We start from the raw sequence: 130,268 nt of genomic DNA, 5'->3' as shown, positions 1-130,268 counted from the left end.
TGTGTCCTTGACTGATGTCCTTTCCTCCTGTACCTTTGACACTGTGATCTTCCTTTTCTGGCCTGGGATGGTTATATAGTCTGCCATTAGTACCTGTGTCAAATTGTCAGAAAAAAGACCCACTGCAAAAGTTCAGTGTCTGGGGCTGGGAAGGTGGCTCAGAGGTAGGGTGCTTGCCTTGCATGCATGAGGCCCTGGGTTCAATTCCTCAGTACCACATAAGCAGAAAAAGCTGGAAGTGGCACTGTGGCTCTACCTTGAGCTGAAAAGCTGAGGGACAGTGCCCAGGCCCAGAGTTCAGGCCCCACGACCACCCCCCCCCAAAAAAAAGTTCAGTGTCTGAGGAGACAAGCAGCAGAAAGAACTATGTTTGCCTGCTGCATGTTTCTTTCTGCATCCTTGGGTTCAAACAACTGTAGATCAAAAATACCTGAAAACAGTTGGACACTGCTGGCTCATAACCGTAATCCTACCTACTCAGGAGACTGAGATCTGAGGATCATGATTCAAAGCCAGCCTGGGCAGGAAAGTCCATGAGACTCTTATCTCCAATTAACCACTAGAAAACCAGAAATGGAGCTGTGGCTCAAGTGGTAGAGTGCTCGCCTTGACCTCAAGAGCTGAGGGACAGCACCCAGGCCCAGAGTTCGAGCCCCATGACTGAAAAAAAAGAAAGAAAAAATAGAGGAAGACAGTAAGAAAGAAAATAAAAGAAAAGGTTTCTACCACTACTTAATTCATGGGTCTTTGAAGGCCATTTAAAAGCCAAAGTGTAGCTTATCTCCCTCTAGTCTCTTGAGACATTCTCTCCAACCATCAGTCATATCAAGCTGTCTTCTATTCTCCCTGGAGTGCATTATTCTTGGTGTCAGAACCAAATTCTTTCATGATCTGTATGGCCCAAATGATCCTGTTACTCTCTCATCTTCTTCTTCTTTTCTTTTTTTTTTTGGTCAGTCCTGGGCCTGAACTCTGGGCCTGAGCGCTGTCCCTCAGCTCTTCAGCTCAAAGCTAGCATTCTACCACTTGAGCTACAGCTCACTTGTGGTTTTTCTGCTTATGTGGTGCTGAAGAATAGAACCCAGGGCCTCGTGCATGCAAGGCAAGCCTTCTACCACTGAGCCACCTTCCCAGCCCCACTCTCTCATCTTCTCTCCTCTCCTATTGAACGACTTCCTCTCATGCAAAGATGGTGACTAGCGATCATGGTGAGTGGGTCACTCAGGGGAAGAAGAAGGGAAAGGAGAAGAGGGAAGAGGTTGGGGGAAAAAATAAGAGCCTGAGAAGGGTCCAGTAGAGACAGGGAGAGAAGGCAGAGGAAGACAGGACCAAGAAGAAGGAAGGTTTTAAGAAGTGATTCTCTCACTGAGGGCTCACAAAGCTGAATATCCCATTCAATTTCTCTTTCATTGTTAAAGGTTTTGTTTTTGTCGGTTGTGGGGCTTGAACTCTGGGCCTGGGCACTGTCCCTCAGCTCTTCAGCTCAAAGCTAGCACTCTACCACTTGAGCCACAGCACCACTTCAGGTTTTCTGAATGGTTTATTGGAGATCAGAGTCTCACAGACTTTCCTGCCCTGACTGGCTTTGAATAGTGATCCTCAGATCTCAGCCTTCTGAGTAGCTAGGATTACTGGTGTGAGCCACCAGCACCCAGCTCTGTTAAAGGTTTTAAACCTTCTCAGATAATGAGCAATTTATCATGGAAGCAGCATCTTGGCAGCTATGCTAGGTAAAGAGAAAAAAAAATTAGCATCTTTCTTTCAACTGGTCATTTTTTTTCTCTCTTTTCAGCCTAAGCAGGCTAGAGCCAGTATCCATTATTAATAAATGCATGTTTTATTGAATGTATAAAGACCAAAGATTTGTAATTTTAATAATCTAGATTCTTATTTTAAATTCTCAAACATTATTATTTATTGATTGGCTTGAGGTTGTTCTCTGGCAATTGCCAAGCTGTCAGTTCCTGGAGAGGAAAATGGAAGTGGTGAATTAGAGAAATGAACAAAGACAGCAACTTCCTTCCCCCAGACTATACTGTGAAACTTCCACAAAATAAGTACTCTTGGCTGGGAAGGTGGCTCAGTGGTACAGCGCTTGCCTTGCATGCATGAGGCCCTGGGTTTGATTCCTCAGCACCACATAAGTAGAAAAAGCCGGAAGTGGCACTGTGGCTCAAGTGGTAGAGTGCTTGCCTTGAGCTGAAGAGCTGAAGGACAGCGCCCAGGCCCAGAGTTCAAGCCCCATGACCGACAAAAAAAAAAAAAAGAAGAAGAAGAAGCTGGAGCTTCCCAGGCCCTGAGTTGCCCCAGTACTGGTACCAAAACAATAAAAAAAAAAAAAAAAATCCAAGGCTTGGTCCCCAAGTTGTCACTATTGGAAAGTGATGAAGCCCTTTAAGAGGTAGCATCTTGTGGGAGATTTTGGGTCAGTGGGGGCATGTTCTTAAAAGAAATAATGAGGCTCAGCCTCTTCCTCTTATTCACCTAGGAGATAGGTGAATGGGCGTCCTCTCAAACACACTTCTACCTGCTGCCCCAGGCCCAAAGCCGAAGAGCCAACTCAATGATTGAAGCTTCCAAAATGGAACCAAAATAAACCATGCCTTTTTGTAATTGGTTTATCTCAGGCATTTGCTATAATAAACAGAAAGCTGACTAAGGCAAGGACTTCAAAGTTTTTCTCTGGAATTAAGAAGATTTAAGTCTCAGGTCACAACTTAGTAGCCACGTATTATAGTTTGAATGTGAAATGCCTCCTCCATTTATGGTTTGAATGCTTTATCCCTGGCTTTAGCACTTCTCTGGGAGATTCTGTAAGCTTCAGAAGATGAAAGCTAGGTGGAGAGATATTCTTTCTCCCTATCTGCCTCTCTTTCTCCCTTTATCTCCTTCTTCCTTCCTATCTCTGTCTCTGTCTGTCTGTCTGTCTCTCTCTCTCTCTCTCTGCTTCCTGGCTGCCATAACATGAATTGCTCTTCTCAGCTCCCACCCCACCTTCCTTGACGAACTGACACCTCTGAAACCAAAATAATTCTTCTTTTAAGCTGTTTCTGGCAGGTATTTGATCACAGTGATGAGAAAGTCTAACAAATGCACTGGGCGCTCAGGGATAGCCTGCATTCCCTCTCTAAGCCTCAGTTTCTCATCTGTAAAATGGGATAGTCAAGGTTGTCATGAAGATTACCACAGATATCGGTGCACACGGCCTCTGCAGCAGGTCTTGCCTGGCCTTAGGGGCTACGGGGCCCTGCAAGCTGTGGGGGAGGGTGTTGACACAGGGCTCCTCGGGAACATTCAATGCCTGGGTCTGATCTGAGACAGAAGGAGCCCAGCTCCTTCCCAGCTGCCCTGTGCCCTGATTTTCTCTAGAGCTGGGAGAAAATGACCCTTTGGGGACAACCCGAATCATTCCCAGCTTTCACACTCAACCTGGACGAAGCAGCCCCAGTTTCCTGTCCTCCATCCCCAGTCTTCCAGAGAGGACCCAAGGGATATGTGATGTAAGATCCTCAGAAAAGGCACTCAACCTCCCTCGCCCAGGAACTGGGAATTAGAGCAAACAAGAGCGTCTCTGGAGGACTCTTCAGAGGGGATGAGTGTGGTCAGACACCTTCCCAATCAAACTCATCTCTGCTCCACTTGCAATTTGAATGCACTTGAGTACTCTCTCAAACTAAATTATTACTTGTTTTTTGTACAAACTATGACAATATTAGACTCACAAATATATTGGCATTTTTTTTTTATAAAAAAGGATATCATTCTATCAAACTAGATGCACAACTAGTAATCACTTTTTTTAAAGTTTCAATCTGAGTCTGGGAACGTGGCTTAGTGGTAGAGTGCTTGCCTAGCATGCATAAAACCCTGGTTTCAATTCCTCTGTATCACATACGCAGAAAAAAGCCACAAGTGGCACTGTGGCTAAAGTGTAGAGTGCTAGCCTTTAGCAAAAGAAGCTCAGGAACAGTCCTAGGCCCTGAGTTCAAGTGCCATAACAACAACAACAAAAAGTTCAAGAATTACTGCTACATACAAGGGTGGATTTCATTGTCATAGTAGATAAGAGAAGAAGCCATGCTGGGCGCCAGTGGCTCACACCTGTAATGCTAGCTACTCAGGAGGCTGAGATCTAAGAATTGCAGTTCAAAGCCAGCCTGGGCAGGAAAAGTCTGAGAGAGACTTATTTCCAATTAACCACAAAAATCTGGATATGGAGCGGTGGCTTCAAATGGAAGAGTGCTAGTCTTGAGCAAAAGATCTCAAGAAAAGTGCCCAGGCTCCAAGTTTAAGCTACAGGATCAGCATGAGAGAGAAGGGAGGGAGGAGAGAGGGAGAGGGAGAGGGAGAGGGAGAGGGAGACCAGACTCCAAAACCTAGATGTAAGGTGATTCCATCTACATAGAGCTCAAGAAAAGACAAAAACAATCTACAGTGATAGAAGTCAGGAAAATGGCATCTTTGAAGGGTATTGATGGAGGGAAACTTTTAGGAGGCTGGAAATGTCCAGTGTCTTGAATTGGGTAGATGTTTCATGGGTTTAGAAAAGCCAAGATTCGGCTGAGAAGGTGGCTCAGTGGTAGAGCGCTTGCCTTGCATGCATGAGGCCCTGGGTTCGATTTCCCAGCACCACATAAGCAAAAAGAAAAGAAGCCGGAAATGGGGCTGTGGCTCAAGTGGTAGAGCGCTAGCCTAGCCTTGAGCTGAAAGCTGAGGGACAGCGCCCAGGACCAGAGTTCAGGCCCCAAGACCAGACCCAAAAATAAATAAATAAATAAAAAGAAAAGCCAAGATTCTCTGGGCCATACATTTATAGTTTATACACTTTACTGTCTGCAACTTATACTCTGCAATTATTTTAAAAGTTGGATTATAGCCAGACACTGGTGGCTTCATACCTGTGATCCTTGCTACTCAAGAGATTGAGATATGATGATTATTGTATGATTCAAAATCAGTCTAGGCAGGAAAGGTTGTGAGTCTCTTATCTTAGCCACCACACACACACACACAAAGCCAGAAGTGGCAATATGGCTCTGGTGGTAGAACACCAGCCTTGAGCAAAAAAGTGACGGTACAACACTTCAGTTCAAGTCCCAGAAAGAGTTGTATTATTAAAGCTGGGATTGGTGGTACATACATCTATATATAGTCCCAGCTGAGGGAGAAAGATTGCTTGAGCCTACGAGTTAGAGACCAGCGTGGGCAACACAGCAAATGTCTGTCCTATGAAAATGTTTTTTAAAAAAGTGTTTTGGATTATTGGTTCTTTGTGGTCATCCTTGGCTTTTGCTACAATTTATAGTGTAACACAGCACTCGACCAGTGGCTCTATCATAAGCCATTCATGTGGGTCAAGCAACAGATGCAAAGGAAGCTTAGGCCCTTGTTTTCTACTTGCAAGGAGCTGGCTCTGACTCTGGACCTAAAACAAGGCTTGTAGTTCTGAGGGCTCTACTCCTTCCCCAAAGGAGAGACAAGCCTCCAAAGAGAAATTGACAGCACTGTTCTTTCCCAAGCAGCTCTGCTCTGCATCCTAGCAAGACTGAAAGCGCCTCATACTGTCTACAGTAACAGGTCCAATTTTTCTCCTTGCAATTCTGGGAGAGCTGACAAATGTTTGGGAGCTCAGGATGCAAACAGCAAGATAGAGCACTAAGAACTTGGGGCCTTAAAACAGTTTTAAGGCACCCAAGTAATGAGGGCTCTGCTCCTTCCCCAAAGGAGAGACAAGCCTCGAAAGAGAAGAGACTTCCAAGGTCAACTGTTCTTGATGCCCTTGAGATCCCACATCCACCCACCCCTCCCCCAAGAGAGACAAGGCCAGTTGTGGGCCATGGGACACCTAGACCAATTGGAAGAGAGCCAAAGGGTAAGAAGGGGCAGGGAACAGGCAAAGCCTTGGTTAAGAGCCTCCCTGGGCATGGGGCCCTGCGGGATCTGAGATGGGAGTGGGACAGCTCCACCGGCCAGAGCCAGATGGAAGGAGAGTTAGAAGTTCATCCGCCGAGATTGGACAGCAGGGAGGCTGAGAGAACACAGGATGCTCCCTCCCATCAGAACCACACGCCAGGAGGTGAGGAGCACACCACAGATGGAAGATGTACAGCCAGCCCAGGTGGACAGCAGACATTCAGTACCCGCCCAAGATTACACAGCAAGTCCTCTACTCAGCAAGACCAAGACCGCACACCATCCCGTGATACTCCAGTTCCTCAAAAGCTTAATTCTGGTATCCTTAGGACAATGTGTGCATCATTTTGAAAGTGGGAGAAAAGCTCCAGCCCCTACCACCCTCTTTTCAAACAGATTTTTGGCTGGTTGGGAAACAACAACAACAACAAAGATGATCATTAGTTTTCAATTCAGGAGAGGGTTATGGAACGTGAACCGTTTGGGTAATCGGCTCTGGTACCATGAAGTGGCAATTAATTTGGTTTTTCCTTAAAATGCTTTACTTAATTAAGGGAGGTGTTGATTTATATATGCTCATCCCTTAAGGATAGTTTGTAACACAGAAGAAAATTTTAGCCGTCTCCCTCATGTGTTTTTTTTTTTTGGTGGAATAATTTCATTACATGTAGATACACTTTTGCAACAGTGATTGTGTCAGATCCCAAAGTTATGAGCTCATAAACACTGGGCAAGGTGGGGAGGGGTGGTAGATGCATGATAATGGGAAATGTTCTCATAATCAAAAGGATATTTCAAGCTGTGGCAATGCAGGCCAAGAGGGAGAGGAAACCAGTTTGTTCTAAGAATCAGAGGATGCTGAAATTAACCAGCACCTGCACACCGAAATCCTTCCTAGTCCCCTGGTTCTTGGGTCTCAGCAGTCAGAGGGCAGAAGGCAGGAGAACCTGGATGTTTATCACAGCTCATTTTGAACTGATAGAAGCTTAAGCAAGCTTTTTGGTGGTTCTGGGGACCACCAGGACCCTTGCCTGGCACATGTTGCAGTACAGTGCTACATCCCCAGCCCAACAAATATCTAACATCTACAGCGTATCAGACACCGTGCAATGAACCCATTGGAAGTATAACAGGCTCCTTTCCTCCCTGGACACAGGTGGCCTACACCTATAATCTTAGCTACTTAGGAGGCTGAGATCAGAGGATTGCCATTCAAAGCTAGCCCACCAAGAAAGTTTGTGAGACTCTGGGCTCAAGTAGTAGAGCGCTAGCCTTGAGCAAGAAAACATTACTCAGGGGGCTGGGAAGGTGGCTCAGTGGTAGAGCGCTTGCCTTGCATACATGAGGCCCCTGGGTTTGATTCCTCAGCACCACATAAGCAAAAAGAAAAAAGCCGGAAGTGGCGCTGTGGCTCAAGAGGTAGAGCGCTAGCCTTGAGCTGAAGAGCTGAGGGACAGTGCCCAGGCTCAGAGTTCAGGCCCCACGACCGGACCAAAAAAAAGAAAGAAAACATTACTCAGGTCCTGAGTTCAAGCCTTAGGACGGGCACACACACAAAAAAGAGTATATAATCTAGTGAGAGAAAAATACCATCAACAAAAATAAATTATTAATGTGTGCCATGTGTGATTTAGCAATTCCATTCCCAAGCATAGAATGATTAGACACAGCTGGCCCGCAGCTCTTTCCCTGCTGCAGGTATCTTGTGGGAAGAGGGCTCACACCAGAGACAGGAGAACAGGCTCTTCATTCTTCCAGAAAAGTCAGATATGTTGGTGGATGAGAACTCGTGCCCACAGGGACCCACAGGGGAAGCTGTCATTTATATTGAAATGATCTCCAGCCCTTTGGGATGACAGTTTTGAGATTACAGTTCCTCTGATATCTATAAAATGCTAACGATCGTAAATGTTTTAGGCTTAATGTGATCTTTTGGGCAAAATAAAGCCCCGGCAGCTCTGCTTTGGAACATTAAATGCAGGACTAGGGAAGTGGGCAGGATTGTGAGTGCAGAGCTGGGTGTCACAGTGAGATGAAGTGTCAGTTTGTCTGCCTCACCCAGGCCTCTGGAGAGGGGCGTCCTGGGACCCATGACACCTCTCACAGCCACTGCTAGAGTTGATTGGACCAGAGATGGTCACTTGACTAAAGCCAGCAAATTCATTGGTTCATTAACAACCAATAAGATACTGCTAAGCGTTTTTGTTAAGGCCATAAGTGTTTGGAGTGGCTCACACCTGTAATCCTAGCTACTCAGGAGGCTGAGATCTGAGGATCAAAGCCATCCTGGACTGGAAAGTCGGTGAGACTCTTTTCCCCAATTAGCCACCGGAAAACCAGGAAGTGGCTTTGTGGCTCAAAGTAGAAGAGTGGGAGCCTTGAGAGAAAAAAGTCAGGGACAGTGCCCAGGCCCTGCATTCAAGCCCCATGACTAACCAAAATGATAGTCTCAATAGTCTCAGTACTAAGTCTATAGTCACTGCATTTTCTCAGGGACTCTGAGATCCTGTGAATGACTGAACCACAAAGGAGCAAGCACATCGATTTCCAGGGCCCTTCACAAAGGCAGAGCTGGCATTTGTTCCAAAACCCCAATGAGTTGTGTTCCCATCTTGGTTTCTACAAAACCTCACAGACACTTTAGTACACCCTTCTTGGTTAGAAATCTGTCCCATTCGGCAAGAAAGCAAAACAAAGAACACAATCAAATTCATCCCAAAGGAAACCAGATGTGAAGATGGTTTGAATATCCAAAATGTTTCCAGTAAAAATTTTAGATTTTGCCAATTTACAAAAACCAGATTTAATGGGGCTGGGAAGGTGGTTCAGTGGTAGAGCGCTTGCCTTGCATGCATGAAGCCCTGGATTCCATTCCTCAGCACCACAAAAGCAGAAAAAGCCGAAGTGGCGCTGTGGCTCAAGTGGTAGAGCACTAGCCTTGAGCTGAAGAGCTGAGGGACAGCGCCCAGGCCCAGAGTTCAGGCCCCACGACTGACAAAAAAAAAAAAAAAAACAGATTTACAAACTGACATTTAACCTTTCCTGACCCCAAATTCAGTCTGATGATCTAAATGGCTGAGTATTGGAAACATCACAATACAAGGCAGGCCAGGTGCCAGGGGCTCGTGCCCATAATCCTAGCAACTCAGGAGGCTGAAAGCTGAGGATGCTGGTTCTGAAGCCAGTCTGGGCAGGAGAGCCCCCATGAAACTCTTACCTTCAATTAACCACCAAAAGTAAGTGGAAGTGTGGCTCAAATGGTAGAGTGCTAGCCTTGAGCAGAAGGACAGTACCCAGGGCCTGAATTCAAGCCCAAGTACTGACACCAAAAAAGTACTGGCACCTGTAAAGGGAATAGGTGTCATTTCGTTGAAATCAATTCTAAATTCTAAAGCCCAAGGATAGAGCAGCCAAACATTCTGGGTTCTAATTCTGAGTCAAACTGGCTGTGTCTTCAAGCAAAGTTAGTTTGCCTCTTTGAGTCTCAGTTTCCTCTTCTATAAAATGATGATGGTAATGATGGATCACATTCTCAGAATTGCTATGAAACATGTGTAAAAGAATCTAGCATAGGGCTAGGAATATGGCTTAATATAGAGTGCTTGCCTAGCATGCATGAAGCCCTGGGTCTGATTCCTCAGTGCCACGTAAAAAGGAAAAGCCAGAAGTGGCACTGTGGCTCAAGGGGTAGAGCACTATCCTTGAGCAAAAGCAGTTCAGGGATAGTGCCCAGGCCCTGAGTTCAAGTTCTAGAACTGGCCAAAAAAAAAAAAGAATCTAGCGTACATTGGGCATGGTGATGCACATCTGTAGTCTCAACATTCAGGAGATGGAGCCAGGAGCATGGAAAGTTTAAGGCCAGTCTGGCCTAGGCAGTGAGAACCTATCAGAAAGGAAAGAGAAAAGGAGAAAAGAGAGGAGGGAAAGGAAGACAGAGAAAGAAAAACGATAGAAAAAGAGAAAGAGAGGGGGGAGGGAAGGAGGAAGATGGGGGAGGGAAGAAAAGAAAGAGAACCTAACATAGGCTTTCTTTCTTTTTTTGGGAGCGGGGGGGGGGGGGGGGGGTCTGGTTGTGGGGCCTGAACTCTGGGCCTGGGCACTGTCCCTCAGCTCTTCAGCTCAAGGCTAGCACTCTACCACTTGAGCCACAGTGCCACTTCCGGCTTTTTTCTTTTTGCTTATGTGGTGCTGAGGAATCGAACCCAGGGCCTCAGGCATGCAAGGCAAGCGCTTTACCACTGAGCCACCTTCCCAGCCCATGGCTTTCATTTTTTTAAATCCTTTGTTCCTGATCTAGTCCCGGACTTCCTAGGGATGTGAACTAGTGCAGTCTGTTCCATGGTGATGAGGCAGGAGGGAGTCCCTCATACTATTTCAAACCATTTTACATGTAATTGGCTTACTATTTTGGTAAAGGAACAAAAAGACCCACTGCATTTTCCCCTCAAAATATACAAAAATAAACTCCAAATGGAATGTAGTTAAACATAGCAGACACTTAAAGCTTGGAAGAAAATGGAAACAAATATTCACCAAGTGAGGAATTCCCTGACTCAGTAGCATCAGAGCAGCTCACGCCTGTAAATCTAGCTACTCAGGAGGCTAAAATATGAGGATCGTAGTTCAAAGTTAGCCCAGACAGGAAAGTCCTTGTGTGACTCATCTCTAATTAACTGTCCAAAAGTCATGGGCTGGGAAGGTGGCTCAATGGTAGAGTGCTTGCCTTGCATGCATGAGGTCCTGGGTTAATTCCTCTGTACCACATAAGCAGAAAAAGCCACAAGTGGCGCTGTGGCTCAAGTGGTAGAGCACTAGCCTTGAGCTGAAGAGCTGAGGAACAATACCTAGGCCCAGAATTCAGGCCCCATGATCAACCAAAAAGAAAAAGTCAGACATGGAGTGTGGATCAAGTGGTAGAGCACTAGCTGTGAGCAGAAAAAGCTGAAGCACAAGCTCAAGCCCTAGCGCGCACGCGCGCGCGCACACACACACACACACACACACACACACACATACACACACACACAAAAGAAAGTCAGGGAGGGGTTTTTTTGTAAAGGGAACACAGAGGTCAACTAATTGAAACCAGCTTTGAGCAAAAACGCTTAGGGACAATGCCCAGGCCCTGAGTTCAAGCCCCAGGACCAACACTCACACACACGCATACACAAACACACACACACACACACACACACACACACCTTTATAGAGGATGTGTGGAGAGATGATCAAATGATTTGTGACTGGTTCCAGGATTTCCTCCAAGACCCTAAGGCTTTTCTCCCAGCTCACAAAAACAGCTGGCTCCATAAGATATCTGCTCTCTGCCAACAACTAATTAATGATCACTTACTACTCTTGATGGCTGCTGTCCCTGGTGGGGATAGTGGGCCTGCAGAGCAATGCGAGTATTTTGTGTTTCCCTGTTTCTAAGGCTGCACTGGGGATGGGGATGGGGTAGGCTGCTTGATATGCCAAGGCCTAAACAAGCCCAGCGGCATACACCTGGCCTCCACCCTGCCCCAGCTGAATTGAAGAAATTCTCTTTATTTTTCTAGAGAGGCAATACACATCTCTGAGTATCTCTGTTATTATTATTGATCTCCCTGGGTTTCTTTATGGCCAGAAATAAGGAATCCGATTTGATTAGAGCTTGATTTGGCCTCTAAGGCAAGACCTATCAATACAACAACTAAGAGTCAGGCAGGCTCCAATTTGGTTAGAGTTGATCTGGCACACTCAGGATGGCAGCAAGGCCCACCCTCACCCCTCAGCTGCCTCTGTCCTTTCTCTGCTGACTCCCTGGCTCTGATGGGAGGCAATAAACAAACCCAAGCCTCTCTCTGCCAAGCTGTGTACATCTCTCCCGTGATGGTCCCATGAGTCTGCCTCTCAGGCAGTGTTTGTCGGTCCAACCAATTTGAATTCAAATGGTAACTCTTAACCTGCTGTGGGGCCTTGGGCAAGTCATTGAAGGCCCAGAGCCTCTGTTTCTTTTCTGTAAATGAGTGAATTGAGATCTCTTCAAATTGCAATGGAAGAAACCCTGCTTCGAGAGGTCCTCAAAGCCCACCCCTTCCAACAGCCTCTCCAGGGACCTTCAGGGGGCTTCATTTCTTGCCCAGGGACCTTCCTGCCCAAGATGGAGCTTTCCTGCCTTTGTCTTCACCAAGCAAATCTCAGATTAGGAACCACCTCCTCCAGGAGCTTTTTGATTTTCTTCCTCCCCCCCCTTTCCTTCCTTTCACACCCCCCGCCCCCCTCCCCCCCCCACGTTCCCCCCACCCAGACAGGCTCTCACTAGTGTGAGAAATGGCTCCCAGATGTTGGGATGTCACTTAGAAGACACCAGCTTGAAAGAAACTCAGCAAGTCAAAGTTTACTTCTGAAGATGGCATGCTATCAGCCAAAAATCTGGCAGGCAAGCACACAGGGCGGGCCCTCTGCTCCCTTTTTAATCCCTAGAGCAGCAGGCCCCGCCCCGCTGCTCTGATGGGTGGAGCTCAGCTTGCGAAGGTTGAAGAGGGTAGGATGTATTTACATAAAGTGACCATTAAACCACTTTGAGACAAGATTAAGTCTTAATTAGTCACATCCTCCTCTACTTTCTTGAATAATCGGAGTTGTCTTAATTACTCACACCCTTTGCTGCTTTCTCACTGATGTTGTTTTCACAGAGTGGGATAATCAACAAGAGCTAAGCCAGTAGGCTCAATATCATTCTCATGAGATTGACAGAAAGGAAGCCACCTACTTCAGTGGCAGCTTCTCTCACACTATTCAGTTCAAAAATCCTCCTGCCTCATCCTCCAAATGCTGGCATTACAGGCACACACCATCATAGCCAGCCTCCTCCAAGCTGTCATGGTCCTGGCTCTGGACCCCTGTTCTGTCACAACCCTCATCTCTCTCTACTAGTCTCTCCTGTGAAACAGGGAGCCTGGGACGGATTACAAATCACTTCTGTCCTACATCCTCAGTGTCTACTATGGGACAAGGCCCGCACGCTGCAGTGCTCAGTAAATAAATAGCCTGCGGTAATGAAGGGCTGTGTTGGTTTCTGTCCCTGCAGAACAAATCACCCCACAACTGACCAGTGTCCAACAATTGCCCTGTTAGGCTTCCAGATGTCATGGGTCAGCATTGTAGCCCAGACCCAGTGGCAGTGGCCAGCTTGGGCTCCTTGATGTCTGCAGCCTGGGCTGGACTTAGTGGCTGGGAAGTGGAGGTGTCTCCTGTTGCCTTTTTGGCTTCGGGCTGAACCCTCAGCCAGGCAATTCAACCGGAGCACTTACAAGGGGCCTGGAGATCTCAGGGTCATTGCTTGTCTGTCTCTGACCTGACAGTTCAGAATCTAAGTGCTTGGCTTAGTGTTAAAAGTGGTTAAGAGTGCCTGCCTAGCAAGCATAGGTCCTGAGTTCAAACCCTAGCTCCACTGTGGGAGGAGAGAACAATGGTTTTGAATCTAGAATACTCCAGCAGCCACATGGATGTGGCCTCTGAAGTCAGGCACCTCACTTCCATTGCCCGCAAGGCATGCATGGATGTGATCTAAAACAGGCCCAGTTTCCCTTGCAGCTTCATGTTTCAGACATAAAGCAGGATGGAGCACCCTGCCTACCTTTCATGAGAGAAGGTCAGATTACCTGCAACCTGGTGACTTTTCCCAGATCTGTCAGACAGCTGATATCAGGACAGCCAAGCAGCCTGAGTGCTAAGGAAGAGCAGGTGCCTCTCAGGAGACATGGGCACGGGACTCGCACAATGGGGCAGACACCAGGTGCCACACAACTAATAAGAAATCAGCTCTCATTCTTAACAAGTTGCCATAATTGCATATGGGCTGGGAGGGGAGCCTGGAGCCCTGGGAGCCCTGGGGACTTTGTTTCTCCTCACAGGTCTGATGATACAGGCTGCACTGGGCAAGCGAATGGTCAGGGAAAACCTACCTCACGCTGCAGGCCCAGGAAGGGAGAGGGCAGCAGCCACTGTGGAAAGGATCATGTCTACAATTAGCTACATGCATGTGAAAAGATGGGAGCTTGCTTACATCCGCCTCGCCTCTGATGGATACCTGAAGAAGAAATGGGCTGGGAATGTGGCTTAGTGGTAGAGTGCTTGCCTAGCATGCATGAAGCCCTGGGTTTCATTCCTTAGTATCACATAAACAGAAAAAGCCAGAAGTGGTGCTGTGGCTCACAGTAGTAGAGTGCTAGCCTTGAGCAAAAAGGCAGCTCAGGGACAGTGCCCAGGCCCTGAGTTCAAGCTCCAGGACTAACAAATTAAAAAAAGAAAAAAAAAAAGTTAAGAAACACAGTAGGTGATGGGACCTGGGTAGATAAGATATGGCATCACTTTGTGCCTTTTGATTTTGAGTTTTTTGTTGCTGATTACTTTGTGAAGTGCTGAGGACTGAACTTGGGGCCTTGCACTTGCTCGGCAAGCACTCTACCACTGAGCCAGAACACTGTCTCGGAAGACTATGGGGCACCTACCATGTGTGGCTATGAGAACCATGACAGCCATGAAACCCGGCAAGAGTCTCACAGGGATGACACTCTATCACTTAGTGGCATGATGCAACCTGCCTGGGGATTTCTAGGTGACCAGATGTCACTTTCATAAATCTTAAAATAGGTGAGCCCTGATAAGAGTAGCTTCAACCCCCTTTATGAAAGAAACCAAGGCTAACGGACCCAGACTGAATGCAGGTGTATAAGATTGGGGTCAGGAGTTCTCCAGCTCTGAGAATGGCCCTCCAGGTCAGTCAATCATCAGGCCCCATGGCCATCTGGCCCATCCCATCAGCAGCTGGATCGCTTAAAGAAACATCACCTAAAAAACAACTTGGGGGGGGGGCTGGGAAGGTGGCTCATTATTGCCTTGCAATAATGAGGCCCTGGGTTCAATTCCTCAGCACCACATAAGCAGAAAAAGCCAGAAGTGGCGCTGTGGCTCAAGTGGTAGAGCACTAGCCTTGAGCTGAAGAGCTGAGGGACAGCGCCCAGGCCCAAAGTTCAAGCCCCATGACCAGAAAAAAACAAACAAAAAAAACAAATAAAAACTTGGGCATCAGACATGCTCTACAACTCATCACCGACCTGACTATTACCAAAGAGAGAGGTAACACCTGTAATCTCCAGCAGGAAAGCTGTTTGGTTTTGTGGTAGTGAGGTTTGAACCTGGGGCCTTGAACCTGATAGGTAAGCATTCTACCACTGGAGTCATGCTTCCAGTCTTTTTTTTTTTTTTGCCAGTCCTGGGGTGTGTACTCTGGGCCTGGGCGCTGTCCCTGAGCTTCTTTTGCTCAAGGCTAGCACTCTACCACTTGAGCCACAGCACCACTTCTGGTCTTTTCGGTTTGTGTGGTACTGAGGAATTGAATCCAGGACTTTAGCATGCTAGGCAAGCACTCTACTACTAGGTCCCATTCCCAGCCCTTCCCATTCTTTTTATTAATAATGATACTAGAGTCAGTTCTGGGCCTTGCTCTGGCTAGGCAGGCACTCCACCACTGAGCCACACCACCCGCTCTTGTTTTTTGTTTTTGTTTTTTGTTTTTGTCGGTCATGGGGCTTGAACTCTGGGCCCGAGCACTCTCGCTCAGCAATTCAGCTCAAAGCTAGCGCTCTACCACTTGAGCTACAGCACCACTTCCAGTTTTTCTGGTGGTTCATTGGAGATAAGAGTGTCGCAGGTTTTCCTGCCCAGGCTGGCTTTGAACCACAATCCTCAGATCTCAGCTCCCTGAGTAGCTAGGATTATAGGCGTGAGCCACTGGCCCCCAGCTCCAGCTCTTGTTTTGTGCAGGGTTTTTTAGGTCAGAGTCTCACTTCCTGCCCAAGCTTGTGCCTGGACCTCAGTCTACCTACTTTTCGTTTCCTATCTTTAGCTGAGAGAAGTATGTGCCACCTCACCCACCTCTTCCCTTGTGATGGAGTCTCACAGCCTGACCTGAGACGGCCATCCTCCTGATCTCAGCTTCCGATGTAGGTAGGATGATCAGTACCCAGCTTTATTTCTCTCTTTTTTTTTCTTTTTTTTTTTTTTTTTTGTCAGTCATGGGGCTTGAACTCTGGGCCTGAGCTCTTCAGCTCAAGGAGATCCCTCTACCACTTGAGCCACAGCACCACTCCCAGTTTTCTGGTGGTTTATTGGAAATTAGAGTCTCATGAGCTTTCCTGCTCTGGCTGGCTTTGAACCTCGGTCCTCAGATCTCAGCCTCCTAAGTAGCTAGGACTACAGGTGTGAGCTACCAGCTCCCGGCAGTATTTTGTTTTTAAAAAACACATTCTCACTTACTTTGCCTCAGCTGGGACTGGGCTCTCGATCTTCTTGCCCTTGACTTCTGAGTAGCTGGGATTACAGGTGAAAACTACAACACCTGGCTAGAACAGCTGTTTATTATGTGGGCAGTAGGGAGCCATGGGACAATCTAGAAGTAGGTGGCAGGACAAGATTTGTGAGTAGGCAAATGTGACCATCCTATAAAGTGCTTAGCCACTGACTGGGGCTGAGACAATGGCTGGGCAAGTCTGGAGAATGGAAACAATCAGAGGGCAGAGCTAAATGAGTGGTGACAGGAACAGCCACATCAGCCAGTTCCTTTATCCTCAGCAGAGATGGGGTGGGTGGCATTGAGCCCTGGCCCAGCCAGGCTGGCCCCTGAGCAGCCCTCTTCCTCTCCCATGACCAGTCATTCACCCTTCCACATGCAGCCCTCTAATTACCAGGAGAGGAAATGTCGCAGGCCGCCCTCTTGCCCTGCTGACAAAGATCTGTCTGAGCAAGAGTAGCAGGAGCGGGACAGAGAGGTCCTGTTCAGCTTTCCTGGCCTTGCCACTGCTGTGGGCTTTGGGAAGCCAGCCAAGCTCTAGGCATGCTGAGGCTTCCTGGCCATCCGTCACCTAAGGCCACTGCACAGTGACAAGAGCAAACCCAGCAGATGAGATGCAGGCCAGGGTCCCCAAGTCAGTCCTCATGTCCAAACAGGTTGAGCAGAAAGGCTCAGGAGAAGACATGGGGCTTGGTGCAGCTGAACCTGGGCTTCGGGCTCTCTCATACCTGGGAAGAGTGTTCCTGATGGATGAGGTCCATCTGTATTGCCAAGAATGCCTGACTTCACCTGAAGTCAGCGGCTGTGGACATTAACATCAGCTGCACAATACCTCCCCGCAGCCCCTGCACTAGTGTTGGGTGAAGCTGCGGATGCCAGCCCCAGTAGACCAGCACCCCACAGCCCCTCTCCCCTTTCACGGGAAGGTCCTTGCAGGTTGCTTCTCCTAGGCAGGTAAGCTGCACCCAGCTTTCCCCTGCGTGGCTGCCTCCCCCCTGAACACTGCTCCTTGGGATCCCAGCACCACCCCCTCTCCACCACTCACCTTCCTCATTTCATAGATCCTTGTGGCTACCAAGGAGATACCCCTCCTTTAATCAACAGCCCCGCAGGGTTACTCGGGAGGCTGAGGGATAGGGAGGGGAAAGGATTTACTCAAAGTCTGTCAGGTAAGCTGAGGATTTGTGATTCCAATTCAAGTCTATGTGATGCCAAAGGTCAAGGCAGAAACTTTTTCTTTTTCTGTGTGTGTGTGTGTGTGTGCGAGAGAGAGAGAGAGAGAGAGAGAGAGAGAGAGAGAGAGAGAGAGAGAGAGAATGTGTCATGGGACTTGGACTCAGGGACTGGGTGCTATCCCTGAGCTTTTTTTATTTTTTCCCCTCAAGGCTAGCACTATACCACTAGAGCCAGAGCTCCACTTTTAGCCTTTGTTGGGATAAGAGTCTATGGTGTGTGTGTGGGGGGGGGGGTAGTGGAGTAAGTTGTGGAGGTGGGAAGGAAGGGATGATAAGGGAAAAACAAAAGAGGCAACAATGCTTCATAAGAAATGTACTTGTTACTTTGTCATGTAACTGTAACTCCTCTGTACAGTATTTTCACGATAAAAACTTATTTAAAAATGAAAGGAAATAAATATATTAAACAGAAAAAAAGAGTCTTAGGGACTTTCTTGCCTGGGTTGGCTTCAAACTGTGATCCTCAGATCTCAGCCTCCTGAGTAACTAGGATTACAAACATTAGCTACTGGCGCCTGGCTCAATAGAAACTTCTTGAAGCCCCCATATCTCTCACAAACAGTTTTTCTAGAAAGTAAATTAGATTTGGGGTTTGTTATGAGTTAGGCCAGGCTCCAGCACTCTGCTGTTCAGAAAGGTCAGGCCTGGTGTCATCAGAAAGTCAGAACCTATGGTGGACCTTACCCTTTGTCCTGAAAGAGAAGAGTTCAGTCAGGCTCTGGTGGCTCACCCTTGAAATCCTAGCTCCTCAGGAGGCTGAGATTTTTTTTTTTTTTTTTTTTTATTGTGGAGCTTGAACTCTGGGCCTGGGCACTGTCCCTGAGCTCTTCAGTTCAAGGTGGGCGCTCTACCACTTGAGCCACAGCACCACTTCCGGTTTCCTGGTGGTTAATTGGAGATATGAGTCTCATGGACTTTCCTGCCTGGGCTGGCTTTGAACTATGATCCTCAGATCTCAGCTCCTGAGTAGCTAAGATTACAGATGTGAGCCACCAGCAACTGGCTAGGAGGCTGAGATTTGAGGATTGCAGTTAGGCAAGAAAGTCCCTAAGACTCTTAACTCCAATTAACCACCAAAAAAGCCAGAAGTAGAGCAGTGGCTCTACTACTAGAGTGCTAGCTAGCCTTGAGCAAAATCTCAGGGACTGCGCCCAGGTCCTGAGTTCAAGCCCCAGGAGCAGCACACACACATAATATAGACTCTTATCTCCAATTAATCACCATAAAAATGGAAGTGGAGATGTGATTCAAGTGCGCTGTCAGCCTTGAGCATAGAGGCTAAGTAAGAGCATGAGCCCCTAAATTCAAGCCCAAGGGGCCTGGGAAGGTGGCTCAGTGGTAGAGTGCTTGCCTTGCATGCCTGAGGCCCTGGGTTCAATTCCTCAGCACTACATAAGCAAAAAAAAAAAGCCGGAAGTGGTGCTGTGGCTCAAGTGGTAGAGCGCTAGCCTTGAGCTGAAGAGCTGAGGGACAGAGCCCAGGCCCAGAGTTCAGGCTCCATGACTGGACCCCCCCCCAAAAAAAAAAAGCCCCTAAAAAAAAGCCCAAGGACTGGCACCAAAAAAAAAAAAGAAAAATTCAGTTGAAAGTGGTGTACCGTACTTCAGAAGGCTGAAAGCTCATTATTTCCAAGGTGAGAATGACAATGACTTATACAGTTTTAATGAAGTATATTAGGGGTTTAGAGCAGGAAGTCCCTGCCCAGGGCCAATCTATGGGGCAGAGTCACTGACTGAATTACATTTCATCTCTAGGTAGGTTTTCTGGACTGGATAGGTAAGATCTGTTGGTTTAGGAACGGTTGACTCAGGTTAGGCTGGAACAAAGCCTATCATTAACCCTTTAGTGGATGGGGTACTCACAAAGCCATCTGTGACATTTCATGATCTCAGTAGGCCACCAAGGCTAGTTGGAAAGCTTGATGATGTTTTCCCTCAAGTCCAAGTTAGGTTTGTTTCATTATTTGGCTCCTAGCAAGATGCTGTCTAGGCGTGGCTGTGGGAAGTAAAGTGACACTTCCTATCTTTCCTTCACAGCTTGGTGGGGGGGGGGGGGGGCCAGCTAGCTGCCTGCCACAGCTCTGAGGCGAGAGCCGCCCCATCATCTGTCTAATGAAAAAGAAAGAAAACCAAAAGAGGGGAAACTTTCTTTTATTAGGCCTCTCTAATGGTGGGAAATAGTTGCAGGCATAAAAAGACATTCAGCTAGCAACTTCCCAGGCGTCAAAAATTAACAGCCACTACATTTTATTCCAAGGAATTAATGGCAATTTTTACATGGTGGTGTAAAATGCAGGGGACAAAATGAAGGACATGATTCTTCTGGCACCTGCTCTGAGTAGCAGTCACAGCTCACAAGAACCAAAAGTGGTATGGGGGTCTGGAGGAGAGTTATGGGGACAGAGAGGGGAAGATTAGGATGAGTTCCAAAGCCTCCACTGGACACAACAGGTCCCTGAGCTGATACTTTTCTCGGTCCCTCCTGCCCCTTCCCGTGGTGATAACTACTTCTACTGATTCGGTCTCAGTTTTCCCATCTGTAACATGGTCACAGAGCTCTGGGATTGCCCTGTTAGGAGAGTCCCATAGATAAAGAGAGAGGGAAATTAAAAGTAGCAAAGTGCGGGGCACCAGTGGCTCACACCTGTAATCCTGGCTACTCAGGAGGCTGAAATCTGAGGATCACAGTTCAAAGCCAGCCCAAGCAAGAAAGGCCTTGAGCTCCCCTATAGAAAGTTTGGATTCTGAGTAGATGGACATGTTGGAAGGCATTACTGCAGAGTCTGTCCTTATTATTGATACAGTTTAAAAAACATTCCTGGGGCTGGGAAGGTGGCTCAGTGGTAGAGTGCTTGCATTGCATGCATGCAGCCCTGGGTTTGATTCCTCAGCCCCATATAAGCAGAAAAGGCCAGAAGTGGCACTGTGGCCCAAGTGGTAGAGCGCTAGCCTTGAGCTGAAGAGCTAAGGAACGGTGCCCAGACCCAGAGTTCAAAAGTAAAGTTAGCTGAGTGGGTGGGGCACAGGTGCTCACACCTGTAATCCTGGTTACTCAGGAGGCTGAGATCTGAGAATCACAGTTTGAAGCCAGCCAAGGCAGGAAAGTCAGTGAGACTCTTTTGTCTAATAAACTACTGAGTAAAAGCCAGAAGTGGCACTGTACCTCAAGTGATAGAATGCTAGCTTTGAGCAAACCAAGCTCAGGGACAGTGCCTAGGTACTGAGTTCAGGCCCCAGTACCAGCACAGAAAAAAAAAAAGTAACAAAAGGGCCAGATGCCAGACTCAGGCATTAGAACCAAAGAAGTAACAACTGAAAAATCAGCTTTCCTCCCCCATCCCAACAATGTCTTTTCAGGCAGTGCCCTTCTAAGGAGCCTTGGACTCTGCAAGTGGTCCCTCTGCAGACCACCCCCACTCCCCTCCCACAGGATAAGATGATCATAACAAACCCTTCCCAGGGTAATGACTTAGGACTCAGAAATTCTGTCTCTTGTTGGTTTTCTGCTTATGGAGACAGAAGCAGGGATGTGGAGCCTGCAGGATGGTAGGGATACTAGAACTTGCTGGCCTGCCTTCTATAAGCCCTGAAGGGTTTGTCTGGCCCCAGCTTTAACCCTACTCTTTTGAATGTGGGGTACTTGGTGCCTGGCCTCAGTCACCATTTCTGGGACTTCAGGATAGTTTATTCCATGTCTTGTCCTACTATATGAACAAAAATGTCCAGAAGCAACTCTAGTGCCCAACAGTAGGAAGTTAGAAACCCCACAAGAAGCTGGGCGTGGTGGGTCATGATAGTAATCTGCACTCAGGAGGCTGAGGCAGGAGAAAGATTTTTGTATCAAAGGGAGGAGAGGAAAGGACAGGAGAGAAGGGGAGTGCAGAGGTTCCCGGAGAGCAAGACTGCATCTGCCTTGCTCATTATTATATCCCCAGTGCCTGTGGCAATGTCTGGCACACAGTAGGTGCTCAGGAAACATCTGTGGAAGAAAGGGAGGGATAAGGGAGGGAGAAAAAGAAAAAACAACTTGGGCTGGGAAGGTGACTCAGTGGTAGAGCGCTTGCCTTGCATGCCTGAGGCCCTGGGTTTGATTCCTCAGCACCACATAAGCAAAAAGAAAAAAGCTGGAAGTGGCGCTGTGGCTCAAGTGGTAGAGCGCTAGCCTTGAGCTGAAGAGCTGAGGGACAGTGCCCAGGCCCAGAGTTCAGACCCCACGACCGGACCCCCCCCAAAAAAAAAAAGAAAAAACAACTTTGAAAGTTTGCTCCAGAATCCCAAAAAGCAAACCTTCCTTCCCTTTAGCTGAGCTGGAGAAGATATACTTTGGAAGCAGGAGCTGTTACTGTTCATTTTTAAAACTTTCATCAAATGACTCCAAAATTCAATTCCACCCTGAATGGGTTTTTTTTATTTCATTTTCATTTTCCACCACCTTTTTAACACTGTCTGTTGAATTTCCCGTTTGGAGAGGCTGATTGAATCGTGGCTCCCAGGACTTGCCACCATCACGTCAGATACTTAAGAGTTCCAATCACGTGGTACCACCCAGATCTTGGAGCTAGAGAAACCATCTCTTATGAGAGCAGATTACATCTTTACAGCCCAGATCGTTACTCTCTAAAACATGGACTGTAAAAATCAGAATTCTCTAGGAGTAATGTAAATCTTGGAGATAATATTAAAATGCCTTAAAGTGCCTATTTAATGGGCAAAGGCTAATTAGAAAATTCCAGGCAATGGGCTGGGAAGGTGGCTCAGTGGTAGAGTGCTTGCCTTGCATGCCTGAGGCCCTGGGTTTGATTCCTCAGCACCACATAAGCAAAAAAAAAAAAAAATTCCAGGCAAAGTCAGGCGCTGGTGGCTCATGCTTGTAATCCTAGCTACTCAGGAGGCTGAGCCCTGAGGATCTTTGGTTCAAAGCCAGCCCAGGCAGCTAAGTCCATGCAATTCTTATCTCCAATTAACCACCAGAAAACCAGAAGTGGCGCTGTAGCTCAAGTGGGTAGAGCACTAGACTTGAGCTGAAGAGCTGAGGGACAGCATTCAGGCTCAGAGTTCAAGCCCCATGACCAACAAAAAAAAAAAAAGAAAGAAAGAAGGAAAGAAAGAAAGAGGAATGAAGGAAGGACAGACCGATGAAAGAGAAAGTTACAATCTTGCCATCAAAACAGAGAGGGCTGAGCAGGGCATTGGTGGCTCACGCCTGTAATCCTAGTTACTCAGGAGGCTGAGATCTGAGGATCATGGTTTAAAGCCAGCCCAGGCAGGAAAGGCCTTGAGACTCTTATCTCCAATTAACCACCAGAAAACCAGAAGTGGTGCGGTGGCTTAAGTGGTAGAGCACTGGCCTTGAGCAGAATAGCTCAGGGACAGTGCTCAGGCCCAGAATTCAAGCCCCAAGACCAACTAAAAACAAAAACAAAACAACGGATTCCATGAGATGGTGTCTCATACGCATATTTAATATGCCTACCTCGGCTTTTGATGATATCATTGGCTGCTACTCTGGAGGGAAGATTATATAAGAACTCACGGATTGAGACACTGGACAGTTTGACCCCTGGACAGGTGATGTAATAGCCCTTCCCAGGCTTGGGTCTGATGACCCTTGAATTGCTCTAGCATGTGAAATTTTCTTTTCTTTTTTGTGTAGGTCCTAGGTCTGGAACTCAGGTCCTGGGCATTGTCCCTGAGCTCTTTTACTCAAGACTCGTGCTTGACCACTTTAGCACAGCTCCACTTCCAGTTTTCTGGTGGTTAATTGGAGATAAGAATCTCACAGACTTTCCTGCCTGGGCTGGTTTTGAACCATGATCCTTAGAGCTCAGCCTCCTGAGTAGCTAGGATTGTAGATGTGCCCTGCTTTCACGGAGTCCTTTGAACAACCCAGTTTGGTAGATTCATTTTCATCCTTTTGCAGAGACCATTTTCTGTGGGAGTCTCAAAAGATGAAGCAGAGTTAGACAGGGGAAGTGGAGGGCTCTGGAAGAGCATTCCATGACAGAGGAACAGCATGTGCAAAGTCACAAAATGAGACACAAATAGAAGTCTGGCATTGCTGCGGCTTCAGATGCCCAAACAGAGAAATGAAGAACTAGCTCAGAGGTATGCAGAAGTCAAGTCACAAAGGTTTGTGAATCTTGGCCCAAACCTGAAGGCAGGACAGGTAAGAGTAGCTGACAGTCATGGGGAAGAGAAGATAGAGAGCGGAAAAATGTGTCCTAGGGACAAAGTTAGCAGGCCTGGGTGGCCAATGTGATGCCCATGGAGGCTGAGGGGAAGAAGCCACAAGGATGGTATCACGGATCCAGTCTGCATGGCCCAGGGGAAGGCCGAGGGAGGCAAGCTGCTGGTGTATCTAGGAAGCTGTGGATGGGCGGCCCTGGGTATCCTTTCACTGGCCCAACACATAGGTTCATGTGACCTGCACAGTGTTTCATAAATCTTCCAACCAATGGTTAAAAATCTTGCACAAAGCGGGGCACCGGTGATCCTAGCTACTCAGGAGACTGAGATCTGAGGATCAAGGTTCACAGCCAGCCGGGGCAGGAAAGTGCCAGACTCTTATCTCCAATTAATCACCAGAAAACCGGAAGTGGTGCTGTGGCTCAAGCGGTAGAGTGCTCGCCTTGAGCTGAAGAGCTGAGGGACAGCGCCCAGGCCCAGAGTTCAAGCCCCATGACTGACAAAAATAAATAAATGAATAAATTAAATAAATAAATAAATATCCTACACAATCACTTAATAATACAGACTTCTGGTGTGGAAAATCAGAAGATCTGACGACTAAATCCTAAGGACAGCCATCACTGAAGAGGTTGCTTTCGGACAGGCCATGTGCTCGGCTACTCACCGCAGTCCACACACACCCCGCCCCCCGCCCCCCCACTGCCCAATCACCTCCCAGAAGCCAGAGCAAAGGCCTGGGTCAGTGACCACTGAACTTGCCATGACTTCTGTTGTCACTGGGACATGTAGGGTGGCCTGAGGAACACGAAGTTGCATGTTTCAAGCAAAATGCAGAAAGCATAAATCTTCACAGAGGCCAAGACAAGTCCTTTGCCTTTAACATGCCAAATAAATCTGGGTCAAAAGCCTGGGCCAGGACTGGCCCTCTTCTGTGAGTCACAGAACATGCTGGCTACTCTGGTCTAAAAAGAGACGAGAGTGGGACACGCAGGGATGAGATTGGAGAAGGAAAGTGACATGGAAAGCTGCCAGGGACTTTACAGAGAGATTTGATACAGCCAGGACGTTACATCGGGTGAGAGGGCAGGGTGTGTGATATGCAAGTACACTTTAGACCACGTATATCCTCACAAAGAGAGCAGACACGTGCACACACATGCACAGAACACGTGTGCAAGCCAGTGCCGGTGCCTCACACCTGTAATCTAGCTACTCAGGAGGCTGAGATCTGAGGACAGAGGTTCAAAGTCAGCCTAGACAGAAAAGTCTGTGAGACTCATCTCTAGCTAAGCACCAAAAAGCCAGAAGTGGAACTGTGGTTTAAGTAGTAGAGTGCTAACCTCCAGCAAAAAAAGTTTAGGGACAGTACTCAGGCCCTGAGCTCAAGCCCCAGAGCAATACAATCAATCAGTCAGTCAATCAATCAATAAAATATATGTATGTATGCAGGCCCAATTATGCTCCTGTGTGTGCAAGCTTTTGCAAACACAGATATGTAAATGCATGCACTCCATTGCTGAGCCATAAGACATACAGGTCTGAGAGACCCTGATGGGTGTGTGTGTGTGTGTGTGTGTGTGTGTGTGTGTGTGTGTATGTGTAAGTGCACACACGCACGCACATCCTCCCAGGAATCCCACTCACCAAGATCTGCCGGTTCCAACCCAGCAACTCGTAACTAAATAAATATTATAAACAGCCCCTCCAGATGGCTCTGCGCGCACCCTCACTCCTCATGCTCGAGAGCTGGCACATTCTATGCCAATAAATCCTTCTGTTTGAAAACATTTGCCTTCTTAATTGGCCCGTTTATGGGTAAAATATGTTTCTGGGGAGTGCTCTGCCGGAGAGGATGCTGAGCACAGGCTGGGTGTGCGCTGTGTCCTCTGCTCAGGGAGCCAAACCTGAGCCATGGCCACAGCCAAAGCCTCAGCAGGAGTGCCCTGCAGCCAGGGGAAGACGCCCTAGGGTTCTTCTTCCCTGTGTCTCTGTTTTTCCCTGGGGGCTCATTTACTGGGCTGACTGTGCAGCACTGTCTCAGGTCCTGGAAGGTTCCTTTAGCCCTCAGATTCATGTCTCTGAGAGGCATGAATGACTGTGATACCTCTGGAGTGGGTTGAAGGGTGCCCCTCCCCCCCAAAAATACATAGCCACCTGTCTGGACCTGTGAATGTGCTATTCCTAGAAAAGGTTCTTTGCAGACAGACCTGAAGGTTTCAGGATGACATCATCCTAGATTGCCCAGTAGGCCCCCACAAGCATCCTTATAAAAGACTAGAGAAGCCTGGCACTGGTGGCTCATGCCTGTAATCTTAGCTACTCAGAAGGCTAAGATCTAGAGGATTGAGGTTCAAAGCTAGCCCAGACAGAAATTCCAGGAGACAAGCTGGGCGCTGGTGGCTCACGCCTGTAATCCTAGCTACTCAGGAGGCTGAGATCTGAGGATCGCGGTTCAAAGTCAGCCTGGGCAGGAAAGACCGTGAGACTCCTATCTCCAATAAACCACTAGAAAACAGGAAGTGGTGCTGTAGCTCAAGTAGTAGAGCCTTCACCCTGAGCTGAAGAGCTGAGGGACAGCACCCAGGCCCAGAGCTCAAGCCCCATGACCGAAAAAAAAGAAAGAAAGAAAGAAAAAGAAAGGAAGGAAGGAAGGAAGGAAGAAAGAAAGAAAGAAAGAAGAAAGAAAGAGAAAGAAATAAATAAATTAATTCCAGGAGACTCTTCTATACAATTAACCAGCAAAAAAGCCAGAAGTAGAGGTGTGGCTCAAATGACAGAGTACCAGCTTTGAGAGTGAGAGAGAAAAAAAAAGCCAAAATTAGAGTGTGAAGCCTGAATTTAAGCCCCAGTACCAGCACAAAAGTAAAAATAATCAGAGGGGTTGTGTGGGGACTGATGGAAGTACAGCCAGAAAGCCCTGTGCAGCATGCTGGGCACCAAGTAAGTGTTTAATAAATGCTGGCTGGGGTTAACAAGCCCTTAGAGGCCAATGGCTGGGGAGCACAGAGCCTCTGGTCACGAAGGTCACTTGGCTAAAGTGAGGTCAGGATGGCGACAGAGTGGGGGCCAGGCGGGCTGTGCTGACTAGGCCGGGTGCAGTAGGACCTCAAATCCCCTGCCCTGACTCAGCTCAAACACTGTTGTTGGCCAGCAGTGGCCAAGGGGCATCTGAATGCACAGGGAGGAGGGGAGGAGAGCACCAACTGGACTTGCTAGTTTCAATTTTGGTTGGCATGAACACAAACTGTATCTAATGTTAGCCAGGAGTGGTGTCTATGGTTAAATGGAGGTAGAACCTGGAAAGGGGCCATGGTGTCACCACACTTTTCCATTTTATGTTGAGTGTGTATGGTACTGGGTATTAAACTCGAGATTGCAAGGCAAGCATTCTACACTTGAGTCAAGTCCCCAGTCCTTTTGCTTTTTTTAAGTTTGTTTTCAAGATGAGGGTTGGCCCTGAACCATGATCTCTGTCTTTACCTCCCAAAGAGCTGGGATTTCTGGTGCCAGTCACCATACCTGGCTCTGAAAACTTTCCCAGTTCTACGGAGACACTGACTCCGTACGTAGGGGGCCAAGGCTCTGGTTTTCCACCCCCACCCTCATCCTGCCCCCCAGCCTTTGACAGACAAAGCAGCTACACCTGCTTATGTCCTGAGCTTTCCTGTAGTAAGATTTCATCTGACCCAAAAATGTCTGAAGATCTCTCTCTTGGTCTGATTGTCCTTTCCATTAATTAACTTGTTTTCTTCTCACAATGCTGCTAAGCCCAAGAACACACAATGAATGCTGTTCTCCTGTAACTTATGGTCTGCTGGGAGAGACACTTTTTTCAGAAAAGGTAAGTTTTAGCCTGGCATTGGTGGTTCATACCTGTAATTCTAGCTACTCAGGAGGCTGAGAGCTGAGGATCGTGGTTCAAAGCCAGCCTGGGCAGGAAAAATCCATGAGACTCTTATTGCTAATTAACTATCAAAAAGCCAGAAATGAAGTTGTAGCTCCTGATAGAGAATGAGCCTTGAGAAAAAAGCTAAGGGTTGCAATTGTTTCTAACATATTTATAAGATGATTTCTATGTTGCTTTGTATGTCCCTCTCCCACGGTATAACCCCCTACTTTCACTGTATTTTATGTTGGTATAATTTGTGGAGGGGAAGGGCAAAAACAAATCATTTAACTAGGGATACAGGTGGACCCATTGCAACAATGAGATGTACAAGTCGTTATGTCGAAAAATGAACTTTACAACTTGGGGGGGGGGGAGGATGGCGGGGGGAAAGGGGGGAGATGGGAAGGGATGGGAAGGGGAAACAAAGAGGAGGCTACAATGCTTGATAAGAAATGTACTCGTTATCTTGCTCATGTAATTGTAACTCCTCTGTATGGTATTTTCACAATTAAAAAAAAAAAAAAGCTAAGGGTCAGCACAAGCCCCAGTACAGGCGTGCTACACACACACACACACACACACACACACACACACACACACACACACACACATGTTGTTTGGCTGCTGAAAATGGCTTGTAAGAATCAGGGACACAGCTAGGGAACAGGTCATGACAATCATGACCAGCAAGTGAAGCTAGATATGCAACAGCACAGGATATTCATGCAAGACTCAGACTTGGTTTAAGACCCTGGGGTCCTTGTCTAAGACCCTGGGGTCCTTGTCTTGGGATTCTCTTTTGTGCTGATCCTGGGGCTTGAACTCAGGGCCTGGGTGCTGTTCATGAGCTAGCACTGTACCACTTTGAACCACAGCTCCACTACTAGTTTTAAGTAGTTAATTGGAGATAAGAAGTCTTATAGATTTTCCTGCCCAGGCTGGCTTTAAACCGTTATCCTCAGATCTCAGCCTAGTGAGTTGTTAGGATTACAGGCATGAGCTACCAGTGCCAGGCTTTGAAAGTCTTAATAATGTTTGAACCAAGGGGCCTTGTTTTCATTTTGCACTGGATCTTCCAAGTGAGGTGGCTTCAGATCATGAATGATCCTAACCAAAGCAGAGGGGTCTCATTTCAACCAAGTTGCAAACAGACCTTTTCCACTCCCTGACCTAATACTCCACTTTAAGGAACTTTGGTGACATCTTGGTAGTTTGACCATGTGGGAGTACTTATCCCTCCTCCGTATGTCAAGATGCATATTGGCTGTTTATCTGGGCACCCTGTCCAGGCCTGCTGAGTTTCCCTGTAGGATGCAGGCAGGCAGGGAGGGGCCCAACCCTGGGCCCACAGGCATTCCAAGAGAAAATGGTTTTGTAGGTTTGGAAAAGAACCACTTTGCCTCAGATATGGAAAACAGGGTGCAGCAGTTTGGGGCCTATACCCTTGGGGACCCAGCCCCAAGGCAGAGCCTCAATCCTATCAGGAGGTAGGACAGTATACCTCCCTCCACTCTTAGGGGCATTGTGGGTGAATAGGCCAGAGGTAAGGGTAGAGAGGGACAGGGAGGAGGAATCCTAAATAGATACCCTCCTGGTGGTCCAGTCCCAAGCAGGTAGGAGGAGCCCCCCTTCTACCCTCCCCAACTTGGCACAGCAAGGGCCCACTGCCTAGGAGATGGCGCCATCTTCGGGACCCCTGGAGTACTACAGCCTTGGCTGCTCAACACCTGGCCTTCCCTTGCTGGACCACACACACACACCAGTCACTGTCTGCCTCTTAGCTCCTTGGTTTGGGAAATGCCAGGCTTGAGTTAACCCTTCAGTTTTCTGAACCCAAATCTCAGCATCCTGAATAGTTAGGGTTATAACCTTGACTTACCAGCACTTAGCCAAGCATTGGCATTTTCTTTTCTTTTTAAAAATTAGGTTTTGTTTTTGTTTTCCTTTGATTGTGGGGTTTGAATTCTGGGCCTGGTCACTGTCCCTCAGCTCTTGAGCTCAAGGTGAGCACTCTACCACTTGAGCCATAGCACCACTTACAGTTTTCTGGTGGTTAATTGGAGATTTTCCTGCCCTGGCTGGCTTCCCCGCGATTCTCAGATCTCAGCCTCCTGAGTAGCTAGGATTGTGTGAGCCACCAGTGCCCAGCTTATCTTAGTTTATAAGCACAACGCATCTGATTGATGTCACCCCTTTAATTATTCTCCCCCATCCCTCCCAACCCAACTTCCCTTTCAATTTTCCTACTTCTGTAGGTTGGCATCTTCTACAAGGGAAACTGTTGTGCTTCTGTGAACCTGCCTCTCTCCCCACCATGGTGGAAGGGAAGCACTGAACAGGGGAGGCTGGATTCTTATGGCTCCCCTACTCACAATTCTGTAACCTTGGCAAATCACCATATCCTGCTGAGCCTGACTTGCTCAGCTGCAAACTGGGGCAATGATAGTTCTGTCCTGAAGTAGGTCATGGGTATGTTAAATCAAATGCCTGTTCTTAGGAAATGTTCCCTTCTTGCTCGCTGAGCTTTTGCTGCTGTTGTTGTTGGTCGTGGGGCTTGAACTCTGGGCCTGGGCACTGTCCCTCAGCTCTTCAGCTCAAGGCCACTTGAGCACACAGTACCACTTCTGGTTTTCTGGTGGTTTATTGGAAATAAGAGTCTCATTGGGGCTGGGAAGGTGGCTCAGTGGTAGAGTGCTTGCCTTGCATGCATGAGGCCCTGGGTTCGGTTCTTTAGCACCACATAAGCAGAAAAAATATAAAGTTTCATGGACTTTCCTGTCCAGGCTGGCTTTGAACTGTGATCCTCAGATCTCAGCCTCTTGAGTAGCTAGGATTACAGGTGAACCACTGGCACCTGGCATGGCTAAACTTGGGGTTTGGAGTTGTTTTTTTTTTTTTACCAGTCCTGGGGCTTGAACTCAGGGCCTGAGAACTGTCCCAGAGATTCTTTTGCTCAAGGCTAGCACTCTACCACTTTAGCCACAGCACCACTTCTGCCTTTTTGTTTATGCAGTACTGAGGAATTGAACCCAGGGCTTCATGCATGCTAGGTAAGCACTCTACCACTGAGCCACCTTCCCAGCCCTCACTGAAGTTTTTTTTTTTTTGGTCAGTTGTGGGGCTTGAACTCTGGGCTTCGGCACTGTTGCTGCGCTCGTCAGCTAAAGTGAACACTCTACACTGTGGCTTGAGCCACAGCTCCACTTCTGGTTTTTTAGTGGTTTATTGGAGATAAGAGTCTCATGGACTTTTGTGCCCAGGCTGGCTTTGAACTGCGATCCCCAGATCTCAGCCTCCTAAGTAGATAGGATTACGGTGTGAGCCACCAGTGCCCAGCTCCTCACTGAACTTTTAAAGCTCTTATTCTTACTAAAAAACTAGAGTTGGGAGACCACTGGGGTGCCAGCAAGGCCAGGACATAGCATAAAAAAGTTGTTTCTATGAAGTGGGCACTGAAGACAAGAAGAAGCCTGGACAAGAAGACAGGAACTGCTGATAGTGGCTATGAGCTGGAAGCATACCAGCGCCTCCATTTCTTCAGCTGCAATTCAGTTCATAAACACACGTGGTGTATACTAGCTCTGACATTGTTCAACGCAGGCCCAGAAACCAGCCCAGGGGTGCCCCAGGCCTTTGCATGTCTTATGACTGAGATCTTCCTATCTTTCCCTCTTCTCTTGAGTCCTCATCACCCCTCTCCCAGGGCTCCTTTCTACCAGTCTTCCTGAGCAATCTTCTTTCCAATGGCTTTCACCGTACTTGACTATTCATCCCATAACAGAGATAAGAGGAGCTGCCTCTGGGCCTGCCAAAACTGATGGTTGGGTTCCCTCAATAGGTTCAAGGTGAGAAGTCAAAGCAGCAGATAAGAGGACTCTAGGTCTCCCTGGATCTCCTGCACCAAGGAATGCCTTGGCACCCATGCCACCACAGGCAGAGAAGGTAGAGGCCGGCATCAAGCACTGGCACTGGATCTAAATTGGAAAGAACGGAGATTAACTAGGCTCAATCTCTACTCAAGTCATGAATTTTCAGATCATTGTCATTGAGTCCCAATCCTGAGTGCAACAGTCTGGGGAAGAACCACAGGGGTGAGAAACGGGCCATGAGTTGCTCTACATGGACAGGACCCCTGAAGCCTTCTAGCTTCATAAATGGGAAAATAAGACCTTTCCTGCCCCAGATATCCAGCAACGACAGTGTCCCATTGTAAACTCAGCTAGGGTTTAATCTTGAGGTTCTGGGAGGAACTGCAGATGACATACATGGCTGTCTTCTCAATACTTTGTGTTTGCAGGTACAATCAGGGATGAACATATGGAGATCTACTTGGCTGAAGGACAGGGTCCAAGACACCCCTCAGGCTATCCAGGGGACAAGAGTAAAGTGGAAAGACGAAAGGGCTTGTCAGTCACATGGTGACTCAGGAAATGAGAAACAAGTACTCATGTCCTTGTTCTTAGGCACTGCCTTAAACCTCCTCCCTGTGCTGGGCCTGGGACCTTGTCCAGTGGTAGTACCATGATTTCTGACAGTGGCATGGGCACTGACAAAAAGGAAGGGAAGACCCTGGACGGCACAACAATCAACTCACCTGAACTGGACCTAGAAGGCAGTACCCCCCAGCAAGATCTACAGTACAGAGGTTTCCAGTAAGGCAGGCTCTGTTCTTTGTTGAGACTGTCCATGTATGTCATGTAAGTCTTCCATGTATCCCCAGACACCACCAGACCCTGCTGGCCAGGACAGCGCCCCAAGTCAAATGACAGATTGATTAAACACAACGGCAAAGTATGAAAATTAATCGAGATATTTAATAGACAGTGCAAACCATAATTTCATCTGAATATAAATGTATGCACATGTTTCCAATGAGTTATCTATCAGTTATCACAAACAGCAACAAGGACCTTAGAGCTATGTTAGAAAACTGTATAGCTGGAATTTCATTCTAACAATCTCACTTGCTCTCTAGAGAACACATCCATTTCAAATCAGTGTCACAAACGCCAAAAGACAAGGTGGGGGGTGGTTGAGGAGGGCCAGAGTGGAAGACACAGAGGGCCAGTACACAGATGACAGAAACACAGCTCTGGAGGAAACCAAGACGCATTGTTACAGCTAAGGACAAGGAAAAGCCTATGGCTTTTAAAAAACGACTTTTCTGCCAGTACCATACAAGTCTTACAAAGAGATGTGCGACAAGTCAGCTGACTTAAAGGACAGAGGTTACATCTTCAGACCAGCTCTACTGCCAATGGTCAACCCTTTCCATTGAGGAGTCAGCAGTGGAGTTAGCATAGTCCAGAAGCTCAATGTTGGATTTGCAAATACGGTTTATTTTACAGAAATTCAACATTATAAACAGCAGGCACCTCCCACCCGCCCTCCCGCCCCTCCCCCCACCCGCCCCGCTGGGCGCAGACCATGCTATGCGAGTGAGCGGTGATGCTGCCTACTGCTTTGGAGTGAGAGTGGAGTGATGGAGGCTGCTTGCCCCTTGCAGCGTCCTGCCTGCCCTGAGCACGCACACGCACACGCACACGCCTGCCCACCACGCAGGCCACCAGAGTCTGTCTGGGCCCAGCCTGTGCTGACCCGGTTACATGGATCCGGCCCAGTTCTCTAATTCCTTCATGTCGTCGTCTTCCTCTTCCTTCTTCTTGGCTGTGTGAAGACAGAAAAGGCAACTGAGGCGGGTGGGCTGGGGGGCTAGGGGGGTTTGTGCCAGGACGATGCTCAAGGTGTGGACAGAGCCCTCTCTCCACAGCCAGCCTCAGGCTATCAGTAGGCTGGCTCCTCGGGGCCTTAAAGACACACACACACACACACACACACACACACACACACACACACACACACACACACACACACACACACACACACACACACACACACACACACACACACACACACCTGAAGCTCCTCCTCCGGGGGCCTAGACAGACAGACAGACACACACACACACACACACACACACACACACACACACACACACAGCTCTTCCTCTGGGGCCTAAAAGACACACACACACACACACACACACACACACGCAGCTCCTCCTCTGGGGCCTAGACACACACACGTACAACCCGCAGCTCCTCCTCTGGGGCCTACACACACACACACACACACACACACACACACAGCTCCTCCTCTGGGGCCTAAAAGACACACACACACACACACACACACGCAGCTCCTCCTCTGGGGCCTAGACACACACACACGTACATCCCGCAGCTCCTCCTCTGGGACACACACACACACACACACACACACACACACACACACACACACACACACACACACACACACACACACACGTCCCGCAGCTCCTCCTCCCGGCAGGTGGGGCCAAATCAGGGTTCCCATTCAACCCCACAGCACTCAAGGTAGAGGAAAAAGGAAAGAACCAAGCCCCCAGCTCCACCTCATGTGACTTGAATGGCCTTTGTACATGCCAAGCTGCTTGCTGGTAGCCGCTGCCCTCTGCTGCTCCAGGCAGCTGACTAAGTCTGGGCCCTCATTACACCTGGGCGAGGGAGCGGACTACAACCCTGCCACCCACAACTCCCTGGGCTCCCTCACCACACCAAATCAGCTGCTTATTAGCATTCTCCTTTCCTAGAAGTGCGACATAGAATACTTTTACCAGGAGAGGGAGAGGGAATGATGATTTTATGAAAACAATTTCTAGGAGAGGCACAGTTGCTTCCTCCCCTGCCTCCCACCCCAAGGCCGTTCTATTGCCTAGGGTTTGCAGGTGTGCACAACACAAGTTACCAGATAGGGCCAGAGCTATCTTAGACCCAAATCTTCATACCTTTCAAAATACCTGGAGGGAAACACATATCACACACACACACACACACACACACACACACACACACACACACACACACACGGACATTTGGCAGTGACACGTTTGGTTCTCAAAACTCAAGGCGGTTGGTTATTGTGGGTACCTAGTGGGGAGAGGCCAGGGCTGCTGCTAAGCCCCACAGTACACAGGGCAGCCCTCCAGCATCATCTGTCCATATCAATAGTGCTGAGGTTATGACACTTTGTTCCAGAGAAAACTAGGAAAGGACAGATGACATTGTCACTGGGGCTATCCCAAACATCCCACATGTTTGCAGCCCCACACAAGCTCAGGACCAAAGGCAGAATTAGCCCTGGGTGTATGCCAGGTGAACAAAGTTTGAAGGGAGTACTCACCAGGTTTGGATGGTAGAGCTATAGAGGGAACATTTGGTAGTGGGACTGTTTCGGGTCCACTGATATCCAGCAAATTCTTGTCTAGCTCCTCCTGTTCTAGTTCTTCTAATTCTGCCATGAGTTCATCCTGTAAATGGAAGTAGTGAGAAGTCTGTCTTGGGAGTCCTGGCCCCTCCGACATGATGCTCAGTGAACCCCAGTTTGGAGATGGTCAAAAGGAAGTGAACTCTAGGGTTCATACTCTTCAAAACACATTTGTACCAATGAACACCACACACCGTAGCAGATATTGGTGCATGTGTGTGTCTAAGGGTCCTGTGCTAGACAGAAAATGCTGGGAGAAGGAGGTATCTTTTCAGACCCATTTCTTTACCTCAGTACTGGATAGCTAAGGGAATGCTTGGGAATTCTCAATGAACTGAAGTTAGCGTGATTAATCCATCTAACTCGCCAGAAACCATGAAAAGCATGGAGCTGGAAGCTGGGAGTAAGGGTGCATGCTGATTTGCAGCTGCCTGATGGGAGCCAGAGCACAGAACGCTGTTCAGTGGCGTGGAGCTGGCCTTCAGGGGCTCACATCGAACATTTGCTAACAAGCACTTTCACTAGGGGCTGCTCTTGTATTTCAAAAACCCAAGAGGCTCAAGGTCTCAAATCACTACAGTGGCAACTGGTAGTGGCCAAGCCCTGGAAGGATCCCTAAGAGCTGTGATGTAAGTACTCCTTCCTTGGCTTCTCCTTTACCTCACAAAGAGATTCTGCAGGAAAATCATGCAAATGTCTCCAGGGCATGGCCACCTCTGCTACCTCAACTCTGGGCCCAAGGCCCACCATGGGAAGGCATGGGGCCACTGCTTATCGACCTGCCCTACTGTGACAGCAGCCTTCAAAATCTAGAACTTAGGGAGGTGAAGGCCAGATCCTGTCTATATCCAAGTCTGGAGGGGTAAGAATGGATGACATTGTCTTCCCACCTGAGAGCCTTTAGTTACATATCAAGAGACAGTCTGGTTGCCACCAGTAAGGCCTATGCCATCTGTATGTATGAAGCCATTCACCTCATCAAACTCCTCTCCAAAGCCTACAGGTTTGGAAATAGCCGTGGAAATCTCTTCTGCAAGTTCCTGCTGGTCAGCAATGTCCTGCATTAACTCATCAACTTTATCGATGTCCCTTGAAATGAAACAAACAGACTGTCATATCAGTTGATTGGTCTGGGTAACAGGGTCTTCCAGGCGGTGGCAGCCCCACTCCATACAATCAGCTTCCTAGTCCCACCCCTACTGTAATTCCCCTTGTGACTAATCAATTGTCATTACTATTTTATCCTCCCCTTAAAAACAAAGAATTGCAGAATCAAGCAGATGGAAGTGTCCAGAGATTATCCAGTTCAATACTCTGAGGAAATAAAACTTAGGCACCTGGTCAAAGTCCCACAAAAAAATAAGTAAATGTCAGGATTTGTACTGTCCAAATGTAATTCTGTACAGGCATGTAAAAATCACAAAACACAGGAAAGTCACCTGAAATGCTCTTCCCCTCTGCTCAATCCACTATGGCTTCTAGGAAGCCCCAAAGGAAAGGCAAATAGATAAACTTTTTCTTTTTGGCGGTCCTGGGGCTTGAACTCTGGGCCTGGGCGCTGTCCCTCAGCTCCTCAGGTCAAGGCGAGCGCTCTACCACTTGAGCTACAGCGCCACTTCCGGTTTTCTGGTGGTTTATTGGAGATAGAAGTCTCACAGTCTCTCCTGCCCGGGCTGGCTTTGAACTGCGATCCTCAGATCTCAGCCTCCTGAGTAGCTAGGATTACAGGCGTGAGCCACCAGCGCCAGGCTAGATAAACTTTTTAGTACAGTGTCAATCATACAAACATACAATTTGGGGGCTAGGAATGTGGCTTAGTGGTAGAGTACTTGCCTAGTATGTATGAAGCACTGGGTTTGATTCCTCAGTACCACATGAACAGAAAAAGGCAGAAGTGGTGCTGTGACTCAAGTGGTAGAGTGCTAGCCTTAAGCAACAGAATCTCAGGGACAGTACCCAGGCCTTGAGTTCAAGCCCCAGGCCTGGCCAAAAAAAACCCAAAAAACATAGAATTTGCTCACCATAATCTACACACCATGCATAATCTGCAAACCACGCATGGGATTTACTGTGCTCTGTGCTAGGGGTCTGGGAAGAGACATAAATGAAGCAGATGCAGCCCTTGTCCACACAGCTCAGCCCAATGAATATCCACCCTCAGACAAGACCTCCCTATGTGAAGTCGCTCTTCCTGCAACCTCAATTTTCTACAGCAGGAAGCAACTTTCCTGTAATTATTTTAGAACTTGACGTCTATACAGTCTGTTATAAATACTCAACCCTGCTTTGCAGCACAAAAGTAGCTACAGACAATGGTAAATTAAGGGCATGACTGTGGAAGGCCCACAGGCTGCATTTTTGCCAACCCCTGTTCTATAGCACAGCCTTGGTAACTAAAAAAGAAGCAAGATGGGCTCTAGGCACCCCTAAATACAGGTTACTAATTGAAGAACTAAGCCAAACAAAAAATTTATTTATGGGAAAGTGCTCATTTACAGCTCAGTTACTTGGCCATGAATTCCCATCATAACAGTATTGTTATGTAGCTCTAAGGCCACTAACATAAGAAATAGCCACATAGAGGAAGGAGAAGGCTAAGGGCAAAGGCATAGCCAATAGGACAGCCACAACCAGAGAGCGAAGACAGTGGCATAAACTTCCATCAAAAACAAATACAAGGGCTGGGAAAGTGGCTCAGTGGTAGAGCGCTTGCCTTGCATGCCTGAGGCCCTGCGTTCGATTCCTCAGCACCACATAAGCAAAAAGAAAAAAGTCGGAAGTGGCGCTGTGGCTCAAGTGGTAGAGCGCTAGCCTTGAGCTGAAGAGCTGAGGGACAGCGCTCAGGCCCAGAGTTCAGGCCCCTCGGCCGGACCCAAAAAAAAAAAAAAAATACAAAGCTGGGTACCAGTAGCTCATACCTATAATCCTAGCTTCTCAGGAAGCTGAGATCTGAGGATCACAGTTCAAAGCCAGCCCAGATGAAAGTCCATGAGACTCTGATCTCCAATAAACCGGAAGTGGCACTGTGTGCTCAAGTGGCAGAGCACTAGCCCTGAGCTGAAGAGCTCAGAGACAGTGCCCAGGCCTAGAGTTCAAGCTCCAACAACTGACAAAAATAAAAATAAAAATACAACGGGCTGAGAATGTGGCTTTGTGGTAGAGTACTTGCCTAGCATGCATGAAGCCCTGGGTGGATTTGATTCCTCAGTATCACATCAACAGAAAAGGCCAGAAATGGTGCTGTGATTCAAGTGGTAGAGCACTAGCTGTGAGCACAGACAGGTTCAGGCAGAGCCCAGGCCTTGATTTCAAGCCCCAAGACCAGCAATCAATCAATCAATCAATCAATCAATCAATCAATCAATCAATCAAGAACAGAGTAAACAGGACACTGGTAGCTGTATCCCAGTACTCAGGAGGCTGAGGCAGGAAGACTGTGATTTCAAGGCCAGCCTGAGCTCTCTCTATATAGTAAGACCCAGTGTCAAAAACCAAAACTTGTTGGGCACTGGTGGTTCATGCCTGTAATCCTAGCTATTTAGGAGGCTGAAATCTGAGGATCTCAGTTCAAAGCCAGACTCTGAGCCTCTTATCTCCAATTAACCACCAGAAAACCGAAGTGGCATTGTGGCTCAAAGTGATAAGAGTGCTAAGCCTTGAGCAAAAGGGCTCTGAGACGGTACCCAGGCCCTGAGTTCAAGCCCTATGGCCAAAAAAAAAAAAAACCTTTAAAAAAAAAAAGCTCCAGAGCCCTAGGATTCAGTGTACACACCGGGGCCCTGGCAGCATTAGGAAAGTTGAGACCGTAGATGATATAAACCTAGTCCTACCCTCACTCACAGTAAGCCAAGGACAATCAGCTCCTCTCTCTGGAACACAGGTCTCTACTACCAGAGGCTTGAGTGAGAAGACCTTCTACTGACTTTCCCAACTTGAAACTATGCCCATCACAATAACCTGGAATCAGGCAAAAGGTATTTTTCATCCCTGAAATCTGCTTGGAAACAAAGGCAGCAGGTACATTATCCAATTTAAAGAGTTCCAAGAAAGAAGATAAATTAGAAGAAAGGTACAAAGGACCTGCCCAGGCCACGCTGAGCACCCCTTGCCCTTCCATGCCAGCAATAATACATACATGTTGTCATGGGCGGCCTTCATGGCCTTAGCAGCGTAGCCCATGTTCTTGAGCACCTCGGTGTTGGTGTTGGCATTTTCCAGGGCCTCACGCTGGAACTCAATGGTTGAAAGGGTGCCATCAATCTGTGCCAGCTGTTTCTCATACCTCTTCTTGCGCTTCAGCGCCTGAAGGGCAGCTATGGAGGAACAAAAGAGTTTCAGCAAGCCCAGACACAGGGCAATGTCCTAGTAGTCATTGAGCCCCCGGGCCCCCCCCCCCCCCCGTACCCCCAGCCCTGTACCCATGTTGCTTCCACTACCATTGGAAGTTAATGATCTTCTACACAATAATATACTTCATTTTCTAAGATATACAAAATTTGCATATCTCAAAATGTAGCCAGGAAGCAAGCACACAATTTGACTATGGTAACCAAGCCCCCCTCCTCCAAATTAAAGCAGGAGTCACCCAGAGAAAGAATGTACTCTGAGGTCCAACTATAGCTCATAGACATAGGTAAGCTACTTAAGATTCCCAGACAGGTTCATTGTAAGAAAGGAATGAGATAATGTACAGAAACACGTGGCACATTAAGCAAAATAAGACACCCAAAGCACCACGGAAACTCTAAGTACTACAGTGCATCATTAAAGTGCCATTTATTGTAGAGTAAATAGGAGAAGCAGTTGCCCAGGTCATCTGCTGGTAAGTGTTCTAGTCTGTATAACCTCAGCCTCTCCTTTTCCCACAAGAGACTCAGAATGACAGTACATGACCCCAGGATAGTTCTCCAGGAACACTGAGATTACAGACTGGATTTGCTCTTGAATATCCTGAGTGCAATTTTCTTATTAAATGGATTTTATATAGTCAATAGCATACTAATTTTTAAATTAAAGTTACCCTAATAATGCTTCTTTTTCTCTAATACATCTTCAGTTGGCAGCCACTCCTTGTAAGCCAATCCAAAGTTTTTCTGATGTCCATCTATATCTCTAAATTCCCTAAGCAAGAAATTATCTGGAACTAGGTACGTACTAGAGCTGGGCATGAGAGGCTTACACCTATACTCCTAGCTACTCAGGAGGCTTGAGACTCTTATCTCCAATTAGCCAGCAAAAAAAAGCCTGAAGTGGAGCTGTGGCTCAAGTGGTAGAGCGCCAGCTTTGAGTGAAAAAGCCAAATGAAAGCACAAGACCCTAAGTTTAAGAGCCTCAGGGAGGGGGAGGGAGATGGGGAGGAGGAGGAAGAGAGGAGGAAGAAGGGAAGAAAGAGAAGGGGAAGAGGAGGCACACAACAAGAAAAAGAAAAATTATCTGGAAGCAAATACTCAGATACCTCAAGGAGGTAGCAAGAGACCCATAAATGAAATAATAATTACATTATTCATCTTTCCAGATCAGCATGCAGTACAATTATGGGTACAAAATAGCAATGCTTTAAGTTGAATTCCTAACTCCATAGTTTTTGGTTCTTTTTTCTTTTCTTTTTTTTTTGGGTGCCAGTCCTAGACTTGAACTCACGTCCTAGGTGCTGTCCCTGAACATTTTTGCTCAAGTCTAGTGCCCTACCACTTGAGCCATAGCCCCAATTCTGGCTTTTCTGGTGGCGAATTGGAGATACGAGTCTCACTCACTTATCTGTCAGGGCTGGCTTTGAACTGCGATCCTCAGATCTCAGCCACCTTCATAGCTAGGATTTCAGGCATGAGTCACTGGCTCCAACTTCAACTATATGTTTGACAACTGACTGCTTCTATATGTAGCCAAAGTCTAAAGGGCCAAACCCAATGTTTACATAAATGCATACTGGTTTGTAATGTTTTGCCTATTTCCCCCCAAAATTCCTGTTTGTATTACAAAATTGGCTGAGTTAACGACAGCTAATCCAAATATCCAAAGAGGCACCTGAAATAAATACCTTTCCTGCCAAGGAACTCCCAGTGTCATTTGTAAACACAACAGCTTTAATAATGGAACTCTAACCCAGGCTAGTAGAAGTGTAAGAGGTTGCTTTTGGATGGGAAAAAACAGGCTTTGGAATCTCCATATTTAATTATGCCTTTGCCAGTTCCAAGAGAGTAATTACAGCAGCAATTACAGAATCTAATAACTAGCTTTATTGGCTCTGAAAGCTGAAGCAAAAACAACACCAACCATGTTGAAACAAACATTGCTCTCCAGACAGTTGCTTCATTAGACTCTCCCACAGCTTCTGGGAAGAAAGCTATGGACGAGCTATCCGAAGAAGCGGAGACCACAGGGAAGATACTCAGGTTTGGAGACCCCTTTAGCAAGGCATCTACTAGTGAGAACAGAAACCATCTTCACAGAACATGCCACTTTAACACAACACAGAGGAGGCGCCTTTGTCCTAGACAGAAGTCAACTGGACTTCTCTCTGAGGAGGTACTGGGGATGAAGGCAAGTCTGTCTGCCTTCCTGAAATCTGTTCCATATTCAGTACGGGTGAAGACCAGCTCAGAGCTACACAACAGATGCTAAGTAGTGACTGTACACTCCCTACTAACAAAGAGAGATGGTGTGGCAAGAAGGGCCCTGAACCTGCTCTCACTAATGGGAATGCTGCCTGCAGTCCTTTCAAAAACCAAGTCCCATACTTGGTCACCACCTGGCAGAAGGCTCAGATCTGAGGGGAAGCAACAAGCACTTGCTTCACACTCTCAGCTTGAATGACACAGTGAGCACAGACACACTAAAGAGGACACTTCCACACAAGTGCAACCCTGGGCCTCCAGTCAAAGTGAGAATCCGAGGGACCCCAATTCACCTCCCACCATGACTCAGATGCTCCCGACTCATCCTGCCCATGAATCAACCTCAGATGTTTAGGAAGTCCCTATCCAGGAGAACCATATCTGGCTTTCCTGACACCAGCCACTTTGCCGAAAGTGTGCTGGGGGGCGGGGGTCATCTGTCCTCTGCCCTGTGCATGCAAACAAGAGGCCTACAGCCAAAATTCACAAAGTTTACCAATATCAAAGAAGCTCACCATTCTGTAGGGACAGGAGCAACCATTCTTGCACCAGGTAGCATCAGTGAGCTCACCAAACCGTAACCAGTTAAAAGTTAAAGCTGGTTGCTGGTGGCTCAAGCCTGTAATCACAGGTACTCAGGAGACTGATATCTGAGGATTCTAGTTCAAAGCCAGCCCCGGCAGAAAAGTCCATGAGACTCTTATCTCAAATAAACTACTCAGAAAAAGCTGGAAGTAGCACTGTGGCTCAAGTGGTAGAGTGGGTTGGCCTTGAGTAAAAGCTCAGGGATAGCACCCAGGCCTTATTTCAAGCTCAGGACATCTGCTCATACAAAATAATATTTATTGAAATGAACTTCAGGAAATGAAACAAAAGGTTTTTTTCCTTTTTTGCTATTTTTGTTTTCTTTTTGTTCTGTTTGTTCACAGAAGAACACAGAAGAACAAAGGGAACAAATGCAGCGATGGTACTCACAGGACACTATGTTGAAAATGAACTATACAGGGGCTAGGCAGGTGGCTCAGTGGTAGAGTGCTTGTCTTGCATGCACGAGGCCCTGCGTTCAATTCCTTAGCACCACATAAAAACAGAAAAAGGCTCAAGTGTGTAGAGTGCTAGCCTTGAGCTGAAGAGCTGAGGGACAGAGCCCAGGCCCAGAGTTCAGGCCCCATGACTGATGGAAGGAAGGAAGGAAGGAAGGAAGGAAGGAAGGAAGGAAGGAAGGAAGGAAGGAAGGAAGGAAGGAAGGAAGGAAGGAAGGAAGGAAAGAAAATGAACTATACAACTTGTGGGTGAGGATGGGAGGGGAAAACTAGGAGAAAGCAGGGAAGGGGTAACATTGTCCAAAAAAAAAGTACTTTTTATCTGACTCATGTAATTGTAACCCCTTTGTATATCACCTTTATAATAACAATTTTTTTAAAAAAGTTTTAAGTTAAAATCTAGCTGGGTGCCAGTGGCTCTGATCCTAGATACTCAGGAGGCTGAGATCTGAGGATTACAGTTGAGCCTATACAACTTTTTATTTCCAAAGAACCACAAAAAAAGCCAGAAGTAGAGGTGTGGCTCAACTGGTAGAAAGCTAGCCTTGAGGAAAAAAGCTTAGGGACAGCATCCAGACCCCTGAGTTTAAGCCAGAACTGGCACGAAAATTTTAAAAAAACAAAAAGTTAAAATCTTGCTGGTTCATGCCTGCCATATTTCAGCTGCAAAGGAGGCTGAGGGCGGGAGATCTTGGTTTCAGGCCCGTATGGAAAAAAGAGTTGGTAAAATCCCATCTGGACAGGAAAAAGAAAAGAAAAGAAAAGAAAAAAAAAACTGGGCATGAGGGTGCCTAGTAGGTATGCCTATCATCCCAGCTACTGAAGGAAGTATAAAATAGGAGGATGGAGGTCTAGGCTTGCCTGGACAAAAAGTGAAATTCTATCTCATAAATAGCTAGAGCAAAAAGGGCTAGAAGGATAGTTCAAACAGTAAAGCTCCTTAACAAGCTCAAAGCCCTGAGTTTAAACCTCAAAACAGAAAGAAAAAAAAAAAAAGGAAAGAAAAAGACAGGAAGGAGGAAGGACAGACAGATGAGTTATAATCTTGACATCAAAACAGAGAGGGCTGAGCCCAGCGCTGATGGCTCACGCCTGTAATCCTAGCTACTCAGGAGGCTGAGATCTGAGGATCATGGTTTAAAGCCAGCCGGAGCAGGAAAGTCTGTGAGACTCTTATCTCCAATAAACCACCAGAAAACCGGAAGTGGTGCTATGGCTCAAGTAGTAGAGTTCTCCCTTTGAAGAGTTCAGCCCCACAACCAACAAAAAACAAACAAACAAAAACAGAAGGATGGAAGGCTCTTGGAAGTATTACATCCAACTCAGGTTGGTCATTAGTGGATCACTAAGAAAAATGATGCCCATAGAAGGGGCCATAGATTCCTTTCCGGGGGGGACCTTCCTGGAATGGAGAATCTCTTGCTACTTTCTTTTCTTTTTTTTTTTTTTTTTTTTGGGGGGGGGGGTCTGGTCGTGAGGCCTGAACTCTGGGCCTGGGCGCTGACCCTCAGCTCTTCAGCTCAAGGTTAGTGCTCTACCATTTGAGCCACAGCGCCACTTCCGGCTTTTTTTGTTTATGTGGTGCTGAGGAATCGAATCCAGGGCCTCATGCATGCAAGGCAAGCACTCTACCACTGAGCCACCTTCCCAGCCCTCTCGCTACTTTCTTTCATAGCTTTTTCTCACTTTCAAATAAGGAGGAGGGGAAGAAGAAAAATGGGAGAAGGAAGGGCTACCAAGACCCTGCCTACAGTGAATCAGAGGAAGATTCAAGACTTTTAAAGCTCAGGTCTCCAGTCCAGTGCTTTTCCAGCAGCTGGACTGAGTTACCATTAAGGTTGCTAGAAACATATCATGGCTCCCCCTGCTGTAGGAAAAACTGTTTGCCTAAGGCTTTCTCACCTATTTTCCAACTGTGCCCTTGGCAACCTTCAATAGCTCAGGTTGCACACGAACTGGAAAGCGGTATGACTTTCTCTCCTAAGCCCCAGTTAGAAGAAAAAGAATGAAGATTGGAAAGAGGTGCTTGTGAGGCTGGGAAGGTGGCTCAGTGGTAGAGTGCTTGCCTTGCATGCATGAAGCCCTGGGTTCAATTCCTCAGCACCACATAAGCAGAAAAAGCCAGAAGTGGTGCTGTAGCTCAAGTGGTCGAGCACTAGCCCTGAGCTGAAGAGCTGAAGGACAGCGACCAGGCCCAGAGTTCAGGCCCATGACTGACGACAAAAAAAAAAAAAAAAGAAAGAAAGAGGTGCTTGTGGGCCTGGATCAAAACTATTTTCTCCAAATGGATGCTGCTAATCCTGCCTTGAAGTTTCAGAAGATGGGGATAGGTTGGAGCTGTCATTTCTCTACCCTGTATGAAGGTTGCAGGAACAACATGGGTCCTCAGAAACCTCCAAACTTAATTTCCCATACTGAGGCTGTTTTGTGTGTCAGGCTCACCTGGAGAACAGAAGGCCTTATTCTTGCAATGCTGTCCCTGACACTGCTGTATTTATTCCCACACAGCCAGGCTGCTCAGGCTAGAAGTGCAAACACCTTTCTCAGAGAACCCTCCTCCTCTGTGATGTTGTCTCCCTGTCCCCTAATTTGCTCTCCACTGCCTGGAGCTAATGCACTCCATTTAGAGAAGGCAAAATAAGTACTTGTTTTTGAACAGGAAATTGGAGTCTGAAACCTTGCTTACTTCATCAGCAAACACACAGGGAGTATAGTACTCACTGCAAAAAAAATTCCTAGAAAGGAAGAAAGACGACCCTTATCTGTTTAACAGGGACAAAAATGAAAGAAGCCCACAATTAACCAGAACAGTCCCAGAAACATTTCAGAAGCACATACAGAGCATGCTCTGTACAAAGCCTCATGTGACGAACACCTGCGTGGCCAAGCAAACTTGGAAAATGCTGGCTCACCTTATGTTACCAAGGTGATCTAGGGTGTCCAGCTGTCCAGCTTCAACTTACAGCTCCACAATCAAGTCACCCTACGCCACTTACTTCACTTAACTAGTGCCCATGATAATAACCCCCATGTCATCAGGGTTCTGTGCAGACTGGAATGAGTTATGTGTGTGTTATGTGTAGCACATTGTCTACCATGTAGTAAGTGCTCAGAAAAAGTCTGTTACTGATAGTTGAGCATGGCGGTATACATCTGCAAATCCCAGCTACCAGGGAGGTGGAGGCAGCTGGATTAGACAAAGGTAGCAAGACCTGTCCCCAAAACAAACTTTTGTCTAAGGGCATCGCTCAAGTGGTACAGTGCTTACTTGCCTGGCATGGGGCAAGCCTCCCGTCAACCCTCAGTGCTGGAAAAGAAAAAATAAGTAAGTCTATGGCTACTATCTGTAACTGCAGGACTGACTTGTTTTCCTCTGGGCCTTGGCTTAAGTCTACCAGCACTGGGATGCAGAGAAAGGAGCATGAGTCTTGGTGTCAGGAAACTGGGTCAGAATCTTGGCCCCAAAGCTGGGTATGTGTCAGGTAAGTAACCTTGCCTTTCTGAATGTGGTTCAGCAGGTGCAAATGGGAGTGACAGCAGTAGCCCCTAAGAGATTGAGGAAGATAACCAGTGAAAATACATGGTGAATGTGGTTTTTCTTCATCTGGCCTCTCGTGTCCAACATGATCTGGCTATCTGAGGATCTCCACTTTCTTGTCCCTGTCTCGCCCTCTCCCCGTGTGTTGCCCCAAGCAAGCAGGAGTGGCAGGCAGTACAGTGGGGGGAAAAAAGTTGCCGGGAAGATGTTCCAAGATCCCCAGTGAACTCCAGACACCTCAAACAGGACCTGGGATAAAGTTCAACTTACAAATTAGTCACAGCAGGGCTGGGAAGGTGGCTCAGTGGTAGAGCACTTGTCTTGCATGCCTGAGGCCCTGGGTTCGATTGCTCAGCCCCACATAAGCAAAAAGAAAAAAGCCAGAAGTGGCGCTGTGGCTCAAGTGGTAGAGTGCTAGCCTTGAGCTGAAGAGCTGAGGGACAGCGCCCAGGCCCAGAGTTCAGGCCCCAGGACCGGACCCCCCCCCAAAAAAAAAAATTAGACACAGCAAAAGACTGAGAATAATAAAGCAGAACAATTATAACATATAAGTTATTTAAAATTTATGAATTACTTCTTTCTGGAATTTTCCACTTATCATTTTCATGCAGGCCACAGACGATCCCACGGGTAATTAACAGTACAAAAGTGAGACGACAGGTAAAGCGAGCCTCTTGTATGTGACAGCAGCTAACACTGATGCGGCTCCGGGGGTACCAGGAGCCGTGACTGACGCTCTACCTGCTCCATCTCAATGCTGCCGTCGGAACCGTGACTGACACTCTACCTGCTCCATCTCAATGCTGCCGTCGGTAGACACTGTTATCATCCTACTTGACAGATTAGGATCTTAGAAGAGTTTATCACCTGCTCAACTTCTAGTTAGACAATGGCAGCCTGGGATTAAAGCCCAGGCTGCCTGTCTGCAAAGGGCACATGTTTTCTCTGAGGACGAACATCATCCTGCCTAAGCAAACAGATGGCCTCCTTCTGCCTAAGCCTGGCCCCCTGATGGCCTCCCCCCACACCCCAGTTTCTACAAGCCAGCAGGCTGTCTCCAAGGGCACCCAGACATTGCTCAATCTCTCTAGAAACTCTAACTGACATTGCATGAGGGCGAGTGTTGTAAAAGCCTCTGACTGGACAAAAATTTTCTTCCCAGTGGATTTACATTTGGTAAAAATCCAACCATGTGACCATCTTCTGCAGCTAGGTTGATGAATACAAAGCTGAGGAGGCCACAGTGAGGTTCATTCTCCTTCCCTGAGCCTATCTCATGTCTCCCCTACACCAGAGCTCTTCAAGGACAGAGCCACCTCTGTGTGTCACTAACGGCACTCAACACAGCACAGGAGAAGGGCAGGTATCCCAGAGCACCCAGTTATGTCTGCATCTGTAAGTACCCTCCATCCTCTCACCCCAAAATGGACTCCAGATCTTTGCTCAGGATCTAAAATGGCCTTTTTATATATTCTAGAAAAGCTAAGGCCCTTGGGTAAGAAGTTGGTAAGGTTTCTCAAACTTCTGTCACGTGCCCACATTTCTTTGTGTGTCAACCCTCTGTGGAATTGTGGGGGGGGGAGGGGTGTTATCAGGTACAGTAAGCTCAGGACCTCCTCTGTAACTACAGCTGGAGGTAGGTGACAGAGATGGAGAATACGCAGTGGACTGTTCAGACTACCCAGCAGGAGAGGTACAGCTCATAGAAAGCCCAGAAAAGTCCGTTAAGGGCAGTCAGGCTCAACGAAGGGAACCATGCATAGGCCAAGGTGGCTGCTACTTCCTGCTCCCAAAAGGGCAGCTAATGGCTTCCTCCTGTGGCAGTGGGACAGCAGGGTTCCAGGGCAGGAAGTGTGAGGTGGGGTCTTTTGTGGTTGTCTTCTCCAGGCTGAAGATGGAGCCCAGGCCTGAGGCATGCCAGGCAAGCTCCCCGGAGCCAAATCCCCAGCCCTAACAGGAAGTTTACTTCCCCAACCCAACAGGCAGTGAGGAAGCAGCTCTTAGTGACAAGGATAACTCATAGTGGCATGGGGAACTAGGATCCAGGGAAGAAAGTGACATGCTCCTGGTGATGGAGGGCCACAGTTGGAGAGCCTGTGTTCTGAAATCCAAGGCCGAGGTCCATTTCTGTGCACCAGCCAGGCTGTATCCATCTAAACTGCTTTCAGAAAACAGTATCTATATAGCCCACAGATGTCTTAATGTTTTGTATTCCACACACAAGTCCAGATTTCAGGATTCTTCTGCAAATGTAACGCAACGTACCTGGCAACAATCACTGGAGCTGAGTAGCAGTCATATAGTTATGGCTATATAACCCAGGCTACCCTTGAATTCACAATCCTCCTGCCCCAGCCTCCCAAAAGCTGGGATTACAAATATCCTTAGTCCCTTTAGAAGGGGTGCATACTTTCTAACCCATCCCAGAGCCCATGGATGCTATGTGACCAGGCCCTATAACTAGCATTAGTCTCATCTTTCTAGTAACTAATTGCCTCTAGGCAGTTAAGGTTATGTCCAGCTGAAATTGAGGAAACTAAAGTCTCAGTTTCAACAACCTGATCAAGGTCACAGAAGTACTGAAATGAATGCAGAAGAATTCAAGCCACATATCCTCCCACTACTCCTGAGGGCCTGTGTCTAGACACATCTCAACATAAGTTCCTATCATACTGTATTGGAATTGTATCCCCTCCTGACATTTTACTAGTAACAAAAATGGTATGCACAGTCCTAAAGCAGAAGCAGCTGACAGGACGGGAGATGGGAAAAGCAAACACAGGACACTACAGGAAGAAGGAAACCCTACCTATGGAGTTGTCCCATGGCTAAGAATGGAACACTAGTAGTTCATGCCTATAATTCTAGCTACTTAGGAAGCTGAAACCTGAAAGATCAAGGTCAGCCTTGTGCCAGCCTGGGCTCAAAAGTCTATGAGACTCTATCTCCAGTGAATGAGCAAAATGCCAGACCGAGGGCATGGCTCAAGTGGTAGAGCACCAACTGTGAGCAAAAAAGCTGAGCAAGAGTACAAGGCCCTGAGTTCAAGTCTTGGTACCTTCTCCACACACAAAAAGAATGGTTAAGAAATGGCTTGGTGCAGGGCACACAGGTGGGCTCATGCCCTATAATCCTTGTGATTCAGGAGGCTTAGATCTGAGGATTGCAGTGCAGAGCTAGCTTGGACAGGAAAGTCCACAAGCCTCTACCAAAAAGATATAGCTCAGAGATAGCACCCAGTCTCCAAGTTCAAGCCCCAGGACAGGCACAAAAAATAAGAGAAAGAAAGAAAAGAAATGGCTTGGAGGGCCATATGTGAGGAAGGAAGGGCAAAGTTAAAACCAAGAAGAGAAACTCAAGAACAGACTTGCATGTTTTAAGTATCTGCTGGACTTTATCCCAGGGCTAGTGGGAAGGTATGGCAAGATTCAAAACAGAACAAAAACATGAGCAGACTTATAGTCAGAAGGTCCCTCTTGGATGGCCAGAGCCTTACCTGAGGGCAGGGAAGAATGGCTGGCCAAGAGAGAACGAACTTAAAGGCACAGAGAGTGAAGCCTCTGTGGGCAAATGTGCAAGGTGAGGAAATGGAGGGGGAGGAGGATTGACTTTCGAGTTCTAACTGGGAAGAGCCAAGTAGCACAGATATTTCTGCTTCCTTTTATTTTTTTTGGGTCCAGTTGTGGGGCCTGAACTCTTGGGCCTGGGCACTGTCCCTCAGCTCTTCAGCTCAAGGCTAGCTCTCTACCACTTGAGCCACAGCACCACTTCCGGCTTTTTTCTTATGTGGTGCTGAGGAATTGAACCCAGGGCCTCATGCATGCAAGGCAAGCACTCTACCACTGAGCCACCTTCCCAGCCCATGCACAGATATTTCTGAAAGAGACTTGTGACTCAGGTTAAAGAAGTTGAGGCTGGGAGGGAGAAATCATTTTCCAGACATTTTTGTGGGCTGTGAGCTTCAAAATTCAAATTAGCATCTGAAATCTGAATTTATTTTTGTGTGTAACTTTTTAATGAAATCTGAATGTATATTCTCTCCCTCCTTCCCTCTCTCTCTGTGACTCCCCCGCTTCCTCCCCCACCCCCCTCCAGTTTTTGGCTTGAACTCTGGGCTTGGGCTCTGTTCCTAAATTTTTTTTTTTTTAATCTTGATTTTATTGTCAAGGTGCTGTACAGAGAGGTTACAGTCACATAAGTAAAGTAGCAGGTACATTTCTTGTCTAACTTATAACCCCCTCCCTCATTTTTCTACCTCTTCCCGTTCCTAAACCTCTTTTGCTCAAGGCTAGCACTCTACCACTTGAGCCATAGCATCACTCCTGGTTTTTTCTGAGTAGTTTATTGGAGATAAGAATCTCACAGACTTTCCTGCCCAGGCTGGCTTTGAACTGTGATCCTCAGATTTCAGCCTCTTGAGTAGCTAGAATTACAGGTGCAAGCCTGTAGTTACAGGCAACTATATTAAAGCCATAACCAACCAGGTGCCTCACCACCAGCTCACACCTGCACCTGTAATCTCCTAGCTACTCAGAAGGCTGAGATCTGAGAATCCCAGTCAGACGGAGCCGGGAGACTCTCACCTCCAATTAAGCACCAGAAAACTGGAAGTGGCGCTGTGGCTCCAAGTGGTAAAGCACTAGTCTTGAGCAAAAAAGCTCAGGGACAGCACACAGGCCCTGAGTTTACCCTCCCCCCCCCCCCCCAAAAAAAATAAAACAAAACCTCCTAACAATGGTATTAGATGTATGGACTGAACCTACCCAGCAAGAGTAAAGACAGTGACTGGTCCCTTCCCCCACCCACCAGGACTCGGGCCGGATGCTCTTAGCCTAGGTGACCAGCTTCTTGGCTGGGATAAGGGAAAACGCTTGTCCTTGGCTTCCGTTCCCAGGCTGGGATGCACTGTTTCTTTTCCTACTGGCTTTTCTTCCTCTGCTTCCAGCTGAATCCACGCCAACAAGGGCCCCCTTCTGCCTGAGCAAGCATCAGAGTGCCTTGGCAACTGAGATGACAACCGAGGACTAGGGGCTGGGAAAGTCTGTATAGAAGCTGGGAGAGAGAAGAATGTCAGCAGAAATATACTTCCAGAACAAGCAGAACAAGAGGGAGACGAAACCACCTTGCTCTCCTTTCAGAATAAGACATGATGAAGGAGAGGGCTACAGAGGCCCAACATCCTCCTTGCCTGAATAGAAACACCAGAAAAAGGACAAGAAGACATAGGAAATGATTCTTTATCTCAGCTTCCTGAGTTGATAGATTATAGGTGTGAGACACTGGCACCTGGCTGGAAACTGATTCTAGTCTACAAGAAGGTGTAGTGGCTCAAGACTGTAACTGAGGTACTTGGAAGGCAGAGATGAAGGGATGGTGGTTTGAGGCCAGCCCAGGCATAAAAGTTCACAAGATTCCATCTTAATCAAGTGCCAGGGGCTGTGGCATACGCCTGTTATCCCAGCAACAAATGGAAGCACAAATAGGAAGATTGAAGTCCAGGCTGGCCTGGGCATAAAGCAAGAAAACAACCAATGTATAAAAGGACTGGCAGAGTGGTTCAAGTGGTAGTAGTACCTGCTTAGCAAGTACAAAGCTTTTGAGTTAAAACCTCAGTACCCTAAAAATTAATTAAATTAAATTTAAGGATGGGCACAGACTTCCAAATCATGGAACCCTGCTACTTATCTCCTTTTTACTCTCCATGCAATTTAACTTGAATGTGTGCCCGTGGAGGGCAGGCACAATGTCACCTCCAAATCCTCAGCACACAGGAGGTGTTCCGTGACACTCCTAGAGAGGAAATGCAACTCTGTGCAGAGAGGTCAATGAAGGCTCAGGGGTAAGTGCTCAGCAAACCTTGCTAAAGGAAAGCCTAGTAGAGAGGTAGACCTAGGAACTAGAACCCGGGTCTTCTGCCTTCCTCACAAGGCCTGCTAGGGCTGGGAAAGAATACTCCAGCAGTATGCTCTCTTAGGGAGGAAGAGAAAGACCATGAAGCAATTGTTTTCCTAAGGCCTAACTCCCTCAAGCCCAAGCCTCAGCCTACAGCACCTCTCTGACCACAAGATGGCTTTCAATGCTAGAAGAGCCACAGAACTCTGACTGAATTATAGCGATTGGCCAGTCATGAACACATGACCCTAACAGCCAATCACAATTCCCCTCTGTGAGGGAGTTATTCCCAGAAATCAAAACTGTAAGCCAGGATTGGAGGTGTGATAGCTGTGAGCAAACAAGCTAAAGGAGTAGATGCCTCAGCGTTTAAACCCAATACCAGGAAAAAAAAAACAACTCTGTAAGCTACTGGCCTAAAGCCTTGACAAGATTCGAAGGAAGTCAGTAAAACTGTAGTCAACTGGCAGAAAGAGATCCAGCCCCACCCTACCCTTTCCCACAATCATGTAAGTTCATAAACGCCCTTCCACTAACAGACTGCACGTAAGAGGTGGTGCCCGATTCAAGCTCAGTTTGTCTCATTCCTTGGCCTTTAACACTACTATATTTCCATTTTACAGTTGAAGACACAGGCTCTGAGAGATAAAATAGCTAATCTCTTCGTATATGTGCACAAAACAGCTTATCTTTTATTGGCTTATGTTATGGGGCGTTACATATTCACAATGGATTCCAATTAATCTCACCCTCTATCACTACACCTTTCCTTCTTCCCCATTTTCCAAAACACTTTCAACAGGTTTCATTGTTTTGTTTTGGGGTTGTTGTTTTGTGGCAATACTGAGGCTTGAATTCAGGGCCTTTATATTTCACTCAGGCCAGCGTTCTACCCTTTGAGCCACTACTTGAGTGAAACCTCCAGTTCCAGCATTTTGCTGGTTAACTGGAGATACCAGTGTCTCATATTTGCCTGCCTGAGCTGGTTCTGAACCTCCTACCTCAGACCTCAGCCTCCTAAGTAGCTAAATTTATAGGTGTGAGCTACTGGTGCCCAGCTCTCATTGTTCTATTTTTATAGATGCAAACAATCTATTTTGACCATATTTTTTTCCCTTGTATCCAACCTCTCAACCCCTCCACACACAGCTAGAGCCTATTTCTCTTTCCATCCATCCCACTGCAAATAGCTAATCTAGTGGGCTAATAGCTTTCTGACTAAAAACAGGCCAGTACAACAATGAAAACATATTCACAGAACTGTGTGTCTACAAATAGTTAAAATGGCCAATTTAATGGGTTTTTTTTGTTGTTTGTTTTTTGTAGGTCCTGGAGCTGGAACTCAGGATCTGGGTGCTGTCCATGAGCTTCTTTTACTCAAGCCAGCATTCTACCACTGAACCACAATGCCACTTCTGGCTTTTTCTGACTAGCTTATTGGAGATGAGTCTCATGGACTTCTCTGCTGGCTTCAAACCACAATCCTCAGTTCTCAGTTTCCTGAGTAGGTGTGAGCCACCAGTGCCCATATAAGTTTATTTAACAAAACAAGTGAAAAACAAAGATGGTGTGGGGTATAATTCAATAGTAGAATATAGAACAAGTACTTAGCCTACACAAAACTCTAGGTTCAATCCCCAGCACAAGAAACAAAAATGGGGGGGGGGCTGGGAAGGTGGCTCAGTGGTAGAGCGCTTGCCTTGCATACATGAGGACCTGAGTTCAATTCCTCAGCACCACATAAACAAAAAGAAAAAAGCCAGAAGTGGCCCTGTGGCTCAACTGGTAGAGCGCTAGCCTTGAGCTGAAGAGCTGAGGGATAGTGCCCAGGCTCAGAGTTCAGGCCCCACGACTGGACCGCCCCCCCCCCCAAAAAAAAAAAGAAAAGAAAAAAAAATGGCTTAGGATGAGTTAGCTATCTGGTCTTCCATACTGAACACTGTAGTTTATAATCACATGTGAAAATAATGAAACTGGAGGACAAACCACAAACTGCAGAATTAACAGAAACTGAAACAATGGGTAAAAATAACCCCTGAACAAGTCACAACTCACACTGCTGTTAGATAGATTATAATCAACTGAGTAGAAAAGAATGCAAAGAAAGAAATGGTAGGACCCAGATCCCAGGGGCTCACATCTGCAATCCTACCTACTCAGGAGGCTGAGATCTGAAGATCGTGGTTTGAAGTCAGCCTGGGTAGGAAAGTTCTGTGAGACTCTTTATTTCCAATTAATCAAAAAAAAAAAAAAAACCCTGGAAGTGAAGCAGTGGCTAGCATAGTAGCCTTGAACAAAAACTCAGGGATAACACCTAGGAGCTGAGTTCAAGCCCCTAAAACAGGCACAAAAAATAAATAAATAGGAGCGAGGAAGTTGGCTCAGTGGTAAAGTGCTTGCCTTTGCATGCATGAGGCCCTGGGATCAATTCCTCAGCACCACATAAGCAGAAAAAAGCTGGAAGAATCACTGTGGCTCAAGTAGTAGGGCACTAGCCTTGAGCTGAAGAGCTGAGGGACAGCGCCCAGGCCGAGTTCAGCCCTCACGACCGACAAAATAAATAAATAAATAAATAAATAAATAAATAAATAAATAAATAAATAAATGCTAAGGAACAGGACCCAGGCAGCCCATGCATTGGCACACCTATGAGCACGTACACACGCACGCGCATAGGCAGGCGCGCGCGCGCGCACGCGCGCACGCACGCACACGCACACGCGCGCGCACGCGCACGCACGCGCACACGCACGCGCACACACACGCACACACACGCGCACACACACGCACACACACACGCACACACACACACACACACACACACACACACACACACACACACACACACACACACAGAAAGCAGGTTTCCTCAGGAAAGATTAGTGGTTTTATAAAATGAGAACTCTTCTCTTTGCCTACTACCCTGTACATGTACATGTGGGCACTGGCCAAAGAAAAGGCATTTGAGGACAGAGCAAAAGGTGGCCATTTGCAAGTCAAGAAGAAAGCCCTCATAAAAACCTAATCACGGGCTGGTAAGGTGGCTCAGTGGTAGAGCGCTTGCCTTGCATGCCTGAGGCCCTGGGTTCGATTCCTCAGCACCACATAAACAAACAGAAACAAGCCAGAAGTGGCGCTGTGGCTCAAGTGGTAGAGCGCTAGCCTTGAGCTGAAGAGCTGAGGGACAGCGCCCAGGCCCAGAGTTCAGGCCCCACGACCGGACCCAAAAAAAAAAGAAAGAAAACCTAATCACCCACCTTTATCCTGGACTTCTAGTCTCTAGACCTATGAGAAAGTAATTTTCTGCTAGGTCTCCAGGTCTAGGTATTTTGTTAAGGCAGTCTGAGCTAACTAAGACAAAGACCGAGAGCACTGAAAATTCTCCAACCATTCAGAATCCTTATTCCTGCCCAGTCTCTATGGGCTCCTAGGCCCCTCACCCGGATGATGGGCAGCCTCAGTGTCTTTCCATCTCCCCTTCTTCTTTAGCAACTTTCTATTCCTGGCTTCAAATGCTGAGGGAGTGGCAGGAAATCCTCTGGTGACTCCATTTACGTTCCTGCCTTCAGTAGGTAAATACTCTACCAGCCATGAAATTTGGTTTGGCCCCAGTTCTGGCCAAGTTTTAAGTTCCCTCATCTGGGGTGAGGGAATGAACCCAGGTGATCTCTGGTCCCTTGTATTCCCAAGACCCAGGAGCTTATCAGCACCCAAAGATACAGCCAGGCTGAGCCACCGTCCTTTTTCCTTCCTTATCTACCATCTACACATCAAGATGGGGCTCTGTAATATTCAGATATCATAGGGTGTTGTCTCTTCACACAGACTACCTTACACACTCAGAAGGCTTTCTTTTTAAAAATTAAACATTAAAAAAGGGACCCCCAAGCACATACTTTGACATGGTCTTCTTCATTTCTACAGAACCGTATACCTTTATTAGGAATGTAAACAATATACTAAAAGGAACAGAAAAACCCTTCTTGGGTGTGTATGTGTGTTTATATATATATTTTTTTGTTTTGTTTTGTTGTTTTTTGGGGTCCGGTCGTGGGGCCTGAACTCTGGGCCTGGGTGCTGTCCCTCAGCTCTTCAGCTCAAGGCTAGTGCTCTACCACTTGAGCCACAGCGCCACTTCCGGCTTTTTCTTATGTGGTGCTGAGGAATCGAACCTAGGGCCTCGAGCATGCAAGGGAAGTGCTCTACCACTGAGCCACCTTCCCAGCCTATATGTGTGTTTTTATAATTAATTAATTTATTTTTTTTTGTCGGTTGTGGGGCCTGAATTCAGCCTGGGTGTTGTCCCTCAGCTCTTCAGCTCAAGGCTAGCATCATACAATTTGAGCCAGGGCCTCATGCATGCGAGGCAAGTACTCTACCACTGAGCCAACTTTCCAGCCCAAGTCTGTACATATTTAAGAAAAAGAATATTAGGCCAGGCACTGGTGGCTCACTACTGTAATCCTAGCTACACAGGAGGCCTGATACCTGAAGAATCAAGGTTTAAAGCCAGTCTGGGCAGAAAAGTCACTGAGACTCCATCTCCATTTAACCAGCAAAAAAGTTGGACTGGAGGTGTGGTACAGCACCAGCTGAGAGCAGAAAAAGCTGATGGAAAGCCCTAGGCTCTGTGTTCAAGCCCTGATCCCAGCACAAAACAAACAAACAAAAAAGCTATTTGCCCAAAGAGGGTAGAGAAATTCAAGCTAAAATTATCTCACAAGATTTGTACTCTCACAGTCTGAAGTCTCAAGACAGAGAGGAGTCAGTTCCTTGTCAGGGCCTAAAGAAGGGGAGAGAAAGAGCTCTTGTTTTTGCTTTCTACTATGCTGCCCCAGTGCTGCCTGCTTCCCAGGGGAGATGGCATGGCTGAGAAATACAAGCACAAATCTTCAGCTAGCCATTAGCTGGGCTAGTACCTCTCCAATACCAATCTAATCATCAAAGAATGGGCTGGATGAGGGTGAGGTTCCTGTGTGTTTACAATGTTGAAAAGAATGCAGAAATGTACACATCCTCTTTTCCCAGCAAGAGGCAGCTCTTTCTACTAGAAGCTTCCTCTCTTAATGCATCTGGCCTTCTGCTTTGGATTCTAGTCAGAACCCTGCTGGGCTAGAAGCCTGGGACAGAAGCAGACCATTTTTGGTTTCTGGGCTCACAGAAATATCTAGCAAGTGCCTTTAACTATAAGGTGTTTAGGAAACACATGGAATGAATAACAGAAGGCCTCTGTGATTCTTAAAGGGACCAAAATAAATAAATACTGCTCTCTTCCCAAGTCCTAAACTGCTATAAAATCATCGGGAGGGACTAGGAATGTGGTTTAGTAGTAGAGTGCCTGCCTAGCATGCATGAAGCCCTGGGTTCGATTCCTCAGTACCACATAAACAGAAAAAGCCAGAAGTGCCACTGAGGTTCAATTGGTAGAGTGCTAGCCTTGAGCAAAAGAAGCTCAGGGACAGTGCCCAGGCCCTGAGTTCAAGCTCAAGGACTGGCAAAAAAAAAAAAAAAAATCATTGGGATTTCTAGCGCCTGTCCTGGGGAGCAGTTATTCAAGTGTACAATTTTTTGGGGGGGAGGCGGGGGGTCCGATTGTGGGGCCTGAACTCTGGGCCTGGGCGCTGTCCCTCAGCTCTTCAGCTCAAGGCTAGCGCTCTACCACTTGAGCCACAGCGCCACTTCCAGCTTTTTTCTTTTTTCTTATGTGGTGCTGAGGAATCGAACCCAGGGCCTCATGCATGCAAGGCAAGCACTCTACCGCTGAGCCACCTTCCCAGCCCCTAAGTGTACAATTTTTAAAAAGAAAAAAGTATCAAAATTTGCTATTTATGTATTACTAACTCTTCCCCAAGTCTCTAGAGAGTCCCTAATCCTCTCTAGTCTTCCAGAACAAGCTGAGAAGTAGAATTAGTTTGGCCCATTGCAGGAGAGGAAGCTGTGACACAGGGAAATATGGTGCTTTGTCAGCCTTATCATACAGAGTCAAAACAAGACCCTAAGGTTTGTGATCTTCCACCTAAACTGTGCCAGCTTGCCAAACCCCTGACAGCCAGTTACAACTCCAAAGAAAACAACTCCCGAAAATAGCAACTGCTTGCTCCACCTCTCCTGTCAGCTGGCTTTGTGCGTGGCAACTTCAACTTCATTTTCAAAAGCAGGCTGAGAACACACTACAGCAGCACTCGAGTCAGACACTTTAAAGGGCTACAGAAGCCACTGCAATCCAGAAATGGGAACCAGCTTCTTTTAGCTGATCACCTAATGTTTTGGGACCATTTCCCTGTGTATGGGCAAGTTAATAAAAGGGAGAGAGCTATTTAGTGAGTACCAGTATGGACCTGACTGAGGTTTTACAAGGTCTTAATTTAGAATCAGGTGGGTAAATATTTTCCATATTCCTAAGAGGCTTAATTGAGTGACGTTACAGTAAACACACAGGCATCTGCACAGGCTGCTGTTATCCAGACATCCCAGCAGCATCTCTGGAGATGGATGATGCTCCCGTCACACCCTACATCAGAGTAGATTTCATTAAAAGGACTCAAGCTAGGGTCTTTTCTCCACTGTCCTCACAAAGGAGCCAAATCCTCTCCATCAAGTGGTCCCCTGGATGGAAGTCCTTCCTGTCCAAGGTTGCACCTCTAGTATGATTGTTCATTGCTGAATTTTTGTCCAGCAGGGCTTTAGGCTGCTCAGCCTCCAAAGAGATCTGTGCCTGATTCACCAAAGGGCAGCCATAACATCAGCAGTATGCCACAGTCCAAACAAGGCTCAGCAATTAGGAAGGATACTCTCAAGCACCTATGCTGCTCACCTAGACGAAAGCTGAGGGGAACATCTAAAAACCACTTACAAGCTAAGGCCTCAGAAAAATGTCCATACCTTCCACATAACAGTCTATGTCTGCCCTCAACTTCTACTATGAGAAGAGATATACTGAGCTATTAACACATAACATGAGTACTAGGCTAGTCTATCTTGTGAGTGTGCGCACACCAGGCTTTAATTCTGAGCCTGTTATCCCTGACCTTTTTTGCTCAAGACTAGAGCTCTAACACTTGAACCAAGCTCCATTTCTGGCTTTTTGGTGTTTATGTGAATATAAGAGTCTCACAGACTTTCCTGTCCAGGCTGGCTTTGAACTGTTATCCCCAAATCTCAGCCTCCTGAGTAACTAGGATTACTGGTATGAGTCATAGGCACCTATCGCTGAGCTTTCTTTGGCTCAAGGCTAGTGCTCTACCACTTGAGCCATTAGCCCAAGTTACAGAGGTAAAAGTCTTAGGGAGCTGGACACACACACACACACACACACACACACACACACTGGACACACACACACACACACACACACACACACACACACACACACACACACACACACACACACCACCTCTTAAAGACACAACTGCCATCCTCAGATCTCAGTCTCCTGAGATTATAGGTACAAGCTACCAGCACCCCATTGTTCTATTATTTTATCCTTCTATGCAGCAAAACTGCTTAGATCAACACCTGGCTCCTTGGAGGGTTATTGTAATATAATACTGTTGACTCAGAGAATGGGTAAGGCAGGAAAGGAGTTTCAGGGCAATGCTCAACCATCCAATTAGGGAGCACTAAGAAACAGGAACATTCATAGGAGGCTGGGAATTCAGGGGGTAAAAGGAGGCCAGGCAAGAATTGTTTTCAGGTTTTGTGAATGAGATAAACAAGCGGGGGGAAAAAAAAGTCTGGGCTGAACTTGAAACGTATGACCTCATAAACAGAGGTCATTGTTATAAAAGAGAGCTAGCTAGCTGTTTTAGATCAAAAATAAGCCGAAAGGGAAGACTAAATAACTGTGAAGATCACAAGTAATTGAGTGAATCAGCCAGGCAGCTGGGATTATAGCACACAAAAGGAGCCCAGCAAGGGCCTGCTTCCTGAGGCTGCTTCAGCAGCCATTTGGCTGCTTACCTATAAGAGTAGAGAAAACTTGCTGCCTCTGCTTCTACCCACCTAAGCAGAAGGAGAATCAGGGACAAGTCTTAAGAGAAAGGACTGTGACCCATGGGACTATCCCCCTTAAGCCTTCATTCCCCCAAGCAGTAATGGTAGAAACCCTAATGGAGTGATGCAAGGAGCTGGCTACTGATCCCACAGACTGCTCTCTAGGTACAGAAATTGTCCCTTCTAGATCAAACCTGACACCATCCTTCATCTTGGCCCCCAGAGCCTCCTCCACAGGCACAGCCTACCTATCCAGGCTCTAACTCCACTCACCGGAGTCCCCCAACCTGTACCCCATTACATTCAGCATACACTGGCCTCTGCACTCAGCTCCCATGACTCCTCTTCATCTGTCAAGTCCCAACTCAGATTCCTCCTTTCCCTGGCTGCATCATGCCAGAGTCTACCATTTACAGTTCATTTCTCCCTTTTGCCGTCTCCTGCCATACTTTGACAGAATACCAATGACAGTGTGCCTTATTTTAGAGATAGCTGTGTGCTTTTTTTTTTTTTCTTTTTGCTTATGTGGTGCTAGGGAATCGAACCTAGGGCCTCAGGCATGCAAAGCAAGCACTCTACCACTGAGCCATCTTCCCGGTCCAGCTGTGTGCTCTTTTTTTCTCCCAAGTACTCACCAGACTGAGGTTGCTGAAGAGTAAGAACTGTGTCCCAGCTGGCTCCCCATGTGTAGTTTCACAGTGAATGCGCCAGATGTTTGCCAAACTGGGTAGAACTTAATCCCCCAACCTTTTTCTTTTTGCCATCACCTTCTGAGAGAAACAAAACAGCCCATACTGGGAAGGCAACCAAGAGTCCTAGCTCCCAAACCTGGAAGTAGCTAGTTGTTTTTCAGGGACCGTTTGTGTGGCCTGGCCTCCTTCCTTCTTACCTCTGAAATAAGAACAATGTTCTCTGCAGAGAAGCTGAGTGCTTTGGTTGAGAAGCTCTGGAAACAGATTCTCAAGTTCAAGGACATTATTTTAAACTCCCTTTAGACCCATGTACCATTTGCCAACTAATACTAGAAACTTAAGCTTGTTTCCAGCCAAATGCTCCTGTTTGATCACAAATGCCCTAGTGTGTAACTGTTGAGAGTGCTGCACTGAGGACTCTGGGTAGCCTGTTGGCTTTCTATTTCCAGAGTGTGGAGATTTCCACCTCAAGTGTGAAGATAGTTCACAGTTTCAAGGAAAGCCCAGAGTTTCAAGCCTGATGTTCACTCCATTCAATGCTATAATGCATCCAATAGTCAGTTCCCAACCTATGGGTTGTAAGCCCATGGGGTTATCACTCCAGTGCTCTGTGGCTTGACCCACAGCACAGCCAAAATATTAAATCACACAAAAATACAAGCTTCTACCTCTGACTACTTCCTACCACTTAAATCTGACAGTCAGACATAGTTGTAGGACACAAAGAATCATGGGTACTTAGTGAATACTGGCTGAAAGGAATTGTGTATCTGTATTTTCTCATCAATGGATACTAAAAGCAAAACTGCATCAGGAAACTCTCCTCCAAACTGAAAAGACAGAGGACCTTGGGCTTGATTGCAGAGCCCTGGGTAGAAGGGACTCAGGTCTGAACTCCAGCCCCAGCTAGACTCCCAGAAAGCAAAGCCATGTGACCCTGCGCTAAGGCGCTGAGGAAACCACATTGGTTTCCTCAGCAGAACAAAGAATAGGAGTAAAAGGTACCCCCTGAGTTCTGCTCTCTCCTGTGGCCAGCTTCTGATGCTCTAGAACTATCTCTGCTAAGGCCTGATGAGTCCTACAGCAATGGTACTACATTGAGGAGCTTTGGCGCCCTCTCACCCCCACCCCAAGGGCCATTCAGTTATGTCTGGAAGCATTTTGGATGGCACAACTAGAGGGGATGCTGTGGACACCTAATGGCTAGAAACCAAAGATTCTGCTAAATAACCTACAATGCACAGGACAGGCCTCCACAACAAGAAGTGTCCAGTCCAGGCTAAGAAACACTTCCTTACAGGAGTTTATGGTGGGAAAACATAGAAATGTGTATCACAGATATTGTAGCAGACAGTGGAGGGATGGATGGATGAATGGATGGATGGTGCAGTGAATAAAAGTTCTCAGGAGCTGGGAAGGTGGCTCAGTGGTAGAATGCTTGCCTTGCATGCATGAGGCACTGGGTTCGATTCCTTAACACCACAGAAGCCAAAAAAGCCGGAAGTGGTGCTGTGGCTCAAGTGGTAGCGCTAACCTTGAGCTGAAGAGCTGAGGGACAGCACACAGGCCCCAGAGTTCAAGCCCCATGACCAACAAACACCAAAACAAACAAACAAAACAAAAGTTCTCAAACCATACCAGACACATATCCTTTTCCTCTGACCCTAGTCCACTGTGTATAGCACAATCCAGTCACGAGATACTTCCCTGCCCCAACTCTCCTACCTGACCCGCACCTACCCTACCTAAGAGGGTCAGCAGGGAAATCTAAGATAAGAGCATTTAATAGGAAGGAGCCAAAGAAACCTGGCAGGAAAGTACTAGATTTAGAACCTAGAGAAGGCTCGAATTTTGGCTTTGCCCTTAGGGAAACCATTAGTCACTAATCCTCTTCTGTAAAATGGAACTAAAAATCATTATCTGAGGGCTGTGGACATAACTTGCCTGGCATGTGCCGGGCCCAATACTGGGAGTTGAACTAAAGGCCTGATGCTCTCAAACGGATTTTCCACTCAGTTGGCACACTGCAGGCCCACAAGAGATGTAGGCATGAGGAGACAGAGAGGAAACAAGAAGAGAAAAAGAGGGAGGGGGGGGACTCCTGTTGAGCTGGAAAGGATAAGGAAGAAGAGAAGATGGCTGGGAGGCAGAGGTGAAGGGCTTAGCAAGACAGAGGACAGGCACAGAAAACCTGAACATATGGAAACTCTGACCATTTACCATTGCCTTGGGCATACCCAGCAAAGGCAAGAAGTCTAAGGTAGGGTTCAACTGGCTTCCAACAGTTACCAGATGTAAGGCTTGCTGGAAAGGAAACCGCCACATGGTTCAGGCAGAAAAAGAGTTTGTTGGGGGAAGAGCAAACTGCAGGCCCGCAAGAGATGGAGGCATGCGAAGACAGAGGGAAAGGAAGAAGAGAAAAAGAGGGAAAGACCTCCTCAAAATTTAATGAGCATACAAACAAGGAGGATGCGGCCTCCGACTCTACAGATCCATTTCTAGCAGATCTTTCCACAGATCTGAATACTGTGCAGTAAATGCTGCATTCTGGTTTTTGCAATTGAAGACATTGATGTTCAGGGAAATGAGGAAACTTGCCCAGGATCACAGAACTGCAAAGTAGCAGAGATAAAATATAAACTCAGGTCTTCTGGCCCTAATCCCAGCATTTTTTCCACTATATCATACCAGTAACTTTTTTTGGGGGGTGGGGGTCCGGTTGTGGGACCTGAACTCTGGGCCTGAGCGCTGTCCCTCAGCTCTTCAGCTCAAGGCTAGCGCTCTACCACTTGAGCCACAGCGCCACTTCCAGCTTTTTTCTTTTTGCTTATGTGGTTGGTGCTGAGGAATCGAACCCAGGGCCTCAGGCTTGCAAGGCAAGCGCTCTACCACTGAGCCACCTTTCCAGTCCCCATACCAGTAACTTCTTTAACTGAACAGCCATAACCAAACAGATGTACCATTTTCCTTCTTCCCTCAAATAAGCCCTCTTAAATAGTAGCTTTGCCCTTTAAGGAGAAGAGTGAAATTGCTCACATTACCTTCAGTCATTCAATTCTTCAGCTAAGACTTTTTATTTTTTTGCCAGTCCGGAGGCTTAAATGCAGGGTCTGGGCACTGTCCCTGAGCTTCTTTTTGCTCAAGGCTAGCACTCTACCACTTGAGCCTCAGTGCCACTTCTGGCTTTTTCTGTTTATATGGTATTGAGGAATCAAACCCAGGGCTTCATGCATGCTAGGCAAGCACTCTACCACTAAGCCACATTTCCAGCCCATTTCTAGCTTTTTTGCATAGTTTATTGGAGAGAAGAGTCTCACAGGCTTTTCCTGCAGGAACTGGCTTACAACCATGATCCTCAGATCTCAGCCTCCTGAGTAGCTAGGACTATAGGCATGATCTATCGGCACCTAGCTTAGCTAAAGCTTCTGAAGAAGAACCATATAAAATGTTGCCAATTGAAATGAACTCCAAGATATGCAAACAAACAAACAAAAAAAACTTCTGAAGAAGAGCTGAATTAAGGGGATGAGGTATAACTTAGTGGTCAGGGCACAAGTTCAGCATAGAGGCCCTGGGTTTGATCCCAAGCACCGGAGGTAGGAGAAGCTAAAGTTTTTGGGGTTCATTTACTAAAGGCCACAGAAAAGTATGACTACCTCTTGGAGGGAATGGGATCTGTCTCAGTGATGTGGGAATTACCAGGCCCAAAGAGCACACAGAACCAAACTAATTCCTAAACAAATGATATAGCCCTGCGTGTTCTGCTGCTTACACTTTGGCTAGAATATTTGGAATACCCAATTCTGTCCATTAACCATCCAGAGGAAGGTAACTAGGAAACAGCATCCTAGAGAAGTGGAGGCTTGAAACTGAAGCCTCATCATTCTCCATCAGTAATGGCAAAGGTCAGTCCTGTGCTATGTGGTCCAGGACACAGAATTGACAGTTTGCTTTCCAGTCTATAATTGTCTAAGAGTGAGAGCTGGAGTCTGCCTCCAAACTTTTTGTATTCCATATTCTTTTTTTGGGGGTCCAGTAGTGGGGCCTGAACTCTGGGCCTGGGCGCTGTCCCTCAGCTCTTCAGCTCAAGGCTAGCGCTCTACCACTTGAGCCACACAGTGCCACTTCCGGCTTTTTTCTTTTTGCTTATGTGGTGCTGAGAAATCAAACTCAGGGTCTCAGGCATGCAAGGCAAGCGCTCTACCACTGAGCCATCTTCCCAGCCCCTGTATTACATATTCTTTTCACCTGCCCAGACTGCTTTCCTAAACAACTCCTACCCAATCCATATCTGAAGTAGGCCCTGTCAAAAAGACAGCTCTCAATTCCAAATAAGAAAAGTGATCTCTGCAGTTCAAAGCCAGCCTGGGCAGGAGAGTCTGTGAGACTCCTATCTCCAATAAATCACCAGAAAACTATAAGTGGTGCTGTGGCTCAAATAGTAGAACTTGAGCTGAAGAGCTGAAAGACAGCACCCAGGCCCATAGTTCAAGCCTCACAACCGACAAAAAGAAAAAAAAAAAAAAAAGAAAGAAAAGAAAAAGAAAGGAAGGAAGGAAGGAAAGAAGGAAAAGGAAGGAAGGAAGGAAAGAAAGAAAGAAAGAAAATAAGAACGAAAGAAAATAAGAAAGAAAGAAAACTGATCTCACCATCACAGCTGTCCAAAGATCAAGTGGGCTATGGCACAGGAGAACAGAACACCTAGCAGAAATCCATTAGCAGAGGCATTCATCTGAAGGTTAATCGTTTAGCAGGCACACTGCAAAGGGAATCTGGACACTGGCTGGGTAGCTCAGTGAACACACCAACGCAAAGAAATAATCTCTTCCTGGTGTGTCTTCTGCTAACAGTGTGCTTGTATGCTTGTTACAGTTTGCCTTTTATCATAATTATTTGGACCTGTGTATCTTCCTTGCTGAGTTATGATATACTTAACTGTGCTGAAGACTACACAAGAAAAATGGAAATGCTCATACTCTGCTAGGCACTTCATAGACTTATTCCATACCATCTCAAGAATCCCACAAAGTAGTAGTATTTGCACTTCCAGATGGGAAAATGGAACTCAGAAGGGTAAAAACCAGCAGGCCCTGCTAGGGAGTGGAAATAGTACACACAAACTCGGGGTCTCTGGCCTACACCATCATGCTGCCTTCCCCCTAGAAGTATAGTAAATATCTGCTGACTTTAGCCCAACACCTTAGAAGCAGGTCAGTGTTATATCCGATTAGGTGTGCTGTTTCCTGTTGCTGTGCTCAAATTTTCCTTCCACATATAATCATCCATCCTCAAAATAACTAACCTCAAGTTGTTTTTGAATACCATTTCCTCCACCCTCCTCAGTCTGCTGCTTTTTTTTATGGGGGGGGGGGGGGTCAGTCTTGAGGCTTGAATTCTGAGCCCTTGGGATCCCTTTGCTCAAAGTGAACACTCTATCCCTTGAGCTACAGGGCCACTTCTGGATTTTTCTGTGATTAAATGAAGATAAGAGTCTCACAGACTTTCTTGCCCAGGCTGGTTTCAAACCCCAATTCTCAGCTCTTAGGCTCCTGAGTAGCTAGGATTAAAAATGTGAACAAAGGGCTGGGAAGGTGGCTCAGTGGTAGAGCGCTTGCCTTGCATGCCTGAGGCCCTGGGTTCGATTCCCCAGCACCACATAAGCAAAAAGAAAAAAGCCGGAAGTGGAACTATGGCTCAAGTGGTAGAGTGCTAGCCTTGAGCTGAAGAGCTGAGGGACAGCGCCCCGGCCCAGAGTTCAGGGCCCCACGACCGGATCCCCCCCCCCCCCCAAAAAAATGTGAACAACCAGCACCCAGCCCTTAACCTTAACCTTTTTATAAAGCTGGGTCTTCTTAACCCAGGTTAGGCTTAAATTCTTTTTTTGTTTTTTGGGTCCGTTCATGGGGTCTGAACTCTGGGCCTGGGCACTGTCCCTCAGCTCTTTAGCTCAAGGCTAGCGCTCTACTACTTGAGCCACAGCACCACTTCTGGCTTTTTTTTTTTGCTTATGTGGTGCTGAGGAATCAAACCCAAGGCCTCATTAATGCAAGGCAAGTGCTCTACCATTGAGACACCTTCCCAGCCCCAGGCTTAAATTCTTTATCCTCCAGTTTTCTCTCTTCTCAGTGCTAAGATTACAGGAGTGCACCACCAAGCCTAGCCCCCTCTCACACACACTTTTAAAAAGGCAAGGCACAGCACAAAACAATCTGGAGCAAAACAAACAAACAAACAAGTTTTCATAGACCTTTCTTCTTCCCAGTGAGCTCTGGATCCACATCAGGGTTATAAACCACTGAAAACAAATCAGATTCTAGTTTTCTGTCTGGACAGGCTACACTCAAAAACCTGGCTCCCCACAATTCCAATCCTAAAAAACTCAAGATTTCTTCCAGTACAATAGGCCAGCTCAAAAGCCCACACATTTAGTTCAACTTCCACATAAATCCTATCTGCGCACACTTATAATCCTACCTACTCAGGAGGCTGAGATCTGAGGATCACAGTTCATCCAATAAACCACCAGAAAACCAGAAGTGGCTCAAGTGGTAGAGTGCTAACCTTGAGCTGAAGAGCTTAGGGACAGCACCCAGGCCCATAGTTCAAGCCCCACGACCGACCAAAAAAAAAAAAAAAGACACTAGTTTTCAACCGAGTATCTTGATATTCCAGATCACCAAAAGGCCAGACTCAATATAAATTTAACTTATTAAGATATCTTCCTACATGGTAAGTTTCATAATGATTTTATTAAATATGAGAATCCCACCCTTGTTCCAGCAGTGAGCAGAACTTAATGAAGACGTACGTATTTCCCAAGAGCTCTTGGCCTCTGTATCCATCCAACATCCTGAACCAAAATTAATCTGTAAATTTGCATAAATCCACAGAAATCCATCAGTGTAGGGTGTCTGGGATGTGCAGTCCCAATCTCATGCAATTTTCTTGCTAAACTAAAATATAGACTTTTCTATTTATTAAAAACAGAAAGAAAGAAAAAAGCAGAATCTAAACCACCAAGGGATGCTATTTCCTTAACTAGCTGCCATACTACAAAAAAAGTCTTTGATCTGCAATCATCTTTCTTAGGGAAAAAAGCAACACTGTCTACAAAGGTATGAAAAATACCTAAGTTTGGGTGGTCCTGGTTTCCATCCAGATCTCAGTGAAAGACTGTTACCTTTTTTTTTTTTCTGGTTCTGGGACTTGAACTTGGGGCTTAGGTATTGTTCCTGAGTTTTGGGTTTTGTTGTTGTTGTTGTTTTGCTTAAGGCTAGTGCTCTAGCACTTGAGCCACAGCTCCATTTCCAGCTTTTTTGGTGTTTATTAGAAATAAGAGTCTCATGAACTTTCCTGGCCAGCTAGCTTCGAATCACAATCCTTACATCTTAGCCTCCTGAGTAACTGGGATTACAGGTGGGAGCCACTAATGCCCAGCTGACCTTTATCATTTTGACACTAAACCATAGAGGTCTGCTTAAAGCAAACTTTCTAGAAACAGAAAGAAAAGCATATACTTACTTAGTCTCCACAAGGTGCTACATTTTTACACATTATCTTAGCTAATCCTAACTTTGGCATCCATTAAGCATAGAGAAGACTCAGAACCTGCCACATGCCTAAGGATCAGTGTATGAATAAAAGAAAGGTAAAGAAAATTGGGAGAAAAAAAACACACAATCCAAATTTTGTCATCGACATCTAAATGAAACCACTTTGTAGAACACATTGTAAATAATCTAATCAAGCTTCTGGCGTTTGTTTCAGTGGGTTGTTTTGGGTTTTTCTGGTTAGTCATAGGGCTTGAACTCTGGGCTTGGGTGCTATCCCTGAACTCTTCAGCTCAAGGCAAGTGCTCTACTGCTTGAGCTACAGCGCCATTTCCGGTTTTCTAGTGGTTTATTGGAAATAAGAGTCTCACGGACTTTCCTGCCCGGGCTAGCTTTGAACCGTGATCCTCAGATCTCAGCCTCCTGAGTAGCTAGGATTACAGGCGTAATTTAGGATTACAGGGTGGCACTGGCACTCGCTGGCTCAGTTTACCATCTTTCCTATGTTTATACCATCAAGAGAGCATCCACATGTGGCTACACACACTGAAGGACAGGACTTCGTCCTGACTCACCACACCTTGCACAGGTGGGGTGCTTAATGAGCTCAGCAATGAAGAAGGCCATAATGATGCCTGAGGATTGTGGGAGTAAGTAGAGCACAAGTTGCCCATTGCCACCGGATGAACTGGCCGCTGGGTTGAGTTACAACCCTTCTTATGTGTCAGCCTCATCTTTCTCCCTGTACAATGGGAATAATAGAACATGCCTCCAAAATTGTTTTATTCATTTTATAAATAGTCATCCATACATCAAACCTACTGAGCATTAAGCATTCACTGGCCACTGTGCTGGAAGCAACACAACAATGAACGTGGCTGTATAGTCCTGGCTCATGGAGTCACAGTGGAACTATAAGACTAGAAGAAGGAGTTTTACAAACTTCAAAGGACTATACTGCTATGAAGTATGACTCCTCCCATGCCCTAGCTTTGTCAATAGCACCACCATCCACCACTTGCCAAAGCTGTAAACTTGGGAATGGTCCTCCATCTGTCTCTCCTTTATCCTGCCCATTCAGTAAATCACCAAGTCTCTTCTGATTCTCCCCTAGTCTCTAGAAACTATCATTTTTGCAGGGTGATGGGGGGAAGGGGCACTGTATCTTCTCTTCCATCCCAGAGGGCAGTTCTCCATGGTCTCCTAGTCTAGGGTTTGCTAGGCTTTTGCAGTTTAGAGGTGACTGAATTGCCTTTCAGGAGCCTTGGAGAGAAGTGCTGGCACACTGTGGAGGGCCAATCTGTTGTATTAACAGTTCAGAGTAGTCTGTCTTCTTGAGTTTGTCTGTGAGGACAGAGCTGCTGCAAGCTGCCCTTGTTATTGCCCTCCTGTTTTCCATGCTTCCTTAGTAGGCCGCTTTGCTCCTTCCCAAATAACTGCGATCCTCCTGTAATATTGATAATGGCGAGCCAAGCAGTTATTGATCTCTCACCATATGGCAGGCATGGTGCTAAGAGCTTTGTGTACATAACATACTTTAATCCTGTAAAGCTAATTCTAGGACCCTGATTCACACAGGAGGAACTGGAGGTGCACAATAACCTGCCCCTGGCATATAGCTATGAAGCCACAGCTCCAACCAAGCCAAGGAAGACTCTATCTTTAGTCTTTACTGGATTCCTCCCTTGTCTTCTCCTTCCTCAGCTACAAACCTTTGTTTATGCTGTTGTTGGAATGTTCTTTCAAACACCCAAATAAAAAGGCAACCAACAACAACTCACCAGCTCAAGGACCAGGTCTAACAGCTAAAAGCCACGCTGTAGCGCTATCTGTTCTGCATCAGACTCCCAACTAGGAAACACTTTCACTACTTTTCCAAACACACAAAACTCTGCTAACCCACCTCTCCCCTCCTCCTTCTGCAGAGCCACCTTCCTCCTTTCCCCTCCCCTCTGCAAACTCAGCCCTGGATACACACCCTACTGCTATAATTATTCCTCCCCTCCCCCACCCACCCTTCCACTCATGACTTCCTGGAAAGCAGACCGACTGTTTTCTGATGCCCATAGTCTCAGTACAGTGGCAGGTTAAATAGAGTAAATGAATGGCACACAGGTGGTGTTAACAGCTCACAGCACCATCCTCAGAAGCAGGTAGGAGACTTTTCCCAAAGGACAAGTACAAGGGCAGCTTGCAGCAGCTCCTGTCCTCACAGGCAAACTCAAGAAGACAGACTATTACAACTGAGATTGGCCCTCCACAGTGTGCCAGCACTTCTCTCCAAGGCTCCTGAAAGGCAATTCAATCACCTCTAAACTACAAAAGCTTAGCAAGCCTAGACTAGGAGACCATGGAGAACTGCCCTCTGTGATAGAAGAGGAGATACAATGACCCCTCTCCCCCACCACCCGGCAATGGGGCAAAGCTTCCCAAAATGCACACTGGAAAAATCAGGACTCTAATTACTCCCAGTGAGTAACAGAGGACCCTGAATGAGGGAGAGAAAAGAAGCGGACAAAATGACTAGAGACCACAAAATACATCATGTTCCCTATCTACAAAGCTACAACTGGAGTCCAGCCCACAGATATGAATACCTGAAATTGACTGCTTGCTGACCTCCCTGCCTGCCCCCTGCCCACTTTCCAAAGAGCAGCCAGGAATGTTTTGGGGGGGTTTTGTTGTTGTCAGTCATGGGGGCTGAACTCTGGATCTGGGTGCTGTCCCTCAACTCTTAAGCTCAAGGCTAGCACTCTAACATTTGAGCCATGGCGCCACTTCCAGCTTTTTCTGCTTATATGGTGCTGAGGAATCCAACCCAGGGCCACATGCATGCATGCATGCATGCACTGAGCCACCTTCCCAGCCCCAGGAATGTTTTTTAAATTGTACCAATAATTCGGACACACTCTGAGGTAATGCTCTCCAAGCTTTCCATCTACTCAGAATCCAAACTTTCTATAGGAAAGCTCAAGGTCCAAACTACCCTCCTTACCCTCCTGACTTCACACTCTCCCTTCAATCTCTATATTCCAGACAAATCCTCTCAGTTTCTTTTTTTTTTTTTTTTTGCCAGTCGTGGGGCCTGAACTCTGGACCTGGGAGCTGTCCCTCAGCTCTTCAGCTCAAGGCTAGCACTCTACCACAGAGCCACAGCGCCACTTCTGGCTTTTTCTGCTTATGCGGTGCTGAGGAATCGAACCCAGGGCCTCATGCATGCAAGGCAAGCACTCTACCACTGAGCCACCTTCCCAGCCCCCTCTCAGTTTCTTAAATTTCAGTCTTTCCTACACGGTAAAGTTCTCTCTGCCTGGAAGACTCCTCCCCCAGATTTTTACAGAGTTTCTTCTCAAAGCTCAGTTTAAACTTTACCTTTTAAAGAGGCACCGCCTACTCAGAACTTCCTATCAAGTCATCTTTTTTCTTGTTTAGTATTTATCACCACCATCTCTAAAATGATTAACTTCTTCAAGTTCTTTCTGTTGGTTTCAGTCTACAAACATACATGAAGGTGGAGACTGTTCTATTCAGGCTATGAATTTAGATGACTGCATTAAGCCTTCAGAAAATTTCCAACATGTCTGTTGCCTATTATCAGAGAAGTATCGTCAAGATAGGATATTTTGTTGTTCTTTTAAAATAAAGAAAATATAAAATAGAGATTTAGTAGGCTAGATAAGCCCCAACTATGTGTTGGGCAATGTAAATTAACTAGTTTTCTGAGTTGAACACTTGTTTGTTTGTTTGTGTAACTCCTAAATCCCTCCCTCCCTTGGTTGGCCCTTCTAGGGAAAGAACTGTCACTATGATTCAAGCTCACACTGGCCAAAACAAGGAAAATTATGCATTTATACAGTTGCTTTTCAGTCAACTAAAGCACTGTCCCATTCATCGCACTTTAGGGAAAAAAAACAAACAAGCACTTGTCCAGGAAAACTAAACAACAGGATGCAAAGTAAAGATGTCTCAAGGAGTAATTCGGAGACTGGGAGTTGAGGAGTCCCAAGCCTGGAGACTTGAAGTCCGTACTTCTAGTTCAAGAGAGATGAGGGAAGCGTTGAGTCACAGGGTAAAATCTTGCAACGTGAGACACCCCAGGATATGAAGCAACCAAAAGTGAATCACAAGGCTGTGAGGACACCTTAGGCCTCGCAGAAGCTGAACACTAGCTTATTGGGTGGGAAAACTGAGACCTCAAAGGGAAAACTTGTTCATGTCCGCACAGTGCGGGAATCGGGTGGCCTCTTTCTCCTCCCTACTCCTCATTGCTTTCCATCAAGGAGGAGAACCCTGAGTCAAGAGGCAGGAGAGAGGCCAGGGGCGGCTCACAGATTCCAGGGGGTTGAGAGAGGGGAGGGGTGGGACTAGGAAGCACATAAACAAACGACAGGATGGAAGCAGAGGCCGAGAGGCTCCGAAGGCGCGTGAGGGCACAGGGAGGAGGAAAAGGCAGCCGAGAAAGGAACAGAACGGGGGAGGGGGAGCCCAGTGTGGTCCGAGTCTGAAGGGGCTTGGTAGGGTGAGGGGGCCCCAAGTGGAGAGGGGTGGGATGAATCAGATGGTGGGAGACCTTACTGAAGGCCTCGGAGAGACACTGAGGGTCGGAGGTAGAGGAGACCTGGAAAGGCTTGGAAGGAAGTCTGACAGGGAAGAAGAGTTCGAGGGTCAGAGCAGACCCCGGGACTAGTTAGAGGAAGATGGAGTCTGGGCCCCAGGAGCCCGAGCGGCGCCCGTGGGGAGACTGACGGGGCCGGGCCGCCTCACCGCGCTTGTTTTTGGTGCCGTGCTTCTTGGCGGCCGTCAGCTCCTGGTCGATCTTCTTCTCCAGGAACTCCTGTTTTTTGCTCAGCATCTCCTCCGTGTCCCGCAGCCGCTGGATGGCCTCCTGGGGGGTCGGGCCGCCCTTGCCGGCCTTACCCCCTCCGGCCCCAAACAGCTTCCCGAACACCGACATGGTTGCTGCTCGCCGCGCCGGCCTTCGCCGCCCGCTCCGGCTCGGCTCCGGCGCCCGCTCCCGGCCCCGCCGCTCCCAGCCGCCGCAGGCCTCTCCTCCGCCTCCGCCCCGCAGCTGGGCCCGGCCGCGCCACCTCCCTCAGGCCCCCACGCCCGGCCCGGCCGGCGTCAGGGCAACGCGCCGCTGACTACAACTCCCAATGTCCAACGCGCCGAACGCGCCTTGAGTCTAAGGAAAAGAGGTTCGCTGCATGCCGGGAGTCTATAGTCTTCCGGCTTCAGGCGCTCCACGGCGCACCTTTTTGGTCTCACTGAAGTCAAAGGGCAGGATGACATGCCGGGAAATGTAGTCTTTTTGAATTGTGCTCTGTAGGGGTGGAAGGAGAGGAAGAGTGAAATGTCAAAAAGATCAGTATTGGGAGGTGATTGTCAGTGTCAGAGCCCTGGGCAGTACCCAGTACCCAAAACAACAACAACAACAATAGTAATTAACATTGTGCATTTTGTGATCCAGATGTGTAAAATGCCTTACACATTATCACCTTTATTTCTCAGCCTAAAACAGATAATTCTGTTCTTTTCTTTTTTTTTTAAGGAAAGTAAACTAAGAACTCAATGAAATAAAGTGACTAGCTTAATTACTGTCTTTGCGAAAGTGTTCCTCTACTACTCTATTCATAGCAGGTTTTCTGAAACCTAGGAAGAAAGAACTTCAACTGCAAAGCTTCACGCCTGCCTTGAGCCAGGTATCAGTGACTCACTCCTGTATTCTACCTACTCACTCAGAAGGCTGAAATCAGAGGCTCCCGGTTCAAAACAGCCTTGGCAGACAAATCCTTGAGACTCTTACCTCCAATTAGCCAGCTGGAAGTAGAGATGTGGTTCAAGTCCCAGTACTGGCATAGAGGGGCAGGGAGAAGAAGAGGAGGGGGAAGTGGAAGGGCAGGGGAAAGAGGGGAGAGGTAGGGAGGAGGGGAGAGGAGGGAGGGAAGGAGGAGGAGGGAGGAGGAGGAGGAGGAGGAGGAGGAGGAGGAGGAGGAGGAGGAGGAGGAGGAGGAGGAGGAGGAGGAGGAGGAGGAACGGGAAAAAGGAGGGGGAAAAAGGAGGAGGAGGGGAAAAAAAGGAGGAGGAGGAGGAGGAGGAGGAGGAGGAGGAGGAGGAGGAGGAGGAGGAGGAGGAGGAGGAGGAGGAGGAGGAGGAGGAGGAGGAGGAGGAGGAGGAGGAGGAGGAGGAGGAGGAGGAGGAGGAGGAGGAGGAGGAGGAGGAGGAGGAGGAGGAGGAGGAGGAGGAGGAGGAGGAGGAGGAGGAGGAGGAGGAGGAGGAGGAGGAGGAGGAGGAGGAGGAGGAGGAGGAGGAGGAGGAGGAGGAGGAGGAGGAGGAGGAGGAGGAGGAGGAGGAGGAGGAGGAGGAGGAGGAGGAGGAGGAGGAGGAGGAGGAGGAGGAGGAGGAGGAGGAGGAGGAGGAGGAGGAGGAGGAGGAGGAGGAGGAGGAGGAGGAGGAGGAGGAACGGGAAAAAGGAGGAGGAGGGGAAAAAAAGTCAGGCACTAAAAGCCAGGTGCTGGTGGCTCACATATGTAATCCTAGCTATTCAGGAGGTTGAGATCTGAGGATAGTGCTTTGAAGTCAGCCCTGACAGGAAAGTCTGTGATCTCCAATTGATCACTAAAAAAAAAAAAAAAAAAAAGCCAAGCGGGGCACGGGTGGCTCATGCCTGTAATCCTAGCTACTCAGGAGGCTGAGATCTGAGGATCGAGGTTCAAAGCCAGCTCAATAAACTATTAGAGTCTTATCTCCAATAAACCACCAGAAAACTGGAAGTGGTGCTGTGGCTCAAGTGGTAGAGCACTCACCTGGAGCTGAAGAGCTCTGGACAGCACCCAGGCCCCAGAGTTCAAGCCCAGAAAAAAAAAGCCAAAAGTAGAGTCGTAGCTCAGGTGGAAGAGTGTTAATCTTGAACAAAAAAGTTCAGAGACTGAGATCAAGCCCCAAGTGGAGCACACACACAGTGACACAGTGAACTTGACCAACGTTTCTTCTGTTGAATTACATAAGCCGTCTCTCCCCCATGCTAGATCTCATAGAGACAAAAGCTATGCTTTGGACATTGTTGTTGACACAGCCTCCTATGTGTACTTACCGAGTGCAGTTACCAGATTAGTTCATTCCAATCAACTTTCCATATTGGAAGACATTTTCAAATGTGAGAGACACACTAGGACTTTGAAGAACTTGTAGCAGCATAAAGTGTGAAACGCACAATTGTACCTCCAGTCTGTTCTGTAACTGAGAATCTGGATGTTTTTGCCAATGTAAAAATAAGCATAAGGGCTGGGAATGTGGTTTAATGGTAGAGGGCTTGCTAGCATGAATGAAGCCTTGGGTTTGATTCCTCAATACCACATAAACAGAAAAAGCTGGAAGTGTCGTTGTGGCTCAAGTGGTAGAGTGCTGCTAGCCTTGAGCAAAAGAAGCTCAGGGACAGTACTCAGGTCTTGAGTTCAAGCACCAGGACTGGCAAGAAATAATCATAAGGGGCCAAGCACCTGTAATCCTAGCTGCTCAGGAGGCTGAGATCTAAGGATCACAGTTTAAAGGTAGTTTAGGCAGGAAAGTCTGTGAGACTCTTATCTCCAATAAACTATCCCCCCCCCCAACCCCACCCCTGCCTCCAGCCAGAAGTAGAGTTGTGGCTCAAGTGGTAGATTGTTAGCCTTGAGCAAAAGAAGCTAAGGGACACTGCCCAGGCCCTGAGTTCAAGCCCCAGGATCCCAACCCTCCCCCTCCCCGCAAAAAAAAAAAAAAAATCTTTACAATAATCAAAATAGTGCAGTACTGACATAAGAATAGATACACTGGTAGCTTGAGCTTATAATCCTAGCTACTCAGGATGTTGATATCTGAGAATTGTGCTTCAAAGGCAGCCTGGGATACAAATCCAACACTCCTAACATCCATTAACTAGCAAGAAGCCAAAAGTGGAGACATAGCTCAAGTGGTAAAGTGCCAGCCTTGAGTATAAATAAATAAATAAATGAGAGCTTGAGGCCTTGAGTTCAAGCCCCTATATCGGCACAAATAAAAGAGATAAAAGAAATTCACAGTGCCACAATAAGACACTTCATACCCACTAAGAAGGCTGTAACTAGGAGTCAAAATAACCAGCAAGTACTGGCAAGAACATGGAGAAAGAGAATTGCCAGGCATTGCTAATGGGAGTGTAAAAATGGTGCCACTCCTGTGGAAACAACCTGGCAGCTACTTGAAGAGTTCTGCACAGCCTAACCACATGACTTAGCGATTCACTGATATGTTTGTACCCAGGAAACGTATGTTCACATGAAATCTGGGTACCAGTGTTCACAGCAACTTTATTCATCATAGCCAAAGAATAGAAACTGCCATGCATGATGGTGCGTGCCTGTGAGCCAAAGTGCCAGATGCTGAGGCACAAGGATTATGAATTTGAGGGCAGCCTGGGCAATATAACAAGACTCTCTCAAAAAATAAAGCATTTAGGCTGGGAATGTGGCTTAGTGGTAGAGCACTTCCCCAGCATACATGAAGCCCTGGGTTCGATTCCTCAGTACCACATAAACAGAAAAAGTCAGAAGTAGTGCTGTGGTTCACGTGGTAGAGTGCTAGCCTTGAGCACAGAGAGGCTCAGGAATAACGCTCAGCCCCTGAGTTCAAGCCCCCAAACTGGCCAAAAATAAATAAATATATATATATATATATTTTTTTTTTTTTTTGCTGGACACTGGTGGCTCATTCCTGTAATCCTAGCTACTCAGGAGGCGGAGATCTGAGGATCATGGTTCAAAGCCAGCTCGGGCAGGAAAATCTATGAGACTCTTATCTCCAATAAACCACCAGAAAACCAGAAGTGGCACTGTGGTTCAAGTGGTAGAGCATCCACCTTGAGCTGAAGAGCTCAGGGATAGTGCTCAGGCCCAGGGTTCAAGCCCCACAACTGACAAAAAAAAATTAAATTAAATTAAATAAAGCATTTTAAAAAATGCTCTCACACACAAATGAATGTGATGGCCTAAGCACAGGTGAGGCTTTCCTGGGGAATACGCAGTCTGACTAGCAGAACCCGAGAGGTGTGAGCAGGAAATAGGGGAGCTTGTGCTGGAGGAGCACTGCACTTGAGCTCTGGCAGGCTCATTTGAACCTGTGTAGACCAAGAAGCAGAGACTATGCCTCAAAGCCCACAGGGCTCCAAAATGACTTTGGCTTTGCCCTTGAGAAACACCCTTCCTCATCCAGGACCAAACCCTAAACAGAGGACTAGCTTTCCTTCCATGAGAAGGGAAAGGCCCACACAGCCAGTTCTTAGAACACATCATTTGTCACTTCCTTCACGGCTGTGACTCTGGACAAGCCACATCATCCCTTGCTTAGTCTACTTAGTAGTCTCCTGTGGTGATCAGAATCATGGCTCTCCAAGGATGTAGAAGCCTAGTACCCATAATGTCCCCTTAAATGGACTTTGCTCCTTGAATGGGAAGAGTGTTCTAGATTATACTGGATGTGTGAAACCAACAGACGGAAGAAGGTCAGATTATAGGGTTCTGTTCTTATGGCTGTGAGGATGAAGAAAGTGGCCACAAGCTAAGGAATGCAGGCAAGCTCCTAAAATCTAGAAAAGGCAATGGAACAGATCTTCTCTTTCCTGGCATCTTGTGGAGTAATGTAGCCCTGCTACCCGCTTGATTTTAGTCCTGTGAGAAGCACATCAGACGTGTATGTGTGTGTATGTGTGTGTGTGTGTGTGTGTGTGTGTGTGTGTGTGCCAGTACGTGGTGCGCGCACGTGTGTGTGTGTGTGTGTGTGTGTGCGCGTGCCAGTACTGAGGCCTATACCCATGTCTGTGTCCCTCCATGTCCCTCAGATTGTTATAAGGGTGGTGGTGGCTCCAACTGCAATGCCAGCAACTTGGGAAGTAGAGATCTGAATGATCAAGATTCAAGACTACTGGCTGGGAAGGTGGCTCAGTGGTAGAGTGCCTGCCTTGCATGCCTGAGGCCCTGGGTTCAATTCCTCAGCACCACATGAGCAAAAAGAAAAAAGCCGGAAGTGGCGCTGTGGCTCAAGTGGTAGAATGCTAGCCTTGAGCTGAAGAGCTGAGGGACAACACCCAGGCCCAGAGTTCAGTCCCCACGACCGGACCCAAAAAAAAAAAAAAGATTCAAGACTACCCTGGGCAAAAAATTAGCAAGATACCATCTCAATAAATAAACTGTGTGTGGTGGTTCATGTCTATAATCTCAACTAGTTGAGAGACATAGTCAAGAAATTCAGAGTCCAAGGCCAGCTGTGGGGGGCGGGGGGGTACAGGGGGGAAATTCGTAAAGCAAAAGAAGGCTGGAGTATAGGTCAAGCAAGCATAGTCTCCTAGTGCTAATCCCAGAATCAATCAAACAAATTAATGGGGCTGGGAATATGACTTAGTGGGTAAAGTGCTTCTTTAGCACTCTTGAGACCCTGTGTTTGATTCCTTGGCACCACATAGACAAAAATAAAACAATTGTCTTTAAAATACAAGGGCCAATGTAATTTCAATGTCCCTCAGGGATGTGCCCCACCCCCACTCCAGCCTCTCCCTGTCCTCTTCATTTCCTGTTCCTCTACCACACTGGCCTTTGCTGTTCCTTAAACACACCATCTCCCCAGTATTCCTCTAGAACCCATACCCCAAATCTCTCCATTCCTCTGTTTTTCTTTTCTAAAGCACAAAGCATAATTTACAATTTACTTATTTGCTTTGCTGGCATTTATGCCCTCCACATGGAATCACCACAGGTGGTTTTTGTTATTGTTGTTGTTTTCTGTTTTGTTTTTGTGTCCTAGAGTTGGAACTCAGGCCTTACTTGCTAAAGTCTAGTGCTCTACCACTTGAGCCACAGCTCTACATCTGGACTTTGTTGGGGGGGGAGGTCATTGCGAGATGTTGCTGTCAGAGCTGGTTTCAAAACTTTATCCTCAGATCTCAGCCTCTTGAGTACCTAGGATTACAGGTACGAGCCATGGGCACCAGGCCAATGTTGGTTCTATTTACCATAGCCTCAAACTGCATGGCTCAGTATAGGGACTCCTAGATGTGTGAGCCATGAATTACTAGGAGGGGGTACAGTGGCCGTGAAGCCATCTTCCCACTGTTTTCCTCTCTGTGACTTTACTAAGGCCCTGAAGTTGGGCTCTGGTTGCCTGTCTCAGGGCTGTAGTTCTAAAGTCCCCCACACTCTCATTAGCCTAGAAGAGTCCAGACCTTTTTACCCTGAGGTACGGCCAGCCAACCTCTAGGCTCTCACCCTTCCAGAGATGAGAATCTTGGAGTCACATGCTGGCACTGTGGGGGTGGGGAGCTCTCTTGCACCTGTTGTACCTCCTTCCTTCCCAGGGAAGGCAAAACTGGTCCAACCTGTTCGACTGAGATTTCTCAGCCTGTGGCCTCAGCCATTTGTCCCAGATACTCCTTGCTCTAGCTTCAAAGGGAGCCGGTGTCTTTATCAGCCCACAAGGGAGATTCGTCTTGTCGAAAGAAACTCGGCAGATTCTTAGATTCTTCCTAGGGAAAACTCCCTTGCACTTCTGTGGTGGGAGGAGAGAACGTGCCTGTGTTTCAAAAAAATATCAAACATTGACTGAATAATTCCTGGAGAGTTGAGGACATTGTAGATATTTATTTCTTTTCTTTTCTTTTTGTCAGTCCTGGGGCTTGAATTCAGGGCCTGGGCACTGTCCCTGAGCTTCTTTTGCTCAAGGCTAGTACTCTACCCCTTGAGCCACAGTGCCACTCCTGGCCTTTTCTGTTTATGTGGTGCTGAGGAATTGAACCCTGGGCTTCATGGATGTTAGGCAGCACCTACCATTAAGCCACATTCCCAGCCCTAGGTGAGGTATTTGTAATCTTTTTTTTTTTTTTTTTTTAATACTTATCCTGGGGTTTGAACTCAGGGTCTGGGCACTATACCTAAGCTTTTATGTTCATCTAGTGCTCTATCACTTGAGCCACAGCTCCACTTCCAGCTTTTTGGTGGTTAATTAGAAATGAGTCTCACTGCCTTTCCTACCCAGGCTGGCTTTGAACTGTGATCCTCAGATCTCAGCCTCTTGAGTAGCTAGGACTACAGCCTTGAGGTACAGTCATCCGCTAACCATGTATTTTTAATGAGAACAACAGACAACAAAGAAATGTTTATGTTGGGCCCGGGTGGCTCATGCATCTAATCCTAAGGCCTGAGGAATTAGTGATTATTATTATCTGAGTAATTGACACACAGTTCTAGTCACTCAGGTCACTCACTAGCCCCTTTTTAGGGTGACTTCTCCCATCCATTCATCCATCTATCATCCATCCATCCATGCATGAAAGACCCAGCTCCCCTAGGAGGAGATGTCCTGTCACCACAAGCTCCTCCTTTGGCCCTTTTGCAGGTTGGGGCACTTTCAGCCCTCATCCCCATCAGCTTTGCCCCTCCTGTCACGTTACCACCTTCCTAAAGATTCAGAAACTGGGGCCTGGCTCTAAAGTCCAACTCAGGGTTCCAACCCAAAGAAAGGGCTACACCAGCCTGAAGGAAGCTCAGGCATCAGCAGGCTCTGCTGTGCCTTCTTTGGAGCCCGTTTCCTCTCTTGAGGGGGACTCTGAAGATAAAATGGGAAATGTGAGTAATGGGTCCTTTCCTCCTGCCTGCTTCCTGCTCAGCCTGGGTTTGCCTTCCACAAAGTCTAGCTGGGAAGACAGAGGGAAGGCAGGGGAGGGTTGGAGGTGAGTACACTGATGACCATGAAGAGGCCTGCTTAGGGTAGACTTCAAGCTCCAGTCAGAGCTTCTGAATTCAAAGAACTGAGGTGAGACCTGGCATCCTGAATTTTTACATTCCTTCTCAAGGACATTTGTAGGGACCACGTTCTGTTATAATTGTCCAAGGAGTACTAAGTCTGCCCCTTTTACCTCTCCATTGTAGGACCACAGGATGCTTCAGCCCCCGTGCTTTAATGCTGTCACCCAGAGGCTAAGAAAGGAGCTATCAGGACACACACACACACACACACACATTTAGCCAGGTGAGGGTAGCTCATGCCTGTAATCCTAGCTATTCAGGAGGTTGAGATTTGAGGATCATAGTTCAAAGCCAGCCTGAGCAGGAAATTCTGTGAGACTCACCTCCAATTAATCATCAGAAAACTGGAAGTGGCACTGTGGTTCTAAGTGGTAGAGCACTAACCTTGAGCAAAAAAGCAAAGGGACAGCACCCAGGCCCTAAGTTCAAGGCCCACAACTGACAAAACAATGAAATAAAATTCTTTCATCTGGGGCTGGGAAGATGGCTCAGTGGTAGAGGGCTTGCCTCACATGCATGAGGCCCTGGGTTCAATTCCTCAGCACCACTAAGCAGAAAAAGCCGGAAGGGGTGCTGTGCCTCAAGGAGTGGAGTGCTAGCTTTGAGCTGAGGGACAGTGCCCAGGCCCAGATTTCAGGCTCCACTACCAAGAAAAAAAAAATTCTTTCATCTATTCATTCATTGAGGGGCATTTGGGCCGATTTCATATCTTGGCTCTAGCGCACAGTACTGCAGTGAACATGGTTGTGCTGGTGGCTTTACTGTAACCTGGTTTGTGTTCTAGTGGATAAATGCCCAGGAATGGAATTGCTGGGTCCTAGTATAGCTCTATGTTTATTTTTTTGAGGAAGCTCCATACTGTTTTCCAGAGTGGCTGGACAAGCTTACATTCCCATCAACAGTGAATGAAAGAAAATGTGGTTTTACTTATTAGAAAAAAATGACATTGTATCATTTGTAAAGAATTGGAAGGACTAGGAAAAAAATTTTATTAAGTGAAGTAAGACAGATGCAGAGAAACAAAAGGTTGCATGGTTTCCCTCATCTGTGGTAGCTAGAATGTACCTATAAAATGGTAAGTAAGCACTTTGGGTAGTAGGCAAGTGGTTACAAAAGAATTAACTGGAGTACAACAGATTCTATGGGGAGCTCAACGTGTATAATTTTTTTTTTTTTAGAAAGGCTTGGTCAAAGCCCAACAAAATAAGCACCAGGAATGGGGTCCATGCAAGGAGGTATGGGACCAAGGAGAGAGGGACAGATGAAGTGGGGAAGGACGGAGAATGCAGTCAAGATTTCATTGTAGCACGACACAGGTGACTCAAGCCTGTCATCTTAGCAACTCAGGAGGCTGAGACCTGAGGACCACAGTTCAAAGCTTGGGCAGAGAAGACAAAAAACTAATTGTATATACCACACAGTTAAGAAAAGTAAGGCAAGGAATGTGTTGAAGAAGGGGGTGAGAATGTTGAAGGGGATGACACTAATCAATATGTGATATATTTATAAACTGCTTTGTTAAATGATACTTAACAACTTAAAGATAATAAAACATTAAAAAAAAAAACCATTTATTGATGGAAGTGGTTCTGTGGCTCAAGTGGTAGTGCGCTTGCCTTGAGCACTCAAGGGACAGCCCAAAACATTTATTGAGCACTTTTCAGGTCCAGGGTACTTTACCAACCCCTTTGTACATTTATCTCATCATTCTGAATCCCCAAGACAGGCCTAGGATGAGGAACTATCACATAAAACCCCACCGTATGGATGAGGAAGATGGGGTTCAGAGAAGTGACGTGACTTGGCTGATGTCACACAGCGAGAGTGTGGCAACTCTTGGATTTGAAGCTAGGTCTAGGTCACAGTTGGACTTTACCCACCATGCTGAAGGCTTCCCGGAAGCCTCCCTTCCTCAGTTGTCTGGGGACCCTATGAAAACCCATAAGGGAAAGGTGCAACTGATAACAACTCTGACCTCATCCAGTGTTCTGCAGAGCAGCCTGACTAAAGGCCGTCCCAGGCAGCCTGGAGGAGGGGTGGCCGGGAACCAACCTGACTTCTTCCCTGTGGGATCCAACCACCAGCCTAGCCCAGCCAGGCTCGGGGCTGCTCAGGCTTGGGCCAGCTCTGGCCTTTGCTCTGCCCGGAGTCCGCCAGGCGGGCGGCGCTGCCCAGCCCCCAGGACTGCCGGGCACGCGGCATTTCCCGTCGAAGGCCCGAGGCCCGGGCCCCCCTCACCCGTGGGCACCCACCGCCCCGCGGCTCACTCGGAGGCCTGGATGTAGACGGGCACGGCGAGCATGGCGCACGGGCCCTCGGGCCCCGCCTGCAGCTCGGCCAGCGCAAGGTTGGAGCCCAGGCCGTCGGGATGCGCGGGCACCACGAGCTCGGGGTCCGCGCCCACCGCGCCGCCCACCACGATGGACAGCACGGCGTCCTGCTCCTGCTCCTGCTGGGCCTCGGGCGCCGGCCCCGGCCCCGGGCCTGCCCCGGCTCCGGCGCCCGGCCCTGGCCCAGGCCCTGCGGCCTTCAGCCCCTGGAGTCCCAGCGGCTCGGCCAGCGGGGTCCCCGCTTTGTGCCCGCCGCTGCCGCTGCCGCTGCCGCGGGGGGCCGCCCTCCTCCGCGGGGGCCGCCGGCTCTGCAGGTCCTTGTCCTTCGGGGGGCCCAGGCGGCAGCGATGGTCTTTGAGGTACTTGTGGCGGGAAAAGCCCTTGGCACAGCCGGCGCAGCGGAACTTGTAGTTGCCGGTGTGGGCGCGCTGGTGCTCGGCGAGGTGGGCCCGGCGGCTGAAGGACTTGCTGCACAGCGGGCATTTGTGGAGTTTCATGCCTGGGGAGCGCGGGGCGGGGTGGGGTGGGGTGAGAGACACCGTGCCCTGCCCAGGACAACCGCAGTCTCCCTAGGAGCCGTGAGCTGGGCTGGCCCTGCCTTCCCCCGCCCGGACCTCCCCACCGCCTCTCACTCCGCACCCCTTATCATTCTCCTCCACTGCACCAAGCCGACTCCTGCCCCTTGGCCTGCACACCTGCCATTTCCTCTGCCTGAATGGGTCCACTCTGTAAGGTCCATTCCTGGACTGCGAACAGACCTCGCCCAGTACCTGTGTTACCTAGGCAACTGGGACACCTGGAAGAGGTCACATCTTAACCTGATGTGGCCACACCTTTCTCCCACCTGATCCCACTTCCCTTTACCTGGACACACCCTTCCCCGCCCCCCCTACCCTATATAAGGCCTAATCTGGGGCCAGACGCTCCTTTTTCTTTTGCCAGCCGCATGGAGTGCCAACCTTGCCTGGTCCCAGCAGGTCTACTGAATAAACCTACCCCTTACCTGAATACCACGTGCATGGTGCAGTTCTTACTCGGCTACCTCTTTTTAAAAACCTAACACACTCCATCCCTAAGCCTTGTGGAACGGGACTCCCCCCACCTCTCTCTCTCTCTCTCTCTCTCTCTCTCTCACACACACACACACACACACACACACACACACACACACACACACACACACACACACTCACCTGTGCCCCTCAGGCCATAGATACAGGCAGATGCTTTTGGAAACTGTGCAAATGAACGTGACCTCCCACTACTGTCTTCACCTTCACCTCTGGGCCCTTCTCCATCTTCTTCCCTGGGCTTTGCCTTCCCTTCTTCCCATCCACCCTGGCAAGGTCAGCACTTCCTCTTTCCCCTCCCTAGGAAGCCAGCTCTGGGCTCTCCTCCCGCCTCAGCACTGAGCTCTGGGGAGCCTCCAATTCCAACCCTGTTCCTTCTCTACCGCCACCTTGGTCCTCTCCAGCCTTTGTCTGTCCCATCTTCCTCACTAGATGCTCAGCTTCCCCAGGAGGGCAGGGGAGGGAGGGCCTGCCTGATGCCCATGGGGGTCAGTCCCTCCATGAACCAGTCAAGCCAGTCACCCCCCCCCCCTGCCCCAGGCTCCTTCACACAGCCTTTGCCCTCTTGGCCTCCTTGGGTTGAAGACTCAGAGGAGAGGCAGGGGCTCCCCTGAGCCCAGTCACCCAGTAGGAATGAGGCAGCCCCAAAACTCAATCAGAAGCCCTGAATCCAAGACTAGTTTTCCAGCTTGCACTGACCCTTGATTGTTTTCTTTAGAACACAAGTTCTCAAACTGGGCAACTTTACCCCTTCCACACAGGGGACTTTGCCTAGAGGTGTTCTGGGTTGTTACCCCAGGGGGAGGGTGGTGCTTGACACTTGGAGGGTAGAATCTGGAATGCTGCTAAGTGTCCAGCAGGGAGCAAGACAGCCCCTGGGACAAAGAAGTATCAGTCTCAGAACCTCAGTGTGCCAACAAGGGCCTGGGAAACCCCAGTATATCCTGCCAAGGACTGGCCCAATCATGACTGGACTCACCTAATCCCTCCCCCTACCATGCTGGGTAACACACTTCATGGTCAGGCCAGGGCAGCACACAGGCCTTCCCTCCAACCCACCCAAGCGAAGCCAACTGGCTGGACATAGCAGGCCATGGCCTCAGCCCTTCCTCTGGGCCAGCCTGTCCTAGGGCAGGCGGCAGAGGAAGCTCTCATCCCGCTCTTACCTGAGTGTGACAGGATGTGTGCCTTCAGCTTGTCTGGCCGGTTGAACTCCTTACTGCAGCCTGTGTGAGTCCTGGAATCCCAAGTACCAGCCTCAGGGGCTCAGCAACCTTGGGACCTCTAGCCAGTCCCACCACCAGCTCTTGTCCCAGGAAGGGAGCAGGGTGGGAATGAGGCAGGCAGAGCTCAACAGGAGAAAGGGAGAGGCCTTCACCCTCAGGGCTGCCCCCTCTGGTCCAGTGCTCCCAAGTGGTGACCCTTACTGGGTGACGGCTCTACTCACGAGAAGGGGCATTTGTACTTCTTGAAGGGCTCATGGATCAGCATGTGTCTCTTCAGCTTGTCCTTGCGGTTGAATGCAGACTCACACACAGAGCATTTGTAAGGCTTCTCGCCTATAGAGACAGGTGGGGAGAGAAGGTTCCAGATAAGGATTCTGAATTTGGGGAGCAGCTTTTCTCTCTGTCATTCCTTGCCACTTGGTTGTTTTGTTGGCTGTAGGGCTTGAACTCAGGGCCTGAATGCTGTACCTGAGCTCTTTTGTTCAAGGCTAGCATTCTACCAGTTAAAGCCACACCTCCACTTCCAGTTTCTGGTGGTTAATTGGAGATAAGCATCACGGACTTTCCTGCCCCAGCTGGCTTTGAACCAAAGTCCTCAGAGCTCAGCCTCTTAATTAGCTAGGATTACAGGCATGAGCCACCAGTACCTGTGCCACTGTTTTGTCAGAGAGAGAGGAAAGAGCTTGCTTTTTTTTTCTTTTTTTTTAATTTTGAAGATAGGGTCCAGTTATGTGGCCCAGAGGTTCTTGAACACTCCTGCTTCTGCCTCCCAAGTATGTTTGCTGTCATAGCTGGCTTTTCTTTTTGTGTGTATGTTGCTGGGGAGGTAACCTAGGGCCTCACGCATGCTATACCCCCAACTCCTGGCTCATTTAAGATGTGTCACTCTGCTACCAAGGCTGGCCTTGAACTCCTGGGCTTAAGTGATTCTCCTGCCTCAATCTCCCAAGTGGCTGGGCCCATAGGTACTGACACTGAACCCAAGGGGCTATTTTTTTTTTTTGACTGGTATTAGGGTTTGAACTCAGGGCATTACCTCTTAATGTTTTTGCTCAAGGCTAGTGCTCTACCACTTGTGCCACAGCTCTGCTTCCAGTTTTCTGGTGGTTAATTAGATATGAGTCTCACAGACTCTCCTGCCCCAGCTGGCTTTGAACCAAGATCCTCAGATCTCAGCCTTTAGAGTAGCTAGGATTACAGGCATGAACTATGGGTACCAGGCCCAAGGGGCTATTTTAGGGAGGGAACTGAGGCAGTAGAAAGCAGAACAAGTGGAAATCTAGGCAAGAGCCCCAGGGAGAAGGAAAGCAAGTTCAAAGGCTGGAAGCCAGTGTGGGAGCCAGGGAGGGCAGGGAGAATGTTTGGGGAGAATGAGGGAGGGTGAGGTGAGGTCCATGGGGCAGCCAGCTGACTGCAGGGTCTGGGAGACTGAAGTAAAGACTTCTGCTTTTACTCAGCCTAATGACAAGCCACCAGAGGATCTGAGCAGAGGGACAGGATGTGACTAATGGCCTGAGAACTGAGGGAGGGAGAGGTGGGGACAGGCGTGGCTAGTTCCACTAGGCAGGTGGCTGAAGATAGGCTGAGCAGGGCAAGTGAACAGGCAGTCCTTGGCAATAACTGGCTATGCTGCATAGAAGAGAGGAGTTGTTCAGAGCTAGCCCGGGCAGGAAAGACCGTGAAATTCTTATCTCTAGTAAACCCCAGAAAACTGGTAGTGAGCCGGGCGCTGGTGGCTCACGCCGGTAATCCTAGCTGCTCAGGAGGCTGAGATCTGAGGATCGCGGTTCAAAGCCAGCCCGGGCAGGAGGGACCGTGAGACTCCTATCTCCAATAAAACCACCAGAAAACTGGAAGTGGCGCTGTAGCTCAAGTGGTAGAGCGCTTGCCTTGAGCTGAAGAGCTGAGGGACAGCGCCCAAGCCCAGAGTTCAAGCCCCACGACCGACTAAAAAAAAAAAACTGGTAGTGGTGCTGTGGCTCAAGTGGTAGAGTGCTAGCCTTGAGCTGAAGAGCTGAGGGATATTGCCCAGGCCCAGAGTTCAAGCTCTATGACCAACCAAAAAAAAAAAAAAGAGAGAGAGAGGAATTGAACACCAGTCTAAGATGTACCCTGAGTAGCACAGCATCAGAACAGGGTCCAGCACAGGGTAGAGAGGTCATGCCTTGTCAAAGTTTTGGCAAGAAACCAAGAGGTAAAAACTAAGATGGGCATTAGTGGTTAATGCCTTAATCCTAGCTACTCAGGAGGATATCCTGAAGAGGTTAAAGTTTGAAACCAGTCCAAGCAGAAAAGCCTTCTGAAAAATGCCAACCCTGTTGCTTATGGGAATTCTGATCCTCCCGATAGAATGCTCTCTGCAGTCTTTGGAAAGATTAAGGTCACTCTGGCCCTGTGGCTGAGGAGAGACCCCTTTTTGTTAGGGGCCTCGCCTCCAGACAGATGGGTTATAGGTATAAGCCACTGGCGCTTGGCTATACTTTGTTTTATTTATTTATTTATTTTTTGTCGGTCGTGGGGCTTGAACTCTGGGCCTGGGCGCTGTCCCTCAGCTCTTCAGCTCAAGGCGAGTGCTCTACCACTTGAGCTACAGCGCCACTCCGGTTTTCTGGTGGTTTATTGGAGATAGGAGTCTCACGGTCTTTCTTGCCCGGGCTGGCTTTGAACCTCGATCCTCAGATCTCAGCCTCCTGAGTAGCTAGGATTACAGGCGTGAGCCACCAGCGCCCGGCTATACTTTGTTTTAATATATCCTATGTGCATATATGTATTTTCTGAGTTGCAATATAAAAATACCTTTTTTTGGTTATTGTTGTTGCCAATCCTGGGGCTTGAACTCAGGGCCTGGGCACTGTCCCTGAGACCCTTTGTGCTCAACGCTAGGGTTCTACCATTTGAAACACAGTGAAACCTCCAGCTTTTTCAGAGTAGCTGGAGATAAGAGTCTCATAGATTTTCCTGCCCAGGCTGGTTTCAAATCATGATCCTCAGTTCTCAGCCTCCTGAGTAGTTAGGATTATAGGCATGAGCCACTGGTACCCGACTTAAAAGTTGTTGTTTTTTTTTTTTTGTCAGTCGTGGGGCTTGAACTCTGGGCCTGGGGGCTGTCCCTCAGCTCTTCAGCTCAAGGCTAGCACTCTATCATTTGAGCCACAGCACCACTTCCAGTTTTCTGAGTGGTTTATTGGAGATAAGAGTCTTAGGGAGGGCTGGGAGCCTGAGGCCCTGGGTTGGATTCCTCAGCACCACATAAGAAAAAAGAAAAAAGCCGGAAGTGGCGCTGTGGCTCAAGTGGTAGAGCGCTAGCCTTGAGCTGAAGAGCTGAGGGACAGCACCCAGGCCCAGAGTTCAGGCCCCAGGACCGGACCCAAAAAAAAAAAAAAGAGTCTTACGGACTTTCCTGCATGGTCTGGCTTTGAACCGTGGTCCTCAGATCTCAGCCTCCTGAGTAGCTAGGATTACAGGCATGAGCCACTGGCACCTGGCTTACACGAAATTTTTATTTCCAATTAACCACCAAAGCATTGTAAGTGGTGGAGCTGTAGCTCAAGTGGTAGAGTGCTAGCCTTGAACAAAAGCCTCAGGGACAGCTCCAAGGCCTTAAGTTCAACATCTAGGAAAAAAGTTAATAAAAAAAATTCCTGTGTGTCATGCTGGGAGGGGCCTAGAGCAGGCCAGGCCAGGGCTAGACTACAACAGCCATGGCCAAAGTCTTTCAACCAGTAAAAACAATTCCAAAGATTAAAAGAAAAGAAAATGGCAATATCTCCACTGTGTCCAAGGAGACAGAGTTTTATCCAGGATTGGGTGGGAATTCTGCAGTAAGAGCAGTGCCCTGCCCTGGGGCCCTGCCATCTATTTAGGGCAGGAGTCTCCCTACCAGCCACTGGGGGCACCTCTAGTGCTGATGGGTCAGGTGGGTGTGGGCCAGATGGACAGGAGCGATGAAGGGGAAAGGAGGGATCAGGAGTGGGGGAGGGCAGATGGGGAGGGAACAGAGGAAGGTGTGAGAGAGGCAGGGACAAGCAGGTGCTCACCTGAGTGAATGTGAGCGTGCAGTTTGAGGTAGTGTTCCCGCCGGAAGAACTTCTTGCACACCTGGCATTTGAACCTGCCCCCGCTGCCATGGGTGGGGAGGTGACGCCGCAGGTAGCGTTCACAAGGAAACACCTGGAGGAGAGAAAAGTTGTCTTCCGGTCTGCTGCACCAGCCTTCCTTTCCAGCCTCCCTTCCCTTGCAGCCCCATTTCTAGCCCCTATAAAGACAGCTCCCCTTCAGCCCATGGGGTCAGACCTAGCAGCAATCAGTACTCATGAGCCCACCCAAAGCACCCCAGTCTGCACTTTGGCCAGGCTGTTCTTTCTACTCAAAAGGGCTTCCTCTCACAAGCTCCAATCTGTCCTTCAAGACCCATCCCCCGTGTCTTTGCCTCTGCGAGGCCTTCCCTGATTATTGTGGCTATGCTGAACAAAGCAAATTCTGTCTTTGAACTCTCACCCCAACATTAAGTCAGCATTTGATCCATGGAACTACAGTAATTTGTTTTCAGGGGAACCCTAGGGCAGAGTAGGGCAGAGGAGGGCTGCCATTCTACAGGGTATAGGTCAAATGCCTGACACATAAAGGATTATTACTGTTATTTTGTGTGCAGATACTGAGACTTGAACTCAAGACCTCATGCGTTCACTTTTTTTTTTTTTTTCCACTCTAGGTTGGCACTCTACCACTTGAGCTACATTTCTACTTCTGGCTTTTTGCTGGTTCGTTAGAAAGAATAGTCACACACACACACACACACACACACACACACACACACACACACACTGCCTTCAAACTGCAATCCTTAGATCTCAGCCTCCTGAGTAGTTAAGATTACAGGCATGAGCCACAAGCACCTGGTGAGAATAGATTTTTTAAAATAAAAACTAAATAAATGAATGGAAGATAACGAAGAGCCAGAAAACACAGGAGCTAAACTCTCTCCAGCACAGGCACAGGGTAGGTATTCACTCATTCATTTATTCATTCATTTTAATCATTCCCTTGGAATAGAGACCTGATCAAGGGCACTGACCTATTTGTCTCTTTCCTTAGAACCTTCCTGTAGGACCATCTGAGGTAAAATGCTCAAAACAGTAATTGGCATCTGCTTCTCACATAATCCATGGCACTTTTAAATTCCAAAGCCTAAAGTTAGGCTATCTAATTGGAAACATCTAGAATGAGGCCAAGTAAAGTCAGGGCTGTCCTGGAAAATCTGCCATGTATGGTTGTTAGAAAATGAGGAGCAGAGATCTAAAATATAACTGGACATAATCTATACAGGACTCCAAGCACTCACACACAGACTAAAGGAGAATACCTTTAGGAGAGGGGCCCAAAGGTATAACTTCTCTGAACATTTACAATTGTATTTATTGAAACAAATTCCAGGAAATGTTTTTTCTTTTTTTTTTTTTTGGGTCCGGTTGTGGGGCCTGAACTCTGGGCCTGGGCGCTGTCCCTCAGCTCTTCAGCTCAAGGCTAGCGCTTTACCACTTGAGCCACAGTGCCACTTCTGACATTTTTTCATTTTGCTTATGTGGTGCTGAGGAATTGAACCCAGGGCCTCAGGCATGCAAGGCAAGCACTCTACCACTGAGCCATCTTCCCAGCCCCAAATTCCAGGAAATGTAAACATGGGCTTTTGGTGGCGGGGAGGGTGTAGGGTGTTTAGTTTTGCTTTTTTTTGGGGGGGGTAAGGTAAAAGGGGGTGCAGAAAGAGAGGGAGGAAGAATGAACAAATGCAAGCATGCTATGCAGTATGCACTATATGGAAAAATGAACTTTGTAACTCATGGGCAGGGATGGGAAGGGGAAACTTGGAAAAGCAAAGGAAGTGGTGACATTGTCCAAAAAAGAAATGTACTCATTACCTGACTTATGAAATGGTAAATCCCTCTCTGTACATCACTTTACATCACTTCAATAATAACAATTAAATTATATATATATATATATATATATATTTTTTTTTTTTTTTGTCGGCTGTGGGGCCTGAACTCTGGGCCTGGGCACTCTCCCTCAGCTCTTCAGCTCAAGGCTAGCGCTCTACCACTTGAGCCACAGCACCACTTCTGGCTTTTTCTGCTTATGTAATGGTGAAGAATCGAACCCAGGGCCTCATGCATGCAAGGCAAGCACTTTACCACTGAGCCACCTTCCCAGTCCATATATATATTTTTTTTTTAAAGAAGAAAATGAGGACCAGGAAGAAGTTGAAACATGATAGGGTCAATGGCAGGTTTCTTCAACAAATAAAGGGAAAAACCAGGAGGATAGAAGGAGGCATCTGTGGATTAACAGAAATTATTGTTGTATTGATCAACCACAGACCTGAATCTGGAGACCTGAGCCAAATAAACTACAAGCCTTGAAGCACTGGAATTGGAACCACTTGCTAGGCATAGAGAGGGCTTCCAGAGTCACTGAGACCCCTAACAAGGGAAGTGGGAGGTCAGCCCAGAGCCCTAAGGCAAGAAGAGCAAGAGGCAAGGGGCATCCCATCAAGACACCAACCTTCTGGCAGTGCGGGCAGGGGAAGTTGTGGGTGGCAGTCTGTAGATGGTGCTCCAGGGCCTCCGGAGTGGAGTATTTGTTGACGCATTTGACACACCTTAGTAGGAAGGAAGCAAGACGCTGAGAAAGTCCAAGTAGCCAACAGGAAACCAGTCCCCACTACCCCAGAACCCATAGCAGGAAGCAAAATCCTACATTTAATTCCTTCTCAAACCTGACTCTTCTCCACTGTCACTGTTCCATCTCTGTCTGAGCCGCCATTGCTTTTTGCTAGGACTTGTACAGTACCCTCTTCTCTTGCCTCCCAACATTGTCCTTAGTCCATTCTCCCCAGCAGCCAGAGGAAGTCTTTAAAAATAAAAGTCTTGGCCGGGTGCTAGTGGCTCATGCCTGTAATCCTAGTTACTCAGGAGGCTGAGATCTGAGGATCACGGTTCAAAGCCAGCCCAGGCAGGAAAGTCCGTGAGACTCTTATTTCCAATAAACCACTCAAAATCGGAAGTGGCACTGTGACTCATGCGGTAGAGGCTTGCCTTGAGCTAAAGAGTACAAGGACAGCGCCCAAGCCCAGAGTTCAAGCCCCATGACCAAAAAAACAAAAGTCTTGGGTAGGTGCAAGTGGCTCACACCTATAATTCTAGCTACTAAGGAGACTGAGATCTGAGGATTCTGTTCAAAGCCAGTCTGGGCAGCAAAGTCCATGAGACTCTTTACCTCCAGTTAACCACCAAAAAGCCAGAGTGGAGCTGTGGCTCAAATGGTAGAGCCCTAGCCTTGAGAAAAAAACCCCAGGGCCAGCACTTAGGCCCTGAGTTCAAGACCCAGGAATGTCATAACAAACAAAACAAATAAAAGTCTACCTGACTGCAATAGCTCATGCCTATAAACCTAGCTGCTCAGGAGGCAGAGATTGAAAGGATTTTGGTTTGAGACCAGCAAAAAGGGCCAAAAATTTGTGAGGCTACATCTCAACTAATTAAAAGCTGGGCAGAACCAGGTGCCAGTGACTCACATCTGAGGCTACTCAGGAGGCTGAGATCTGAGGATCTGAAGCCAGCCAGGGCAAGAAAGTCTTTGAGATTCTTATCTCCAATTAACTACCAAAAGAGCCCAAAGTGGAACTGTTGCTCAAATAGTAGAGCACTAGCCTTGAGCAAAAAGAAGCTCAGAGTCCAGGCCCTGGATTCAGTGAGCGTGAAGGCGTGCACACATACGTGCGCACGTGCACATACACACACACACACACACACACACACACACACACACACACACAAAGCTGGGCAGAGTAGCTCATGTCTGTAATCTTAGCTGCTTAGTAAGCCAGGATCTGAGGTATGTATAGCACCTGCCTATTATGAGTGAAGTCCTGGGTTCAAATCCCAGCACTAAAAAATAAATTACAAACCAAGAAAAGCCACAGTACTCACAGGCTACAAGCCACTATGGACTAAAAGAGGCCATACTTCATCATCTCTGAAACCTCTGCTAGAGGATGGAGCCATTTATAACAGTCCAGATATGTAGATAAATCATGCCCAAAACAGAATGTGGGTCCTGTGGGAACTCCAAGTGGGTGACACATGTAGTGGGCCCAGAAGACCCCTCAAAGCCCACGGATACCCACACATAGGAGTCCTAGCCAGATGGGGAGGAAGAGGAAGGCACAGACCTTCCAAGCTGGTAAGGCAAGAAGACAGACTCCCTCAGGCTCAGAGGAGATGTGAATTGATGTGGGACAGAGTTTAGCAAAAGCCAGGAAAATTCAGCACTGCCTTCAGTAATCTTCTAGGAAACAACGGCAGAATGTGACAAAGGTACATCATGTGGTCCTGATATGAGGCACAAAGGACAAGATAACACTTTAGTGTTCCTGCCAAAGTGTGTGTGTGTGTGCCGAATGTAATCACAGACACACGCAAACAGGGACAATGGATAAGATAATGGTTTTATGCTTTTCAAAAATATCCAATTGGGCAAGGTGGTCAGTGTCTGTAATCCCAGCACTCAAGAGGCTGAGGCAGGAGGATTGAGAATTTAAGGAAAACCTGAGCTACACAGTCAGATCCTGATTCAAAAAAGAAAACAAGCTGGGCATTGGTGGCCATGCCATAAACCTAGCTACTCAGGAAGCTAAGATCTGAGGATCACGGTTCAAAGTCAAGAAAAGCTATGAGACTCTTATTTCCAGTTAACTACCAGAACACTGGAAGTGGACCTGCAGCTCAAAGTGGTAGAGCACTAGCCTTGAGCAAAAGAGCTCAGAGAAAGTGCACAGACAGATAACAGCTCACAAGCCCCACAACAAAAATAAAGAAAGAAAGAGCTGGGCGCCAGTGGCTCTCGCCTGTAAACCTAGTTACTCAGGAGGCTGAGATCTGAGGATCGAAGTTCAAAGCCAGCCCAGGCAGGAAAGTCCATGAAACTCTCCAATAAACCACCAGAAAACCAGAAGTGGCGCTATAGCTCAAGGGGTAGAGGAGTTGCCTTGAGTTGAAGAGGGACAGTGCCCAGGCCCAGAGCTCAAGCCCCGGGACCAACAAAAAAAGAAAGAAAGAAAAAAGCTCAGTGACAGAAGAACTGATTCCCTAGCACGTATGAGGACTTGGGTCTAATCCTCAACTCCAAAAAAATGTGAGAAAATAAATATAAGGGTCATAAAAAGTAAAGAATGAGGGCTATGCCAGCGTTCAGGAGGTGATAGGCTGATGTGACTGCCATTCTGGGATGCATTCCAGGTCACAGAAAACATGGTCCTTGGGGCTGGGAAGGTGGTTCAGTAGTAGAGCATTTGCTTTGCATGCATGAGGCCCTAGGTTCGATTCCTCAGCAACACATAAGCAAAAAGAAAAAAGCCGGAAGTGGTGCTGTGGCTCAAGTGGTAGAGCCCTAGCCTTGAGCTGAAGAGCTGAGGGACAGTACCCAGGCCCAGAGTTCAGGCCCCACGACCGGACCCCCCAAAAAAATTATCTTTTTTTTTTGATCAGTCATGGGGCTTGAACTCTGGGCCTGGGTGGTGTCCCTGAGCACTTCAGCTCAAGGCTAGCTCTCTATCACTTGAGTCACAGCACCACTTCTGTTTTCTGTGGTTAATTACAGATAAGAGTCTCATGGAGGGCTGGGAAGGTGGCTCAGCGGTAGAGTGCATGCCTTGCAAGCATGAGGCCCTGGGTTCGATTCCTCAGCACCACATAAACAGAAAAAGCCGGAAGTGGCGCTGTGGCTCCAGTGGTAGAGCACTAGCCTTGAGCTGAAGAGCTCAGGGACAGCGCCCAGACCCAGAGTTCTGGCCCCGTGACCGGCAAAAAAAAAAAAGTCTCATGGACTTTCCTGCCTGGACTGGCTTTGAATCACAATCCTTAGATCTCAGCCTCCTGAGTAGCTAGGATTACAAGCATGAGCCACAGGCACCCAGCTTTTTTGTTTGTTTCTATAAACGATGTTACTACAACAACTGGATAACTTTCAGTAAGTCTCATGGATCACGAAGAGTACAGAGGTTAATTTCCTGTGTCTGGTTAGAAGATGTACTTATGTAAGCAGCTCTCCCTGTTTTTAGAGAAACTCATGAATTTAAAGGTGATGGATAGCAGCTACACCTTATTCTCAGGGACAAGATCTAACAAAGCTGTGAATACAGTAGTAATAGTGGAAATCTGGGTTGTGGAAGTCTGAAATTATATCAAAATAAAAAGTTGTGAGGGTTTTTTTGTTTTGTTTTATTTGTTGTGGGGCTTGAACTCTGGGCCTGGGCACTGTCCCTGAGCTCTTCAACTCAAGGTGAGCTCTACTACTTGAGCCACAGCACCACTTCTGGTTTTCTGGTGGTTGGAGATAAGAGTCTCAATTTCCTGCCCGGTCTGGCTTTGAACAGGGATCCTCAGATCTCAGCCTCTTGAGTAGCAAGGATTACAGTCGTGAGCCATTGGCATCTGGCTGAGTTCTTGTTTTGTTTTGTGCTGGTTCCAGGGCTTGAACTCAGCCCCTTACACTCACTCAGCTTGCTCACTTACCTGACACAATACCACTTGAGCCATACCTTTAGCCTGGATTTTTTGCTGGTTATTTTGGAAACAGTCTCACATGCAAACTTTTCTGCTTGGACTTTATTATTATTATTATTTATTTATTTGCCAGTCCTGGTGCTTGAACTCAGGGCCTGAGCACTGTCCTGAGCTTCTTTTGTTCAAGGCTAGCACTCTACTACTTGAGCCACAGCTTCTCTTCCACTTTTTCTGTTTATGAGGTACTGAGGAATCAAACCCAGGGCTTTATGCATGCTAGGTAAGCACTCTACCACTAAGCCACATTCCCAGCCCTGGACTAGCTTGAAATTGTGATCTTCAATCTCCTGAGTATCTAGGATTACAGGCATGAGAGATCAATATCTCACTAAAACAGTTTTAAGAGCTGTGGTAGAGCTGTGGTGATACTAGGACAAGGCCCTGAATTCAGACCCCAGTACAGAAAAAGGGGAGTGCGGGAAAGGCCAGGCACTGGTGGCTCCCGCCTATAATACTAGCTACTCAGGAGGGGGAGGTCAGGGGGTCTGGATTCAAAGACAGCCCAGGCAGGAAAGTCCCTGAGATTCTTATCTTTCAAGAAGTTGGAAGTATAGCTGTGGCTTAACTGGTAAAGCACTAGCTTTGAGCAAAAAAGGGCAGGGTCAGTGCCCAGGCTGAGTTCAAGCCCAGGACTGGCACAAAACCAAACTACTTTGAACATGACAGACTGTGATGGGGGACCAGGGGAGGTAGATGAAGAATTCCCACTCACTGCATGTGGTTTTTAAATATTGCACTATATGCATGTAACAATTCTGTTTTAAAGAAGATAACTAATTATTTTTAGACCTCCTTTGGGTCTCTGACCTGCCAAATCACTTCTAGGAACATGGGTACAGATAAATGACCAAAGTTGTTCCCCATAGTCTTGTTTATAATAATAACAAACTAGAATCATCCAATTATCCAGCAAGAGCAAAGATTTAAATAAATCACAGTACATGCATGACCACAGGACTATAAGGAACTGCTAGAAAGAACAAGTCAGGTCTGTTTAGGTTGAAATGCAAAGATGTAGCCAGATGCCAGGTGCTGGTGGCTTACGCCTGTAATCCTAGCTACTCAGGAGGCTGAGATCTGAGGATCATGGTTCAAAGCCAGCCCTGGCAGGAAACTCCATGAGACTCTTATCTCCAATTAACCACCAGAAAAACAAAACAAAACCAAAAACCAAAAACAGAAGTGGCGCTGTGGCTCTGTGGTAGGGTGCTTGCCTTGAGCTGAAGAGCTCCAGGACAGTGCCCAGGCCCAGAGTTCAAGCCCCACAACTGACCAAAAAAAAAAAGAAAGGAAAAAGAAAAAAGAAATGCAAAGATGTCTATATTATGACTTGAAATGTAAAAGTATTTGTTTTTCTCTTTTGGAAGAACTCTACACTTTGAGCTCTGCACTTTTGCCCTTGTGTTAGGTAGATACTCTAACACTTGAGTCATGGTTTAGGCCTGTTTATCAGTCTGGACCACAATCCTCCTATTTTTGCTTCCTGAATAGCTGACATATGGATGTGAACCACTGCACCAGCCTTATTGGTGAAGATGAGGGAGGTGAGGTCTCTACTTTGTTTGTTTTCTGCCAGTCCTGGGGCTTGAACTCAGGATCTTTTCTCCCCACCCCGCACACATGAGCAGAACCATCCTGCCAGGCTAGATGCCCCCTCTGAGCTGTCCTTACTGTTCTTGAGCAGCAGAGCCATCAAGACCCCAGACCCTGTGCTCCCACCTGCCCAGGAGACGGTGTGTGGTGCTTACTTATAGACGGCGCTGTCTTTCTTGGGGCTGTGCTGGGGGAGGAGGCTGTGTGAGTACTGGTGCACGCCCAGATCGTACAGCGATGGGAAGTCCTTGCTACAAAGGTGGCAGCGGTAGCTCAGCTCCTCCTGGTGGCTCTTGATGTGTTCCAGAAATGCATCGAGCTTGGGGAACGTCTGTGCACAGCTCTTCACCACACACTTGTACACCTGGAAGGGAGATGCCAGATGAGAGGCAGTAGCCTTCTGCTGTCAGAACCCCAAGTCACACCACTTTATGACCTTTGACTAAGATGAAGTGTTTTATCTGTTTTTTTGTTTGTTTTTTGTCAGTCATGGGGCTTGAATTCTGGGCCTGGGTGCTGTCCCTTAGCTCTTCAGCTCAAGGAGAGCATTCTACCACTTGAGCTACAGTGCCACTTCCAGTTTTCTGGTGGTTAATTGGAGATAAGAGTCTCACAGACTTTCCTGCCTGGGCTGGCTTTGAGCCATGATCCTCAGATCTCAGCCTCCTGAGTAGCTAGGATTATAGGCATGAACCACCAGAGCCCGTCTTAATTTGGTTTTGTTTGTGCTGCTACTGGGGCTTGGTTTTTTTTTACTCAAGGCTGGTGCTCTGCCACTTGAAACATACTACCACTCCCACCTTTTTGCTGGTTAAGAAGAAATAAGTCTGGGGGGGGGAGGGGGGGTATGATTGGGTGGGGGGGAGGGGGGAGGCTGGGAAGGGAGGTGAAGGGTAAACAAAGGAGGAGGCTGCAATGCTTGGTAAGAAATGTATGCATTATCCTGCCCATGTAATTGTAGCCCCTCTGTACAGTATGTTCTCAAATAAAATAAAATAAAATTTTAAAAAAAAAAAAAAAAGAAGAAATAAGTCTCTTGAATTTGTCTCCCAGAGCTGGCTTTAAACCATAATCCTCAGATTTCAGCCTCTTGAGTAGCTAGTATTACAAGTGTGAGCCATGGGTACCTGACATAATATCTGTCTAATTAGTTCACTATTGTGCTCTCTACTCTATACATCCCCTTGGTACTTCCATGCCTCCAGCAATGGTGGGAAAAGAAGAAAAGGAAAGGAAGGAATCCAGACTCTCAGGTATGTAACCCAGCAAGTCTAGGTGGCTAAACTTCACTCCTCACAGAGAATGGTCAGGGACCTCTCTTTGAGAATTGCTATCTAACCACCCTGCTTCAAGTCTCTTCTCTCTCTGGGAGAAGTGGCTAGTTTTGCTGCTCATTAGGAACCAGATTAAATGTAGATTTATAAAATACTAATCAGAGGCAGGGCACTGATGGCTCACACTTTAATCCTAGCTTCTCAGGAAGCTGAAATCTGAGGACTGTGATTCAAAGCCAGCCTGTCAGGAAAGTCCGTGAGACACTCATCTCCAGTTAATTATCAAAAAGTCAGAAGTGGAGCTGTGGCTCATTGGTAGAGCACAAATCTTTTTTTTTTTTTTTGGTCCAGTCGTGGGGCCTGAACTCTGGGCCTGGGCGCTGTCCCTCAGCTCTTCAGCTCAAGGCTAGCACTCTACCACTTGAGCCACAGCGCCACTTCCGGCTTTTTTCTTTTTTCTTATGTGGTGCTGAGGAATCGAACCCAGGGCCTCAGGCATGCAAGGCAAGCGCTCTACCACTGAGCCACCTTCCCAGCCCCTAGAGCACAAATCTTGAGCACAAAAGCTTAAGGACAATGTCCAGACTCTGAGTTCAAGCTCCAATATTGGGAGAAAAAAATGATCAGCTATAATTGTGTTTTGGGGATTTGGTTTTTGTTTTGTAGTGGGGTAGGAACTGAGGACTAAACAAGCTGGTGTTGCTCTGCTTCCTTGCTCAGCTGGGGCTCTACCACTTGAGCAATGCCTCCAGTCCAGCATTTTGTTAGTTACTTGGAGATAAAATCTTGCAGATCTTTCTTAATACCAGGCTGATACTAAGCCACAATCCTCCATATCTCAGCTTCCTGAGAGCTACCCAGGTATGAGGTACTGGTGGCCAGCTTTCATCAGCTTTTGAACAGTTCTGCCATCCTTCCATTCCCTCCTGAGTGAGTTAAGTGAAATTGTGACTCTTCTCCATTTCTTTCTATGAGAAGTGTTTTTAGCATTTTGAGGATTACACTTTGATAAGTAGCACATACTCCTCAGGTGCTTATATAATACCATACACCATATCTTCCTTATGAAGGGAACCCTAATTTGCTTAGAGTGACAACATGCCTACTTAAGAGTTCTTCCTGCTGGGCACCAGTGGCTCACACCTGTAATCCTAACTACTCAGGAGGCTGAGATCTAAGGATCTTGGCTCAAAGCCAGCCCTGGCAGGAAAGTCCATGAGACTCTTATCTCCAATTAACCACCAGAAAGTGGTGCTGTGGCTCAAGTGGTAAAGCATTTGCCTTGAGCTAAAGAGCTCAGAGATAGAGCGCAGGCCCAGAGTTCAAGCCCCATGATTGATCATAAAAAAAAAAAAAAAAAGAGTTCATCCTTATTGGTTTCCCTGTGTCCAATGTTACCCATGCGACCCCTTGCTTTGCAATGATGGGAAAGTAGTCGACTTTTGGGATAACATCTCTCCTACAATGAAAAAAAGCGAAAGCTTCCCAGAAGAAATCCCCTCTACTTTTTGCATTTGTCCTGACTGGCATATAGATATGATACATAGAGATATCACAGCCATTGTTCAACACTACAGGATTGTTCACTGTTACAGCTAAGAATCGTAGAGTCTAAAGTTAAAAGCCTGGGCTATGATGACATGTCTGATCTGCTATACAAGCCTAGCATTGTCTACTTATAAACTTCCTTTGAAGGGAGAGAAATAAAACAGCATGAAGCCAGTTTGCTTTTGTGTGGCACCAAATAGCACTTCTCTAAATGACAGACCTCATGCACTGTTCTGACCAGTGCTTCTAGGAAAGGCTGCTGGGCTCCTTTGCTTATGACTAGAGCTGTGCCAGAGTGGCCGCCTAGAAAAAGCAAGCACTGTCCCAGGCCAGGTGACCATGGTAGACTACAAGGCCATACTCTCTGAAGTCAGACACCAGAAGAGGCAAGAGACGGGCCCTTGCTACTAGAAACCCAGCCAAAGGCACAAGCACTGTAGAAAGGTTGACATGATTTCTGCTGTCTCTAGATAGCAAAGATCTCGCACCTCTGGGCTCCTGCCGACTGGTTGTGGCCCCTATGCCCATGCCCACATACCTGCTCATTCTTGTGCTGAGTCATGTGGGACTTGAGCTGGAAGTAGGTGCTGAACTTGCTGGGGCAGAACTGGCACAGGTAGGAGCTATCGATGAGGACCACCTGCTTGGGCTCCAGCTTGTCAGCATCATCCTCACCTGCTGGCGGCAAGGTCTGGGGCTGTGGTGTGCTGGACAGGGTCTGGCCCAAACCTGGGAAGAGAGGCAGGCCAGGGAGGAAGTCAGTGAGCAGGGATGGGGAGAGTCAGGACAGGAATCACGCTGTCTGGGAGATCACAGAACACCTATTGTGTGTTCTGGGTATGCCTGGTGTGGGATATGGACTCACATCCGGTCCAGGAGATAAAATACTGACACATTTGCAGTCTGAGCCAGAGGGAGGGAGAGCCTCTGGCTTTAGTGCCAACCTTGTCTTGGATGCCACAGACTCCTCCGTGGTGGGTCCTCACTGAACACCAGCTACACTACTGGTGCCTCCTCAGGCCTCCTTCTAATTGGAACCCTTTGCCTCACTGTCCTTTTGTCACCACCTTGCTCCTCCTTGGGTCTCATATCAGGGACCTCTGGCTCCATCTCTGCAGCCATGGCCCAGTGCCTGAGTGTTGGATCATTGTGTCCAGGCACAGCGGAGTCTGTTTTTTTTTTTTTTTGGGTCCGGTCATGGAGCCTGAACTCTGGGCCTGGGCGCTGTCCCTCAGCTCTTCAGCTCAAGGCTAGCGCTCTACCACTTGAGCCACAGCGCCACTTCCGGCTTTTTTCTTTTTGTTTATGTGGTGCTAAGGAATCGAACCCAGGGTCTCTGGCATGCAAGGCATGTGCTCTACCACTGAGCCACCTTCCCAGCCCAGCGGAGTCTGGAAAGTAACAGAAGAGGTGGTCTCCCATTCTGAGTTGGGATCCAGGCTCAGCAGGGAAAACAAAGATAGCAAACCAATTAGTGATGCCTGCCATGGACATAGTATTAGAGCAATGTATATTACATAATACATATTACATATTTGTCATCCTTCCTTTTATCCTGTGCCTTCCACTCTGTTTCCTCTTCTCTCTTCTCTTCTTCTCCTCTCCTCCCCTTCCTCTTCCTACTGGGTTTTGAAAATCCCCTTGCTTTTTCTGCTTAAGGCTGGTGCTTTACCACTTGAGCCACACCTCCACTTCTGGCATTTTGCTGGTTAACTGAAGATAACAGTCTTGAGGACTTGTCTGAATGAGTTCTCAGATCTCAGCCTCCTAAATAACTAAGATTAGAGGCATGAGCCATTATTTTTTTAAGATGAGGATCTCACTATATAAGTACCTTTTCGGTCAAGTAGACTGAAGCCCAGAGGTCAAGGAGGTTACCCAGAGTGAGAGAGTTAGCAATAAAACCTGTGAAGCTGGGGCTGAGGTGGAGTCAGTGGCAGAGCACTTGCCTAGCCTGCACAAGGCCCTGGGTTCCATTCCCTGCGCCACAAACCCAGCGAGGATGCAGAGAGATGTGGGGGAGCATGGCTTCCCCCACTTTCACCCACCTGCATTTTCCTCCTCCTCTTGCCTGCTGGGGTTCAAGGCCATGACCTGTACAGTCACAGAGTTGCGAGAAACAGTGCCACCACTGCGCCCTGGGGGCCACACCTTGTGGGTCTGCATGTGCTTCTTGACATTGGACTTCTGTGCGAAGGCCCGGCCACACGCAATGCACTGGAAGGGCTTCTCGCCTGTGTGGCTGTGGGGACAAAGTCTGTCAGCACCCTTGCCTAGCAATGGCCCAGACCTACTTCTGGCCGCTGGATGTATCCTCATATCCAAGCCCGACAGACCAGAGGTGGGAAAACTGGGCTCTTGATCCCATCACCCATGATAGAGGCTGACCCTGGCACATCACACTGAGATGTCACATTTCCTCTAGAGATTGTCATCTGAATGAAAAAGCATCCTAGTGGCTGCCACGTACAGCATGTATACCATTATTAACTTCTCCTTCAATCCACTTTTAAATTCTTTTAAAAATTGTCTTGTATTGCTTTGAGACAGCCCAGGCTGGCCTCAAACTCTGGATCCTCCCACCTCAGACCCCCAATTTCTTGGATTAAAGGTATCATCAGGGGCTGGGAAGGTGGCTCAGTAGTAGAGTGCTTGTCTTGCATGCATGAGGCCCTGGGTTGGATTCCTCAGCACCACATAAGCAGAAAAAGCTAGAAGTGGCGCTTTGGCTCAAGTGGTAGGGCACTAGCCTTGAGCTGAAGAGCTGAGGTACAGTGCTCAGGCCCAGAGTTCAGGCCCCATGACCAAAAAAAAAAAGAAAAGTATCATCACCACAACCAGATAATCAACTATTTTTTTGGGGGGTGGGGGGGGACCCTGGCCTGGGGCTTGAACTCGGCCTGGGCACCATCCCTGAGCTTCTTTTGCTAAAGGCGAACTGTTGTGAACCACAATGCCACTTTTGGCTTTTTTCTGTTTACATGGTACTGAGGAATTGAACCCAGGGCTTCATACATAGGTAAGCACTCTACCACTAAGCCACATTCCCAGCCTGTCTTTTCTTTTTTGATACTGGGAATCAAACCCATGGCGTTGTGCTGGCTAGGCAAGTGTTTTCCCACTGAACTACATCTCAACCCATAAAACAATGTTACTAAGGTCTAGAGCTATAGTATTACGATGGATATTAGCTATAAGGGGTTATTGAAATTTAAGTTGGTTAATGTTAAAAATTCTGTTTTTCAGGGCTGGGAATGTGGCTCAGTGGTACAGTGCCTGATTAGCAAGCATGAGGCTCTGGGTTTGATTCCTCAGTACCGAATAAACAGAAAAAGCTGGAAGTGGTGCTGTGGCTCAAGTGGTAGAGCATTAGCCTTGAGCACAGAGAGGCTCAGGGACAGAGTCCAAGTCCCAAGTTAAAGCTCCAGGACTGGCAAAAAAAATTCCATTTTTTCAGCTAGGTGCCACTAGCCCAAGCCTACTCAGTAAACTCAGATGTGAGGACTGCTTTGAGAAGCTGCCTGGACAGGAAAGTCTGTATGACTTTTATCTTCAATTAACTACGTGAAAGTGTAACTGTGGCTTAAGTGGTAGAGCACCAGCCTTGAGCTATGAAGCTCAAGTACCAGAACATGTCCAGCAAAAAAATAAATTAATCCATTTTTCAGCAATACTAGCCCCCTTCTAAGTACTCAAGATCCCTCAGGGCTGGTAGTGGCCACACTGGGTCACAGTTGATGACAGCACCAACCTGAGCACCACCACCTTCATTGAAAGCTCTATCTAGGCAGTGCTGTTGTGGACTGGTGGATCTCCACCAAGCTCGACTTTGCCCCCAAGGACACGGCTGTGAGATATCTAATAGTCAGAGGACCAGCACCAAAAACCAACTTTAAAGAGAATAACCTCATCAGCTGAGTGCCTGTGGCTCATGCTTGTAATCCTAGCTACTCAGGAGGCTGAGATCTGAGGATCACAGTTCAAAGCCAGCCTGGGCAAGAAAGTCTGTGAGACTCTTGTCTCCAATAAACCACTAGAAAATTGGAAGTGGTGCTGTGGCTCAAGTGGTAGCCTAGAGCTGAGGGACAGTGCCCAGGCCCAGAGTTCAAGGCCCAAGACTGACAAAAGAGAGAGAGAGAATAACCTAAGTACATCCTTCAGACTTTCCCAGGCCACAGTCAGAAACTTGCTAAAAGCATCCCATGTAACACGAGTCACCCTGTGAGCAGCCCTGGTTGCGTTAGCTCCTCTGTGTCACAGGTGAGAACACCAAGGACCAGATGGGCTCCCTGCATGTTCTTGTGACCAGAGATGTTCCAGTTAGACATGAGTGAGCCAAGACTTCCTGGAGCCATCCTGGCAGGGCCAGCCGGTGGACAGCCCTTCTATAAGCCCAGAATTGGGGCAGCCCATGTGTCTGCAAATTTATCACCTGTCCCCCACCTGTCATGGCAGGTAGGCCCCTTTTCCTGATCCTGAGAAAAACTTGGATCTAGTTGGAAAACCAGCCCAATTAGACCACAGGCCTTGCAGACCCTCATGGGACAGATGGGCTGGGTTTGAGAAAGGACCTGGTTTCTACTGCAGATGGCCTCAGCCAGAGCTGCTCACAAGCCCCTCCCTTCTCCCTGCACACCTTCGGATGTGCTGCTGCAGGTCGAAGTTCTTGGTGAAAGACTTGTCACAATAGGAGCATTTGAGCTTCTGTGCCTTTGGCTTCCCTGCAGCAGAAAGACAAAGCAGGAGAGGGAGGTGAGGCTAGGGTGTCTAAGGCTGTCTTCACCCTGGGACCTGGGCCGACAATCCACAGCCTTATAAATACATGCACAGAGAAAGAGACACAGTGAACTTCTCATAGGGCCCAGGAGAAAAATCCAGGACAAGCTCTGGGCCCCTCACAGCCTCCCCCTGCCCCAGGATAAAACCCACCCTGTCTGTGATAACCATCAGCATACTGAGTCCTCTGACTCCTGCCTACTTCACCATGCCCTCCATCCAGTTGTGGAAGATGCTTTGCTAATCCTGAAAGAATTCAAGCATGTCCTACCTCTGGACCTTTGCATCTGCTGGCTTCCCTTGTCTGGAATGCCATCCCTCAGATACCCCAAAAGCTACTTCCTTCTCTTCCCCAGATTGGCTAAGTAGCCTTGTTTTCCAGCCTCACCTCAGAAACTCTCAGTCACAGTGCTCCGTTCACCTCCTTCCTATAGCAACTTATAAATAAATATTTAGTCCTGTCTGCTTCTCCCATTTAACAGAGTACTCAGGACAAGAGAGCATGGGCCAAGGCACCAGATGTCCCTGTGCCTGATGGGAAGCCTGGCACACAGCTGTCAATGTGCAACCATGAAAGGAAGAAAGTGTCCACTGGGGAGCCCCTGAAAGTCTCTCCACTTGTCTCCCCTGCATCCACCCCCTACTTCTGATACCACTCTACCCCCATTCAGTGTCTCGAAAGAGTAACAAACACACCTACTTGCTGACAGGTAGCCACTCTTCTTTCGCCTTTGATCACAAATCCCCTACAACATCCCTGGAGAAAACAGGTATTCTCCATCTTCCTTTGCAACCAGACAGGCTCATGTGACTAAATTCTCACCAGTGAGATACAAGTAGAAGTCTCATACAGAGCTGAGGGTGTGTGGCTCAGTGAGCACCTGCCTAATGAGCACAAGACCTTGACCCTGTACTGCCAAAAAATCCATCTCACATGGAACGTCTAGAAGCTGGGAGGTACCCTTTTCCCCTTCCCATTCCCCCCCTTCTTACTGCCTGGGATATGCAATGGATGACTGTAGCTCCAGTAGCCATCTTAGATGATGAGAGACCCTGATAAATGAAGCCATGCTCTGGGGACAGAGGAACACAAAGACAAAAGAAACATGGAAGTTTGGTGACCATGTCATACAATCCCCAGATTGCCTGCTTCTGGTCTTGTTCTACACAGGAGAGAAACAAAATTCTATCAATCTGAAGATTCTAGCATTTGAGATTTTCCAAACTTAACCCTAACCATCATAAAAGGGAAGACCAGAACCACACAGCCTGTGCACAGGACACTGCCAAGAAAAGATGCCCATGGCAGGCAGGCGGCCCACCTTCTGGGAGTCCACCGGCACCTTTAGCCCGTCGGGGCTTCAGCGCGGGTGGGGAGTCGAAGGTGGCCGCTGTTCCCCCGGTGGTGCTGGTCATGGGGGCGACAGGGCTTGGTCCTTTTGGTTTGAACCCCTGCTTGCCAGGGCTGTACACTGGAGGCGTGGGGTACACTGGGGCCTCCACACACTGGTTTGGCACCTAGAAGGACAACATTGTGAGGCAAAGAGCCCTGGAAGGAATGGGAGAGTTCCCCCCACCCAGGACTTGCTCTGTGGTTCTGACTGATCTGTCACTACCTCACAACCCTAGGCCCTCCACCTGGTCAGCCACCCCAAGAATCAAGAGCCACAAGCAGTTTTGGAGTCAGGCTGCCTCAGTTCAAATCTAGAATCTACCACATACCACCTAAGTGGGATTGTTATGTTTTTGTTTTTTTTTTTGACAGTCCTAGGGCTTGAACTCATGGCCTGGGCACTGTCCCCAAGCTTCTTTTGCTCAAGGTTAGCACTCTACCACTTGAGCCACAGCGCCACTTCCGGCTTTTTGTTTATGTAGTGCTGAGGAATCAAACCCAGGGCTTCATGCATGCAAGGCAAGCACTCTACTGCTAAGCCACATTTCCAGCTCCTGGCATTTTTTTTTTTTTTTTTTTGGTCGGTTGTGGGGCTTGTACTCTGGGCCTGGGTGCTGTCCCTGAGCTCTTCAGCTCAAAGCTAGCATTATACCACTTGAGCTATGGAGCCACTTCCAGTTTTCTGGTGGTTAATAGGAGATAAGAGTCTCAAGGACATTCCTATCAGGGCTGGCTTTGAACCGCGATCCTCAGATCTCAGCCTCCTGAGTAGCTAGAATTACAGGTATGAGCCAGTGACACCCAGCTAGCATTGAGTTTTAATTCCTGTATCAGTTTCCATTCTGTAAAACTTCCCACATAGGGCTGCTGAGAGGGTCACCTGAAGCAGCAGGTGCAGCGATTAGAAGAAGGGCAGCAGTAGTGAATAAATGCCAAATAAACACAAGCTACATAGCTAATGAAATAGGAGATATTTATGCCAATAATTTAGGGGAGTCTTCTCCCCAAAGGCAGGTATTCCTGACTGATCTACTACCTGAGAGTAGCTTATACTTCTGTAGCTTTATACTCTGCTTCCTCCTACCTTCCCAGGGTTTACATTTTCTATCTGTACATAGGATTTTTTTTTTAATTTTATTTTATTTTATTTGAGAACATACTGTACAGAGGGGTTACAATTACATGGGCAGGATAATGCATACATTTCTTACCAAGCATTGCAGCCTCCTCCTTTGTTTACCCTTCACCTCCCTTCCCACCCTCCCCCCTCTCCCCCACCCAATCAAACCCCCCCCCCCCACTCCGACATTGTAAAGCTGGTTTTGACATGACATTTTGTACTTCTCATTGTTGCAACAGGTCCACCTGAATCTGTACATAGGATTTTTGATTCAAGTTCTCCCATGAGGTGGGCACTCCATGAGGCCTGGGGTGGGGTCTTGCTCCCCAGGACACTCCAGCACGGTGTCTTGCATACAGCTGGTTCTCATGTGATGATGACCATGATTAGTTCCCCATTACCCGCCCCCCCCCCCCCCGCCCTGCCCTTCTACCTCCACTTACCTCCAGAGGGGGGTAGGGCTGCATCCCCAGTGCCTGGATCTCCACTGTTCCGCTCCCAGCCAGAGGTGCAGTGGCACTGTATACTTCTACCACACCATTCCCTCCAGGGTTAGGGCGTCCAGGAGGGCCCAGGTTCTGGGGTGGTGGAGGTGGAGGCTGAGGGGGTGGGGGTGGGGGTAGAGGTGGAGGTGGCGGAGGAGGAGGTGGAGGCTGGGTGAGGTAGCTGGGCACAGAATGCATGTTCAGGCTGCTCTGCAATCAGAAGAGAAATCAAAGCATTAAGGTTGATAGCCGCGTGTTGGATCAGCAGTGCAGGACTTTGCCAGTAGCTGGCCTGTGCAAAGACAGCTACTCACACAGCAGCTCAGAGGAAGGGGCTCTGGAGAATTCCAGACCTGGGGGGTGATCAGCTTGATGCTGCTGTCTTCCCTATGAGTGTCAGTTAAACCAGCCCAGTATGTACAGAAAAGGGTTAAATGGGACATCTAATGTTGCCATTATATGAGGGGCCTGTTTATAGGGCTGGCTCTTCATGGGCGTCAGAGAACTTGGCTTGATAAGATTGTTTTATCTACCCAGCAACACTGACTACTCTGTCCAGCTTTCCTAGTGCCAACAGCACAGTTTGTGAAGAATGCCTACCTCCCCTCTGGGAGTGTGCAATTTTGCTCCTTAGGTATATTAGAAAATCTCAGGAAGCCACTATGTGGTATTTAGTTATTTGTGCTGTGCTCAGGGCTTGAACTCATGACTTAGGTGCTCTCTCTAAAGTTCTGTGCTCAAGGCTAGCACTCTACTACTTGAGCCACAGTTCTACTTCTAGCTTTTTGGTACTTAACTGGAGATAAGAGTCTTATGGACTTTCCTGTCCAGGCTGCTTCCAACTATGATCCTCGGATCTCCGATCTCCACCTCCTGGGTAACTAGGATTACAGGTACCAGGCTGGTTTTTTGTTTTTTGTTTTTCAATTTTATCTAAAATTCTAAATTGGGGGTAAGTGAAGGAAAGGGGAAAGGGTGACATTGTCAAAACAGGAAATGTACTAATTACCTAACTACCTAGCCCCTCTGTATAACACCTTAGTAACTATATATGTATGTGTGTGTGTGTGTGTGTGTGTGTGTGTGTGTGTGTGTGTGTGTGTGTGTATGTATATATACGTGCATATGTATATATATATTTATGTTATTTTATTTTTTGTTGGTCATGGGACTTGAAATCTGGGCTTGGGCACTGTCCCTCAGATCTTCAACTTAAGGCAAGCGCTCTACCACTTGAGACACAGCGCCACTTCTGGTTTTCTGGTCATTTATTGGAGATAAGAGACTCATAGACTTTCCTGCCCAGGCTGGCTTTGAACTGTGATCCTCAGATCTCAGCCCCCTAAATAGCTAGATTACAGGTGTGAGATACCAGCACCTGGCCAAAAATATTTTTTTAAAAGAATAATACAGGGGTTGCTGTGCTGGGAATGTGGCTTAGTGGTAGAGTGCCTAACATTCATGAAGCTCTGGGTTTGATTCCTCAGTACACATTAGCAGAAAAAGCCAGAAGTGGCACTGTGGCTCAAGTGGTAGAGTGCAAATTCTTGAGCAAAAGAAGCAGATGGACAGTGCCTGGCCCTGAGTTCAAGCCCCAGGACTGGCAAAAAGCAAAAACAAAAAAACAAATAGGAGTTGCTAAGTACTGGTGGCTCATACCTGTAATCCTCATTGATTGCAAGAGGTTAAGGTCTGAGGATCCTGACATTTGAGGATCCTGGTTCTAGCCAGGGTAGAAAAGTCCATGAGACTCTTATCTCCAATAAACCAGCAAAAAGCCAGAAGTAGAAATGTTGTTCACATGGTAGAGTGCCAGTTGAACAAAAAAGCCAATGAAAAGTGCAAGACCTTGAGTTCAAAAGAAAAAGACTAAGACAGGAGTCAAAATACTGAACCCCAATATAGCAGCTTCCCCCCCATAGCAGGAACAGCCCAAGGAAAGATAGAGAGTAACCCCTCTGTGTGGGGAAGCTGAGACAGAGACACTTTTTTTTTTTTTTTCAGTTGCAGGGCTTGAACTCTGGGCTTGGGCGCTATCCCTCAGCTCTTCAGCTCAAGGTGAGCGCTCTACTGCTTGAGCCAACGCGCCACTTCTGGTTTTCTAGTAGTTTATTGGAGATAAGAGTCTCACAGACTTTCCTGCCCTGGCTGGCTTTGAACTGTGATCCTCAGATCTCAGCCTCCTGAGTAGCCACCGGTATGAGCCACCGGCACCTGGCCAAGATTCTTTTTTTTTGTCAGTTCTGGTGCTTGAACTTAGGGTCTATGCACTCTCCCTGAGCTTTTATGCTTAAGGCTAGTGTTCTACCACTTTGAGCCACAAAGTTTTCAGATGGTTAACTGGAGAGAAGAGTCTCACGGACTCTCCTGCCCAGGCTGACTTTGAACTGCCATCCTCAGATCTCTGTCTCCTGAGTAGGCAGGATTACTATCATGAGCTACCAGCTCCTGGCTTCTACAAGATTCTTAATCTGCAAAGGTTAATATGCAAACCTGAGATCAAGACTATGTAAGATTTTCCCAGCACATACAAGGCGAGAAGCCCACTGGCTCCTTACCTGCACAGGTGGGGGCCCCTGGGGCATGGGCTGGTCCAGGGATGTAAAGGCTGACATGGCAGACATGAGCACATCGTCGCTCACCAAGATGTTCCCTTGCACCAGGGTCTGGATCAGTGGGGATGGGGGCACTGTGATATATGTGGAGATCTAAACAGCAAGAAAAAAAACAAACAAACAGCAAGAGGTAGAGACACATCTGAGGCTCTGGCAGGAAGCTGAGGGAACAATGCAAAAGCCCTAGTTTCTCAGGACCTACAGACCTAGGGTCCACTGCCACCTTTGCTGGTCCCTGTTTTGGGCCTGGGCAAGTCATCTACCTCAGCTGAATCCTCATCTACCATATGAGAATGAGTAACACTCCTCTGAAAGCCATACATCTTATGATCCAACCATAATGCCTCCTGCTTTCCATTGTAGGCAAATACTAACACAGTCACAGAATTCCAGCCTTGGAATTACTGTAAACAACCTAAATATCCATCTTTAGAGGATATAGATTTAAAATAGCATGGGCTGGGATGTAGCTCAGTGTCAAAGTGCTTGCCTAGCAGGTGCAATGCTCCAGGTTTGATACCCAGTGCCACAAAAAAAAAAAAAAAAAAAAGATAAAATAATGCATAAATCCAGGGTTGGGCTGGGTGACAGTAACTCACACCTGTAGTCCTCATACCTGAGAACTGTGGGGTTTTGTTTTGGTTTTTTGCCAGTCCCAGGGCTTGGAGTTCAGGCTTGGGCACTGTTCCTGAGCTTCTTTTGCCAGCAGTCTACCACTTGAGCCACAGCACTACTTCCAGCTTTTTCTCCTTATGTGGTACTGAGGAATCAAGCCCAGGACTTCATGCATGTTAGGCAAGCATTCTACCACTAAACCACATTCCCAGCCCATGGATTATGGTTTTTGAAGCCAGACAGGGAAGACAAATCAAAGAGACTCTCATCTCCAATAAGCCAGTAGAAAGCCAAAAGTATAGGTATGGCTCAAGTGGTAGAACACCAGCCTTGAGGGAAAAAGCCAAGCAGGAGCACAAGGCCTTAGTACCCCATCCCTTCCCCGCCTCACATACACACATATTCACACTCACAAAACCTGCTGAAGGACTGAACAAAGAAACAATGAATATACCTGGCGATTGGCAGGAGGTGGGACCTGCTGGACCGTGGCTGGTGCTGCTGAGGGTGTGTAGATGCTGTTGGTAGCCAGGGAGACTGTGGCCAGGGCCGGGGCATTCCCCTGACACTGTTCCCGCTTGTGGGTCATAAACGCTGGCAGTGAGTTGAACTGCTTTTTACACTTCCCGCAGAGAAATACATCCTCATCATCTAGGGGTCAGACCGTGGGGCAGTGCCAAGGGGCCAAAGCAGAACAGCAAGAAAAAGCAAGAGTAAGTCAGAAAACAACACAGCGAGGACCAGGAGGCTGTGGCTGAGCTCAAGAGCAGTGACTCAGATGCCGTCCATGACCAGCCATGCTTGTGTCAAGTATCAGCCTCGGGTTTTCCACAGCACCAGCAGGGGTGTTGATTGAAAAATTCAGTTGAGAAATTCAGAACCTTTATCCTGCCTGAATTTATTCATCAGCCACTAGTGGATCATACCTCCCCATGGTTCTGAATCTACTGCTTCCCCATGCCCAGCTGCAACTCTCAGATCAACTGGTTCTGCAAGGCACCACTCCTCCAAGAGGTCTTTGGAAAATTTGCAGCCACAATTCCTATCTGTGTCCTTAGCCTATCAGTTTTCTCATCCCTATCAAGCTATGCATCCCCTTGGGAAGGGAAACGTGTCTTATCACCATAGCTGTGCTACCCATTGAGCAAGTAGGCCTCAATGGACATTGACTGAGTGAATGAAAAGTTAACTGAAGCTGGGCTCCATGACTCATGCCAGTAATCCAAGCTACTCAGAAGGCTGAGCAGGCAAAAAAAATTTCAAGACCCACCCCCAACCCCTCTGCCACCCCCATCACCAATAAAAAGTTGGGCATGGTGGTGCATGTACCTGCCATGCCAACTACCCAGGAAGTACAAATAAGAGTTTGGAGTTTTAAGCCAGCCTGGACAAAAAGTGAGACTCAAATAAAAAATAATGAAAGCAAAAGGACTGGAGGCATGGTTCAAGTGGTAGAGTACCTAGGAAGCACAGGGTTCTTAATTCCAATTCCAGTATTACAGAGAGAGAGAGAGAGAGAGGAAGGAAGGAAGGAAGGAAGGAAGGAAGGAAGGAAGAAAGAAAGAAAGAAAGAAAGAAAGAAAGAAAGAAAGAAAGAAAGAAAGAAAGAAAGAAAGAAAGAAAGAGAGAAAGGGAGAAAGGGAGACAGGAGAAAGAAAAGCTAACTAAATGGCTAACTACGGTAATAGCACACATCACTAAGGACCTACCTCAATCATATATACTGGTCAAACCCTTAAAGCATTGTTACTGAATTAAAATAATTTTCTTTTCTTTTCTTTTTTTTTTGGGTCCAGTAGTGGGCCTGAACTCTGGGCCTGGGCGCTGTCCCTCAGCTCTTCAGCTCAAGGCTAGCGCTCTACCACAGCGCCACTTCCGGCTTTTTTCTTTTTGCTTATGTGGTGCTTGGGAATTGAACCCAGGGCCTCAAGCATGCAAGGCAACCGCTCTACCACTGAGCCACCTTCCCAGCCCCTGAATTAAAATAATTTTCTTCTCATGTCTCACTGTTGCTGAATTAAAACAATTTTTTATCTGGTGTTAGAGATTGAACCCAGGATCTTACATTCTACCTCTAGCTACATCCCCTCATTTAGTTATTTAATTTTGATTATATCTTCTTATCACTAATACAAATTTTAGCAGGAAACATGGCTTCCTAGCCAAAGAATATGTTTCCTAGCCTGTTTTGCAGCGGGGCATGTCATGTGGCTCAATTCTGAGCAAAAGAGTAAGCGAAGAAATGTGATATGTATGCAACTTTCCTCTGAAGGGAAAGGATATAGCTGGGTAAGGCTGCATACACCCATAATACTACCACTCGCCTGGCCCAGGTGGCTCACACCTGTAATCCTAGCTACTCAGGAGGCTGAGATCTGAGGATCGTGGTTCAAAGCCAGCCCAGGCAGGAAAGTCCGTGAGATTCTTTTTTTTTTTTTTTTGGTTGGTAGTGAGGCTTGAACTCTGGGCTTGGGCGCTGTCCTTGCGCTCTTCTGCTCAAGGCAAGCTCTCCACCACTTCCAGTTTTCTAATGGTTTATTGGAGATAAGAGTGTTATGGACTTTGCTGCCTGGGCTGGCTTTTAATCTTGATCCTCAGATCTCAGCCTCCTGAGTAGCTAGTATTCCTGCGCCTGGCTAATAAGATTTTTTTTTTTAATTGTGAACATACCATACAGAGTACAAAGGGGTTACAATTACACGAGCAAGGTAATGAGTACATTTCTTATCAAGCATTCTTGCCTCCTCCACCTCCCCTCCACCTTCTGTGAGATTTCTATTTCCAATAAACTACAGAAAACCAGAAGTGGCACTGTGGCTCAGGCGGTAGGGTGCTCGCCTTGAGCTGAAGAGCTGAGGGACAGCGCCCAGGCCCAGAGTTCAAGCCCCACAACCAACAACAATAAAAAATAATAATCCCACCACTCTTCATGAGTGAGTAGGATGTCAGTTTGGGGCCTAGTAAGACTCCATCTCAAAACAACAAAATAAAATAAAAATAATGAGGGCTGGGAATGTGACTTAGTAGTAGAGTGCTTGCCTAGCATGCATGAAGCCCTAGGGTTGATTCCTCAGTACCACATAAACAGTAAAAGCTGGAAATGGTGCTGTGGCTCAAGTGGTAGAGTGCTAGCTTTGAGCAAAAGAACCTCAGGGACAGTGCCCGGGCCCTGAGTTCAAGCCACAGGACTGGCAAATAATAATAATAATAATAATACAGTGTGACTTTGACTTTCTTTGTCCCTTCATGAGCGAGCTGGGCAGCTTTTCTGGAACACATGCTGAGGACAGCAGTCAAAAGAAAGACATCCAACTGCCTACTTGGGGCCTTAATCCCACAGAAACTGTAAGAACTCTTGTAAAAAGAGTTGGAACTGAATCCCAAGTACTCGTGTAAGATTCTATGAGGTAGGACATTTCCCATTTTCACAGATATGGAAACTGAGACATAGAGAGGTGGCCCAGCACATAGCCAGGAGCTATAGAAATTAGGTTCAAGCTGGGTGCCAGTGGCTCATGCCTGAAAATCCTGTAAATGCCTGTAAATTCAGGAGGCTGAGATCTGAGTATCATGGTTCTAAGTCAGCCCAGGTGGTCTGTGAGATTTATTTATTATTGTTATTTATTTATTTATTTATTTATTGCCAGTCTTTGGGGCTTGAATTCAGGGCCTGGGCACTGTCCTAAGTTTCTTTTGCTCAAGGATAGTGCTCTACCACTTAAGCCACAGTGCCACTTCTGGCTTTTTCTGTTTATGTGGTACTGAGGAATCGAACCTAGAGCTTCATGCATGCTAGGCAAGCACTCTACCACTAAGTCACATTCCCAGCCCTTCGTGAGATTCTTATCTCCAATTAACCACCAAAACCCCAGAAGTGGAGTGGAGCTGTTGTTCAAGTAGTAGAGTGATAGCCTTGGGCTTAAAAAAAAAAAAATCCAGTCTCCAAGCTCTGAGTTCAAGCTCCAGTACTAGCCTTGAGCAAAAGAAGCTCAGGGACAGTGCCAAGGCCCTGAATTGAAACCCCAGGATTGGGAGAGAGAGAGAGAGCGAGAGAGAAAGAGAGAGAGACAGAGAGAGAGAGAGAGAGACAGAGAGAGAGAGAGAGAGAGACTTAAATCTGAGGATCAGATCTGGTTCAAAGCTAGCCTGGGCAAGAAAGTCCATTAAGACTCTTATCTTTAACCAAAAAGGAAGTGGAGTTGTAGCCTAAATGACAGAGCCCTCATCTTGAGCAAAGAAGCTCAGGGACAGCACCCAGGTCGTGGTTCAAGTCCCAGTACTGGCGCGCGCACACACACACACACACACACACACACACACACACACACACACACACACACACACACACACACACACACACACACACACACACACACACACACACACACACACACACACACACACACACACACACACACACACACACACACCATAAGATGTATAATTGACCACAGAGAACTTAAACAGGGATTTCAAAAAAGTCCTTGCCTTCTCTGGTCTCAGGGGTTTGGCTCACCAAACGTTCTCTCCATAAAAGGGAAACTGGGAAATGACTTTGGGGTTCTTGTCATTCCCATATCATGATACCAGCTCCCAACATTCACCAAGCAGATACTCACCCAAGGGCTGGATGGCAGGGGGGGCATTGACACTTTGGCCTGTTGGATCGGGGACTGCTCCTTGGCCATCCAATAATGACTGCACAGCCAAAACAGTCTGATTGTCCATTCCTGTAACAAGGAAACACAAGTCTGGGGAATGGTTCAAGTAGCAGAGAAACTGTCCAGAGAGTTCAAACCCCAGTACTGCCACAAAGTAAAAAACGTAACACAGATTCTAGAAGCTGGACCCAGCATCTGGTCTGACTTCACCTGTATAGGCCAGACCCACCACCAGGTCACCTGTGTGAAGATGAAAGTCTCCCCCTATTTCAGTGTTAATATCACAAGATACGGGGCTGGAAACACAGTTCTGGAATAAAGATTAAACTCCTCAGCCTCTTGCAGCTAGAAAAGACCACATGCAGGACCAAGAGACTTGAAGGTGGTATAGGAAGCTCCATCTCCCATTCTGCCTCATAGAACGGGAGCACAGAACTCTACCCAGAACCACAAGGGCAAACTCTAGGGACTCTAGGGATAAAAAGCCAGAAAGCGGGGGCTGGGAAGGTGGCTCAGTGGTAGAGCCCTTGCTTTGCATGCATGAGGCCCTGGGTTCGATTCCTCAGCACCACATAAGCAAAAAAAAGAAGAAAGCCAGAAGTGGTGCTGTGGCTCAAGTAGTAGAGTGCTAGCCTTGAGCTGAAGAGCTGAGGGACAGTGCCCAGGCCCAGAGTTCAGGCCCCACAACCAGACCACCCCCCCCCAAAAAAAAAAGCCAGAAAGCAGCCAGTCATCAGTGGCTCACTCCAGAAATCCTAGTTATTCAGGAGGCTGAGATCTGAGGATTGCAGTTTGAAGCCAGCTGAGGCAGGAAAATCTGCAAGCCTCTTTTCTCCAATTAAGCACCAAAAAAAGGCCAGAATAGAGCTGTGGCACAGGACTATGAGCTCAGCTCAGTGGCCCAGCAGGTGCTTAGCAGATACAAGGTCCTAGGTTCATACCCAGCAACCCTAGCCTGCCCCCCAAAAAAACAAAAAACAAAACCAACCTTGAGCCTGAGTGGTTCCTGTGGACTTTCTGTGAAAGAGACAATCTTTCAGCCACTGACAGGTTGAACCACTGCTTACTCATGGCTGCCGCTATTCCCAAGTCATACAACCCCTCCAGACATGGTATGGCCCCTTCTTACTTACCCATACCCCAAGGCTCACAGTGTGTTCCCTTCAACATCTAGTGTATAATGGTTGAGTGGGCCAACTTCCAAACCTTTCCCACCCACTCTAGTGGGACTGAAGCCCACACCTTCCACCAAAGACCATCTGATGGCATCAATATGCCATGAAACCCATGCTTTTTGGCTCTAGGTACATCCTGCCTGGGTCTCCTTCATCTTGCTGGGCCTGTCATCTCTCTTCCTGTCCATCTGCTAAATCTTGCTATCTAGGATTCCTTCTGTCTGTATTCTTCCCTTGCGCCCTCCTGCACCATCCCTGGGCAGACCAAGATTGAGAGCTTCAAACCTAGGGTTCATGCTTTTCTGAACATACATAAAATCAAGTTTTAGTAACTGGATGTGAATCTATATGTGAATACTTACAGAATTTTTATGTATAATAGTGAAAACCGGGCTGGGAAGGTGGCTCAGTGGTAGAGCACTTGCCTTACATGCTCGAGGCCCTGGGTTCGATTCCTCAGCACCACATAAGCAGAAAAAAAAAGCCGGAAGTGGCACTGTGGCTCAAGTGGTAGAGCGCTAGCCTTGAGCTGAAAAGCTGAGGGACAGCACCCAGGCCTAGAGTTCAAGTCCACAATCAGACCCAAAAAAATAAGTAAATAAATAAAAGATTTCTTTAAAAAACAAATCCATGAACATAAGACCCTGAGTTCAAGCTCCAATAGTGGTACAACAAAAAAAAAAAAGGTTATGTGCTTTAGGAGTCTACTGTTTTACTCTTGAAAAAAGTTGTTTCTATTTATGTGGTATTAGAGATTGAACTCTGAGCCTCATACATGGTGCTCTACCACTAAAGGCACATCTCCAGCCCCTCCTTTTATTTTTTGCTGGTTCTGGGGCTTGAACTCAGGGCCTGGGCACTGTCCCTGAGCTTCTTTGTGATAAAGGCTAGCACTTAAGCCACAGCACCACATATGACCTTTTCTGAGTAGTTTATTGGAGATAAGTGTCTCATGGATTGTCCTGCTTCAAAAGGTGATCCTCAAATCTCAGCTTCTTGTTTAGCTAGGATTACAGGCGTGAGCCATAGTGCCCAGCTCCAGCCCCCCCCCCCCTTTTTTTTGGTTGGTCGTGGGGCTTGAACTCTAGGCTTGGGGCGCTGTCCCTGCCTTTTTCAGCTCAAGGCGAGCACTCTACCACTAGAGCCACAGTGCCACTTCTGGTTTTCTAGTGGTTTATTGGAGATAAGAGTCACACAGACTTTCCTGCTCAGGCTGGCTTTGAACTAAGATCCTTAGATCTCAGCCTCCTGAGTAGCTAGGATTACAGGCGTGAACCACCGGCACCTGGCTGTCCAGCCCCTTTTTGTGTGGTTACTTTTCAGGTAGTTGTCTATGACAACTTGGGCTAAGATCCTGCCCAGAGCGGCTCCAGTTACTGGCCTCTGAGCTTAGCCATTGTGCTTTCCCCCCAAATGAGATGACAGCAACATACCACTATACCCAGACATTGGTACCACTATATCCAGACATTGGTTGAGATAGTCTTACAAACGTATTTTTTGCCCAAGCTGGTTTTGAACTACAATCTCCCAATGTTTGTATCCCAAATAACTAGGATTGCAGGCCTGTGTCACTTTCACCCCCAACTCAAAATTCTAAACAAGATTCACAGTTCCCAGGAGTCTGGGATACTGGGAAAGAGGAGGGAAGAATAACAGCTGAACAATAATTGGTCAAGGTGGAGCTAAGCTGTATTGACAGGTAGAGAGTGAATACTCTAATGTTACAAGGTGTTATCCCTGGGAGAAACTGAGGAAGGATTCTTGGGATCACTCTTTTTCTTTTTCTTTTTTTTTTTTGGCCAGTCATGGGGCTTGAATTCTGGGCTTGGGCACTGTCCCTCAGCTCTTCAGCTCAAGGCTAGTGCTCTACCATTTGAGCCACAGTGCCACTTCCAGTTTTCTGGTGGTTTATTGGAGATAAGAGACTCATGGACTTTCCTGCCCAGGCTGGCTTTGAACTGTGATCCTCAGATCTCAGCCTCTTGAGTAGCTAGGATTGTAGGCATAAGTCACCAGTGCCCAGCTTCTATGATTTCTTATGATTTTCTGTATGATTGCCTGCTGAGATTCCTAAACCAAAATTCAAAATAAAACACCGTCTAAAACTGTCACCATGGGCTGGGAAGGTGGCTCAGTGGTAGAGCGCTTGCCTTGCATGCATGAGGCCCTGGGTTCGATTCCTCAGCACCACATAAGCAAAAAGAAAAAAGCCGGAAGTGGTGCTGTGGCTCAAGTGGTAGAGCGCTAGCCTTGACCTGAAGAGCTGAGGGACAGCGCCCAGGCCCAGAGTTCAGGCCCCACAACCGGACCAAAAAAAAAACAAACAAATAAAACTGTCACCATAATTGTCATCCCTCGTCCCCTATGTCTGTTCCTTTCAAACATAGCCCTGGGAGGCACCTCATCATTCTTCCTCCCCTTATTTCTCCCCCTTCCATTTCTAGACCTTTCGCAAATCTACGTTATTCTGTTTCCCAAATATGTCAGAAATCTACTCTTTCATCCTCTCTCATGTCCTTTAGCCAAGGCCAAGATCAATTCTCAACCTGGGAAGACTCCTCACTCATCTCGTGTCTGTCAGGCTGGCCCTCTCCAGTCTGTTTCTGATGCAGCCCAGGGGGTGAGAGAACTTTATAAAACATACATCAGATTGTGTGATCCCCTGCTGAAAACCTTTTCTTATCTCCACACTGATCCCAAGATAAAGTTCAGAGCTTCATCCACACAGTGGAGGCCTTGGCATGTGGGGGACTGCTCCCCACATGAACCGTGAATCCTAGGAGATCAGGCTCTCTCAGGGCTTTGCAAACGCCATTACCTCTGCCTGGGTCCCTTGGGCATCCTCTCCCCTGGATCTCCAGTTCTGCTGCCCTTTCCTCACCAAGAAGGTATCTTAATGTCCTAGGGAACTGACTACCCTTCATTTATTTTTGGTGCTGGTGATGGAACTCAGGGCCCATGTACACTAAGCATGTAATCAAACACTGAGTATCTCCAGCTGATTTCTCTTTTAATTTCATTACTCATTACACGAACATACTCTTGCAATAAATAGTCAACAATGCAACTAAAGAAAAAGTAGGTCCTTGGAGAGCCCCTCTCCCCCATTCTAACCCTCTACACCCATCACTCTGCAGCTTATCACCGTGGAGCTCATCTTCATCTGTTTCCCCCCACCCCCAAGGTTGGTTGTATAATTTCTCCATACTCTCGCAGTAGGGAGAGGTTCCAGTATCTTGCTAAGTGTTTGCTAAGTGAGATTCCTAAAACGGAACCCCTTGTAGTTGGGGGCCGCTCTGATCCTCCAAGAAAAGGAAGTGGCTGAGAGCTTTTGTTTCGTTTTGTTAGTAGTGGGGCTTGAACTCAGGAGCTGGGCTCTGTCCCTGAGCTCTTCAGCTCAAGGCCAGCACTCTACCTCTTTGAACCACAGCACCACTTCCGGTTTCCTTCTTGTTACTTGGAGCTAAGAGTCTACAGGGACTTTTCTGCTGGGGCTGGCTGATCCTCAGCTCTCAGCCTCCGGAACAGCTAAGATGACAGATCTCTGAGACCTGCAGGACTCAAATCGGTCAGTGCAGCCCACTTGCACTGTGCATGCCAGCTGCACACCTGTCTCGGCACAGCCCTCCACGAACATTCTCGAGCCTGTATCCGCAGCATCTACTTCGTGTCCCCGATCCCACTCCCCAGCAGGTGTGCACGGAGGGGCTCGAGGTGTGCTGCCTCCCACAAGCTTGCAGATCCCAGCACACAGTCGACACTGGGTAGTGTTCGGGGGCTTGGATCTGAGAGCACCGCGCCGGGCACAAAGCGGTCTCCTTTCTCGCTCTGCATTTAAAACTGATGCCTGGGCGGGGAGAGGGGGGTGCGCGCCCAGGGTCGGCGGGCTTGGGTCTGGGCGCTCAGCGCAGGGAGTGCACGCAGGCGGCGCCTCTCTCCTGCTGATTTAAGACACTACATCCAGCAGGAGACACGCAATGTGCTTCGGAGAAGTTCCCGAGGTGAGGGCGTTGGGTTCCACCGACCCGGCCGCCCCGACCTCCCCGCCCCTCCCCGGCCCGCCGGCCGGCGCCCGCGCAGCCTCGCCGCCGCCCGAGTCCGGCTGTTCTCGGCGGGATCACCCTCCCGCGGCCGCCCCCAGGCCCCGGGCTGCTCCGGCCCTGCGCCCTCCTCTCCCCGCTGGGCTGGCCAGCCTCGCTTGTTCCTCGCCCAGGGTCCCCCGCAAACAGCCTCTATCCCCCCCCCCCCAGGCTGCTCCGGGTCTCATGCTCCCCGGCTGTTCCGGGCCTCGAAACCCACCCCCCAGGCCTCCCTTCCCGGCTGTTCCGAGCCCGGGCCCCACCCCCAGCCTCCACACCCCGGCACTTCCCGGCCGGCTGTCCCCAGCAAACAGCCTCTACCCTCCGGCTGTTCCGGGTCCTGTACCTCCCACCCCCGGCCTCCGCTCCCCGGCTGTTCCGGGCCTCGATGACCACCCCTCCCCGGCCTCCGCTCCCCGGCTGTTCCCGCCCCGAGGCTGTTCCACCCCGGCGCCCTCCGCCCCGCGGCCGCCGCACGGCCTGGGCCCGGCGCTGCGAGGGCGCGGCGGGAGGGGGCGCCACGCGGAACAGCCGCCGCCCCGGCCCCGCCGCGCTCACCCTCCAGGGCCTCGAAAATCGCCTGCGCCATCTTGGAGCCGCCGCCGCCGCCGTCGCGGGAGCCCAAGCGGGGCGACGCGAGCATTGTGGGAGCCGCGACGGCCAGGCCTGGGCCGGCAGGGGGCGCTCGGGAGCCGCCGTCGCCGCCGCGCCCCCCGCCCTGAAACAGCCTCAGCTCGCGGGACCTCCTGCCATTCCCGGGCTCTCTGCGACCCGTTCACTGGCGCTTAGGGACCCCCCCCCCACTCCTCTGAGCCTCCAGCTCCACAGACCCACACCTGCCGCGCAAACAGGACCTCCCCATCTTTATCTGAGCCCCCATTCCTCCCCTCGCGGGACCTGACCCCATTCCCACTCCCAATGCACGTGACACGCCGCACCCCAGCCGCGCAGCACCCACCCTGCCGCACACACAGTACACCCCAGTCTCTCAATTTGAACCCCTGCCTCACCCCGACCCACCCAGCTGTCACAGGAACCCCAACTGTGTCCCCCTCAGGTGACTGTGTCTCCCATCTGTTGGATTCCCCCATGGTTGCTGCTTCACCCCCCAGTTCACCTTTCCGGGGGGTCTCCATTTTACCCCTTCTTGAATCTCTGGGGCACGATCTCCGTCACTAATAAAAACCCTAATACCCATGGCAGCCCCTTCTGACCCAGCCTCTTGGAGGGACCTTCAAGCTCTCCCTCAATTTATGTCCTGTCCCCATCCACATAGTCTCTTACTCATTTTCAGTCATGTGCCATGGCTGCTTGTGGAGGGCCTACTATGCACTGAGTTCTACTGTGGCTCTAGAAATTCAATGTCCTGGTGCTGGGAAGGTGGCTTAGTGGTACAGTGCTTGCCTAGCATGCATGAAGTCCTAGGTTCAATTCCTCAGTACCACATAAACAGAAAAAACTGGAAGTGGCGCTGTGGCTCACGTGGTAGAGTGCTAGCCTTGAGCAAAAGAAGCTCAGGGACAGTTCCCAGGCCCTGAGTTTGAGCCTCAGGACTGGCAAAAAACAAAAACAAAAACTGGACTATCGAGGATTTGACTCTGAATGTTCTCAATAGTGTGTGTGTGTGCACGTGCACGTGTGTGTGCCAATCTTGGGACTTTTTCAGGGCCTGGGCACTGTCCCTGAACTTCTTTTGCTCAAGGCTTGCACTCTACCACTTGAACCACAATGCTACTTCCTGTTTTCTGTGGTTTATTAGAGATAAGAATCTTCTGGAGTTTTATGACCAAGCTGGCTTTGAGCTGCAATCATTAGATCTCAGCTTCTTAAGTGGCTAGTATTACAATCCTGAGCACTGATACCCACCCGGCTCTCTGAGCTTCTTTTTGCGTTTGAGCCACAGCTTTAATTCTAGCTTTTTGGTAGTTTTGGTTTTTTTTTTTAGTTTTTGCCATTGGTGGGGCCTGAACTCTGTCCCTCAGCTCTTCAGCTCAAGACTAGCACACTACCACTTGAGCCACAGTGCCACTTCTGGCTTTTTTTGCTTATGTGATGCTGAGGAATCGAACCCAGGGCCTCATGCGTGCAAGGCAAGCACTCTACCACTGAGCCACCTTCTGAGCCCCTTTGTTAGTTTATTGAAAATAAGAGTTATTAAGAAAGTTGACAAGATGGGCTGGGAAGGTGGCTCAGTGGTAGAGCACTTGCCTTGCATGCTCAAGGCCCTGGGTTCGATTCCTCAGCACCACATAAGCAAAAAGAAAAAAGCCGAAAGTGGTGCTGTGGCTCAAGTGGTAGAGCGCTAGCCTTGAGCTGAAGAGCTGAGGGACAGCGCCTAGGCCCAGAGTTCAGGCCCCATGACCCGACCCAAAAAAAAAAAAAAGAAAGTTGACAAGAAAGGAAAGAGGAATAGATAAGACTTGATTCTCAACAGGCTAGGGCTGTTTATTGCAAGTGAGGAGCACAGATCTTCCTTTGTATATGGAAGTTGTGCAAGGGGGAGGATTTGGGGTCAGGCTTACATGGAGTCTGAGCAAGGAGGCAGAGGTTAATCAAAAAGCCATTAGTTCTGAGGAGGTGAGGGCTTTTTGGTTGGGCCCACAGTGTTTACAGCTGGGCTTAGGTGGATCGCCCTGCCTGCGTGTCAAGCATGTCCGCACATACCTGGGGTTTTGCCTGGTGTATGCACCTGGGATAATAGAGTGGGGGTCAATTCTTCTTATTCCATCTTTAGATACATAAAATAATTGGGCCAACAGGGGCAAGGCAAGTCTTTCATATAGGGTCTTTGGATACATAAAAAAGATAGGGCTGTAAGAGAAGACAGGGAAAGAGGTAAGACTCTTCTTTGGAAGTTCTTTGTCCTATTGGGGATTTATTACCTGAACTGTTCTGTTTGGGATCTATGGTGCAAATAGTCCCATTTGAGGTTTTTGTTTTTTGTTTTTGTCGGTCATAGGGGTTGAATTCTAGGCCTGGGTACTGTCCCTCAACTCTTTTTTTTTTTTTGTCAGTCATGAGGCTTGAACTCTGAGCCTGAGCCCTGTCCCTCCCTCAGCTCTTCAGCTCAAGGCTAGCACTCTACCACTTGAGCCACAGCGCCACCTCCAGTTTTCTGGTGGTCTATTGGAGATAAGAGTTTCACAGACTTTCCTGCTTGGGCTGGCTTTGAACCGCGATCCTCAGATCTCAGCCTCCTGAGTAGCTAGGATTACAGGCGTGAACCACCAGCACCCAGCTGTCCCTCAACTCTTGAACTCAAGGTTACCTCTATACCACTTGAGCCACAGTGCCACTTCCAGTTTTCTGGTGGTTTATTGGAGATAAGAATCTCACAGATTTGGGCTGGGAAGATGGCTCAGTGGTAGAGCACTTGCCTTGCATGCTCGAGGCCCTGGGTTCGATTCCTCAGCACCACATAAGCAAAAAGAAAAAAGCCGGAAGTGGCGCTGTGGCTCAAGTGGTAGAGCGCTAGCCTTGAGCTGAAGAGCTGAGGGACAGCGCTCAGGCCCACAGTTCAGGCCCCACAACCGGACCCAAAAAAAAAAGAATCTCACAGACTTTCCTGCCCAGGCTGGCTTTGAACCATGATCCTCAGATCTCAGCCTCCAGAGTAGCTAGGATTACAGATGAGCCACCCGCCTGGCTTTTAAGACAATTCTTACTTTCCAAATCCTTTCTTATACGAAGGAAGCCATTTTTTGTTTTATTACTTTCCCTAAGGCTTTCTTTACTATTTTTTTTCTTTCTTTACATTGCCTAATTTCCTTACTGTTTCTTTCTTAGTAGACAATAGTTAAAATTGTAGTCAAAAGGCAAATAAGTGCCAGGCAGCGATGGCTCATACATGTGATGCTAGCTACTCAGGAGGCTGAGATCTGAGGATCCCTGTTCAAAACCAGTCTGATGGCTGGGAAGGTGGCTCAGTGGTAGAGTGCTTGCCTTGCTTTTGTTTGTTTGTTTGTTTGTTTTTTGTTTTTAGTCTGGTCCTGGGGCCTGAACTCTGGGCCTGGGTGCTGTCCCTCAGCTCTTCAGCTCAAGGCTAGTGGTCTACCACTTGAGCCACAGCACCACTTCCGGCTTGTTTCTTTTTGCTTATGTGGTGCTGAGGAATCGAACCCAGGACCTCAGGCCCAGGCCCAGGCCCAGAGTTCAGGCCCCACGACCAGACCCCCCCCCCCCAAAAAAAAAAACAGCCTGAGCAGGAAAGTCCATGAGACTCTTATCTCCAATAAACCATGAGAAAACTGGAAATGGTGCTGTGGCTCAAGTGGTAGAGTGCTAGCCTTGAGCTGAAGATCTGAGGGACAGCACCCAGGCCCAGAGTTCAAGCCCCATGACTGACAAAAAAAAAGAAAAAGAAAAAAGGAAATACCAGTACCAAAAAACTAAAAAAGAGGGCTGGGAAGGTGGCTCAGTAGTAGAGCGCTTGCCTTGCATGCTCAAGGCCCTGGGTTCGATTCCTCAGCACCACATAAGCAAAAAGAAAAAACCCGGAAGTGGCACTGTGGCTCAAGTGGTAGAGCGCTAGTCTTGAGCTGAAGAGCTGAGGGACAGTGCCCAAGCCCAGAGTTCAGGCCCCATGACCGGACCCAAAAAAAAAAAAAAAAACTAAACTAAAAAAGATTACTTTTTTACACTATGATGACAGTTTTTATGTATTACAATGAGATTACTTTGAACATGTTCACACACATACACACACTTGTGTGCAAAGTTTTAAGGAGCACTTAGGTTTTTTATGAGTCTTTTTTTTTTTTTGGTCATGGGGTCTGAACTCTGGGCCTGGGCGCTGTCCCTCAGCTCTTCAGCTCAAGGCTAGTGCTCTACCGTTTGAGTCACAGTGCCACTTCCGACTATTTCTGCTTATGTGGTACTGAGGAATCGAACCTAGGGCCTCATGCATGCAAAGCAAGCACCCTACCACTAAGCCACCTTCCTGGCCCCAAGGAGCACTTAGGTTTTTCAAAAATGAAAATTGGCTGTGTTTTTTGGAATTCCAATGGCAAAAGACATGCTTGTCCACTGTATGATAGAACTACAGGGTCAATGCTAGAAAAACAGGCAATACCAAACAAAATACAAGGCAAAACTGAAGCCACAAAACAGTCTCCATGCTTAAACCAACACTGATAACAACAACAGAAAACTTTTAAAACAATTTTGGTAATGAGACATATTATCATATGAATTGACCTTTGAACACCTAGAGGAGTGAAGATGGAGAAGCTTGGTGAATGAGTGAGAGGGTTGAGTGAAAATCCACATTGTGGCATTTGTCTCTTCCTAGATATTAGTCTCTAGGTCCTGCAGAGAGAATTGGGGGAAGAAAGGGTTTCTCAGGGAGGCCTTTAGCAGCCTCCTAGAGGAGTTTGCCTTAAAGGAGAAATTAGGAGTCCAGATTCTGAAGTGAGTAGACTCAGGAAAAAGGAAAAGAATGGATTATTAGCTGACAATAAAAACAAAAATATCGGGTTTGTTTTGAGTATGCTATCTGTCTTACTGCTCCCATTATGGGATTTTTGGGTGGGAAAAGTAGAGAGAAGTAAGAGAGAGACCCTGGTCCCATGTTTGCTGGCCAGCCACTGTCAGTGATGGCGGTCAAGCAGCGCTGTTAGCTTTTGCTGTGACTACATTGACAAGATCAAGAGCTAGGGGGCTGGGAAGGTGGCTCAGTGGTAGAGCGCTTGCCTTGCATTCATGAGGCCCTGGGTTCGATTCCTCAGCACCACATAAGCAGAAAGAAAACAGCTGGAAGTGGCACTGTGGCTCAAGTGGTAGAGCCCTAGCCTTGAGCTGAAGAACTGAAGGACAGCGCCCAGGCCCAGAGTTCAGGCCCCACGACCGGACCCAAAAAAAAAAAAAGATAAAGAGCTGGGCATGGTGGTTTATCCTGTAACCCTAGCTACTCAGGATGCTAAGATCTGAGGATCGGTTCAAAGCCAGCCCAGCCAGGCAAGAGAGTCCGTGAGACTTATCTCCAATAAACTACTCAGAAAAACTGAAAGTTGGGGGCTGGGAAGGTGGCTCAGTGGTAGAGCACTTGCCTTGCATGCCTAAGGCCTTGGGTTCGATTCCTCAGCACCACATAAGCAAAAAGAAAAAAGTTGGAAGTGGTGCTGTGGCTCAAGTGGTAGAGCGCTAGCCTTGAGCTAAAGAGCTGAGGGACAGCACCCAGGCCCAGAGTTCAAGCCCCATGACCAACCAAAAACAAAGATAAAGTTTCTTTACTTTTGGAAGCTTTCACCCACTCCTTCCCAGTGTCAGAAGGCAGGCAGGCAGGGGGCACAAGGGCAAAGGTTGACAGAGGGAGTTTGTTTAAAAGACAGTTTACCAATTGCAGAGTGGAAGAATGTGTTTACAAGAGCAAGGGAGGAGAAAAGACTTGGGCTTAGGGAACCTCTGATCCAGGATGGCTAGCCTTCAAGAGGAAACCTAGAGTGGGTCCCTGGGACTCTGCCTGTGTCATACTCCAGAGTGCGTAAGTCCAAGAGTTGTCAGCTGGAATGGAGGTGATTTAATGGCAAATGATCCTCCATCTGGGGGTCATCAGAATGGGGGGAGAGGGAGAGAAGACAGATTGAGCTGTTACAAGACAAGCAAAGTTACCTTTTTAGAGGAGATGGCTGGGAGCCTTATATCTGAGAAGGACTTGGTGAGCAGTTGGCAGGAGAGCAGGTTGTAGGGACCTCTGGAGCTGAGGTAGAAGGGCTTGGGTGTAGGGGACCTGGGACCACTTGCTGTTTTCATTGGAGAATTGTTAAGATGAGTAAGAGTAAAATCAAAGGTTCCAAATTCAGGCCAATGGAGGACATTGTTTAAATGATATTGGGGCTAGATTTTGGTAGACAAACAAGTCAGTTTTCTTTGACTGCAAATCAGCCAGCCCAAGCCTTAAGATTGTGCTACAGGCAAGCCAATGGGGTGTCTTTAGGAACAGACAATTTGGAGCTCATTTTCGAAAATTTGGTAGGACTACAGGAGTGACCTGTCCCATCGCTTCAGGCATCCCCGAGGCTTTGGGAAGGCAAATGAATGGATCCCAATAATTAGGAGAGGGTGTTCCCAAAGTCCTAATTAAAAGGTGTCACGGGGCAGAAACTCCTAAAGTCTCTGGGGACCCCACAGACAGGAAGGGAAGGACTCTGAGAGTCCCCAGATCTGTGTTGGGACATCTCTGCCATGGACCATAGCTGGTTACCTTGTTTTGAAGGCTTTTGGATGGTGGATGGAGTTGGTCAAATGGCTAAGGGCCTCCTGCCTGGAGATCGAGTCTGAGGACAGAGAAGAGGAAATAGTAAGCACAGGGGGCTTCGTGCTCCTGGTGGATGGAGACCTTGGAAAGAGAAGAAGGGTAGCAAAAAGCTCAATAAGAGGAAGCCAGGAGGTGACTGGCCCCTCGTGGAGGGGCCTCAGTTACTCCTAGAGCTTTTCCTCTCCTAGGTCTTCAGCACAATATGTTAGGAAAATGAAGGAGAAAGGAAAAAAGAATAGACTGGACTTGACTCTCAACAGGAATATATTGAGGAACAATGAGGGGCACAGCCTTCCTGTGGGTTTGGAGACTGCGAGGGGGTGGATTTTGGGTCAGGTTTATATGGGGTCTGAGCAAGTAGGGAGAGGTTAATGAAAAAGCCATTAAGTCTAGGGAGGTAAAGGCTTTTTCACTGGGCTCATGATGGAATGTTTACAGCCGGGCTTAGATGGGTTTCCCTGCCTGCAAATCAAGCACATCTACACATACCTGGGGTTTTGCCTATTTGTATGCACCTGGGATAATAGGATGGCAGCAATCATTCAAGAGTCTCATGGACTTTCTGCCTGGGCTGGTTTCGAACAGTGGTCCTCAGATCTCAGCCTCTGGAATAGATTGGATTATAAGTGTGAGCCACCAGCTCACTTGTTCTGTTTTTTTGGTCCATCGTGGGGCTTGAACTCTGGACATAGGTGCTGTCCCTGAGCTCTAGCTCAAGGCTAGCACTCTACCACTAGAGACACAGGGCCACTTCTGGTTTTCTGAGTGGTTTATTGGAGATAAAGTCTCACAGACTTTTCCTGCCCAGCTGTCTTTGAACAGTGATCCTCAGATCTCAGCCTCCTCAATAGCTAGGATTATAACCATGAGTCACCAGCACCCGGCTGTTCTCAGTTTTTTTACAGAAATATTTTGACCTGGTGCCTGTAATCCTAGCTACTCAGAAGACTGAGATCTGAGGATCGTAGTTCAAAGACGGCCTGGGCAGAAAGTTCATGAGACTCTTATTTCCAATTAACCACCAGAAAACCACTGGACGTGGTGCTGTGGCTCAAGTGGTAGAGTGCTTGCCTTGAAGAGCTCAGGACAGTGCCCAGGCCCAGAGTTCAAGCCCCACAACTGACCAAAAAAAAAAAAAATTTGGCCTCAGCCAAAGAAATAATCACAAGCATAGAACTACTAAAATTATAGTCATTCAAAGCTCTTTCTCCTTAGGAAACAACTGCAAACCACTGTTCTCAGTGCTACTGCTTGAGCCATGCCCACTTTAGCCATGCCTTCAATGCCTCCACTTCCCAACCACTGTTCTGACAGTTAGTTACCTCACAAACCCTCTATGGATCCTCACCCTCAAGGCCCATCCTGCCCTGAGCACCACCATGTTGTCTCCCACTGCTACTCAGGCTCTTTCCCATCTCACCTTGCACATGAGCCTTGAGCA

The 130,268-nt window shown here is 47.8% G+C and overlaps 2 protein-coding genes across 2 annotated transcripts; both read right to left on the bottom strand.

Moving 5' to 3' along the window:
• Positions 1-32,355: 32,355 nt before the first annotated feature.
• Chmp4b (charged multivesicular body protein 4B) lies at positions 32,356-73,281 on the bottom strand. The gene is made up of 5 exons (XM_042694674.1): positions 72,952-73,281; positions 39,002-39,179; positions 35,841-35,955; positions 34,783-34,909; positions 32,356-33,228 (listed from the first exon to the last, which is right to left on the bottom strand). Exons 1-5 carry the CDS (start codon positions 73,139-73,141, stop codon positions 33,164-33,166), a joined length of 675 nt encoding a protein of 224 aa, XP_042550608.1. The 5' UTR covers positions 73,142-73,281; the 3' UTR covers positions 32,356-33,163.
• A 9,305-nt stretch (positions 73,282-82,586) lies between these two features.
• Positions 82,587-122,175, bottom strand: Znf341 (zinc finger protein 341). Its single transcript, XM_042694572.1, has 15 exons — positions 122,131-122,175; positions 116,274-116,384; positions 112,109-112,305; positions 110,983-111,132; positions 108,383-108,634; positions 106,749-106,944; positions 105,287-105,371; positions 102,699-102,892; positions 101,189-101,379; positions 97,984-98,192; positions 92,175-92,271; positions 89,654-89,786; positions 85,838-85,949; positions 85,557-85,627; positions 82,587-83,819 (listed from the first exon to the last, which is right to left on the bottom strand). The coding sequence occupies exons 1-15, from the start codon at positions 122,159-122,161 to the stop codon at positions 83,254-83,256; spliced, it is 2,595 nt and encodes an 864-aa protein (XP_042550506.1). The 5' UTR covers positions 122,162-122,175; the 3' UTR covers positions 82,587-83,253.
• Between the last annotated feature and the right edge of the window lie 8,093 nt (positions 122,176-130,268).

The sequence above is a fragment of the Dipodomys spectabilis genome, unplaced genomic scaffold, assembly GCF_019054845.1.
Source record: "Dipodomys spectabilis isolate Male_0828 unplaced genomic scaffold, ASM1905484v1 ptg000175l, whole genome shotgun sequence".
NCBI classification, from domain to species: domain Eukaryota; kingdom Metazoa; phylum Chordata; class Mammalia; order Rodentia; family Heteromyidae; genus Dipodomys; species Dipodomys spectabilis.
This window is presented reverse-complemented; position numbering and strand designations above follow the sequence as displayed.

Excerpts from the sequence above, each read along its gene's own strand:
- Chmp4b (XM_042694674.1), bottom strand. The coding sequence starts at position 73,141 with ATGTCGGTGTTCGGGAAGCTGTTTGGGGCCGGAGGGGGTAAGGCCGGC. Across the intron at positions 35,956-39,001 it reads AAGGCCGCCCATGACAACAT|GGACATCGATAAAGTTGATG; the intron begins GTATGTATTATT and ends TTTCATTTCAAG. Across the intron at positions 34,910-35,840 it reads TTGGAGAGGAGTTTGATGAG|GATGAACTCATGGCAGAATT; the intron begins GTGAATGGCTTC and ends TTCCATTTACAG.
- Znf341 (XM_042694572.1), bottom strand. The coding sequence starts at position 122,161 with ATGGCGCAGGCGATTTTCGAGGCCCTGGAGG. Across the intron at positions 116,385-122,130 it reads GATTTTCGAGGCCCTGGAGG|GAATGGACAATCAGACTGTT; the intron begins GTGAGCGCGGCG and ends TCCTTGTTACAG. Across the intron at positions 111,133-112,108 it reads CACCTCCTGCCAATCGCCAG|ATCTCCACATATATCACAGT; the intron begins GTATATTCATTG and ends CTTGCTGTTTAG.